General features: G+C 32.8%; 5 protein-coding genes, 1 non-coding gene and 2 pseudogenes across 11 annotated transcripts; 3 read left to right on the top strand and 5 right to left on the bottom strand.

Moving 5' to 3' along the window:
- Nucleotides 1–16,464: 16,464 nt before the first annotated feature.
- Nucleotides 16,465–18,932, bottom strand: LOC137813442 (stearoyl-[acyl-carrier-protein] 9-desaturase 6, chloroplastic). The gene is made up of 2 exons (XM_068615695.2): nucleotides 18,201–18,932; nucleotides 16,465–17,257 (listed from the first exon to the last, which is right to left on the bottom strand). Exons 1-2 carry the CDS (start codon nucleotides 18,885–18,887, stop codon nucleotides 16,691–16,693), a joined length of 1,254 nt encoding a protein of 417 aa, XP_068471796.2. The 5' UTR covers nucleotides 18,888–18,932; the 3' UTR covers nucleotides 16,465–16,690.
- A 23,892-nt stretch (nucleotides 18,933–42,824) lies between these two features.
- Nucleotides 42,825–56,476, top strand: LOC137813441 (TOM1-like protein 9). Its single transcript, XM_068615694.2, has 10 exons — nucleotides 42,825–43,280; nucleotides 44,294–44,372; nucleotides 45,672–45,770; nucleotides 45,863–45,976; nucleotides 46,235–46,395; nucleotides 47,112–47,193; nucleotides 50,279–50,364; nucleotides 50,533–50,736; nucleotides 54,855–55,354; nucleotides 55,602–56,476. Exons 1-10 carry the CDS (start codon nucleotides 43,180–43,182, stop codon nucleotides 56,162–56,164), a joined length of 1,989 nt encoding a protein of 662 aa, XP_068471795.1. The 5' UTR covers nucleotides 42,825–43,179; the 3' UTR covers nucleotides 56,165–56,476.
- A 2,363-nt stretch (nucleotides 56,477–58,839) lies between these two features.
- LOC137813440 (Thioredoxin superfamily protein) lies at nucleotides 58,840–65,336 on the top strand. 5 transcript variants are annotated; one of them, XM_090299801.1, is made up of 12 exons: nucleotides 58,840–59,148; nucleotides 59,228–59,272; nucleotides 59,860–59,916; nucleotides 60,291–60,360; nucleotides 60,791–60,832; nucleotides 60,989–61,062; nucleotides 61,507–61,577; nucleotides 62,479–62,564; nucleotides 62,711–62,820; nucleotides 63,231–63,285; nucleotides 64,565–64,612; nucleotides 65,007–65,336. In XM_090299801.1, exons 1-11 carry the CDS (start codon nucleotides 58,981–58,983, stop codon nucleotides 64,576–64,578), a joined length of 792 nt encoding a protein of 263 aa, XP_090155927.1. In that variant the 5' UTR covers nucleotides 58,840–58,980; the 3' UTR covers nucleotides 64,579–64,612; nucleotides 65,007–65,336. The 5 variants fall into 5 exon arrangements, 3 of the variants coding, with proteins under 3 accessions (XP_090155927.1, XP_068471794.1, XP_090155928.1); XM_068615693.2 differs by having other exon boundaries at nucleotides 63,231–63,293; XR_016519323.1 differs by lacking the exon at nucleotides 65,007–65,336 and having other exon boundaries at nucleotides 62,443–62,564.
- A 10,876-nt stretch (nucleotides 65,337–76,212) lies between these two features.
- LOC137813439 (lachrymatory-factor synthase) lies at nucleotides 76,213–77,130 on the bottom strand. The gene has a single exon (XM_068615692.2). The coding sequence runs from the start codon at nucleotides 76,806–76,808 to the stop codon at nucleotides 76,317–76,319; it is 492 nt and encodes a 163-aa protein (XP_068471793.1). The 5' UTR covers nucleotides 76,809–77,130; the 3' UTR covers nucleotides 76,213–76,316.
- A 4,262-nt stretch (nucleotides 77,131–81,392) lies between these two features.
- Nucleotides 81,393–110,180, top strand: LOC137813437 (uncharacterized). The gene is made up of 17 exons (XR_016519319.1): nucleotides 81,393–81,559; nucleotides 82,474–82,499; nucleotides 82,648–82,832; nucleotides 82,923–83,008; nucleotides 89,542–89,696; nucleotides 90,160–90,224; nucleotides 90,351–90,545; nucleotides 90,702–90,756; nucleotides 92,018–92,263; nucleotides 92,365–92,498; nucleotides 92,859–93,045; nucleotides 93,129–93,189; nucleotides 93,267–93,515; nucleotides 101,490–101,748; nucleotides 101,823–102,028; nucleotides 108,805–108,855; nucleotides 109,561–110,180. It is a non-coding gene; the product is annotated as an uncharacterized LOC137813437 (transcript).
- LOC150029503 (uncharacterized) lies at nucleotides 98,931–101,020 on the bottom strand (annotated as a pseudogene).
- Nucleotides 110,181–116,540: 6,360 nt separating the features above from the next.
- LOC137813436 (uncharacterized) lies at nucleotides 116,541–125,627 on the bottom strand. 2 transcript variants are annotated; one of them, XM_068615683.2, is made up of 8 exons: nucleotides 125,287–125,586; nucleotides 125,117–125,210; nucleotides 124,702–124,929; nucleotides 123,889–124,620; nucleotides 123,519–123,581; nucleotides 123,213–123,430; nucleotides 117,766–117,884; nucleotides 116,541–116,851 (listed from the first exon to the last, which is right to left on the bottom strand). In XM_068615683.2, exons 1-8 carry the CDS (start codon nucleotides 125,344–125,346, stop codon nucleotides 116,755–116,757), a joined length of 1,611 nt encoding a protein of 536 aa, XP_068471784.1. In that variant the 5' UTR covers nucleotides 125,347–125,586; the 3' UTR covers nucleotides 116,541–116,754. The 2 variants fall into 2 exon arrangements, with proteins under 2 accessions (XP_068471784.1, XP_068471783.1); XM_068615682.2 differs by having other exon boundaries at nucleotides 123,889–124,929; nucleotides 125,287–125,627.
- Nucleotides 119,346–120,145, bottom strand: LOC137815327 (shaggy-related protein kinase eta pseudogene; annotated as a pseudogene).
- Nucleotides 125,628–144,179: the final 18,552 nt, after the last annotated feature.

Below are 144,179 nucleotides of genomic sequence, written 5' to 3'. Positions count from 1 at the left end.
CGGGATAACCTTCACCTTCTACTTCAGGTGTGTCTTCATCCTCCACCTCCATTTGGGGTTCAGCTTCTTCAGGTTCAACATGTTCTACATCTTCATGTTCAACATGTTTTACATCTTCATGTTCAACATGTTCTTCACCTTCATTCACATGTCTTCTTCTTCTTCTAACAGAGGTTGTGGGACGTAGATGATCACCTTGTGAACCTCCACCCTAGTCTTCACCATTTTTGTTCAATTACACCATTCAAGTTAAACCAAATTGCAATCTAATTAATGAGTGCATACAAACTAATTATATGGTACCATATAATACCAAGCAAAACACTACAAAACCTTGACCCAATATAATTGTTGTTTACTAATTTGAGTAACACAAACACAAACAACAACAACTCATTATTCCGGACACATCAATCCGGTACAATACCGAATCCATAAATTTGGAAGCTTACCGGATCCCGAAATCCGAAACATTCCCGGAATCAGAAATTCAGGATTTACCATATCCATAAGTTTGGAATGTGAAAAAATGATTACGGAAACATAAATCCATGGAAAAAAGGGATGTGTAAATCTGAAAAACAAAAAAATTTACTTACCTTTGTCAATAGCACTCTAAATCACCAAAAAGGAATGTGTGAGATTGAAAGAAGAATGTTATGGAGGTGTCGCTGCTATGCTGTTGTGGAAGAGGAAGAAAAACGCTGCGCAAATGAGAAAATCAACGCAGCCTTCATTTTAGGGTTTTTTCATATTAGGGATATGTTTGGAATTTTAAAAACTAATAAGGGTCTTTGTATAGGAGTGTGGGGGTGCAGGAAAACAAAGTGGGGGTGCAGGAAGAAATTGCCAGTGATAGATAGCCGAATAATGTAGGACCACTCAGCCAACTGGTATGGGTTGTTTCTTCCTACATCCTACCAAATTCTTCCTACACCCCATTATTTTTAAAAAGACTATTTTTAAAAATGATTTCAGGATTGTTCTTTCTAGAATATTTTCGAACATATTTTCTGAAATATATTTTATTAATTCTGGCTGTTTCTTGGCTTTGTGTTTCGTTGCAGTGGTGGTTGGTGGTGGTCTGTCGTCATTTATAGTGAGAGGTGGTTGGTAGTGGTGTTGGTAGGTTACTGCATTTCGTTCATGGATAGTCTTGTATTTTTTTTTTCACTTCTAGATTTTGTGAAATCCAAAAACTTTTCGGATTACAAAATCCAAAATAAAAAATTTGAATTTTATGCATTTCAGATTATGTAATCCTTAATATAAAAAATTATATTCTGGATTGCACAATCTGGAACATATTCCCGAATATGGAAACGCATTCTGGATTGTGCAATCTAGAAGACGTTTAAAAAACAAATTTCAGATTGTACAATCTGGAAGGTACTTCCAGATTTAGAATTATCTTCTAGATTATACAATCCAAAATGTGTTTTCCTAAACCATACAATCTGGAAGGTGTTTTTTAATTCATAATAGGTGGTTTGAAATCATTTAAAATCTTGATTTTTTTTTGTTTTTAATAAAACTTCAGTTAAAATGTTCATTTTATTAATTCAGAAAATTATAATAAAGTTGTTACGTAGTTGTAGGTGAATCATTGTTGAATTATAGAGAAGGAATCCCAACATTGGAAAAAATATCTGATGAAGTAGATAAGATATTTGATATGAAACAATTAATGAATTTTGTGGGCAGTGAAGATGAATTGTTTCAAGGAGACTGTGTTAGGCATTTTACAACAAATGAGGTAAAGGAAATTTAATTTATTTGTGTTATAACTTTGATAATTGATGTAATTATGTTGTAATGTATTTGTGTAGCTTTTTCCTACATGAGATGACTTACTTCAATGGGTGCGTAGGGTGACCTTTGGACTTAGTTTTGTGATAGTCATTATTAGATCTGACACAATAAATGGAAAATAGGGGAGAAATACATGTCTTGTTAGGTTGTGAATTGACTGAAACATTAGTTGGTCACCCTTATGATGGGAAATTGAAATCAAATGAACAATTCATGCTTGTTGACATGACTAAAAGTTTAGTTACGTCGTCAAACATATTACTTACTTTGAAAGAGAAAAATGAGGATAATGTCACAACAATAAAGCAAGTATAAAATGATAGATACACATATAAAAAGATTAGTTAGAAGAACTATAACTAATTTGCAACATTTAATGATGTTGTTAAACCGTAACAATTATATTCACTAGAGTAGGTGTCACGAGTCTTCCTAGGTTGTGAGTGATTTTTTATGGACACTTCCTTATTCAAAGAAATTGTTAAATTCATTTAGCATTGTCTTCTTGATGGATAAAACTTACAAACCACAAAATAAAGGTTACCTTTGTTTTTGGTGTGTCATCCACAGGCTGACTTTTTCTTCTACTTGTGTTCTCAGCAAATGAGCGAGAAAACAACTTCATTTATGCTCTACATTGTCTTTCCTAAAGCTTCCAATTTTCTATGCCGCTTTCAAATTAATAAGAACATTAAAGCAAAATGTAAAATGTTAGTTGATTTTGTGGAGGCTTGGGAAATTATCATGGATGCTCGGGGGATTGTCATTAGTTGTTAATGTGATGAATTTGGGGGGTGTTTTAAACGTTTTGAAAGTATTTGTTCGTCATGACCATTATTTGTTGAGTATGTGAGTAACACATGGGTCATTCCACATCAGCAAAAGTTTGTAAAGGCATCAACATATTCAGTCATGTATTTGGGAAATACAACATCAAATAGGTATGTTTGTATGTCTTATAATAAACTATGTTTTGAATTCTTCTTCCTTCTGCACCTTTTCTCTTTTTCTAGATTGTCCCCGTCTACACCTTCTATAGACGTTCCTCTATACATGGTCTAGACTGGGTAGAGTGTCCTCTATAGAACCTTCTATACAAGGTCTACGCGGTCCTTTGGTAGACCGTTTAGACCTTGTACAAAAGGTCCTCTAAGGAACTATTTAGACAGTCTACACCTTATATAGATGGTCTAACAGGGGAGTGCCTAGACGATCTAGACCTTCTATAGAGGTTCCCCTCTTGAACAGTTTAGATGTTTCCCTGTTAGACCATCTATACAAGGTGTGTACTGCCTAGACGGTCCCTAAAGGACTTTTTGTACAAGGTCTAGATAGTCTACTAGAGGATTGTGTAGACTTTGTATAAATAGTTTAATAGAGAAGCGTCTAGATGATTTAAACCTTATACAGAGGGTCCCCTACTAGACCATCTAGACCATGTGTAGAGTGTCCTCTAGTAGACCATATACATCTTTTGTACAAGGTGTAGACACTTTATCATAGAATCGTTTATACAAGGTCTAGATATTCTAACAGGGTACCTTCTATACAATGTCTAAATTGGCTAGACAACCCCCTGAACGACCTTATGTGCAAGGTCTAGACGATCTACTAAAGGATCATGTAGAATTTGTATATATGGTTTAATAGGGGGAGAGTTTACACAATCTAGACCTTATATAGAGGGTCTCCTGTTAGACCGCCTTGACAATGAATAGACAATCCTCTAGTAGACCATCTACACATTTTGTACAACGTGCAGTCAGTCTATTAGAGAATCGTCTATACAAGGTCTAGACTGTCTAATAGGGTACCTTCTATACAAGGTTGGGATTGGCTAAACGGTCCCCTAGACGACCTTATATGGAAGGTATAGACGGTTTACCACAACATCGTGTAGACTTTGTATGGTTTAACAGGGAGGGTCTAAATGGTCTAGACCTTATATAGAGGGTCCCCTGTTACACCGTCCAAACCTTATAGAGAAATTCCTTTGGTTGATTGTCTACACCTTGTACATAAGGTGTAGATGGTCTACCGGAGGACCACTTTACAAGGGACATTCTATAGATAGTCCCTGTAGACCGTTTAAACAAAGAAGAAACATGAAAAACATACCACATAATGTTCTCTTCATAATTTACGAATGAATTTTGTACATGTTAATTACTTTTTGTTTGTTTTATGATATGTATGGTTGAATTTGTTCACTGGACTTTGAAGCGTATGCAACAAAATAGTATGAAAGACTTGTGTACACGTTGGGATTTTGATGGAAGCATCCTTCACACATCAGCAAAAGACTTATCAAAAACCACTAAACTTGTCCTCAAGTTTCAAAGTTGAAACTCAAGAGGATCTCTCCCAACGAAATTCCCTTTGTATGATAACCTAGGAGAAGAATGCTCCCATTTTTAAGACTTTCACAAAATGAGCAAGAAAACAAGTTCTAAGCAACTTCAATTCTTAATCAAGCAAAAATGAGTTACAAAGGGGAGCGGGGGGGGGGGGGGGGGGGGAAGGGGGAGGGTAGGCCTCTTATTTATAGATGGAGAGTCTCTACCCACTCAATGCTTTAGGAGTTGTGAGACTAATTGTGCAAAGTTTAGCTGCACTTGCATTTTGATGGAGGAACATCAAGTCACCACAACTTTGGACTAAGAGGATAGAAAAAGATAAAGCTTTGATTAGAACATCCATTTCTAATAGTCTTTTTCATATTCTTAGTCTTGTAAATTTGTATAGAGAAATATATGTTTATTTTGGCTTGTATGTATTGGGCTTAAATTTGGGCCATGTAATGGGCTTTTTTTTTGGGCTATGTATTGAGCCTAGTAAAGTAAGATAAAAATAAGAAAAGAAAAGTTTAGTTAGGGTTACAATTGGACCACTCTAGGCCCAATGCAACCCTAGATCGTCTAGGGTTTAAAAGCACATTTGGAGCATGACTTGGCACACATGGAAAGCATGGCAACCAGCTATATCCAGATGGATGGGGGCATGGACAACATGCATGGACACTTGGCAACACACCAATGGAGATTTTTCTCATCCAATCACAAATTAGAGAATACCATGTGTCAAGCTATGAGTGGAGGAATAACTCTGAATGTTGGCACCAATTAGGTTATAAATAGATGTGCTAATCATCTTGTAATTCATCTTAGAATTGATAAAGAAATATGGCTCAAATTTTAGAAAACTTGTCTTCTATCTCTCTCCTTTTTAACACCTTTTGTGAGTGTTTAGCATGGAACTTCTTAGAAGTTTCTCTCACCTATTCTAAGCCTTAACTTTCATAATCAAATTCATCTTCTCCACATAGTTTTCTTCCTCCATTGAAGCTACATAAAGCTTTCATCAAATTGCAAAAAATAACAAATTAAAATAAGTAAGAAAATGCAAGCAAGGATTGCATCACATTTTGTCATGTACGTTTCTCCAAGTCTCACATTGCTTGGTTTCTTGATTTTTGACAGTTTATAAGCTTTCAAACTCCCCTAGCATTGGCCTTAACTGTGTGGTTTGGTGTTGGGCAATGTTAACTCCTTCTTTGCCTCTCAAATTAGGATTTTGACTTCCGTATTAGATATGGCTACACTTTGACTCTCAAATTGGGTCTTTGACTTCCAAGTCAAACTCCAATTAAGCACATATCAAGTCCATTTGTGTCTTAATATTTTTACATGAAGAAAATTCCATTCCTATAAATTTTTTTCTACTTCCTATTTTATGTACACACTACTTCTATGCATTTTTACAAAGCTAAAAAGAAGAAAAAGACTCTTCAAATGTGGGTGATCCCCTCTAATAAGGCTTCATCTTCTTCATTCTTCTTGACCCAAGATGTTGTAGTTGTATGGTCCCCCATCAGATGTTTCAAACAACATCATTATACTACAACATAATGAAATTAAGGTATCTTTTTAGAAGAGTTTACACGTGGTAGAACACACATTCAATGACATTGTAGAAGTGTTTTGAGACGTACTCATGGTTTACCATGTTTTGTGAATTAGTTAGATATGACATGGGTATCATACCACTAAATGAAGTTCATGTGATGTGGACTAGACTGACATCATTTGAGTTGTCTATCCAACAAGAATTTGACATCATTTTAAATTGTTATAAAGAAGTTAACATTGCAGGTAAAGTCACAACTAAGAGTAAGTTATGAATTTGTGTACTTAGATATGACATCAATGTGTGCACCACATGATAAGGTAAAAATAAAAGGATCCCAAAAGAGTCGATCAACTCGGTTTGACAGGTCAAAAAAATGTGAACCATCATATTTGAGCAAGTGAATGACATCATTCTTTTCCTGGTAGCTCTTCTTCATGGAAGGCTACCAAGGACAATGAAAAAGTGAAGGTGGCCATGAAGCCTGAACTATTTCCTATGCTTGATCAATTTCATCGTTGATGTCACTCTTACATAGTGGATATCATTGATGTCAAGGTTGATAGTCATTGTGGTTATCAATCTATTGTTGCATTGTTGGGGATGAGTGAAGACTCATGGCCACTAGTGAGAATGGATTTATTTAAAGAAATATCCAGTGACATGATGAATATGCAAAATTGTTAGGTGGTTATGAATGGGTAAACCAACTAAATGTGTCAAGGATGGTTTCATTGGAGCTATGGATTCCTTGGAGTTGCATGAAGAGTAGGGAGAGTGATTGGTTCAACCATATCACTTGGAAAAGGAGTGCCTAGACTTGCAATTTGGAAGCATAACACTCATAAAATTGATCTTATAAAACATGAACCTAACTACTCCTTATATAGTATAGGAGGTCGGCCAAAGGTTTACAAAAAGATAGGGAAATTCAAACTAATTAGCATTTGAATTAGGTGCCCAATTTGAAGTCACAAGGGAAGCATGATCAAATGTGCTCCATGTGACCTAAATTAGGTCTAATGATCAGCCTAAAGTTTAATATGGGATGTAATTAAGCCTAAATATACCCTAGGTTGGTTTTAAATGCCTAACCCTAACCCTAATTATATTAAAGAAAAATTACAAGTAATTTTCCTACTTTACTTTCAAGCAAAAATAAATTCTACTTTACAAATATTTATACTAGGTTATGACATTTTTGAACATGTATAAAAAGGTGTATGTGTCATCAGTAGCAGAGTCAAAATCTTCTTGTATCCTCCTTGCCATAACTCTAGTGATTGGTCCTGAGATGAGGCTTCTACCATCATCCCCCCCCCCCCCCCCCCCCCCCCCCTCCCCCCTCTTGAAAAGGATTTGTCCTCAAATCACAAGTTTCTACCTCATCATATGTGCTAACTGAAAAATATGTTAGATTTATAACATTGAAGGTAGCATGTACTCCATATTCCTTAGGCAGATCTAACTGATCTGCATTATTATTAATTCTCTTGAGGACTTGGAAAGGACCATCTCCTTTGGGATTAAGCTTATACTTCCTCTCACTAGGGAATTTATCTTTTCTAAGGTGAAGCCAAACCAAGTCTCCATCTTCAAAAACTATCTCCATTTTCCCTTTATTGTTATGTTTTATATATTTCTCAGTTTGTTTTTGTATTTGATTTTTAATCCTCTCATGTAATTTCTTAACAAACTCGGCTTTTGTTGCCCCTTCCTTAAGTACAAATTCTTGTGGATTAAGCAAATGTAACAAATCTAAAGGAGTGTGAGGATTAAATCCATATACATCCTCAAATGGAGAAATATTAGTAGTCTTATGGACCACTTTATTGTCTGCAAACTCAATATGAGGAAGGTACTCATCCCAAGATTTGTGGTTCCCTTTCATAACTGACCTAAGCGTAGTTGATAGAGATCTATTTATTACCTCTGTTTGTCCATCTGTTTGAGGATGACAAGAGGTTGAAAAATTCAACTTAATTCCTAGCCTTTCCTAAAGAGTTCTCCAGAAATGGCTAATAAATTTAGGATTTTTATCCAAAACTATGATTTTAGGTAGACCATGAAGTCTTACCACTTCTCTAAAGAAGATCTTGGAGATGTTGTTAGCATCATCCACTTTATGGGAGGGTATAAAATGAGTCATTTTGCTAAACCTATCCACTCCACAAAGATGGAATCAAAATCTCTTTGTGTCCTATAAAGCCCTAAAATGAAATCCATGCTAATGCCTTCCCATGGAGAACAAGCAAGAAGAAAAGGAGTATAAATTCCATGAGGCATTGTCTTAGATTTACCTTTTAAACATGAGATGCATCTATGACAATGTCTTTGAACTTCTTTTCTAATGTAATACCAAAAGAATTTTCCTTTTAAAAGCTCAAGAATTTTATCAACTCCGAAATGCCCATGAGACCTCCTTCATATGACTCACTCTTTAACAAGGAGTTTTCTATGTATTCCTTGAGGTATACAAAGTTTTCCTTCTTTAAACAAATACCTCTTAGAAACATAGAATCCTCTTTGTGCTCTATGTTTGCAACTAGCAAAAGTGGGTGCAAAATCTGGATCATTTTCATAAAGTTCTGGAATGCTTTCAAATCCAAGAATTTGGGCTCCAAGTTTAGAAAAGAGGACATGTCTCCAAGATTGAGCACCTACCAGAATATTTGTACTTCCCTTCTTGTAGTTGATAACATGGAAATTGCTTTAGAAATTCCATCCACTATAAAATCAACACATAAACTGGAAAAAAATGATTAAAATGAAGAAAAAATAAAAAACAACTCAAGAACAATGAAGAACATGATGAATAAATGGTGCAACTTGAATATAAATAGTGGAAACTCAAGATTAAATAGTAGAAATGAAGGATAATGGAAAACAACACAAAACAAACAAACACAAGACTTGACCAAATTGTTTTTTTGAGAGTTTCAACCTTATATGAATTGTGAGTCCTTTGCTCTAATCCACATAATGCAGTAGTGTTCTTGTAGTTGGAAGGAAGATGACGACACTGAAAGACTTGAGGGAGGATTGCACCAAATGGACTTAGAGAAGAAGGTGAATAGGCATAGTTGGGTTGCGAGACCAAACTTCTACAATCATTGCTCTATAGTTGTTGTCTTTCTTGAATTACTCTTATTTCATTTGTTAAAATTATCACTTTCTTTATGTTTAAAGATAGTTCGAGGAGATATTTAAGGAATATTTCATTTTTTTTACGATATATATGAAAGAAATTCATAAGTATGCTTGTTGGAGTTCATACCACTTAAGGTTATTCAAGTCACCATAACTCAATAATCTTAAGAGGATGAAAAGGTCCCCAAGGTTTGAATCCTCTAGTGGTATGAATATAAAAAGTTCATGACACATATAGGAGGTATGTCTCTTAAAATATTGAAGCTAAACATTATACCAATAGAATGGTGAAATAAAATTTAAAGAGAATTTTAGTGATAAATACACCTTACTATTCCATAAATAGAATTATGTTTTTTTAAATTGAAATGTGATTTATAAGTTAAATTTAAAATATTTGAAATATATTAGAATAATGTAATATACCTAGGTTTTCTTTATAACTCATTGAGTATAACTCACCTAAAGTTATATATGTTGGAGTACGATAAAAAATAGTTGGCAACAATTTTTTTGAAGAACAAAGTAGTATATGAAGTGTTCTTATGCATCTATCTTTAAGTTTCTTAGTTCTTTGTCTTTATTTTTTTTTATTGTTTTTATACTTGGCATATATAGTACTTAATTGTATTTAATATTTTCTCTTGTAATAGGTTACTTTAGTTGTTTTAATTTTTTTCAGTTATTTTTTGATAAATGTAAGGGTTATAAGATTCCTTGGTATATAATCTAAATATTATATCATGTAAGAAAATATCTAATGAAACATATAAATATATACATATCATCCATAAAGTATCTCAAAAAGTATCCTTCTTCATAGGAAATTTAAAATATATACATATATCAAAAATAAAATGTCAAAAATAAGAGTAGAACACTTAATTTGCTTGATTTGGAGTTCTACCCCCTACACCATCATCTGCTCTCATGCAATACACAATTACCACAATTTTTTTTAAGAAAAAACACAAAATAGAAAGTAAGGTAAGCTAAAATTTTTAAAACTTCCAATATAAATATAATTTTTAATCACAACATAAAATTTACAACTATTTATACATTACATTTTAACAAAGCAATCAAGAGTCTATAAATAATTCATAATCAATATTACTCATGTCAAAAATCCATTAATCAACATACATAAACACTTGACTTTTCTTCCGAAAGATTCTTGCATTGATTTAGACTCAAAGATTTGTTCATGTCATACTATCCCACTATGAAATCCACACAACTATGTGCATAATAATCTCAGTACCAAATAATCTCATATGACATGGTTAATTCGTATAATAGGTTATACCAATTATATTTCAAATCGTAGATCCATTCATATGAACTTTATTTGACTCTTGCAACCTAATAATTTGCATTTATAAGATTCCAATATACCAGCAAAGTTAGGATACTCCCTTCTAAACAAATCATTAACCAATGCACATCCTAACAATCTCAACACGGTATTTCATTTCCTGAAAATACTATGTCTTGATCACAATTTCACATAATTCATATTTCATACCACACATAAGTACGTCATTCAATCACACAAAAGTTTATATTATTAAACAATCATGAGATATAAGAAAATCACATAAACACGTAAACTAATTGTTTTCAACTACATATATAAATAAAAAAGTTCAAAAAAATTAATTAAAACAATAAAAAATTATCAAAAGTCTTTCAAAAGTAAATTTCAAAGGTTAAATGTTTTTTACCTTGAGAAAAATGGCCTCAGTGAAAATTTTGTTACTTGAGCGAAAATGAGGTCAAAAGCAAGTTCAGTTCCAATACTGTTTTCACTTGAGCGAAAATATACCCGAAAACAAGCCAATTTTTATTGTCATATTCTAGCTTGAGCGAGAATCTTTCACTTGAGCAAAAATATCAGAAGAAAATTTCATAAAATTGATTATTTTTCAAGCTTTCACCCAAAAATCAATATTCATATTTGTATTTTATAAAACATATAAGACCAATATGATATCACTATACTCAAAGTTGGACATGTACTCTCATTGAAATCCTATATCAACATATACATATATACATTCATGATTTATAAACCAAATTCATTCAAATTCAAATTCAAACCATCAACATTCATCAGTGTTTACACTTCAAATCATTCATACTACAATTCAAATACATTCAAGAACTTTTTCGACATCAAAATTAACATGTACATTTCCATAATTTCAAAGTCTATTATATCTATATACTTTCACAATCAATCACAAGCAAACCATTCTAATTCACTCATCAACAAACCCTACAAGAAAATTTGAAGTTTGTGATCATGTCACCTTGACATCTAGACCTTATAACCTAGGGTTTTATTGAAAAGTATAACTAGATTTCCTTACCTGAGTAGAAGTAGGCATGCTCACAAAAAGTTTCAACTCATAAAGAAAAATAGGATAGTCTAACATGCACCACAGAGTTCTAGTCAATGATCCAAACATATCACTAGAACTCTTAACTAAGAGAGATTAATCTTAAAGTTGTGACCACCACATGCAAACAATTCTACCTTGGCAAAACATAAAACTCAAAACTAGCTCAAAAAAAAAAATGAGCAAAAATAAATTTACTCTAATTAAAATGTTGATCGGACAATATTGCTCAATTTACTATCAAGAGTTTAGTGATGACCTCCGAACGTCAGTATGATGAAGGAGGTGGTCAGAAATTTATAGAGTAGAAAAAGTGAAAAATTTCTAAAGATATGGTCATATTAAAATGAAACCTTAATAACTATTTTTTCTATTTATATATATTTTTTATTTTAATCATAAAATATTTATGTGTCATTTTAATTATATCACTTTTAAAAATATTTCTACGTCCTTACATTGGATAAACTAACTAATTTTAGAATATAATAAAGGAATATTTTAAGTGGTTATATTCCTTGCCTAGAGTTATATTAAATCTACTCTTTTTGGAGAATAGGTTTGGTTTCTTTAATTATTAGTTTATTTTTTGGTTTTCTCGTGATTGATGTTTTTTTAAATATTTTTATTATTTCATTAATTTTGTATTTTTATAATCAAGAGTCTTATTTAACACTATCAATCTTTTTTTTTTATGTCAATATATAGTTGAATGAAGTTATTTTATCAATGAAGAGAGGTCTTATAATGGTGTGTAACCTAGTATAGCTCTAAATGTTGTTAGAGTGTGAAGAAATGGAAGAATAGTTTGTATATGTGTTTGGTGTGATGAGGTGGGGGTGGAAAAATATTAACTATGGTGTCAGGAAAGAAATAATGATACATGAGGCTTTGTTTTTGGTCATTAATAAGCAGAAGGTGGTGGTGGAATATGTGACCCTTGTATGTAAAACGTGTACTTTCGTTACATTAGGTCACTTGTCCCTCTGTATAGGTGCCAGCTTCGGAACACGTGTACATATTTATATCGGGTTTTCTTGCAGGACATGGTGAACACAAGTGAGTTCTTGTATAATTGAATTTGGATACATTTTGAGACAGAGCTTTTAAGACCATCTGCGAGAATAGTTACGCCTTTAAGACATTTATTGATAAAACTTTTATACAACAAAAAAAAAACCTTGTTAATATGTATTTTAAATTATTTGATATGACAACTTATTTTATATATATTTTTGTTCACTTTTCCAACAACCTTTACGTTATATTCATAATATTGTCATGTATATACATTGAAAAGATATTTATATATTGAAAAGATATTTAGAATACGGTATGGTTTTTAAAGTTATTAGACAACGGTATTAAAAATATTTTTATGTAGACATTATCTAAAATAATTTAATATAAAGTTTAATTATTTAAAATAATTTAATATAAAAATTAATTTGTGTTGTAGTTTATACTTTTTTTATATGAGTAATAGTTATTGTATGAGTCGTTGTCTATTTATAATGACAGATGGTCAATCGTTAGTTAATGTAAATTATGTAAAAGAACATATAAAGGAAGTATATGACGACGGTTGTTGTCTCAATCTTTGCATATGCTTTTGTTGTGTATGACAAAAAATTCACATGGATGGTAGTTATAGTCAAAATTGTCACCTATAGTGCCTCATAAACTACGGTTTTAGTCAAAATTGTTGCCTATGTGAGTTTTTTTTAGATTCAATTTGTTTATTATGTTTCCTCCTCTTAGTTAACCTGTATTGTTTAATAATGCAAAAAATATATAAATACTTATAAAACAATATATAATGAATCAAATGAAATTATAAAGTAATGTGTAAAGTCAACAACATAAGCAATTATGTGAAGTTTTTATCAGTTCATCTATTTCAAATTCATGAACCTTAACACTGCCAACAACCGTGTGAAATTAGTAGATCTAAGATACAATGGAGTCTCTGCATTGCTTGACATACTTTCGTATCCATGCGCTTTTGTGAAAGACTCAGATCCAACATCACGAATCATATCCTTGAACTAATCATCATCTACTGCATCTATTGCATCATCTATGGTAGACTGGACATATTCTTGGGATACTAATACACATGGTAAATGTAATAATTTACCATGTCATGTCCAAGTTATATAAGATCGTAGAAACTCATCACATAGAAGGTGCTCTCTAGTTTTTTTTAACATCTAGTTTTCTTCCATTCAAACAATTAACACAAAAACACCTAAATTTTACTCCATCACCACTACTATTGGCATTTCGTTGCGTAAATTGTATCAAATCTTTTACTCCTCTTTCGTACTCATTATGTGAGTTGAATTAATTCAGTATCAATCTATATGTAGATGATCATAGAGATGTTGACTAATGCATGTAAAATTTCACATTTTTTTATTAAAGGTATGAACCTATCCCATTCAAGAAGCTTCACTTTTATTATAACTCAATAGTACATACATTTGAATCATCATTCCTTATATTTCATGAAATTTTAGTAGCATTTTGCATTGGGGTGAACAAAATGAAAGTGGTGACACGACATCTCCACAATTAAATATGCAGTCGAAGAACAAAAAAAATGCAATTAATCAAAAATTAAATAAAAATATATGAAATGTAGATTACAATTTATGTACTAATGAACTAAAAAAAAGTAACTACTCTTCCTAAACTGTCCAACTGGACAATTCATATTCAATGTCGGTACAACTTCCTCTGTGTTTTATAAAATGTTTGAAAAAAAACACATTTACAATTGGAGGCATAGTAGACAAATTATTGTATTAAATCCCAAACGAGAAGTTAAGGGTCACTCGATGAAAATTTCCAAAATCTAATAATTTGTCAGGAGTTAAACACCTCTAGACTCAATACAAACATGTATTACATAATTATAATCATACATCCAATTCAAAAAATTAATCAATTTTAAATTTACAATTACAATTAATAATCCATCTAATTAATCAATTTCACTTTTATAATTATAACTAATCTAACTAATAATTTAAATAATAATTTAACTATAATTTAAATAATAGTCTAACTAATCATGTAATTAATAATATAACTAATAATTTAAATAATAATATAACTAATAATTTGTAATGAATTGTCCAGTTGGATAGTTTAAGAAGAGTAATCACTTTTTTTTAGTAATGAATCATGTAATTAATAATATAAATAATCAAACCCTAAATAATAATATAACTACTACTTCATTACAAATAATAATTGTAAATAATAATGACAAAAATTAAAATAAAAACCCTAAAACTACTAACCTGAGAGTAAGAGGAGCTAGGGAGCTTCAAAGGTGGTGCACAGTTGCGACAACGAGAAGAAGGCGGGCAAACAGTTTCGAACTCCAGAACCAAACTCGTTCTACACTGAAAATGGAAACAAAAGAATTAAAAAAAAGCACAAGTATGAAAAACAACATAAATAAGGAAAACATATTACAAGCTGACAACAATAATAATAAAGAAAAGGTGTAGAGAAAAGAGTAATGGGAGCAACGAAGAGAAATTGCGAAGGAGAAAAGGCTTGCAAGGAAAATAAAAAGTCATATAGACGACGATTATGAGCTAATAACCGTAGTCTATATGGAATAGTTAGGCATAGGCGACAGTTGTTGCAAAACCATAGTCTATATTAAAAGAAATAGGTGACGTTTGTCCACCAAAGTCGTCGCCTATGTCTTTTGTTTTCAAATAGGCAACAGTAGTTTATATACAATAGTTAAGTATGGACAACGATTGTCGCAAAACTGTAGTCAATATTGAACAAAATAGATGACAGTTGTTCACCAAAATCATCGTCTATGTCATTTATTTTCAAATAGGCAATAGTTCTAATAATAACTATCGCCTATATATTACTTTTATTAACAAAATTGTCAATGTATTTTTTTAAAGAACACTCTCATTTGAACTGGTACTTATAGATGTCGTCAAACTTCCCTTTTTACATTAGTATATATAAGTAATTAATTAATTTTGTTGAGAATACATACTAAGAATATAAATACATTTTCAGTTATTAATATTATCTCAAATATAATCAAAGTCATATACTGCAGATTTGACTATTAACGTCTAATTCACGCAAAATTCTATTTTATTAGTTCAATTGACTCAAAACATACTCATAATGTATGTATTCTAGTTTTAACTTTTAACTAATTAAGCTTAATTCAAATTTGATATAAAAAGAAAAAAAGATATGGGGTATGTTGGATTGTTAAGGATAACTAATCTCATAGATGAATAAGTTATATATATTATTTACATTGCTATACTATCCAAAATATTATAAATATTTTTTTACTAAATCAGAATATAGACATATGAAATGACTTCCTTGTCTACACCGACAATGAAAAGAAACTTGTTTGAACAAATGTGCACTTCTTTCAGCAACATATTTTATTATTCTTCCCATAAAATTATGCTTCAAAGTAAAGAAAAAAAAAAACCCTTTTAAGCCATCATAGTTACAACATCATTTTCACCAGCAATCAATCCTTCAAACCAACCCTCATCAATGACCACCCACACTGCAGTTATGACTACCTTAGTTAAAAATACATTTCAAACCACACCATCAAATTAAGTTCACAGAATACTTACACCTGGAGTTCCACCTCTTTTCCATATCAATTCAAATGGTTTTACATTTTAATATATATAGTCTTACATCATTTATCATTTATCATTTATCATTTAAGAATAAGATTAACATTAATTATGTTTCCGTACGAGTTGTTATTCTCGATGTGAGAGATCATTCGAGTTGTCATTCTAATGTGAAGTGTGTTAAAAATTCTATATTAATTAAAATAAAAATATTTCATTATATATAAATAGACGTAAACTTCACACCCATTAACTGATTTTATTTCAGATTTTATGAAGTTGAATTAGGCGTAATCAATTTATATATATATTTTTTTTAATCTATCGGCACATCTTTTAGAACAAGATCGTAAAGGAATTTTAAATTTCAAAACAATCAATATACTTGCGTTATTTCCGATAGACTTGTTCGAAAGGGTGGTGTGTATATTATTATTACATGTATTTATGTATATATTAAATAGAACGTAGATAGTCTCAACTACCCGTAGGGTTCATATGGCATGTTTAATGACATAGGAGACTCATTCAAACCAAACATTACAAATCTATTGAAACCAAACATTACAAGTTCTCATTAAAGCCAAACATCACAAATGATTTTGCACGAGGTCTATTAGAAGCAACCCACTTCACTTCTTCATTCGAAAGCATAAGTAGAACAACACACCAACTAAATTAGTATCATTGAGTATAGTTATCACAGGGCTACCTTTTCCACCGTCTTTTCCATGTCAACGCTAAACTCAATTCTCACAAATGCAGCTCTTTATTGAAGATCCAGCTGAACTTCACGCCACGAGGTTTCATCTTCCTCGCTCGCTCATCAGCACGCTCCTGCAACTTCCTGATCCTCGGTGCTAACCCACACACGTAATCCTGTGCCCGCTTTCCCTCTCCCCTCAAACCTTCTAGTTTCTCCAGTCTCCACCGCCCGATCAGAAACTCCAAGATGTCTGCGTAGTCATTTGCCGTGTACACTCCCACGCGCTGCGCCACTTCGGCGTAGTGCTCGAATAGCCTGGGGTCCTCCCCATCGTACATAAGATGCGCCGGCATAGTGATCTTCTTCTCCATCATGGTTCCTATTGCAACCATTGCTCCGGTAGGATCCACCTCGATAAGCTTCTCTACAATCTTTGAGTACGCGTTCTCGTGCCTTTTCTCATCTGCAGCGATGCTTCCACATATGCGTGCCAGCACGGGATCACCATACTCCTTTGCAAGACGAGCTGTGTTACCGTGCGACACAAACGTTGCTCGCTCTTGGAATGACGTGTACACATACCCTAGATATGGGTTGTTCTCAAAACCAGGGTCCTACACACAAACACAATCAAATATTCCACCTAAAACTCACAATTTTTTATATAATTACATTAATTTTTTCTTTTAATTTTAAATTTATCTAATATTATATATATATTTATTTTTAAATTCGTCACAGCAAAAATTATATATAACTTAAAAATTTGTAAAACTATCATTTTCCTATTCTATACTTAAAAACTAAAATTTTACATTTTTTTCACATAAGAAGTGTATCCTTATTTTGGATATATATTTGTTCAAGAACTTATAATAAAAATTAAAAAATATATTTAAACTCTTCTTTTTCTCTCCTTTTATCTTAATTTTTTTTCAATTATGTAAGAACTTAGAATATATATATATATATATATATATATATATATATTTTGAAATTAATTTGTTCATCTAATTTTCTCATTTATTTTTAAATTCGTCACAACAAAAATTATATATAACTTAAAAATTTGTAAAACTATCATTTTCCTATTCTATACTTAAAAACTAAAATTTTACATTTTTTTCACATAAGAAGTGTATCCTTATTTTTTATTTCTCTTTTGGATATATATTTGTTCAAGAACTTATAATAAAAATTAAAAAATATATTTAAACTCTTCTTTTTCTCTCTTTTTATCTTAATTTTTTTTCAATTATGTAAGAACTTAGACTATATATATATATATGGAAATTAATTTGTTTATCTAATTTTCTCATTTAAAGGTTTACAAATTAATTTCGAATATCCTTCCTTTGGAAGTGTTTAAAGAAAATGACAATTTAAAAATTTATATCAAAAAAAATTATTTTTAATTAAAAGTAGTTTAAATTAAAAAGTTTTTTTTTTAATTGTGACCCCTAGCAGTAGATCTACTTCTAGATTTTCTTTGATATTTTGTAAGTCATTGTGAGAGAAAAAAAAATCATCCAAAAGGTTTTTACCATGTATGCTTACCATGCCTGCAGCAATGAGGTAATGAATGGTTTTTTCGATCATCTTCATGTCAACGCGACCAGAAAGATAAAGGTAAGTTCTGAGCAAATCTCCATGTCTGTTCTCTTCAGCGGACCAGGCCCGAGTCCACACAGCCCACGGGCTTGGACTGGTTCCATACTCGTCTTTGACGCCGTCGAGGCTGTTCAATATGGTCTGGTAAGTCGGAAGGGCTTCCTCGGTGATCATATCACCCACCAACACCAAGAAGTACTCGTCAGGAAGCTCCTTGGTTCGATCGCGAAGAGCCCTCACCTCGTCCATGAACTCTTCAAATGGCAGCGATGGGTCAGGAACGAAACTGTCGGGCTGCCAGCTTTTCTCCACGGGTTTGAGCATGGGTAGGATACTCTGCGCAGCCCATCCTTCGAGTGACCTGAAAACCTCTAACTTTTCCGGCGGCATCGAGTGGGTCCTCCGCACTTTCGAAGGCGGTGAAACGGAGAGGACGCACTTGGGTGGCAGCATGAGGTGGCGAACGGTTCTTGGAGTGCATGCAAAGGGAAGAGTAGTTTGTGTCTGCATGTTGATGGTTGGAGGATGTGATGAGGAAGGTGTGGGTGGGTAGTTGCGAGTGTGGTGAGAGGAATGAAATCCTATGTTTTGGTCATTAATATAAACTATTTTGAAGGCGGTGGATGTGGCCATTATTACCACGTCGCTTTTTTCTCCAAAACTCTGCAACTATACTATTTATGTTTCTGAGCATACCACCATGACTTTATACTATCAGTTCATTACCAAGAACTCTACATTAATTATAATATCATTTTAGTTTTATAAAAGGAAAATCGTCTACATTAATATTTTTTTAATTAACATCGTGTTAATGTATACTATTTCAATTAAAATCAAATTACATGATAAAATCGTAATATATTGATATTTTTTTATAAATTATTTTATTATTTATGTTAAATTAATGTATAAATTTTATATGAAAAATATTAATATATCAATATTAATTATTTATAAAATAATACTATTTGTAAAATGTAAAAATTATTATATACATAATTATAAAAAAGAGCAACGGATAATCTTATAAAAATTATAATAATATACAATGTGTTAGAAGAAAAAAATTATTATAAGAAATGTAATTAGGAATAATATAGAAGTTAGGGTGGTAGTTTTATGGAGTTATATATTGATATTTGTAGTTTGTTATTTTGTGTGATAGTGCAAGAAATTAAAGTTATAAATAGATAGTTTAAAAAATTAGGGAAATTAATGGTGAAAATTGAAAGTAAATTTTATTATCAATATTATTTATATGGACATGTATTTTTTTTTTATAGTATAACATGTCACAAGAGTCTAATCAACTTCAATTTCAAATAGGGGTAGCAATGCAGGCTGGTCTGTCTCACACTTGGCCTGTAAAGAGCGGATTGGGTTGGCTCGCACCGCATAAAATTTGCAGGCTGATTTTTCTAGCCCGTCCCGCATAAGGGTTGGTCCGCGGGCTTGCGGATAAGCCCACATAAGAAATATTTTTTTTTAAATAATTTTTAAATAAAATTTTTGAATTTTTTATTTAGATGCATTAGCTAAATGGTCTCATAATATTATTTTCATGAGACATGCATAGTAAGATGTTATTAAAAATCTCTGAATGTGAAATATGAGGCTACATGGAGAAAATATAGGGGTGCAAAAAAATTATACATTTTAAAGTTATGCGAGTCAAACCGTCCCGCACTTGGCCCACACGAGCTGCAGGTTATGCAGGGCGGGTCTAAGCGGATGAGCAGGTTGAAATAAGCAACCCGCCCCACGTTTTTTCCAGCGGGCCGTGGGCCAACTTGCACGACCCACCCCACTTTATGATTCCTAATTACAACTTACTTATCAACATGTTAATTTTTTTTTATGATTGGTTTCCATGTAGGTGAGTTCAGTCAATCTGATTTCCAATAATCATCCATATCCACATACATGGATCATCCTCCTTAATTAGATACTTTTTCCAATCTGCAAAAAAATGTTTTAAACTTCAACATTTACATGTGACAAAGATGATAACGAAAATAACAATGATAATGCACATTCACCTCGGTCCAACCATCACACACCACAAAGACCTAAAAGACAAACAAGAAGATCACGTTGTAACACGTCATCTCATAGATAAATTATCCCATAAACTGTAAATATATTCATATCATAACTTAATACAATTACAATTATTAATTTTTTCCTCTTTCTTCTTTATTTTATGACCAAATTTATACTTTCAATTTTTTCCAATTTTTCCATATTTAATTAATAATTTATATATTTTTAATGTTATAATTTCTAAAACATTATATATTACTCTTATTTATTTCCCAATTGTATAATATTCTTTTTTAGTTTCTTAATTAATATTTCTATATAAAAATATTTATATCCAAATATCAAACACTAGAATATTAAACATAATTTTTTTTTAAATAAGACTATTGAGTTAAACTTTTTTCTAAAATAACCTAATAACTTTCAACGAGTATAATTAAACATTAAATAATGCCATGAAATTTTTTATAAAAAAATTAAATATTAAATAATTTATTTAGTTTTAATACTAAATTTTAATTTATTTTAAATAAGTTTATCAATTGAATCATTAAATAAATATAACAAACAAATAAATAGTACTCGTGTAATATAAAAAATAAACATATATGACACGAATTTAGTTGAAAAAAACATTAAAAATAATTAAAGTCATATCAAAATGATATAAATTATTCCAATACTAAAATCGTGTGAAGATGTTAAGAGTAATTACTTTAATAAAACTAAAATCATATCATGAATGTATCATAATGAAATCATATGATTCACCTTGAGTTATTCATATAAATAAATTTTTTTTTAAATGTTATTTTTAGTATTAAACTTATAAAATTATACTATCTAGAAGAAGAAATAAATTGAAGTTTCATTAAGCCTAACAGAGTGTAGGTGGCGGCATGAGAGCATTACAGAAATTACCTGACAGGAGTTCTTGCTGGACATAGTGACTATTACCAGATTCGGCATTACAACTTGATGCCAGCTAAAGCTATAAATACACGTTTAAGGCATTTATTAATAACATTTTTAAAAAAAAATAACATCTAAACAGATATTATAATTGATTGAAGTTATTTAATGCATTTTATAAATAATTTCAAAATATGTATTATGTAATTAGAAGTTAATTTTCATCTCTGAATACTATATTTACTTTTATTGTTTTTCCTTGCAATTCTATTAGGTTTATACTCTTAAGTTTTTTTTTCTTTATAGCAGCTAGCAATGGTTAAATTTGCTTTTTTTTTTCTTTTTTATATGTAATTATTATTTTATTTTTTTTTGGTTGTAGTATAATAAATTTTAAGAAATTCACAATTTGAGTACTTTCTCTCTTAAAACTAAATTTTATTGCATTATATTTATAATGATTTTCTTTTTTACTTTCCCAAATTTAGATTTGTCTAAATTTACTCTTTGATTAACCATGGGTAAAAATTAACCATAATAAATAATTAATTTTGTATTTTTTTATTCCGAAGAAAATTCTTCTTTATTTTATAAAAAAAACTCTCATGATAGACATTATTATGAAACTTGACATCTCAGTTATGATAATACCTCAAGTAACAATAATCATTTGTTATCATATAAAAAAAAATACAAACAGATATAGGAGAACTAGAACAAAATTCATATATAAAATATCTAACAAAATCGATACTTAGGTAATTTATACCTATTAATAAAGAATTATAAGAAAATACTATATGGAAGTATATTACACCAATGAAATTGTTCTCTATGAATAAATCCTAAGTTAACGAGAGCTTATCAGCACATGCATTCTCTTCACACAAAAATGTGAGAAATCTTAAACCTGACTTTCTCACACTAATTAAGCCAAGGATTTCACCTATTACAAAGAATTCAAGGAACGTTAGTCCTAGCAGTAAATGCAACACAAACCAAGGAAAAATCATATTCAAGACATAAACTAGTAAGACCCATCTTTTGAGCTCCTTCAATGACATGTATAACTCTATAAAACTCAGCAACCAAAGTAGTTTAGATATCAAGGAAAGCAGAGAAACCACCAATAAACTCTCCCATACTCGGAAAATACCCCCACAAGCAGCAAAACTAGGAGAACCCTTAGCAACACCATCTGTATTAATTTTAACCCAACCTGATGAAGAAAACTCCCAAGAAGTAATTAAAAGTATTTTTTGTCAATGAGAATCTGACATAATTTTTACTTTTTAAATCAAGTACTCAGAGAATTTCATCTATGATACTCTTTTGCATATTCTTTACAATTATATCTCATACATGAAGTTTGAAAAAATGCAATCAAATGATGATATCATGACATGACTCCACCATAGATCCTCTCATTAAACAATAGGTCACATAAATGGATACAACTTCTGAAATAGGGAAAAAAATTAAGATAGATCCAAAATTGTTGTCTAGGTAACTCAAACATTTATGAGTACTGTACCTATTTTAAGTTTAAGGGTTTACTTAGGAAGTTTGCTCAACACAAGCTTTACATCTTTAGCAACATGCATTTAGTCAATAGTGGTTGTATTCCATTCTCCACCATTTTCGTTGCTTGGCAGGTTATGGGTATGGATGTCATGTAGATTAAACACTCTTGTGAAAAGTATCTCGTAGGAGATAGGAACCTACTTTTCTTCTTAGCATATTTGCTATTGAAGGACATTCCGCAGTGCTAAAAAAACAGTGAAGGAAAATTGATTTTTTTCCAACTTCATCAGGTGGTACAACATGAATCAATCTTTCTCCGAGATGTGATCTCTTACGTCTATATATAGCAACACTGTGTGGAAAATAATGTTGTGGATCATTCTTCCCAGGGGAATCAACTTGGAGCTCCTAAGAAAGGTCTTTATCTCAACATGCATCCCCTACGAAAGTTGTGTTATCTTGTATAACAGGATGTTGATATCATTGTCATCAACATTTGTGTTTAAAACAAGGAACACAAAAAGGAAGTTCTATGTTCACAATGTTGGATCTTTACCTCTAGCCATGACCACATGTTCAACCCTTTAGAGGTAGGCTTTGATACCAACCATGAGAACAGGGAAAACACAAGGGAAAGTTGAATTGTGTTTTTATCAAGTTTTAAAACATTCACAAGGGAGTGTTGCATCCACAGAAGAGTCAAATCCATATTGAAGCTACATATGCAGCCTTACCATGCAAGAGTAAGCAATAATACATATAGTTATCTCTAATACCAAATCATTTTCTAATACTTACAATCAAAACAACACATAGGTTTAATAATCAAACATTTCACACCAGAAATCATCCAAAATCAAATCAACCAATCAGAACAATATATCAAATCAACCAATCAACACTTCAATATATCATGATCAATATAAAGTTCAGAAACCAACAACAACTACCCAATTAACATTATAGGAAACAAACAATGCATATTTTTAAATTATAATAATAGTTACCCCGATCTCCTTAGCCTCATCATTCACATAGCGTTATTTTTTCTCTTATGTGTGATCTTCCACATTTCAACTCGTCCAATATTCTTACCAGACTCAATTTTCTACATGTTCAACAAAAATAATATAAGTATAAAAATTAGAAGTTATAATATATCAAAACAGAGAGCATAATATAATTAAAAAATATATCAAATTATCTCTTCTTCTTGACAAAGACATATATCAAAAACTAAAGTTAACTCTGTTAAATGAAACAAAGTTAACTAAAAAAAATAAGAATAGTTAATTGAGCTGTAAAAAATTGGATTATAAAAAATAGTTAATTTAAACAGGTAATTTTTATAGAGCACAAACAAAAATTGCATTCAAATTACCCAAGTGTTTAGACAAAAATACAAACATAATTGGGGTGTAAAAATCAAACTTACTAGAGTGATGGTTCTCAAAACTAAATCGCTAGTGATGATTGTCAAGCTAGAAAATGTCAAAACTGAATAAGCTGCTAGTGCTAAAACTTTTCAACACACCAGTATATACTTTATCCTAACTAATTTGAGGTATTTTATGGCTATTATTATTACCAATCTATAAGACATATATAAGACCAAAACACACTAGTATTTAATGAACACATGTGAGACCGAAACAAAATATTATACATAGAGTTTATCAATAACACACAAAACCAAATTATAAAAATGATCAATACGAATTATATATATATATATCACTTTAACTCTTTATTAAGTTAGATAAGTTCGAGTATACATAACTAACTACGTGATAGAATAATAGCAAACTTAAATAACTAAACAAAACAATCATTTATAATAATGGTTATGAAAATATGTCTGTGGTACAAAAGATAAACGACCTCCATCAGACACTACTTCCATTAAACACATTAAAGTTAGACGTTATCATTAGATTACTTCACCAATCAAACAAGAAAAATATAAATCAATAAGATGTCTTCCTTAGCTATAACTTATTTTCATTTGTAATTGGGTTGATTCAAATTACCTAACTGTCCAAACAAAATATTGAATAAGCTGGTAGTGCCAAAACTTTTCAACAAACACCGGTAGCTTCAAATTACAAGCCAATTTCAGCTTGGTAATGATTACAAACATTTATACTAATATCCACTAATTTATTACTATATAATTTCCTCATTAATTAAAGTAGGAATAAATAATGTTCTTACAAAGAGTACCGAAGACACTTAATTAAGTTGATGACACAAACTTCACTGGTTGATTTCCCGAATTGGGCTTTCGGCTTCTCCTCTCAGGCATTGCTCTTCAGGTTGGGCTTTTGGCTTCTCCTCTCACAGATGGATGTGTGTACCTATAAGGCGCTCTGATGCCAAAGTCATAAATAGTTTTACATTCATCAGATAAAATTCACTCTTACTTACCTCTTGGGTTGATCCTCTATTTATAGGATTTTCTTATTGGACTTATACTTTATTTGGGTCTTTCTTTCTACACCACTTTATTATTTTAAACACACCCATTAATTTGGACTTTTATTAATTTGGGCTTGCTACAGTAATTATATGTATATGTTTATTTTGTCCTTTATATATATAGTTCTCGGCATAGCCTCTCGGTGTATTCTTTCGGTTATACCTCTCGATCCTAATAGTACAAATAATGATGTTAAAATAATGGTTAGGACTAGAACAACACTTGTTTGTTACATAACAGTTCAATTCTTGCAAATAAATTATTTTTCAATTAGTGTAAACAAAACTAAAGAATGGGATCTTACAACTTATTCTTCCAAAATGGAGCTTCGATTCAAGTTCCTAATAACTGAAATAGTAAGAAACAAATTTTAGTTTAAAAAAGTATCAACTTAAAAAATATAAAGGCAAATAGCATTGAAGTTTATATCATTGTGTCCAACACAATAAGATACAATAAGAGAGTTTTTGTCAAATAAACCATAAATGTTTACTCAAGGTTTCACCTCTAACTATTTGAGCCTAAATAAATAAGGCACATGCAAATTAAAGGTTGTTGTGATGTTTTCATGGTTGTTGGTTTTGTGGCTCAATTAGGAATGTGACAGCTTAATGTATTGTGAGTATAGAACCATTTGAAGCACCTTAAAAAGGTATTATCATCTATAATCTTAGTTCTATGTGTTGTGAGAACTCAAAAGCAGGATTCAAGGGAAAAAGGAACTTTCAAGGTATGATTTTTATAAGATAAATGACTTTTAACCCATATTTTTAGTTCTTGTGATTTAAACACAGTTAGAAGCACCTTAAAGTGTGTTATGAGCTGGAATGAGATGAGAACCCAAAAGAAAGACTAATAGTAGAAAGAGTTTCCAAGTTCAAGTAATGATTTTTAATAAGCTAAACAATTTCTGCCCAACATTTTCCTGGGACATATATACTATCCCTATATATATGCTTGGCGTGTTTAACTTTTTTTCATAGTGTTTTTCTTTTGCTGTTTTATAATATTCAAAAATATTCATCACTTTACTATTTATTTGAATAGTCGAATCTAATTTGAGTTTTAAATTTATTTTCAAAGGTTAGGTAATCTTGCTTTCGTAGTTACTTGCAGAAAACATTAACTTTTCAGAAGAACTCAAACTCATTGAGCATTTCCAAGTTCTTTTAATTTTAAGAATAAAATCTTCTGCTTTGAACAATTTTTTCAGAAAATGACATATTTTCGATAAGCTACTAATTTCAATTTTTAGGGTTTAGGGTTAATCCCTATATTCTTGGCGTGTTTAACTTTTTCTCGTAGTATTTTTCTTTTGCTGTTTTATAATATTAAAAAATATTCATCACTTTACTATTTATTTGAATAGTCGAATCTAATTTGAGTTTTAAATTTTTTTCAAAGGTTACGTAGTCTTGCTTTCGTAGTTACTTGCAGGAAACATTAACTTTTCAGAAGAATTCAAACTCATGAGCATTTTCAAGTTCTTTTAATTTTAAGAATAAAATCTTACTTCTGCTTTGAACAAATTTTTCAGAAAATGACATGTTTTCTAGAAGCTACTAATTTCAATTTTTAAAAATTGTGTTGATTGCTAAGGATTAATATATTTATTCTGTACTTTCTATAAGTTTAAGAAACATGTTTTTTTATCTTGGGGTTGAGTCAAATACGCAAAATAAAACATTCATATTACTCGTTTTAAATATATATATATATATATATATATATATATATATATAAATAATGGACGAAGATGAAGATTTGGTGACAGTATATATTAGCCATCAAAGAATTTAATGGTGTATGTTTTCTCATAAAAACAAAGGAATTTTAAATTCAGCTTTATTATGTGGGATTTCAAAATTGATAAAAACAAGACAGATTGTGACATTAGAATTCGTGTGGGATTTCAAAATTGATAAAAACAAGACAGATTGTGACATTAGAATTAGTGAAGTTTTCATAAACAATGGAAATGCACAACCATAGCAGCATATGTACTTGCAATTTTGAGAATCCAATTTAGAAACTAAACTAAGAATATCCAATTTAGAAACTAAACTAAGAATGACTAAAATTGTATTTGTTGTGACGACAAATTATATAAATCGTTGCGAGGAGGACATCCTTCAAACTGGTGGCAATGGCAGACAGAACCAACAATGACAATGAGAAGTGTTAGGTTTTGTGTGAAGGAGAGTTTGTGGTAATGAAAGGGTTATATGGGAAGGGTGAGAGTGTTTGTATGAGAGTGAGAGGGTTGTGGATAGTGAGGGTCTGTGTGAAGGAGAGTTTGCGGTGAGAGGGTTTGCGAAGAGTGAAATAGTGAAGGGTTTGTCGAGAGTTATGTGGGTTATGACTCACCTTTACCGTTATCTTGGCATAAATGGGAGGTTACTTACCGCGTTGACAATTAATTGTTATTAAAGGGAGGTTAATTGCCGCAATCAATTGCAATCAATGGGAGGTTAATTACCATTAATTGTATTTATTATTGTTGTCTCCTAGAATCACTATATATAGTGGCTTCCTTCAAGCAATGTAACACACAACAAATAGCAACACACACTTGCTTCCTCTCTCTTTTCCTATACTCTCTATTTCTGCTCTTGGGTGTAAGTGTTTAACCCATATAGAGAGAATTTGTTTTGGGGCTATTTATCATTAGCCTGAGAGGAATTCATTGTACTCCCAGTACCATTATAGTGGAAGTTTTAGCTCTCTCGCCGGTGGTTTTTTACTTCTATTTAAAGGGGTTTTCCACCTAAAAATTCTGGTATCATTCTCACTTTACTTGTTACTTTAATTGCTCATAATCTTTGGTTGAAATTATCACGCTTCCGCACACGATATCCCTACAAGTTAAATAGTGAAGAAGAGGGTTTGTGGAGAGTGAAGAGGGTTTTCTGATAGTGAAAGAATGAGAAGGGTTTGCCAAGAGTGAAAGGTTCTATGTGAGGTTCCAAAGTGTGAGCTTTCCAAAGGGTCAAAGTGAGGTTTTGGAAAAAAAATAATTTGAGGAAAGAGGAATGGTATGAAGGGAATGAAAAAGCGGGAGAGCATATATTTCGAATGAGAATTGTGGCGATTCAAAATGACACGTTCTGAAGAAGAATTGTGGCGGTTATTAAGTTGTCGTATTATATGGATAATTGTGGCGATTTTTAATAACCGTCATATTAAAATTGCCACTACATACACAATTTTTTGTAGTGCCTCCAGGAACAAATATTCTAACCTCTCCAAGTACACCAAGTACTCTAACCTCTCTAGGTACACCAAGTATTCTCACCTCTCCATGTACAACAAGTATTCTCACCTCTCCAGGTACACTAGTCTTAATCTTTACCTAAGGCTAAGACCTCTTAAGATATGAGAAAAAAACTTTCAAAGAGAGAACAATGAAAGCTCACTAGGTATATTTCACAAAGTGAAGAATTTACATTGTTTAGCTCACAACTCGAATCTTGTGTCTTATCATAATTGATTTTCTTTCTTCGTTTTTCTTCTCTTCTTATGTCTCCTTCAACTTGAGTCCTTTAAATAGTCTTCAAGAATAACGATTGTTGACACTTGTTAATGTAAGACTTTAAAGACAACACAAATCTTGCTCTACACTTCATCACTTTGGAACTAGACGCTCTACAAATATCTCTTGCGTATCTTGTGCATTTTTATGTTGACGTTGATCTTCAAAATCTTTCTATACTCGGGTATTTTGGAATGCTGACTCTTGAATCTTCAATACACTAAGACTGCGTGAATTTTGCAATATAGTATCTTCGTTTTCCCATTAGATGCTTTATAAGAAAACTTTTACTTTGATGATTTCTTATGCATCTCGAATAATTATATGATATTGTTGGCCTTTGAAAACTTTCTGTATTTGTATATATTCGAATGTTGAAGCTTGAATCTTCTATACTTGAAATTTGCTTGAATTTGTATTGTAGCACCATCGTTTTACTGTTAAACACTCTATAAGAAAACTTTTGATTTGATCTTTCTACGCGTCTTTAGTGTTGTAAATATTTCAATTAGCACTGGATAGAATCAATTTAATTTAATATCATAATCTCTATTTGAAGACCTTCGATATCAGAACTTACTAGTAATATTAATTCAAAATCTTTTATGTCTTTATAAATTATAAACGTTTGAAATGAATTAGACTTTAACTAAGAGAGGGGTGTTGGAATGCAATTCAAATTACATGTGGATTCCATGTGTTCATAAGTGTGCCACATAATCACAAGTTAACGTTGTTTAAGCCAATTTAACATAAAGGACCAAATTACATCATTTTTAAAAAATTATATTGGGACCAAAGTGAATTTTTAAAAAATTTGTACACCAAAGTTACTATTGACCCTTATTGTAGGAACCAAGAAGGTAATTAAGCCCAAAAAAGTACTTTTAACATTCATATGAAAAAGCTTTATATTTTTTAAAGTTACAACAACTAATAAAATCCTTATTACCTCAAGATGCACAAATGGTGTAAAGGCTTTGGTGAAATCAATATCTTCCTAATGATTGTAGCCTTATGCTATCAATCTAGCTTTGTTTCTTACCACATTATCATCTTCATCAAAATTGTTCCTGAAGACCCATCTAGTCCTAATCACACTTTGGTCAGATGGAGGAGGTACCAATGTCCAAACGTCAGTTCTAGTAAACTGGTGAAGCTTCTCCTCCATGACTAGAATCAAATCTCACTACACAATTTTTTACTTTAGGTCGCACTCACATGTCAATGGTTAAAAAACAATTGCCTAAAATAGGAATATGCAAGTGTTTTTAAGTGTTGGCTAAAAACTAAGTTATATTTACCTTCACATAAAAGCATATAGCAAAAATGTTGCATATTTGTTTATATGCAATGTATAATAAAATGTGACTACTTTAGACAACGTTTTTTAAATCGTGTGTATTTTAAGTGATATTTTAAGTCCATATCTTTTAAAGTGATGGCATTCTAAACAATATTTATTTTCCATTGCCTTTAATTAAATTATGATGTCTAACCCACAATTTTGAGATGTCTCTCAAAATTAATAAACTACGCAAAAAAAATGTTCGCTAAATCATAAAAAAGTGACATTTTCTCAACTTAAAAAAAGAAAAGAAAACATTTTCATGATTGTACCTTATGAACACTATAGGCCATGAATAATAATTTGTGGATGCTTTAAGCAACAAGTTTTAAATGATGTCTATGATTTATCAATAAGCAACCCATATAAAAAGGTGTGGGCTAAATTTATAACTTAAAGTTAATCAATGTATTTGCACACTATCATAAGGATTAAAAATAAAATTTGTAAAGTTTCCTCTTGTACAACTCTCGCCCATCTCTCACTCTCATTCTTTTCTCTCTCCTCTCTCTTAGAATCGCAACTATGCCCTTGTCTCTCTTAGAATCGTTGCTCTGCACCCATCTCTCATTACTATCAGTCTATTGATCTCTCTTGTCTCGTTTCTAATGCTATTTTCTTGCCCTCGTCTCTATCTCTCGGTCTCTCACTCTCGGTACATTTCAAAAGTGGAATTTGTAGGTATTTTCATCACTTTTTCTTAATTTTTTTACTCCGTACCCACTCAAGGATTTCGGCATTGTCATTGACGAAAGAGGAAAATGAATTGAGTTCTTCTATTTTGTTCTACTTTAGTTAATTTGTTTCACTACAAGAAAAAAAAATGGTTTTAACGGGGATTTATTTTTACATTATCCAGGGTTAAAACCTCTATTAAGTCATTTACCCTGGGTTGTAGTTTTCCCCGCTAAACCATCCCTAGGGAAGGTGTTCCTCGGGGCTTTTTAAACCCTAGGAAAAGTCTTTCAGAACTCTTGTTACATACCATGGGTTTAAAAGCCTCCGTAAAATACCATGGGTTTCAAAACCTCCGTAAAATATCATGGGTTTAAAAACCTCTGTTAAATACCATGAGTTTAAAAACCTCCGTAAAATACTATAGGTTTAAAAAACTTCGTAAAATAATATGAGTTTAAAAAACTTCGTAAAATACCATGGGTTTCAAAATCTCCACTAAATACCATGGGTTTCAAAATCTCCACTAAATACCATGGGTTTCAAAATCTCCAATAAACCACACTTATGTCTATTATATCTAAGGAGAAGAAACACTAAATAAGACATTATCATTGCTTCTTCCATTACCTTACTGCTCCAACTCAGGTCACAAGCCATTGTTACCTAACTTGGTAACAACTGGTGTTTATCACTGCTCTATATATCTTAAATAATATGTGGGCTTCAAAGCCATGTGTGTTCTTGGTTGTGAGGGCTTCAAAGATTGCAAAAATATATTGCGAGGAGAAATTAACTTTATCACTTCTCACTTTCACAATGAACTAATTATTGGATGCATTTTAAAAAAAAAAACTTTATTTAAAATATTTCAAAATTATGAAAATTAAATATTAACAATTATAACTAAAACTAAAACTACACATAAAATATATGTACATCAAAAACTAAAACAAAATAAATTAAGTTTTTTTAGGTATGAGATAGTAACAAAAAAAAACTAAGAATTATATAAACCAACTACCATCAATCATAAAAAATATACAAATACTGTTGAAATACTTATTATCCAAGATTGGTTGTTGAAATTCTTTTTATCCAATGTTATTTTGGTGAGTTTTTAAAATAAATTTTTGAAACTTTATAAAACGTATTTGTAATATAAATTCACAGTTTTATAATTTTAGATAATTTAGTTATAAAATATATAAAATATATTAAAATTATATAGTTTTAATTATTTATTTACAAATATATTTACTGTAATATACAAAATATTTTTTCTTTTATTTATTTAATATTATAATTTAAATATGAAATTTTAGAAAAATAATCGTGCATTGCAGGGGTCAAGTACCAGTAAAGCAATGAATGAGACAATGACAAGGTACGGTTCGAATAAAATACTCCACTGCTTCTTTTCGTCTTTCTTAGTGTTTAACTTCATCTTCCTCACTACTTCTTCTTTCTTTCACTGCAACTCTCACTTAAAAGTGTCATTCCTCTTGTCCACATCAATGGCTGCTACTTTACCAACACCTTTCTACATTGTCAGATTCATCTAATACTCTATTAGGTACTTCACAGTGTTTATGCTTTATTGTGTGCTTTTATTATGTGATTTTTAATTATTTGTAGGCGAAGTTAACTTCCCTGTTTACTGTGTATGATCTTGAATTAGATATTTGTTTCTTAACAATTTTTATTTTCCAAGCATCAGGAATGAGAGCTTATTGTTAGAAATCTTCCTTTCAAGGTTTGAGGCATAAAATTGAAATAAATATTTTTGGATACCTTGACTTCTGATTAGTTGACAAAACAGTAATGCATTTATTCCATCACCAAGTGTAAAGAGTTGACCAGTTGAACTTATGAAGGTTGTCTGCCATGGACCACAAGTGACTATCGCAACTTGATGCCCCTCATTCATTTGAAGACACTCATAGGCTAATTCTCTCTACACCTGATGAAATTTATACCCAACACAGTTAACTAAAATGTTTGTTTTGTTTTAAGATTTTTTCATACAAACTTCTAAATATATAAATCCGAACTAATGTCACTTTTAAGGTTTCTTTGTTTCCAGATTACAAACTTCTAAATATATAAATCCGAAACTTTTAAGGTTTCTTTGTTTCCAGACACAGAATGGCAGAGAAAGTTGAATTGCTGGAAAAATTGAAAAAAAGAAAAAACAAAAGCATCAAAATACGAAAAATAAGGCAATTTTTTGGTTTAAAATTTTCTCTTCGTTCGTAAAGAGATTTGCGAGAAGAGGTGAATTAACATTATTTTTGTTTTAAAAAATTAATAAATTACATCCATGTAAATTATATTTTAATATATATATTATATTTATAATTTTTTTATTAATTATTAATATTAATTTCTATATTATAATAAAATAAATAATAAATAAAATATTAATTTTAATTATTAATATGCATTTTTATTAAATTTAATATTATTTTTTATTTAAATTTATTTAAATTCTAAAATATATTTCTAAATTCTTTTATATTAAATTATTTTATAATTTTTTAAAAATTTATTATTTATCAAATTTGTAAACTTGTATTTTACATATTTTAAAAAAATTAAAAATTTTCACACAACCATCACATCATTCACAAAATTCAATAAATTTTTCTTACAAATCTATTCTAATATACTTCAATCCAAACAACTTCACTTTTCTCTCAAATCACTTCAAATCCACTCCCTCAAATCTCCTCTCCAATCTAGACACACCCTTAGATTTGGTCATCCAGAAGTTTATCTGGACAATATAAATGACATTTTTTATGTCAAGATCCATAAGCAAACATAAATGAGTTTCGAATCTCAATCTTCAGTACCATTTACATCACATCATTTTGAACATGAAAATCCAAAACGCATAACTCACTTCTAGATATGATGATCTGAAAACTTAAATGAAACCCAGAAATAATCTTCCAAATATCTAAACTTAAAATATATAACAACAATTTCTGAATTTCCACATCCAAAGACAAAGACAAAGATATTGGATTTAAAATTTCATGTTTGGTGTATCTATTAAATGATATGGTGCTGGAAAACAGCCATACTAATAATATCAGTGTACTGCCAACACTTGTGGGGCCACCTAATTGTTTGCGTGTAGTTTTTTTTTTGCAAGCATAATAACGTTTTTATTATAAATATAAATATCACCTCACTATCAAACTATTATTATCAAATTATATGTTTAATTATTTTTTTTATCGAAAGACTGTAATCAATCTCAGAGATTAATTGGTTTACAACTTTTTATGTATTTAAAAATAGTTCATTGAGGCTAGTCCCTATCACAATGTTCATTACTTTCGTAATTCAGATTTCACAAATTAATTAAATTGGTAATTAATTCTATGTGGTTTATAAATATGCCGGCTGTGTTAATGAAGAAAAAAAAACATAATAAGTGGGGTGCCATATAAGAACAATGATAGGTTTTGCTACAACTATACTAAGAGAGAGTCTCAGTTAATTAAGGTTACTAGGGTAAAAAAAATTCATCTTTTATTATTAAAGTGTGAAATCATCTAAATAAGTGATATTTTGGGCCAAACAGCAGCCTTGTACTGCAAAGAAAAAAGGTGGCTGCTTCTTCCTACACCTCCCCACATTTTTCAGACACCCATACTTAATGTGAAAATACCTTTAAAATTCTACATTCTTTATATTTTGGATTATATAATCCAGAAGATATTTTCAGATCCAAAAGTGTTCTCTAGATTTATAGAATTGAAAGTAATTTAAAAAATATATATATTTTGGATTACATAATCCAAAAATTAATCTCGAATCCAAATATATATATATATATATATATATATAACGAATTCAATAGTTTTATAACGAATTCAATAAATAGAATATTTTGTTTGGAGTTGAACCAGACTTTGCTCAAACACCTTGTGAAGACATGCTTATAATAAAACACAAAGATCAAAAGTTTCGACAACTTCATGAGGTACAAACAATAAAAACTCAAAATAACAATAATAATACTCATTGGATCTATTTTGTCAACCTATCAAGTAAGGGGTACATTGACCTTGAAACAAAGGTTTTGTTTTCCATTTTTCTTCTTCCTTGTGTCATCCATATTTCTTTCAAGTTAATTTTTTATTGTTTTTATAAGGTAATTATTGACCATGGCAAAGACAAGTATTTTTTTTCTATATTCTCTTGAAACTAAACAGGTTCAAGAGAATACTAATACACTAAAAACAGAACTGATCAAGAAAATCTTAATCTTCAAACACAAAATATTTTGCATGCTTGTCTCACCTAATTGAGGTAATTCTTCTTCCTATTCTATTTCTTCTTACTTTTCATCGTTTTCTATGTTACTTGTGGTATTTCATTTTCCTACCTTAGGAAATCACAACCACAATAAAGCTACCAGTCAACCTACTTTGTTTATTTTATGTTTACATAACAATCAACCTTTATTCTCTTACATTCTACTTATTTTTACTATCTTTTTCAAGTCGATCCACAAACCGGGCGAATCTTGACTTCACTCATTACAAATAAGGTGACACTTTCACTGGATCAGAGGACAAATCCTTTTGAAGGAGGGAGCCTGGTGGAGGACCATCCAAACCACCATACATAAGAATAAAAGATAGAAGAATTGTCTATATAAATACTAGAAGAAACATGAATATGAATTGTATTTTGATTTCTTTTTAAGAGTATTTTGTAGATGAAACAAAGACACTCTAGAAACCCTAACTTGTCACACGAGTAAGGGTCCCTAGAGCATCTAAAAGGGAACATACACGACCTCCTTAAGTAACCACAACTCACCATAGTTAAATCTACTTAACTAGGGTTATGGTAGCTTAAGGAGCAAGCTGCCCTCATCTATAAATACCTTAAACAAAGCTTATGTATTCAGATTTTGCCATTATTGAATGAAGAGTTCATATTTGAAACCCCATTCTCTCCTAAATCTCCCTTGCTATAGAGCCTAATTGGAGTAGTAAACCCAAGGAAAGTTGGTCACACCTCTTTCCCTTCATTGCACCTCCAATTCCATCTGAAAACTCACATTTTCTCTCATATTTGGTGCACTTTTCCAACTCAATTCCGCTACCACTCCAATCATTCATTCAACCTCAAGCTTAGCTTACATCAACTGTTGAACTCTATGATAAGGTTTATAAATTTTTGTTGGTAGCACAACATCTATCATGTAGACTAGGCTGAATGGTGTCTCGTGAGTTGTAGATTGAAGTGTGGTGTGATGGGACCATAGTACTCGAGGTACTTCATTTGGCCAATTTCCCTTAGCCAAATATAGTTGTCTTTTTATTCCTCAGAGTATGACTTTGTTGGAAGCTTCCACCTTTCCATTAGTCTAAGGGTGTTATTCAAGAGAAGAAAAAATATGTTAAATATTAAATTCTTCACAAATCTCCCTTTCATTATTGCTTGTAAATTGGGTACCATTATCTTATATTAACACCTTTGGAACTCCAAATCGACCACAATGTTTCTCCATATGAAGTGTTGTACCTTTGATGGGAAGATAACAACCAATGGCTCAACTCCAATCCATTTGGTGAAGTATTCGACCGCCACCACCAAGTACTTTAGTTGCCAAACATTTTTAGGAAACGGTCTAATTATGTCTACTCCCCAAGTGTTAAACGGCCAAGGTGTGGTTATAAAATGAATATTCTCTAAGGGATCCAAATGCCAATTCGCATGTCTTTGACACTTATCACATCTTTTTGTATAATCCATATAGTCTTGTCTTAGAGTAGGCCAATAATAATTGGCTTTGATAACTCAGTATCCCAGAGCTCGTCCGCGAACATGGCTTCCACACACACCTTCATGTAGTTCGGTTAAAACTCGCTCGACTTCTTCATTGTTAAGACACCATAATAGAGGTTGGGAGTACCCATGGCGAGAAAGATACCATATATCATTGTAAACCTAGAAGCACTTCTTTGTAATTGCTTGGCTTCTTGTGGACCCAAAGGCTCTATTCCGTTGATTAAGAGTCGTACAATAGGGTCATCCACGTGTCTTTCTTTGGACTTTGTAGGGACAACACTTGTTGAGTTCTTGAATCATCTCCCATGGTCACTCTTGGGCAATGCATAGTTTTTTGTATGATAAATCGGTGACCACTTGAGCCTTTGGTATTGTCTAATCTAGACAGGAGATATGCCTGAGCATTCTGATCCCCAGGAACAAACAAAAATTCAAAAAACTGAAAATCTTCGGCTAACGAATGCACATACCTTAGCTACTTGGCAAGGTGGGGGTCCTGAGCATGGAATTCTCTTTATACTTGTCTAGTGATTAATTGCAAATCGCTCTTGGAAGTGAGCCCATTTGCTCCCATCTCTTTTGCTAATAACATCTCGCCGATCAATGCCTCATATTCTGCTTCATTCTTACTAGCTTTGAATGAGAAACACAAAGATTGTTTGACCATTACCCGATTTGATCCTTCGAGAATAATCCCCACTCCACTTCCCTTTAGATTTGATGATCCATCAATAGACAAGATCCAATCCTTTACCCGCGAATTCAAGTTTTGTTGGGGTGGTGTCAACTCAACTATGAAGGGGCAAAAACTTGTGCTTTTATGGGCCTCTTGGTTCGTACTTTAAGTCATACTCAGACAACTAGATAACCCACTTCGTCAGTCACCCTTCGACATCTGGTTGTGAAAGACCTGTGTTAGAGGCATGTCCATTCTGATCACTACCATGTAACTCTCGAATTTTCCTACTTTTACCCCCAAAACACATTTTTATGGGTTAAGTTTCACTTGATAATGGGAATAAGTTTCAAGGTTTGTTTTATGATTGGACATGGAGGTAGACATTAGAATAATATCATCTACCTAAGATTCCACATTTCTTCCCAACATAGGGTGAAGAATCATGTCAATTAACCTTTGATAGGTGACTTTTGCATTTTTCAAGTTGAAAGGAATTACATTATAGCAATAATTAGCTCCTTCTCCGATAAAGGTTGTTTTCTCTTTGCGCAATAAATGCATTCAAATTTGGTTATAACCCGAATATGCATCCATGAAACTGAGAAGTTCACATCCAAATGTGTTATTTACGAATGCATTGATGTTTGAAAGGGGATATGAATCATTTGGACAAGCATTGTTCAAATTAGTAAAATCCACACACACTTGCCATTTGTCATTCGCTTTCCAACCATTACCATGTTCGCCAATCATTTTGGATACTGGATTTCTCATATATGATCGACTTTCAACAATTTGTTGCTCTCTTCCTTTATTGCTTCTGTTCTTACAACAGGGACCAAGAACACTCGAAACAGGTTGACAAGATTAATTCTTATGCAAATCTTTCAATCTTTGGCTGGACTCTTTCGGTTTCTTCGTGGGCTGGATACTCTGGACTTCTCCTCTCGTTGGGTGCTCTCGGCTTCTCACTCAGCTAGGTGCTCTCGGTTTCTCCTTCCCACAGATGGGGGGGTGTACCTGCAAGTCGCTCCGATGCCAAAGTCAGAAACGATGTAATGTTCATCAGATAAAATTCACTCTTACCTTTTTCTTACTCTGAACTCCTATTTATAGGGTTTCTTTAATGGGCTTTCTCCCTTACTTTTGGGCTTTCTTTCTACACCTTTTTATTATTTACACACCCCTCATGCAGGTTTTTATCTTAATTGGGCTTTTTTTTTATAATAATTGTTCTTATTTTGTTTTATTCTTTTATGTATATCTTTTCCGCTTTCGGTCTAAACCTCTCGGTTTTAGCCTATCACCTCTTGGTTGTTCAGTATGTAGTTCTCGGCCTGAACCTCTCGATTTTAGCCTACCAGTACAGCTTCCCTTTTTTCTTAGCCGATTTTTCTACGTCTAAGCCACATGTTTAGCTTTTGGATCCACAACCAAACAGTGAGAAAGGAAGTCAAGGTTGATTCTTGTCATCTTTACAATTGTCTAGGCAAATACATGCAAATTGGCCTTTATCAAGGTTAACAAATCTTCCTCCAACCGAGCGAGCAAGGTTTGTCCAATCTTTATCTTTCTAATTTCCCCTACACTTATCTCTTTAACATCTCATACCGATTGAGGACATCGCTCCTCATAAATCAATATGGGATCCAATTCAAGAGCAACACCGAGCGAAATGGAAATCACATAAATTGTCCGCTGATTGAGCATGCTATTTTTGTAGCATTTCCTAGCTGTTTTATGACTGACTTTTAGAGTTACAATCTTTCCATCTAAAAATCAAAATGAAAGATTGGAGATTAAAGTAAAGTGTCACCAAAATAAAAACATCTAAAAATCAACTCACATTATTGTCCAGATAATAACTTCTAGCTTGTTTAAAGAAGGTAAACTAAGTAGGAGGTTGTAGGATGAAGGTGTTTTTACTATAATGTACTTTATTGTTATAGTACTTGCTAATTTGCTATCGGTGAACATTCCTGAATGTTGGTGAACCATTGTTAAGCAACTCTGCAAGTGTTTCCGCAAACACTTTGCACTTTATTGCATTAGATCCTCCAAAAAATCACCATTTGGGCTTATAAGATTCGTAAATGTTCCTCGGGGTTTGTTATGCCTGTAAAGTAGTTAATTTTGGGCATAATATAATGGTGGAGAACATATTCGTCTAAATTTTTTGGAGAGAAGGGTTGAGTATCAAGTGTGTAGGAAAATTTTTACCTTATTCCACCGTGGGCGTCAATAATCTTGAAAAGATTTAAGCTTAAAAACTCGAATATTCCAGTGATTAAATATTAGTATTATATGCCTTATATGTGATCTGAATCTATGTAAGCGTACCTTTCAATATTTATAGAAGGCTAGCATTGAACAAAAAACATTCCCAAAAACCTAGGTACTGAAAAACGACTTAGCATAAATTCAGAATGAAAGATAAAAGATTATGCCATATAAAATAGCGTCCCAAAAATTGCGACAACCACTTCCGGCTGAGTCTTATACTATTATAATACAAGCAATTTTATAGTTCGACCTTAAGACGATCTCATCCTCAATCATACTAAACTATTCCTTTAAATCCAAACAAACTATTCAATAATGTACTATTACTCTTCTTCATCATATAGAGGACAACATATAAATAAAATCAACTATTCATAAATTAGTTTGTAAAATCCTTTTTTATTAATTCGTGTAAAATCTTATTTCTTACTCATTCGTAATATAATTATAGCCATTAAAAAGTGGACTTTGTTTATTGTATTTTATTTTCTTAAAATTTATGGATAAATTTTCTTCCAACAACTCTTTAAATTTTGGTCGAAATGATTATTAAAAAAAATATGATAGGATATTGGATAAGAAAATGTAATATCAAAATAAATTATCAATAACCTCCAATTATAAGGATACTTAGGATAGAACGCATATATATATATATTAAATTACTGTAAAGAAACTCTAAAGATAAATTTTAAATTTGAAAGATGTTCTAGTCAAGAGGGATGTCTCTTAATAGGGCATGTAGTTGAGGTTGGTTAAACTCCGAAGGGGCTCTACCTACAGAAGATACTCCGACGCTCAAGTCAATAAGAACATAAAATATAAAGAGTATGGTGTAAAATAAGAGTTGAGAGTACTTCCTGTTGTGTGTATTGTGAGTTGTTTTCTTTCCCTTATATAGGGTAGTGCTCTCAATGTCATGTCCTCGTGCCTGGTGGAATGCACACCAAGCGGATCAGTGAAGGCCCAAGATGCGATCTATCTTTTTGGGGAACTTCAGCGAATATGTTGGGGTCTTCTAGTATGCGTCCAAATGACACAGTAAAGGTCGTCACTAGTGGTGGAGGGAGCAACTAAGGCACGTTGCCTCCTTCGTTTTCTTTTCGAGTTATGTAGGGTACATACCTTTTGTCCAACCTCTTGTTGATCGTCATTTCGGTCGACATGGACTAGACTTCCCAAGCACGCTCCTTGTAGCTTCCCTCCCCGTGACGTTCATTTGACTTTTTTCGCCGGATAGCATCATCATTTGCTATGTGGACGGAGGCTCATTCTCAAACCTCCGTCATTGACATGGCTCTCTCCTTGATGAGATAACCGCTGAAGGGATTTTCCCGTAACCCCTTTACGAACGCATCCACCAAAATTTTGACCCATAGGTTTAGAACGCATACCGACACCTCATAGAAGCGGTTGAGGTATTCCTTCAGCGGTTCGCCCTCCTTCTGCCTTATGTCGAAGAGGTCGACCATTCGTGGTAGTCTCACGATGTTGGCCGCAAATTGTTCTTCAAATAGTTGCTAGAACTTTTGGAATGAGTCAATTGTCCCATTCGATATTCCACTAAACCACTTCAAAGACATCTTGTGAAGGTGGCTTGCAGCATCTTGCGTTTAACTGCGTCTGAACCTCCCATTAACAACATCTGAGCTTGGAATGTCTTGAGGTGGGTCTCAGGGTCTTCGATTCTTGAGAAACGGGGCATTTTCGGCATTATGAAGTGTGGAGGAATAGGTTCCTCCATTATGGCTTGAGAGAAAGGTCGGGGGTCCAATCGCCATCCCCTTTCGGGTGGGTGGGTAAGTCCTCGCCTGTGCTGTCTTCGGAAACTCCTCATTCACCCTCTGCAACTCCTCGTTTGCCCTGATCGTGTCCTCCATCAGTCGCCTTGAGGCATCGACATCGTCTCTCAGCCTCTGCTGTTCAATATAAGATTTTTCTTGGAGTCGTTCCTGGTTTGCTCGAAATTCCTGAGCTTGTCTCCTTGACTCTTCATTCTCCTGTTGTAGGGCCCACATTGTCTCCACCACTTGTTGTAGTGTGAACGTTTCTCCGTTTTCGGGTGTGAGCGTCTGTCTGGTCCTCATGACTCTAGTTCTCATATTTTTCACAGTTAGAGTGGTTGTGGGAATAGTTTCACCGTGCCCCATGGTGGGCGTCAAATGTTCTCGACGGCTCAAGGTCGGTCGGAATTTGGATGAGCTCAATAGTCTCCCTTCAAGCTTTAGTGATTCAACCTTTAAGGAATGAGGGGGGCTCCTCCTACACAAGACACTCCCACGCTCAAGTCAGTAAGAACATAAAATTCTGTGTATGTAGTGAATATAGAGCCAAAATTCGAGTTAAGAGTACTCCCTGTGAGTGGTCATGTATTTATAAGCCTTTATGGACTTGGATCTTTTACCCTGGTTTCTCTAGGTTTTAATGTGACATATTAGAGTATCCTTTCATAAAATCTAAATATCATGTGTATAAATCGAAGTATTTTGTAATATAATAAGAGATATCGAACAAGTAAAATAGGAGCATTTATGTGATATAATAGAAGATATTGAGCAAGTAAATTAGGAGCATTTATGTGATATAATTGAGAATATTGAGCAAGTAAATTAGGCTATTTATGTGATATAATCGGGGACATTACACAAAGCATTTATGTTATGTAACCAGGAAATATTGTTTCACTGGATTTCATTCATTGAACATTATGACTGTGTTTTTATCGGAGCCTCTTTGGATTTTTCCTACCCCCTTTTTTGGGTGAACTGCGAATTGGATTGGAGCCCAATTCGTCGCGTTGCGGAGTTTGGTTGGTCGTAAATCAACCCAAAACAAGACTTTTGGGGTTATACTGCATTAATTTGTTACTAGGTCGCCTAACTAGGTGGGCCAACTCGGCCAAATAGCTGGCCAAGTCTCAGACGGTACAAACATTAATGTCCTTAAATATGAATACTAGTAGGCGATCTGTTTATAAGCAATATCGATGTTACAGCTCCCTAGACATAAGTCAATGAGATTAAAAGGCAAGCTTACTCTGACGATCTCCAATCAACATACATATCTTGTACCATCGGACTCGACGCATAACGCTACAAAAATAAAAAATTTAATGAATTAAAAATATATTTAAATCTTGAATAATCATAAAACTGTGCTTCTAATATATAATTATTTATAATGAGATAATTAGTTTATAATTAGATAATAAAGTTGTTTAATCAGCTAACACTCTATTATTTCGTAATTTATTTTGGTGCTAATATTTTAGGGAAGGTCGGTATGCTAGGCTGGCCTATGCAACTTCAGGTGCGAATCGTTGATTCAAAAAGTGGTCGGCAAAAGCAACGGCATCAGGGGCGAATCGCATCTCAGCGGACACGTGGCAAGTTCTCGTAAGAGCAATGTTATATTGCTCCCTTCAAAGTTCCAATTCTGACCCCAACCAAACCTTTCCTCAACGGAATCCACTAAACTCGCAATCTTAGTTTTCTTTAGAGAGAGAAAGAAAGAGAGAGAGAGAGACCGGAATCATTCTCCGATCCCGCCGGTGGTTCGGTTTATGGTCATCGGAGAATCGCTGATCTTGTTTTGGTTTCGAATTGTCTTTGTCGGCGACCGGAGATGGTGAATTCCATGGTCGAGCGCGCCACGAGCGACATGCTCATAGGGCCCGATTGGGCCATGAACATCGAGATCTGTGACATGCTCAATCATGACCCTGGGTACGCCTCCTTTCCCTGTTTCATCCAAAACGCACCGTTTTCTAGTTCGCAGAACGCGATTTTCCCTTTTGTTTTCCATTTTTATCATTTTTTTCCTTTTTTGGGGGAACGGAAAATTCAAGGTTAAAAATGCCTGTTCCGATCGGTGCGTGAGCTAAGCTGTTGGTTAGGATTGAACTGGGATTCGGAGTGATTTTGTCTGTTCAATTGTAACCGTTTACTGTATGATACTTGTTTCAAAATTGGCGTGATTGAGTGTTCTTGTTGTATGGAGTTTTTTGTGAAACCTTTTGAATTGATCAACCAGTGATAGTTGATGACTACTGTGAGTTCTCCTAAATTCTGTGTGACTCAGATGTGTGCGTATATGCTAGGTGTGACATCTAATTTACTAGTTATCTTCTGTACGGAATTATATAAATTATACGCTATCTAGGATAATTTTTTTCCATACTCTGTTATGGTTTTAGTTAATAACATGAAAGTTGGTTCAGAAAGTGACATGTCGTGTTGCTTTGGTTTAAGAAAGTTTTCATTTATAAAAATTGGTCATTCGTGGGATGAACTAGTTGGCAATATGATCGGTTAAACTTGTTAACAAGTCGACACTTTGTGGTCTAGTCGTACATTTTTAGGGATCAGAGTAAGATAAATTATCATCAACCTAACTTTATATCAATTCTTATGGTTTCATAATTTGCACCTCTCTTTTTTCTTGTATTTTTTTTTTAAAATTTCGAAAATTTTGACGTTCTGTATTGGAAATTTGAACGAATATTTTTCTAACAGTTTAAAGTATATTCCGAGTGATTTTAATGTTCGCTTAGGGGGAGAACAAGGGGGAGTGTCTAAAACATATATTTCTTTAGTGTTTCTGCAAGCTTGTGTTAACACAGTTATGAACTGGTTGATTCTTATTTTAAACTAGAATCAGAATATTTGATGTATAATGTTTGGATCTTTTCTTTGTTATGCTTTCCATATATTGAGAACTGTTTGGTTATGATTACCAGGCAAGCAAAGGATGTCGTGAAAGGGATAAAAAAGAAGATTGGAAGTAAAAATTCAAAAGTTCAACTTCTTGCATTAACTGTAAGCAAAAAGAGTGTGTTGGAGTATAGTTTTTTTTTCTCGCTTTAAACTCTGATGTCAGCATTGTTCCAGATTCTTTTGGATTTAAGCATCTTTGCTTCAATTGCATTTTTCAATTTTCATTTTGACCTCTTAAACTTTACATTGTTGACTGATTTTTAAATGATATGATGTTCATTAAAGTATGTTTTACGAATTTTTTTAAGATGCTTTTCTTTCCTTTGCATACTATTAAAGTAAAAATAGTAAAATACCAATAGGTGGTTTTATTTTTGGATATAATAGTTCGTTTGAGAGAAAAGGACAATACAACTAAGATATCTTCAGAAATAGAATACCTAAAATTTACAATAATTTTTTTTTATTTCTTGTCTGAAATGGATATTTGGTTTAAGCTCCTGTTAGTTGCGAGTGGATATAAACATAATACTGTTAGTCTCAACCTTCTTAGTTCTTTGGAATCACATCCACTCTTCTGCAGTTTCTTCCCACGGGTAATTCCACTGTAAACCCCCGACTTTTCTTCTGCATAAGCAACAAGACAATCTTCTGGTTGTTTGGATTGTAGCTTCTATGTCCACCTCCCTGTTAACCAAAATGGTTGGTTTAAAATCTGCTTATCAAATCTTGGACAAGTTAAATGTTTACTATGCCTCTTGCACACACGTAAAAATTCGAAAAATCAAAACCCAGTTGAAAACTCCAAAGCGGGATCGCTCTCTCTCCTATCTCCTTGACATCAAGAAAGTCGTAGACGCTCTGCTGCGGGCTCCACTGTTTCCACTGAAGATCACATTGAGGCCATCCTAGACGGTCTCCTTCATGTGCTTTGGCCTAAATTAAGAATGGGCTTTCCATTGGCCTTTGCTTCTGTGTTTGTCCTTGCTTCCTTGGCTGAATCATGTAGCCTCCTTGAAAGAGCCCAATTACAACCTCACCTAATTTACTTAGAAAAACAAAGGACATATCCTACTATTTAATGAATTCAAGAAACACAAAATAAAGTAACCTATGAACTATTCATAAGAACATCTTCTCTTGTCATGATGCTCTTAGTTATCCTTCCTGGGATGATGATGTCTTGCTCTTTTTCTTTGTCTCCATTTATGCACACGTATCAAAATTGTAAGATTTTTAACAGTGCTGGTGTGAAATGCAAACTAATTTTTGAGAGTACCTTGGGTTCCTTTTCAATAATGTTTGTTCAGCTAGGATTCATTCTCGTTTGGTATAATTGACTATCTAGATGATTGACTATTTAAAATTCATTTGGTTTTATGTTGGTTTACTTTATTCTAGTTGTTGGAGACAATCATAAAGAATTGTGGAGATATTGTTCATATGCATGTTGCCGAGAGAGATGTGCTTCATGATATGGTCAAAATGGTGAAGAAAAAGGTATATATAATTTCTGGAACATCTTTTGTAGTTTTCTGATGTTTTTGTTTTCTTGTAAAATATGTTGATGTCATTTTCCATGCCAATTGTAGCCTGATTTTCATGTCAAAGAGAAGATATTGATTCTTGTAGATACTTGGCAAGAAGCATTTGGAGGCCCGAGGGCAAGATATCCACAATATTATGCTGCATACCAGGAACTGTTGGTAATGTTTACTATGAAGTTTTTAACATAGAGATTTTTTTGCCAAGTATTCCTCTTGCCATTGTGTAAATGAAGGAAAGCTGTGCAATAGAGCAATCAATATTTTAGCATTTTTGTTTGTATACGCTGTTCTTATCTGCTTGCTTATATATAGGTTTTGATATATGGGTGTGAATTGTTGCACTTGAAATATCAACCCAAACCCTTTAGAATGTAATTGTTTTTTAATGTTAATATAAAGAGGATTTGTTTATTTCAGCGTGCTGGGGCAGTATTCCCTCAGAGATCGGAACAATCTGCACCTGTATTGACACCCCCGCAAACACAGCCATTGGCATCATACCCTCAAAATATACGTGACTCAGATGCTCGTCAGGACACAGCTGAATCCTCTGCTGAGTCTGAGTTTCCAACTCTAAGGTATAGACCTAATTTTTTTTATATGAAGGGAGTTTGACTTAATTCTTATATATTTCAGTCATTCAATTTTTGGATTGTTTTTAATTATGGTTGACATAATGTTTTATAGCGTGTGTGTGTGTGTGGTCGGAAGACTCATAAGTGCATTGCTATACTTTTAATAATAGCAGATTTTTTTTGCGGTTCTGATGTCACATTTGAAGACATTCTTTCTTGTTATTTGATGGCTGTATGTAATCTTTCTCCCTATGGAATCAGAGAAGTTTGGTGGTATCTGTGGAACCAATATGAATCTTTTTGTTTTGGCAGTTCTGATGTCACATTTGAAGCCATATTCTTTCTTGTTACTGGACAATGTACTTTTTGATGGCTGTATGTAATCTTTCTCCCTATGGAACAGAGCAAAGCTTGGTGGTATTTGGGGAATCAATGAAAAGTGAAAAAGAATATGCTAAATATAGCTTAGATGACTCAAATTTTAATCACAGTATCTGTTTATTTATCAGTTCCTTTTTATTTGTTATTAAATAAGCTGAATGAATTTCAATGGATTTAAATTTCATTCATTTGATGTAATATAATGAGCTCATGTTTCCTTTAGTATGCACTTTTATTGCTATTTTCATATAATGATAATGAGGGTTAAGCTTTGGTACTGATTTCCATATATCATGCATTATTTTTCTCTAAATATCGAATTGATATTTCTTTTACAGTTTGACAGAAATTCAGAATGCTCGTGGCATCATGGATGTTCTTGCAGAAATGCTCAATGCCTTAGACCCTAGTAACAAAGAAGTAAGTTACTCAATTCAGTCATTCAAATTCTGATAAAATAGATGTATTAAAATTCTTTATATTGTAATGATTGTGAAGAAGCAAGTTACTCAATTCAGTCTTTCAAATTATGATAGAATAAATGTATTAAAATTCTTTATATTGTAATGATTGTGAAGATTATGTGTGCATATTGAAAATAACACATTCAAATTATTTCATTAATCTGGTTGAATGTGTATTAATTGTCATATTCACAAAATTCCAATTTTATTTCTCAACTATTGTGTTTTTTCTGGGGTTTTCTTAATAATTTGTTGAATTACATTGATACTCAATTGATTGACTGCTTTTTGTGCCCTCTCTTCATTTTTGTCTTTATGCTTTAACTGCTGATATGGGTGATTGTTATTTATAGGTGTTATAATTATAGAAATAAGGGCAGATTCTATATAATCATGAATGTATATTTTCATTTATATATACATTTATATATATATATATATATATATATATATAATATTAGGAACGATTTTATTTATTCCAGTATCATATCTTTATTATTATAGCTATCAAATTTTCTGTGTTTATTCCTTTTTCTCAATATAAATAAAGTATCCTTGCTGTCTCATAAACACACGGCTTCAGTGTCTCTCTAGTTTAACAATAGGTGTTGAAATTTGTTTATGGGACAAGGCAAAAATAGAATTTCACTAGTGATAACACTGGTTACAAGAATGAAAAACAACAAAAGATTTGGTAGTAGTAATGATTGATGTTGACTGAATGAAACCTAAATTGAATTGAAACTACTGAGATAAAACTTGAAACTTGGCCAATTTTCGGTGCATCGCATGGTTAATGAATGGCTTGTATGGTATTTTGGAGACATTACTAGCTTAAAAAGTCTTTAACTTACATATTTTTTAAACAAATACACTGCAGCATATTATGTATTTTAACTGATCTACAAATGCAGTTAGTTTGTGTTTTCTTGTTTCTTTAACGAAAAAGCATTAGCCTTGCCTAATAGATTTCTTAACACTATAAAGTTGTGTATTATTTACTATTTACGATACCTTTAAGGATACAGAGAAGAAGGTAGATTCTGGTGACATTTGTTTCAAGTTATGGTCCTGTATTCCCTGGAATAACATTTCTGCAAATACTATCCAAGAAAGCTATTCTTGAGTATTTAAAAAATGTGCGATTAGTTTTTAAGAATCTTGGGACTATATTTTAGAATTTGAAATAATTATAAGAAAAGTATGTGAGAATCAAATGATTGGTATGCTTTGGGGTGTCAACGTTGTTGAGATACCATTTTCCCATAGTGATGCATGTTAGTCAACCTTTTATATATAAGAAAAGAAGAGCAAAAGTTACAATTGTGTTTCAAATAACTTCTCATATTTCTGTGGGAAAATGTCCTCACCTCTTACCATTATAATAAAAATGAAGTAAGGTATTACTACATTCCCAGGCATAAACCGTGAATAATTTTCTAAAGCTTAAAAGTTATAGCAAGCATGTTAAATTGAAAATTGAATTGTTGTGTTCATATTTCCAGGAATAATTTTTTAAACCTTTGAAACAAACACATGTAATTTTAGTCCTACTCAATGGATCTGAATTCTGAACTGTATCCCACATGACCTAGTAAAAAAACCTGGATACTCCATGGATTTGTATTTAGGAGTATCTTATACGTATTTGGTACGTGGGTGTGGATATGATACTGTTATAGGTACATATCTTTATAAAATAAGGAGCAGATCTTTGTAGTTAGGATATCAAAATTATATTTGTTTTATTAGGAAAATTATTATTCATTCTAGTCTTATATCTTAATTATTAAAGGGTATAAATCTCTTCTCTTTATTGTATTGATTCCATGTTCTCAATATAAATAAAACAATCATGCTGTCACAAAAACACACTATTTCAGGTCAATGGCTCTCTATTTCGTATATTATAACATGTTGGCCTAATAGACCCACTCTCTAGAGACGGATTTTTTTTTGCGAACTTTTCTCCTAGATTCACGTGCATTGTTCCAGTGGTGAGCTTTCTCGTGACATCCATTTGTACTGGTGAGAATAGGGTTTTGATCGTGTTGAGCCAATTTATCCAATCATATAAACGTTGAGACAAACCATCCATCCACGTGTCCTCACACTCGTTGCCTCTTGCTGTTCCATGAATACCATCTTGCTGCCATTACTGAATCTGTCCTAAAAGATGAACACAAATAGTAGATATAGATTGATGTTCAATTGTGTGGTGTTCTCAAGTCCACTATCCACACCTCCTCACTCAAACCTATCTTCTCTCATGAGGCACATGCATCAATTTGGAGTGAGGCTCGTGACTTTTATACTAGTGACACCCCAACGTTTGTACTGTGTTTGCCAAGTCCTTTTGACACTATATATGCTTATCTTGGGTGGATTCATGTTGCCTTACATGATTTTCATGAGCTCCTGCCACCATCTGCAGATGTAAGGAAGAAACATGAGAACCACGTTACATTTTTTATGACTTTAGCCTTATATGGTTTGCCTCTTGAGTATGTTACTACATGTGATTAGATTTTGGAATTACCAGTAACCCCAACTATGACTTCTGCTCTTCTGCGCACCTCCGTATTCTTCCAAAAATAAATGCAGAGATAAATACCTCTTTTTTGGGGACACTTCAGTTTTTACCTTAGAGCTCTAATTTTGGGCACTTTTGCATAGGTAATGCTAAAATTCATTTAAGCCATACCATTGATTGGTGTTGGAAAGTAAATGGGAGACCTCTTCATCCAACCAATATTGCTAGGCATCTACTACCAAGTAATTTGCTGCTCATACTTTGCCAGCTGACCAGCCTGTATGACACCATCCTTTCTGAATATGTTTTTCCATTTTATTGACCTCCATCCTTTCATCAAATCTAAGCATAGCTCTTTGTTGCAGTAGATTTGATTTTTACCTCCCTGTTTGCCCAAGTCTAATTACTTTTTCTTTCAACATTTAATTTCAAGAGGTCATTGATTACCAAGCTTTAAATTACAAAACTGACTTGACATCTAATGGATGACCTTTGTTATTATTTTCAGGGGATTAGACAGGAGGTTATTGTTGACCTGGTGGAGCAGTGTCGAACTTACAAGCAGAGAGTGGTACACCTTGTCAACTCAACTTCGTAAGGCCTGGAGTCCCTTCCCGTGATGTTTTATAATGATGACTGCATATAATATTCTATTAATCGTTGATTCATATTTGTTGTATCTTCAGTAAAATTTATTCTTTTTATCCAATCAATATAACAGTTATTATTAATTTATTATGGTCTTTTCTGACTATTTGCTAGCGATGAATCACTGCTATGCCAAGGACTGGCCCTGAATGATGATCTGCAGCGTGTACTGGCCAAGCACGAATCTATTTCTTCAGGAACTTCAACCCAAAACCAAAATCACACAGAAAATTCAAAATCTGCCCTTCCTGGAGCTCTTGTAGATATAGATGCTCCTTTGGTTGATACTGGGGATACTAGCAAACAAACTATAGAGAGGTAATCAAGTCTCTTGTTTCTTCCATTATTGCTTTGCTCATGTGTGTTAGATGCATTCACTTTGGCATGTTACTATTACTTTTACAGTATTAGGATTCATGCAATGAATAATTGATGGCTAATTCATCATCTAAACAAGTGCACTTTTTGAAATAACTTCCCTTAATATGTGATCTAACAACGTGTTATATTATTTCGACTCGAATGATACTGTTAGGAATAGTTTATTAGATATGTAAGTTCAAATTGAGTTTTAATTCTTTGCTTTCATTAGGGTTTGATGCTATGTGAAGTTTTTATTATTTTGAATTGGTTAATTTTAGTCATTTAGATTTACCAAAATAAGTTTGGATGTTTTTTAAGATCTTGGGTACTTCACATGGGATGTGTTATGAGACTGTTAAAGATCGTATCCCTATTTATGTAAATAGGGAAGTTGGAAATACTGTATAGAAGTTATTTATGGATTCCTAGTTGGGGGTACAAAATGGAGTACAAAATTTAGTTGTGGAGGACTCTTAAATTTAGAAGGAATAATATTATTTTTTATATCTCAATAATGAGGCCATTGGACTTATAAATACATGAGTTTGCTCGATATTTTAGGAAATATAGAAGGTTAATTCTAAGGAAACGAAACCTGGTAATTATGGATTTTTTTCTAAATACATAATCCTAGTATTACTAGCAAGATACAACTGTAATAAAATAAAACACAATTATAGCAATTATAAAATATAAAACTTCTTAAAATACATAATGAGCAACAAAATTTTGACATTTCCTCTCAAGTTGGTGAGTAAATATTCTCCATTCTCAGCTTGGATAAAATTCTTTCAAAGTTAAGGCAGTTCAGCCCTTGGCAAGGTTCATTCTGAGTGGACACATGGGATGCAAATCAAGTCACTATCTAGCTTTTCCTTGATAAAATGTCTGTCCATCTCAATATGCTTAGTTCTATCATGTTGCATCGGGTTGTGGGCTATACTAATTGTAGATTTATTATCACAATATAACCTTAGGTTCATCCTACTTTATCTTCAGGTCTTCCAATATAATCTTCAACCATAGAAGTTCACATATTCCTTGGGTCATTGCTCGAAAATTTTGCTTTAACACATGATCTAGCTCTACATTCTATTTTTTACTCCTCCAAGTCTCTAGGTTTCCACCAGAAAGGTGCAGTATCCAGTAGTTGATCTCCTATCTACAACTGATCCAGCACAATCGGCATCCGTATATGCTTCAAGACTTTGTTTAAATAAAATCCCTCTCCCTGAAGCCCCTTTTAAACAATTCTAAGAGCAGCTTGTAAATGTGCTTTGGTGCATAAATTGGCTTACTAGACTCACAACAAAAGCACTTAAGATATTAGAGACATTAATGGGGCCCCATACATCAGTATGAACAAGATTAAAAAAGGAAATGACTCATTTTAGTGCTAATGGGAAAATTTACATGCTTGTATTTAGCTAACTCATACTTCTCACAGTGGAGACTGTCCACATTTAAATTCTTAAACAAGGAAGGGAAAATCAATTTTACAATTTGAAATGAAGGATGTCCCAGCTGAAAATGGTATGGTTGAGCTTTCTCTTTACTGGTTATGGTGGGTTCAAATATGAGGGAGTTGGCTATTGATAGGTTGATTAGGGTCCTCCAGGTAGTAAAGATCATTCCATTCTCTAGCTAGCATGTCCAATTGTTCTCCCCCAGTTCTTATCATGTAATGTACAAGAGTTGCTATGAAAAACATTACATGAAGATCTTTTGTGAATTTTTGTACATAAATCATATTAGTGTACAATTTAGGGACATGAAGGACACACTTTAATATTATGAATGGGCTTGTCCTCATGCAGTTATAAGATTTTCATCTCTTGTGGAAATTTTCTTGTTGCTAGGACATGGAGAATATGTGAAGAAGTATTTGGGTAGTGGGGTCATATGGCTAGTGAGTCTGCACTCTAGTAACCAATAGTGAGTAAAAGGTGTATCTAAAGCATTGAGACCAAAAGAAAATTGAAATTTACCAGAATATGCTTGGGAGCTCAGACCTAAGGGTTTCTCCAATTTACTAAGGAAGAATCTTACCCTTTTTATCTCTTCATAAGTCTGTTGGACCGGGACAAGCACTTTACCTTGTCTATTAACGTGTGCTTGCCCTTGCCCTCCCCCTCTTTTAGGGCCTCCTTTATGCTTTTATTCTTGGTTTGGGCCTCCTTGATGCCCCCATTCTCAGTTTAGGTCCATGTAATTTCCAGCACGTCTCCCTGTGGCCTGGTTTGTTGCAATAAGTACACCAAACCTCCTCATATCTTTTTCTCCATATTGGGAACCCTACTTTCTTCACTCTGGATGATGGCCATCACTTCATTAATCCTTGGAACTTTTTCTTTTTCCAAGATTTGGACTCGAACCTGATCATATTCAGGACTTCGGCCCATCAAAAAATTATAGACTCTATCTTGTTCAGTATACTCTTTAAGGATTATTGAGTCTTCTGAACACTTTGCTTTTGTAACTCAATAGTGATCCAATTCCATCCATAGGGACTTGAGTTGGTTGGCATATTCTGTTCTGTTTCCTTGTTTTGCAGTAACAGTCTTCACCTTCTCATCATAGATTTGGACAGCATCGTTGGCCTTAGAATAGGTTTACTCTACTTCCTCCCAAATTTCCTTTGCTGATTTAACTTGAACATGCAGGTATCACTGATTTATGGAACCATTGAATTCCACAGCCATGCCATGATCATTGAATCTTCATGATTTAAACTTGACATCATTTCATCAGGGCATTATCAGTCAAGTGACTGACCCTTCCTTTTCCTTTTAGGATGGTCCTAATGAGTTGAGACCATTTGAGTTAATTGTTTCCATTTAATCGATAAGTAGAATGGACATCCTGCAATTCTCCAGTAGTCTAGGATCTGTCTGTCCCCAATTTCCAGACCACCAGAATTCACTATCTCAGCCATACATGTGGATTGTGCAGCAATAAGGGCTGCAATAGGACTCTAGGCTGTGCAACACTGACAGCTAGAGTTCAAGGTTGTGCCACAATGAAGGCTTCATTTTATGGATTACAAACATAGTTAGAGTCTCCCAATAAACTAATATCATCTTAAATATGGAATTGTTTCTAAATACATTTTCCTAGTATTAATAACTATAATCGAGAATAAAATTATTGCAAGGTAAAATATAAAACTTCTTTAAATACATAACAAGCAGCATGGTTTTGACAAGGACAAACAAGGGCATGTGCTAAGTTAGATAACTTGCTCTGGGACCCATGTTGGATGGGAAAGAAGACAGATATATGATGTTGAAACCATGATCAAATGACTCTATGCTGCTGGTTTATGTAGAGGTTGTATTAATTACACATGATTAGAGGATATTCAGATTCCTCTAAATCAGCTATCAAATCCTATCAAATAAAAATTACATTAAATTTATAATATGAAATCCTGATTCTCAACTAAGTACATCAAACTAAAAGCGGAGAACATTATAATGGAGGAGAATGTGTTGGGGATTAATACACAATGCAGAAAACCTTTAGAAACCATCAAAGTCACATTTTTGTGTTTAGTTCACTCATCATAATCAATTGATCGATTATCATTCATGAGCTAGTCATAATCTTTCGTTTTGGCTGCAAACCTACATTCGTTAATGTTGGAGATCCCACATCGACTAGAGATTAGGATATTTCATGGGATATAAGTGGGTGCAAACCTCACTTATAAGCCAGTTTTATAAGGTTGAGTTAGACTTAAAGTTCACTTCTTAATATGATTGTAGAGTCTGTCCTAGCGAGAGTTTGTTGGGTTGATCAGGCCAACCGTTATCGGACCATCTAGTGTTGGAGATCTTACATCGACTAGGGATAAGGATATTTTATAGTATATAAGTGTGCAAACCTCATCTTATAAGCCGGTTTTTTAAGGTTGAGTTAGGCTTAAAATTTACTTCTTATTATTACTTATTTTGACTTGTAAACATGTAGCAATAGATTGATGTATGAACTACTTTCATGTTGATCTGACCCATCTGATGCTTTGGCCATATGGCTCTTATAGCTATTTACTTACATATATGTGTGTGCAGATCCTCTTCTAATGTTCAAGCTGAATCCCAAACAATGAATCAGTTGCTGCTTCCTGCGCCTCCAATTTCTAATGGTTCAACAATTCCTGCTAAGGTTGATCCCAAATTGGACCTACTCAGTGGCGATGACTATAACTCTCCAAAAGCAGATGCTTCAAATGCTCTTGTTCCTCTTGGAGAACAGCCACCTGCTAATCCTGTTTCTCAGCAGAAGGCCCTTGTTCCTTTTGATATGTTTTCTAATGGAAATAATGCACCTACATCTGTGAATAGCCAGCTACCCCAGCCAGCTAATGTTGCTGGCCAAACCACTCCATATGCTCCCCAATTTCAACAACAGCAAACAGTCATATCTCAAGGTGGATTTTACCCCAATGGAAATGTCCCAAATGCAGGTTCGGCTCAGTATGAGCAACAATCTCTGTATACAGAGAGTACAGGTCCTGCCTGGAATGGTCAGGTTGCACAACAGCAGCAACAGCCACCTTCGCCTGTTTACGGTGCACTTGATGTTTCTTTGGATTTAAAGTATTCCTGACAGAAATCCTTCACAATTACATTCTCTTTCTAGAAGATGGTTTTAAATTGGTTTTTGTTGGAATGTGAAAGTAGTAATATTTTAAATTGGTCTGGCACTGATATGTTTTGTTGGTGCGAGGAAGGATTGAGAATGTAAATGTATATAGGATTTGTGCTGTAATAGTTTTGAAGACGTTGCATATCTTACTTCTTTACTTTTTTTGATAGGTTCACAAAGCAGTGGATCATTGCCACCCCCTCCTTGGGAAGCTCAACTACCAGATAATGGAAGTTCAGTAGCTGGCGCTCAGTATCCATACGTGCAGAATGCAGTACATCCTCCGGGGTCTCAAACAATGGGCAATGACCAGGGTGTCGGCATGTATATGCAGCCAAATGCTAACAGCCATATGTCAGGAATGAATAACCATGTTGGAAGCAACCAAATGGGCTTGCAACCTCAGCATATGCAAGGTGTTGCAGGACCCTACATGGGTATGGCTTCACATCAAATGCAGGGTGGTCCTGTGATGTATCCTCAACAAATGTACGGAAACCAATTTATGGGATACGGGTATGATCAGCAACAAAGAGTTCCATACATTGAACGGCAAATGTATGGTATGTCTGTGAGAGATGACAGTGCTTTGAGAAACTCTTACCCAGTTTCTACCACATCTTATGCTGCATCTGGGAAACCTTCCAAGCCTGAGGATAAGTTATTTGGAGACCTTGTTGACATGGCAAAAGTGAAGCCCAACCCCACCCCAGGACGAGCTGGTAGCATGTAAAAACTATATTACCGGGTTTGCCCATTGCATCCGATTGCTAACTTTTGTTCTCGTTTTTCTTTTTCTTTCTTTTTTTGTTTTCATATTGTTATATATATAAATAATTTTTTTGTTTCTTGTTACATATTGTTTGCTTGTCTGGGAATTAGCATTTGATTATGTACATTCGTTTTAGAGAAAATATTGAAAAGTGGGGGGAAAGGGCTAAACCATCATTGGGTTTGGATTGTAATTTGTTGCAATTCTCCTTGTATTACATTCCCTTCTTATGGTTGTAGTTATTATCTAAAGGTTATTTCTTTTAAGCATAAATGTGGAAAAGGGATGCCCTTTACGCTTATATCCAACATAAGAATTATGGTTGTTAGTTGGTTGTAGAAAAGATGATGACGCACTCTTTTTTTCTGCCTTGCTAAATGGGAGGGGAAGATGTGATAAAAATGAACGAAGTAACAAGGAGTTGAGAAATTTTCTTAAAATAGAATTGGAAGTGGAAAATATTTTAATTTATTTTGAAATAACTTTGTAGCCTAAAATGTAGAACTTTCACCTATATTTTTCCAAATTCATCATTATAATAAGATAATAATTATGAAGTTGTAAGTTGAATGGAAGAGTAGAATCTAAGTGTCAAAGTATTATAACCTTTAGTTGTTATATACAACTCTTGATTTTTGATCTTTAGATCTTTTGTTGTTGTATACAACTCTTTAGTTGTTATATACAACTCTTGATTTTTTGATCTTTAGATCTTTTGTTGTTGTATACAACTTTGTTGTATACAACTCTGATAAAAAGACCTTGCCACTGTCAAATCTCATTATACAACTCTTGATTTTTGATCTTTTAGATCTTTTGTTGTTGTATACAACTCTGATAAAAAGACCTTGCCACTGTCAAATCTCACAAAATGAGGTGTAGTTTGTCTTTAACCAGAGGTATTTAAGGACTTGAAACTAGACTTGCTACTACCCCCATTATTCAACATTGGAAGCTTTCTTGAGTTTATGCACGATGCATCCAACTTAATGAGTTGACAAACTTTCTCATGTTATAACTTATACTTCTCACACATTAGATGCAACTCATGCTATTCGTGTCACCATTTTTAGTCATTGATTTTGCTTTAGATAGTTTTTGTTATTATTTGCTAGGCTTTAGGATTTTTGTGTTTTTTACCATGCCATTTTAAAATTCTTATTGAAGAAGCCCAAAACTAAATCCAGATTGATTTGGGTGCTTCATAGAAGTTTTTGGCAGAAGTTGAGCTTTTTTCTATGAGAGATTATTTTCTTAATAAAAAGTTAATGCTTTTACATGATATTACTCTATGATTTACTAATATTGTAAATTATTTGGTTACATTTTTATACTTCCACTTATATCTAAATTACATATTTGATGCTAAATAATATTGTACAATTAGGAATCGAACGATCCTGAGACACTTGGTATCCGATACTGGTCGATTCCATAAGAAAAATGAGTTAAAGTTAAAGTATATTAGATCAAATCGTAAAAAAAAAATTAGGTAACACAATCTTAATCATAATATGTATGTTAACATCGGTCCAACAATAAAATAATTCATCAAAATCATATAAATAGGCACAATAACCAAAGTAAAGTATGACATTATTACAACATTTATTACACCTATATACCGAACATTTACTTAAGCGTTAACTTTTTGCAGGTGCACTTTCAACCGAGAATCGATGTCCGAACACTAAAAGAGGAATCTAAAGGAAGAAAAGAAATAACGAGCGAGGAGATAACTTGTTCTTTAGCTCCCATCTTCAAGAGTTGTACCGGTCGGGACTGAGTGAGCCACGTCACTCTGCCTCGGAAACCAACCGATTGGTTAACTACATTAAAAGAACAATTGCAATAAATGACAAGTAAGGAAATATCCTACAAATTAGGGCCACACCCCATAAAATCCAGGTGACATCCTGAGAAATTAGTTAACACTGATTTATTGAAGGTATGCTCCAAACATATCTCCCTATAAATCAGGGTTACACTATGAGAAATCAACTAACATTGATTTAATGTAGATATATGTCAGATACAACCCATCAATTAGATGACTAATTACTAAATGTTATAATATAAGCCCTCCACAATAGAGTATGGTATGCTTTTATCAATTTTACAATACACACTCTCAATACAAAGTACTTACTTGATCGTTGGAGAAACCTTTCTACAGGTTTACTTCCGACCGAATGTTGAGAAACTAAGGAGAATAAGTGTTGAAATCTAAAGGAGTGAACCATTAAAGTACAAGAAAGCACAACCAAGTGACTGACACATACAACAACAATTATTATCAATGCTATTTAGATTCACTTTATATATACAAGTATAAGAATAGTTATATTTCACATGATCCATATATATATGTAGAGATTAATTTTATAGTATAATTAATTATACTTTTTATATAATCAATTATGTTTAATATTTTATTAGTATTTATTTTTTTATTATAATAAAAAATAATTAAAATAATTGTTAATAACTAAATATATTTCACTTTATTCATTCCAAGCAAAACATTAACCTAATAAATATTTGTAGAGTATAAAACAGTTTTACGAATTTAAATAACTATTAAAGAGGTACATTTTTTTTTGTAGAACATTATATATATAATTAAATTTATTTTATAACAGGTTCCTGGGTAACATGAAGATCCAGAGTTTGCAGAGGAATAGCAGTATATGAAGAAGAGCATAGTTGTGGGCATGGACTGAAATCGGGTGAAAGGGAAATTTCAGATCCAGAGGAACAAGTTAAGAAAGAAGCATATGGGAAAGGAAAGTGATAACACGGTTCCGGGGTTGCAGAGCCTGAATCGCATGGTTTCAGAACCTTATTACCTCTTCCATTTCTTAACTTTCTTCTCATATTTCATCATTCGCACCTCCGCTTCCGAAGTCCTTGCACCTCATGTCATCCAACATCTCCTTCGTCGCGTAAGATTCTCTCTCCCTTTCGCTCTCTCTCACGCCTCTCTTCACAGATTACTTACTTTACTTCTTCTCCCTCTCTCAGGAAATACAAACGCTGCTTGTGTTCGCGATATTGGCCGTCATCAAGGTTCGCGCTGTTCAAATCAGATCCATTTTTCATTCCGCCTTTACGTTTGCCTAAAATTTACTAGTTGATCGTGTGAATTGTAATTGTTAACGCTAAAATTTGGGCATACCTCTCAAAATGTGAATTGCAGGTTATACAGTTCAATTCTAGGTCTTGTGCAGTTATTTATTAGTTTATTTTTCCCAAAAAACATTTTGTTTAGTTTACCATCACCATGCTAATCGTGTGGCTAGTTCATGGATACGTTGATCACTCTTTTAATATCCAACAATGCAATGAGTTATGGTTGAAATTTATGTAACTGTAAGTCGGTTGGCATTAATAATGAAAAGGGTTTTGCGGATTGGCGCAAAGCTGGAGAGTGATCTTTCTGCATTCTCAAATAAAGAAACTTCTCGTTTTGTGCCATGTGTTAGTGAGATTCTCTTTTACAAATATCTTGTGTGGTTAAGTCGCTCTGATTTTTGTCTAGTTTGTTGAACTGGGTGTATATGGTCGATTGATTAACTGTTGTTTCACGCACTGCTGCTTTTGACCTTGGAGAACATGTGTGCGTTGTATTCAATTCTAATTGTTTTTTGTTACAGGGAGCAAAGGAAGACAACTGGGAAACCTTTATAGCCTATGCACTTTTCCTTGGGAAGGTAATCACAATTGATGAATTTGTTGGACTTTTACAGCTTCCTATTCGTAAATCACTTCTCACTTGCCCCTTTTTATTATCAGTAAGATAGGGTTCTGGCACTTTTATTTTAATTGAAATTAATTTGTTTATATCATAAAATGACATCTTAAGTCTAACTAGATTAGATGGCTATTAAACTATGGAGCATGCATTATTACGATTTTCCTGCTCCTTGTTTATTATTGGAACTGCACAACTTCTGTTGTGAAAAAGTGATGTGTATGCTCGATGTGTTAAATCACTTTCTTGCTGCTGCATACTACCTGTGATTTCATTTATTTCTGTGTCTATATGGAAGTTCTCAAACCTTCTATCTTATCTTATTATTTCCAGATTTGTCTTTTTGTCCTAGCCTTTACAATGGATCGCCACTTAGCCGTATGGTATATTCTTGTATTTTTAGGTGGGTAGTTTCAGCTTATTTTGTGTTAGTTAAGCACAGTTGCCTTTTATTTACAGCATGTTTAGTTTCTTGCAATATAATTTTAACTATGAGAGGCACCATGAACCATCACACTATTATTTTAATTATTTTTAAAAAATATATTATATATATTATTTTCACCATTTTTTGCGATTTTAAAAATGTTTTTTATTGGTGATTTAAAAAGTAAGAAAATTATATAAAAAACTGCATACTTAATTGTCATAGGGTCAGATCAAAATGAAATATTAAGACTAATGATGCTTAATTGATTGTGCTTATATTTTGCATTTGGGTAACAAGTCCAAGATATGCGTTAGATAACTGCTGAAAGTAAATTATAATTACAGCCTCTAATTCTACATACCATTTTGTATATGCATACTTCTGATTATTTTCTGTGTTGCAGCGTTGCATATGTTAACACAACAACCTCTATTCCAAGGACTAGGTACTGTTGATTGGGTTTGACTGATTTGCCTTTACGATTTTGTTATATTAAGCATCTTATCAATTGAAATTATCATAAGAAATACAAGAACTTATTATTTTATTATAGTCATAGATCATATGATTAAGTTCTTTTCTCTTTGATTAATTCTTACAGGTACGTCCAGCAAGCTAACCCCATTGCACTTGGAAAGCCTGTTGACAGAGGGGACAACTACAAGATTTTGGCTGGTGCGTAACTTCAGTTGAATGGAATTGCTTTCTGTATCTTACGAAAACATGCTGTTAGTTTAGTGAATGCATTCAATGCACAATGATGATGACCTCTGGGAAACAGAGTATGGTTCAATAGCCATTTTATATAATGTACTAGTTCATTTTTACCCATTTTCTGTTTTTTTTTTTCAGTAGTTGGTGAGAAGAATTTACTTATGTGTTTTCCGTTTTTGTAATTTATTGGTCTACTAGTAATGCATATGGGTGGGATTGTTGGTGAGTCACTATATAATGCATTTACTTCTGTTTAAACCTATAATGCACAAAACTCCCTATCACTTTTGAAATAGAGTGGAAAGTAATATTAGAAATGTGTGGAGTTTGGTCATATCATTGTTTATGTTTTAGTTCTTTCCTTCTCCCTTGGTTTCATTTTTCTTTCTTTCTGTGAGTTGGCAGGTGGAATTTCGTTCTTCATATTCACCTGCTTGCATTCGCTCAAGTCAGTATTTTCCTGAGCTCTCAATTACGTATGTTTCTCTTTGACTTTTGTCTTGAACTATATATCCTCTCTCAAGTAAAATGGCTAAATACTGTAAACTTCAGGTTGTTGTACTTCTTACCTAATATGAGTAGCTTTTGTGCCTTTTATAGGTTTAGAAGCTGTCTAAATATTGAGTTTATTTGAGTAAACTTTTTTGTGTGCTCTATTTTCTTTATAATGCCCAAATGAAGGAAATGTTTTGGTTATAGTTTTTTATTACAATATAAAGTTGCCACCACACTTTTCCTGTTTTAATAATTGTTGGAAATGAACACGTGGTTTTCAAATTTGTCCTTTTTTATTTGTTTCCCAAGGTCTTCATTCAAATCTAACCAAACACATTTTCAAATTTTGGTTCTCTCTAAATTGAAATTAAAATACGAAATAAACAAACTAAATACTCATATTTATGGTGTTTTGCAGATTTTACCATCAATTGCAAAGCAATCTCATATTTCTTTCATTGTTTTTGGCTTGGAAAATTAAAACCACATGAACTAGTGTTGAAATCCCATATCAGCTAGGTCTAAGTATATGGCTAAAATACTCCCTAAAGTGACTTGGGTGATTCTCTTTCCTTAAGTTAGATTCTGGAACTGTGTTAAATCCAGTCTGTTATGAATTCTATTAAGGTATTAAAACCTATCCAATGCCAATAATTTATATTAGGGAAACTTCTTTACTGTTTACACAGCAAGTGTACGAAGTTAATTAGTTTGGTGAAGAGAAATTTATATCTCGCATCAGCAATTTCCATGAAAATTGTTGTGATTTCAGATTTTGACAAGTTCCATGAAAATTGTCGTGATTACAGATTTTGACAATTTCCATGAAAATTGCTGTGATTACAGATTTTGACAATTTCCGTACATTCATCTCTCTGGCAGATATTCAAGCAAAAATTTATCGTTTGGAATAGTTGATCTTGGTCTCTTTCCCAATGCTGCTGAAAAATTTGGAATATCTCTAAGTGGTACCTATTTTAATTGATAGATTTTTGAATTTATTTTCCTTCTTTTCACTAAAAGTACTTAATTTCTCTATTTTACTGTTATATTGTTTTTTTAGTTATTATTGTATAGTGAATATGGAATTTATATGATGCCTTGTGATTATCAGGAAGCATGGGCCAGCTTCCTACATATATCTTATTTGAGAATGCGGCTGAAGTTGCCCGCTTTCCAGAGTTGGATTTTGAAGCAACATATTTTCACCCTACGATTACAAAGGTTTTTGTCATATGTAGGATATATGCTATTTTGAATAGTGACTATAACAAGACCATCCCTGTTTAGAAAAACTTCACAAGCTCTTTATAAAAGGACAAAATAAGTTGAGTTTCTCATAAATAAAAATAATTTATTCATCTTAGTTTGATGCCAGATAGATGAAAGAACTTTTATATCAGTGAAGTGATAAATTGATTTTAACTTATAACAGAAAGTAAAAACTATTATGCAGAAATTTAATCAAACAGGTTCAAAATATGCTTTGATTTTAAAACATTGTCAATGCTCTGCATATCATTGAACACCGGCTGGGACTATTTAAAATTTGCTTCCCGCCTTGTTATCGTCACTGTTCAATTAATGTCTCCGATTCGTATAGTTTAACCGGACATATGGATTGTGAATTACAGGGGCTTCTTTCTCGACATTTTGAGCTTGATCGGCACCTTCTGGAATATTTTAATGGTAAATAGGTAATTTCTATACTACTATGTTCCGTTTACATTGTAATCATTTTAGATTTATTTGATGTAATGGAGCAAGTTGTTCTCAGAAATTTCGTCTCACTCCTCTCTAAAATTTATTTTGTAAAAGAATTCAAATCTTTTAGATGAAACAATGGAGTTTTTAGCAATAGTTTTGCCTGCTCTTTCTTCACTTTCCAGATCATACTCTCTCTACTAGGATATTCTCAACTTCCCCTCTTTAAAGTATGTATTCCTAATCTTGTTTATTTCGTCATCATTTATTCCTAAATATACTCGATTTGCTTTGGGTCTAGATGAAAAATGCGTGTAAGAATTATCTGCATTTCCTCATCCACGTGCATAAAGTTTTCGATTTGCTTTTAGATGAAAATGTATGTCTTGTCCTGATTTATCTGCGTAAACATACAGTATATCGTTATTTCCAGAGAAAGTCAAGGGAATATCATTCTCATGGCCTTCCTAAAATAAGCATAGAATATAATCCCCTAACTAAAATTACACATAATTAGGGACATAATGATACAGTTACATATATTGAGGAATACATGGTTACATTTGAGTTAAGAGTTTTGATAATAATAACAACATAAATTAGAATTGAACATATTTATTATTATGATATCGCCTTAAGTATATTTACGAATTTATGCTCATATTTTAATAATATTAATAGATTATTCTTTTAATAAAGGAGAGGAAACGTAACAACGTAGTTGATATTTTTATATATAAAATTATTTTTCAATGCACATTATTTTGGTTGTTAAAAAATAATATCCAAAAGGCAATAATTTATAATTTAATTGATTATTGATTATATTTGAATAAATCTATACGAGAACGTTGTGGAAGTAAATATGGAATAATTTAATTGAAATAACATGCAAGAATAATCAAGTTAATTCTAATAATTTTGTATATTAAAATTAAAGGGAAATAGGATTAGAATTACTCGACAATATCACGATGAAGATTGTCCTACAAAGGTTTAATTTTGAACAACTAAAAATACAAGATGAAAACAAATGTAAGGAACACATCTTAATACATAAATACACTTCTACTTTGTTATAGAAAGCATATCATCTTATCTTCTCATTCTTTAGCCTTTTGTAAGTTTGGAAAAAAAGAACTTGTGATATCTTATAAAGAAATATTTATTGTATATCTTATTTATTAATAATTTTGTTTATGAGATATTGTAGAATTTATTCTCTTATTTCTTTTCTCAATTTTTTTTTTCTGTTTTGATTCAGATTCAAAGAAATAACTTTGACTTTCGCATATTCGGCCAATTCACAAAGGTAACACTTCCTTTAGATTATCTATTCTGAAAAATATTAGACCATCTATCCTAAAAACACATAAATAACTGTTAAAGTCCAAGTAAACTCAATTAAATGATTCTTAATTAAAAGGATTTATTTATGATTATAGTTTAAAAGTTTATTATCAAATCTATTGAGTATGAATAAAATTATGCTCCTCATATATACACAAGCCTAAAACACTTGAGAGTTTGACAAATTTCTAATGCAATTCTATTCATGATTTGAATTAATTTCTTATTTTAAAATCTTGAAAATTTCTAATCACGTTTTTCATTATTCCTCACTTTCTTGATGAATGTTTCTGCTATCTCTATGCATTTTAAATGATCCAATCTGCAGTAAAGCTTTTTTATTATGTTAAAAATAGGGGAGAAGACAACGTAAGCGTCTAGTGTTGGGTGAACAACGTCTTAATACTAGGTATGTTTTGTGATGTGTGAATGAATATGTATATTCTAATGGTAAAATATGTTATGCTGAGAGTTGTTTTGGTCATCATAAAAAAATTGGAGATTGTTGAGACCCTGAAGGAACTAGATGACATGTCTTGACAGTCTGTTATGTCTCTTGATGTCTAATGAGACAAATGAGACATAGACAGTTCCTGATTCATATATTTATTTTTTGATGATAACAAAAATCATTTTAAAGATTTTTGCTAATATTGAAAGATATGAATAGTATTTTTACATCTGCAGTGAGTATCTACAATATGATAAACAATTTATTAGCAACACGTAGTTATTAGACAGTCTGATGAACAAATTGACTTGTAACATCGAAATATTTTGAATATACATATCTACTATATATGCATTCAATCAAAGAGATTTTCTACTCAAGTTTAAAATTTGAAATCGTGAAATCACTCTATTCATCCCTATTTTTCTAATATCTCTAAGTTTTAGCTTTTCTTAAACAAATTTGATCAAATTAACATTTTCAATTATCTTTTATCATGTTTGTGCATATCTTTGTATCGTTTCTAAATAAAAATATTTTGAACAACTGAAAATCTTAAATACTTTATGCCACAAAAAAATCTAGAACTAAAAGATTACTAGTTAAAGTTTCAATTTGTTTTTTACTAACATATTGTGATTACTTTTGAATTTTAGTTAAACAAATTCAAAGCAAAAACAAAATGAAAGATTGAGGCTTCAAGATTTTTGTTATTTTCTAGGATCGTCAGAAAGATGAAGATAAAAGATAATGCAAAATTCAATGTTAACCAATTGAGGATCAAAGGTTAAATTAATAGATATATAAAGAGATTGAAGGAGCAAAACAAAGTAAGGCAAGTCAAACAACAAAAGTCATATTAGTAATCTTGTTGAAAGTACAAAAGAGTTGTAACCTAGAGAGATGCTAATACTCAATGTAACCTGAAGAGGATAATACTTATTGAATCTAGAGAGGCGAGAATACTTGTTATAGTCAGTTGGTTACTGGAATCTCTTAAGTAATTACTTAAGGGGACTGGATGTAGCCAAGGTTTGGATAAACTAGGATAAATCTTTTTGTCTTAGTATCTCTTTACTTTTGTTGTTGTTTTAATTCTCACCATTGAACAATTTACTAGACGGTCTTACTATATGTTTTTGTTAGATGATCCATTAGATGGTATAAATAGATAGTTTAATTATTCACTGCGAAAAGAGAGTCTAAAGGTTCCATTCAACCCCTCCATTTGGAGCCATTGCACCTATAGTTACTTGTCAGATACCTAGACCTTTGTATTGATTTTTTTTTTATAAATTGTTTACCATCGTCAGTAACAATTGTATGAGGTATCTAGAATCGACATATTATGCCTCTCCACACAAATTTTTGAACTTGTTGGGCAATTATTATTGCCAATGACTCTACTTAAACAATTTGGTAAAGTAATCTAACACAAGGAGTACGAATAGGCTTTAACCCTTAGTTGATGAGAAGGGGTTGAGAAGGGATTAAGAAGGTCCATGTCCTAAATGGAAAAAGGCCATAGGGAAGAAATGTTGTGCATCTGTTTCGGGCTAACATGGATGATGTTGGCATGTTGTTGGCATCTTCTACACTTCTTGACAAATTCTATGCAATCTCCCCTTAAGTTCAGATAGTAATAGCTGACATGAAGCTCTAACATGAAGCACTTTAACCACATTGTTCGTCCCCTCGAATGTGTACTATAGGTTTTGACGTATAACTCTCTAAGGATGCACTCAACTTGAGCCTGTGATACATTTGAGCATAGGTGGGAAGAATCCTCTTTGGTTGAAATCGCCACTGATAATCATGAAGCGAGATTCTTTACTCTGGAACATCTTTGTTATTGTTGACTATCGTTGGACTCATCCATCAAGTTCCTATGTTTATGACGAGGCATTCCTCTAAGTTGATGGTAGGACATGAAAACGTATGCTTTATGATCGTTTTATGATTTCCTGTCTTCTTTATGCTTGTCAACTTGGATAGCAAGTCGACTTTTCCATTTTGTTCTCGTCAAATATGTTCATTTGTGTTTTGCAAAGTTCGATAATATTTGAGACTTTGTGGAAGTATCTCATCAACACTGATCTTTCACTTGAGACTTTCTCTTGAGGTGGTTGATTGTCAATTGAGAGTTATTTTAGCAGATTACCTAGATTGCTCTAACATCCTTGGCTAGGATTAGCCTTATGATTAGCACCTCGTATTCGTCCTAATTGTGAGTTGTGTTGAAGTTGAATCATAAGGATTGTTCGATAAAAAAATGTTATGGCCTTTACAATACAACTCCAAATCCCCATTTAAGTTGGAGGAACCATCCACGTATAGCACTCACCACACGGGATCCACACTGAGTTATGGCCTGAGTTCATTGATGAAATTTACAAGGCATTGTGCCTATATAAGCCCTTTCGACTCATATCATATGCAAAATTATGACTATGGACCAGGTTACCATTCTTCTTGCTAGGTTGGGTTTGTTGAAAACCCTATCTATATGGTAGTTGGTTTTGATGACTATGTGAAGACTTTGGAAGTATGATCTTGATCACCGTGTTGTTGTTACTAGGGTTATCCCAACTTCTCTATCATCTGATAACAAGTTTTTGTATCTCTTAGGATATGAATTATGAAGTATACCAACATTTTCTCCCTTTTAATCTCTTGAGCCAACACCGAGCTCAATGTTTCCTCCAAGATTGACATGTACAACATTAGTGGCGTTCCTAGCATTAGCATGCCTGATCCTATGTGAATACTTGGGATTTCCTCATGAGCAGTATGTGGGCCTAGTTCATTCAACTAGTTTGGGCAAGAACTGAGACATGGATGTTAGCCTCCCAACTACCTCTTTGAGGTTCTTGGGGCTCCGCATCTCTATCAATGCCTAACACTTGTTTGGTTTTACCTCAATCCATTGGTGTGTGAGTATAAAGTCAAAGAATTTTCACTTGTCTACACTACAAATATACTTTTCAGGATATAGCCTCATGTTTTATCGATATAGTTCACCAAATATCTCCTTGAGCTTGCTTACGTGCTTATGACATAAGTTTGATTTTATACTATATCATCTACACATACTTCTATTTTGATTTTATACTATATCATCTACACATACTTCTATTTTTGTTTCTTGAACATGTGATCCATTAGTCTTTGGTAAGTGGTCTCCATATTCTTAAGGCCAAAAAACGTGACCTCATAGTGGTAATTTGTTAAATTTTTTATGAAGGTCATTTTTTGCTTTTCTAGAAAATGCATTTTGATTTTGTTGTGTTGAGAGAAAAGTTCAACAACTCAAGATTTTAATTAGTGCTTAAAAATAGCTAAGAATAAAACATGATTATACTTCTTTTGTAAGATGATAGTATAATAAAAACATCAAATAATTTAAGATGCAAATATTTCGTTTGAAAAATAATATATTGTGTAGTCTTTTTGATAAAACACACATAAAATAGATGATATATGCACCAATCAAACAATACACATAGAGTAAGAAAACCTCGTACTTAAATAAATATCCAAATGCTTGCTCTATGCTTGCAGGGAATGCTCGTCTGTCATTCAAAATCAAATATAAAACAAATATCAAAGATATCTCAAGACATGATTAAAGCTATTTTCTTCATCAACTTCCTGACCCAAAGAGTCTTTCAATTGATCTGACCCAACTATCAACCTCGTATAGCATGTACATTAATCATGAATTAGTACAAAATGTTATACTACCTAGGGAGATAAAAGTTGAGTTACCAAGGTTGTTGTGAGGAGAAAGGAGTGAAGATGAAAGGTACATTAAATACAATAATTATATTGAACCTCGCCATATGCAGAAAGAATGTGCATAGAAGATGAAGATGCTCAACGACTATAAAAACTTCTTAATAGGTACCTTTTTCCAAAGTCTATTTAAAGCCTTCCTTCCAGAAGAAGAAGAAAGGAGATATCATGCCAAGATGTTGCTTAAAATAAAAGTGTTCTCAAAGTTAAGAGAGTCGAGGTTGCATTATACTAAAAATGTTAACAAGATGATAAATCAAACCTTACAGGTTCATAAGAGGATCATCAAGCTTAAAGAATATTGAAGCTCTAGGATCCAAAGGAACTTCATGGAAAATACTGAGAGTGCTTATCCAACTACCTAGGAGAGTGAGCCTAACTATGATATACGTTGAAAGATGCTACCCTCCAGAGTGTAATATAATCTGAACTAGAAAAGAAAGCCTAAATACATTAGAAATGTGATATAACCATTTGTTAAAGAAAATATGAAAATATGTCAATTAATTGATTTAATTGAGCTATAAATATGCGTCTAATGTGACCTTTCTAAGTATAAAATAAGATTTAGAACATGTTTGTCTAATCATATTAGTTATAAGTTTTCTTTAAGAAAAATATTTTGTGCTTTGTCACACGAAACCTATTGAAAAATATTTACAAAATGATATTTCCTTAAGTCTACTGATAAGTGCTAAATTTCAGTAATATTTCATATTAAACTATAGGTACTTATGAATATTAATTTCTAAAATAAGTATAAAATAATCCCTAATTTATGAATTTATACCTTTTTACATATTTTATGATTTTAATTTGAATAAGAACGATTTATTCTCAAATTTGTGTTAATTTCAAGATTTTAGGGAAGAATGGAGATAATTGGGCAAAAGAAAAATATACAAAGTTAAAAAGAGAAAGTTGGAATACATCAACACTCATAAAAAATGCCTAAATTTGCAAAAAGCCAAGATGTCACCAGTGGATCTCGCTCAAGCGAGTAGAATCTCGCTTGAGCGAGATAACGCTAGTGACGTTGGGCCTTTTTATGTTTTACTCGTCCAAGCAAGCACATTAATGCCCAAGTGAGAAGTCACTTAAGCCTAAGCAAATTAGGTTAAATAGGGGGCTTGAGGCACAATCCTAGGGTGCCAGATTAAGAAGAAAACACCATTGAGTGACTTGTAACTCAATTGGGAAAATAGGAGGAATGGAAAACATTAGAAGAGATAGTCGTCAAAGAGAAACATCATGGATATTCTTTTCATGTCATCCTTGCGTGTAATAGTCATCATGAGTGGTTAATTCTACCCTTTGAGATTCGGAGTACTCTATTCAAACTCTTATGTATTGAGGTGATATTTGAATATAATATTTTGTTCTTGATTGATTATTGGTATTATTATTTTGCTTCTAATTCTTGATCTAGAATCTTAAATCTGACTGAAAAATATTTTTATGGTTTTGACCTAAACAATAATACTTAACATATTTGAGTGCTAGGAATAGACTTGAAATGTTGATTGTTATTAACTTCTGAGCTGGATTCGAAGTTGTTTTTATAAATATGCGAGGAATCGATATTTATGAAGCATCTTAATAATTTTATATGCTAGAAATTGATATAAATGAATTTTATACGGACATCAACATCAATCAAAGGACATAATGTTACCATGCTAATCAAAATACATAAGAGTGAGAAAGATGAAACTCAATCCCTATTTTACCATCTTGAAGCAACAAAATCTTTGCCTTGTTTTTTGATTAAGCATTGTCATCACAACAACTTTCAACAAATTCTTACTATTATGTTTTATATTTAGTAAATATTTTACTTGATTATTCAACTGTTCCTTGTGGGTTTGATATCCGTCCTTAGGGACACATTATTACTTTTGACAACACGATACACTTGGTATACAAGTTGATGTAATAATGTGAGTCTACTCTTTCTCTGAAAAATTCGACTATCTGATCTTGGTATGTATGTATTACATCCTCATATATTCAATAGATTATTTAGATCAAACTCCCCTAATCGACTAGGATTTTCATCACAATAAAATTTTTCACTTTAATTGTGATAACCATCAAAATGTCTTGTTGTGGGTTGATAATTTTAAAATCAACATCCGTGAAAATAATAGATGACATATTGTCACTAATTGCATTAGCCGACTGCACTACGTGTAAGTGCCTTCTTCTATCTGAGTTTGAACTTCCTCTCTCAGTGAAGTCTTCAGCTATGGTATTAATAACCACGCAAGGGGCGATTATTATTGTCCCCTTTGTCTCTTTGCAACAAAAACTTTGTCTCTTTGCAACAAAAACTGTACTTCTTCGCTTGTCTTCGTACTTCACATATTTTTTAAGGTGCCTCGCCTACACCAACTTCTCAATTTTGTCTCTTAATGTCACGCAATCTTCGATGTTGCCTACCCCTAGAGAGATTTGTGCAGACGCATGGTACAAAGCCCGACTTCTATTTTTGAGATCGAAGGTATTGGTTGTGGTTTCATGGTGCCCCTTGCCTTCACGTTTTATCCAGAGCCATAACTAAAATGACTGGCCTCACTTTTCCTTAAGTGTTGTCCAATTCTTGCATTCTCATTCTTCCCACCTTCTACTTCATCAATGTTCTTCCTTTTCCAACTCTCTAGCTCCATTTGAAGCTTCAGCACAAGGCAACCTTATTCATATTGGTTTAGGGTTAAAACCATATTATCTTTTCGGATAATTCTGTCATCTCTAAATCTTCTACCATAAAGTGTGCTCATGACCTTCTTAAAACACTTGCCTATGTTACGTGTTGACCAAAAACTGAGAATGGGTAGAAATCTATGAAGCTCAGACACTCCTCTTAAATGGTGTGTCGGTGTTGGATACTCATATCAGACACCGACACTCGTATGACACGTATCCGTGAAATGTTCAATTCAAAAAGTATTTGTTGGATCTGACAATTCTAGTACGGTTCTAACACAATTTTAAAAAGAAAAAATATATTAATTTTCTAAAAACTCAAACTTATTGTATAAATTTTTATTATGATTATAAAATTAAGAAACAAATATTTTTGAATCGGTCATGAAAAACATTTTTCTGCTCCAAAAAATAATCTGGAACATACTTGTACACCTAAATTGTCAATTTATATAATTCATAATTATATAATATATAGATTCATATCCCTGTGTCCTACATTTTCTCTTCGTGTCCGTGTCCATGTCGTATTAGTGTCCATGTTAGTGTCTGTGTTACATAGGTAGAAATCCTTACAAAGATATTCTGACTCTGAAATCAGTTTTTTCAAAATAAATAGTGTAATAAATGCGTAATTAATGAAGCATAAATACCATGAAATCATCACCTATTTACATTAGTTTTACCAAATTCTAACAAATGTGGAACTTCGAGATGAGCCCGTACATGTTATAGTTCTTATCGTCGAGGTAATCCCTACTTGAACTTAATACGCTTATTTAAGTGAGTGTTAATTAGGTTGTTAATCCAAACTTATTCTTGGTGTGTCCCGTACAATAAAATATAGAACAAGATTGAAGAAGAAAATTGAGAAAAATTTCATTGTAAATTAGTAATTTAAATATAAAAATTAAAAGTTCTTCCAAGAATCTAAAAAAATATTACAAAGCATAAAACTCCATCTATAAATGTGTTCAAACTTAATTACAAAAATTAAAAAATAAGTAGTTATACTATGAACTTAAGTCTAATAGATTAGATTAGGTTCATTCATTTATTTAATAAACCTATAGGATATAATATGCAAAAAAGAATTCTTAATTAAAAATAATAAAAATAAATTCAAAATCCAACAAATACCTAATAAAATGTGAAGTTTCAAATATACAATGTAGTTTCAAACTTAGTCATATATCTCATCCACGCAATTGTTACTAGCTCATTGAGTGTGAGGTTTCTCTCGGAGTTGACCTTAAACCACTTATGCTTATATTTTATCGTTTATTTGAATTTCTTGGACAGGTTTTGAATATACGAAAACACTTAATTGCTACTATAATTGAGTAAAAATTGGTCGTTTTGTTATTCTAGGTATTTTACCCGTTTTCTGTTTAATTTGCTAGCTATATTAATGGTTTACTTTGAAGTTATCTTTAAAGCATGAGAAAGTGGTTTAAAATGATAAGAATCCTTAGAGTTAGGTTTGGAGTTCATAGAGTCCAAATCTAAGAGGTTCTATACATAAATTTTATGCTTAAACAAGTTTGACTTTATCTCTTAAGTGAGAGTGAACAAATATTGGGAATGCCAATGCACATAATTTAATTAAGTAAAAAACAAAGACTGGGGATGTATTTGTGTTAAACCCAAGTTAGGGATGCATACTCTAAGCTTTGATGATAGAGAAATAATGAAATTAATTTTAGCTCTATCAACCTAAATTCCCTACTAGAGACTATGTGCCCCAAAACTATATCTTATACTACCATAAAATAATACTTTTCAAAATTTAGCACAAGTTCACTTTCAATGCACATGTGTGGTACCCTAGATAAATTCTCTAAACATGCATCAAGTGAAATAAAAAGTCATTGACACCTCCATGCAACTTTTCAATAAATCATTGACACTTCGATGTAACTTTTCAATAAATAAAAAAAATACTCATCTTATATTTCTAAAAAGTTGTTCAAAGGGTTACATAAATCAAATGACATCCTAGTAAGCATCGGTGTCAAATGAATATATAAATGTGCTCTTGTAATGATTCTCTAGTGTAATGTGAATTTACATATGGCTTAAGAATCCACCTAAAAAAATAAGAATAGGATTTACCTACAAGTCTCTCAAAAAACTAATCAATGAATACAAGAGAAAAGTCCTCCTTCTGATTTGTCAGATAAGTCACTTATAATTTATGCAAACACTCCAACTATTTTATACCCTAATTAGGATCAAAATCATTATTTTGACTCTTCAATATTTTAATTTTCATACAAATCACCCATGAAGGACTAACTCACTAGTCATCTTGAACGAAAAGATTGGTGTAGACAGTGCTTAAGGATAACAATAGATCATGATAGATATGGATAGTGCCTACCTATTATTTCCAAATAAATTTGTATCATTATTCGCTCCACTACCAGTTGGGTAGCCACCACAAAAAATACCAAGAGATTTTTTTTATACTTGTGACTATCCATGAATACCTACAAATATTTTTTTTCCAAAATATAAACTCAATAAAAAAATATTTTTAAATTATAATTCAAATAAAATGGCACAATAAAATGTTAATGCAAATAAATTTGGATTTTCTTAAAAATAAATTAAAAAATTAAAGTGAGTTGCATCCAAAGTATAAGTTTTAAAAATATTTTTTAAAATAACTTCAATTTCATAAGTATAAATAAAAATAAAATTATATAAAATCAAATTCTAAATAATTCTTCAATGGTTAATATTTTTCTTGCAAATAACTTTTATTTTGATCACTTAATTCTATAAAAGAAAAATATTCAAAATAAAATTCACTATCCAACCCATAAACAAGTGGGTAATTAATATATATATATATATATATATATATCAATTACTTAAAAGTATTAAGATATTCATTTAATATCCATTAGAGATTTTACTCATGATACGAATTGTTTTGTCATCTTTAGAAATGTTGATGTTTTTGTAACCAATAAAAAAAACAACAAGATAACATTAATATCATGAGACAAAATATATATTATAGTGAATATAGTGATTATTACATAATTTATTTTCACTTTTTAACTTTTTCTTCAAATAGTTCAAATTGAATTTTTCATTACAACCTTGTAATATTTTGGCACCATGATTAAACTTATTGGATATTACGTTAAAATTGTTGAATGTTATTGGTTTATGTTTGCGTGTAATTTGGATAACTAATTAGATATCAATTTAGAAATTAATTTATAAATTTTATTATTAATAGAAACTAATTTAGAAATAATTTTTGTAGTCTCTAAAATAATATTTAATTTAGTCAATATATATTGACTAAAAATAATAATTAATTAATATATATTTTAATTATTTTTTTTATATCTTAAATTAAAATATAAATAGGTTTAAATTCAATACTTAAATTATAGTCCATAAAAATATATTTTGAATTTAAGTTGTATAAATTTTAAATAATATTAATAATGCAAGTTGATTGAAGTAGAAAAGTAAATATTTTTAAGATATTGTGAGATCCATGAATAATGTGGGTCATCACACTGTATATCAATTTAAATAAAATATTTTATGTAAACAACTTTCTTATATATAGTTTAAATTTTAGAATAATTATATTAGATTATTAGGTTTACAAATTATTTCCGTATGCCTATGTTTGAATGTTTCAACGTTATGCTTAATTATTTTAATGTTATATATGAAAGCTTTTTTTGTTATGTTTGGATATTTTTAATATTATGTTTAAGTAACTTAACAATGAAATCTTAATTTTCATGAAAAACAAATGAATTTTTTATTAAAACGAAATATCATATCCAAACACGCAAATATGTAAAAAGAGTACTAATATATAAATTAATATTTAATAAATAATATGTGAATGAACATAAAAATTACACGTTAAAAATTAGTTTTTGGTTATAATTAAATAAATACGGATTACATACACTAAAGTAGATATAGCAAATACAATAATAAAAATTCATTTTTTGTAGGTTGTTGATATAAACAACATAAAAATCAAATTACCTCCTCTTATTTAATAAATAAAATTTATAATAACTTTTAAATTGATATTTTTTTATTAATTTATCATTTATAGACTTTGTACACAAAATACAAGTAACAATATGATGAGGATTACGATTATGACAATTATTTCTTCATGGAGGGAATCGATAATCCACTATTAAAGGTGAGAAAACTTTAAATTATGTATGAAGTTAAGCTATTTTAGATTGGTTGATCATTATAATTTATGCTTATGTAATTTAGAATTTATTTTTAAATATAAAATTGTGTACTTGAAAAAGTATTTTAGAAATATATTTCAGATTACATATTTCTTTTACATTCTTGAATAATTTGAATTTTTCTCATCTAGTAGAGATGAAAAAGTTATATATTTTTTTATAAAGTTATTGATAAACTAATAACAATTATTAATTTTTTTTTCTATTTTGATAAACTTCTTTATAACTATTAAAAAGTTGATTAAGTCAATTTCATAAAAACGGCTGTTGAGAGGAAGTTTGCATCTAATTATATAATGAAATGTAACGCGGGATATCCAACAAACTGAGACAAAATTCTCCAATCATACTAAAAAAAACAAAATCTAGATAATATTTAATGGATGTGAATTACCTAAAGCATTTAATATAAAAAGTAATAATTTAGTAAATAGAAAAAAAAAACACAGATTTGATTAACTTTGAATTTCTTCCTCCATCTTGTGGGCCATAAGCTGAAGGCCCACATGGTACTTGAGAACCAGTTCCTGAAGGTCCAAGCCTTGAACAGGGTCAACGGCGAAGGACCATTCCAACATGCATCCATTTGAGTCATCATCATCGCTCAGGACCTTCATCGTAGACTCATACGAACCGAACCCAATGTTGCTGTCCACTATCTCATACTCGAGCCTCAAGTCAACATCATCGACGGCTACCAGCCTCTCCTTGGACCAGCTCACAGTGGCTGGGCCGTTGGATGGGATGGAGGACCCGGCGCAGTATCTTATGCAGCCAGGATCACCGTTGGATCCGTGAATCCCGTAGCAGGTGGCGAGTGTGGGGAAGCGCTTGTGGAGATTGAAGAAGTCCTTCACCAGAGGCCATGCTTGTGCTTTGGTGACGTTTCGCAACCTTGCTGAAACCTTGCCTTCCCATCTTTGACGATGATCGGAATCTTGCTCCATTTCGATGGAAAACGTCAAAGCCAAGAGCAGAAAAAGAAGAGCTACGAGATTATGGGGAATCGTGCTCTCTGCGATCTCCTCGTTGTCATTGACGGTGTGATTGTGGTTTCGATTGATTTTGTTTTGGTGGAGTTAGGGTTAGCTTTTGTCACCTATGGTTGGTTTTATGAACGAGAATAGGTATAATACCATAGCCCCCTATGGCTGCAGATGTACATTCTGATTCTAAGGCTCATGGTGGTGGGTGTGGAGGTTTTTTCACCAAAATGTTCAATTTGGGTAATTCTTTTTATTACTGGATTGATTAAGTTTTCATGGTACAACTACGAAATTGTGAAAAAAAATACAAATTTTACACTTTTTTTTTATTATTTTTACTTATATATTACAATTCTTCTAATAATAAAATATCATATTTAGTTAATAAAAAAATTGAAAAAAGAATAATATTATTGATTGGCAAATAGAAGTATGGAAAAATTAAAATGCCAAAAAACCAACTTTAATGTTGGTCAATTTTAATAACAGTCATGCAAAGATAATCATATATCAGATGTTGTGATTGGAATAACAAACCAAGTTGATTCCTCACACAAGGTTATGAGTAATAAGTCATTGTTATGACTTACCTTTGCATTAAGATGGAACAATTCACCATTGTCTCACTTTCGCGCTTTGCGATCATTGAATCTTATGGATGACTGAATAAGGTTAAAAAACATGAAATCACCTTCCGATCTCATTCATGCCCTATGGACAATCAATGGTGGTTTCACTATTGAGCATTATGTACACTACTAAACCCAATGAAATTGAATATAAAAGAGAGACATGCATCTATAAACAACAATAACTTCAAAAATATCACAATGTCATCCAATCCCAACAAAATAGATTTAACAACTCATAATAAAGTCTTACAGTACAGAGCAGGATGAAAAGCTAAATTACCAAAAAAACATGTATCCTTGAATGTTGTGGCCAACTTGGCTTCTAGATTCCATTCTCTAGAGATTTATTTTCAGTTCTTCTGAGGCTTTAGTTTTCTTGACCTAATTAGATTCTGAAGTTAGACTTTCTAAGTCTAAATCAACACAAATCTCCTTATCTAAGTCTCTATAAAGATCTCACTTGATCCTTCTAACCTTACTTCTCTTTGATGTTTGGTACTCTTTGGTACCTCTTAATGTCTCTCGATGCTTCTTGGTGTCTCTCGATGCTTTGGACGTTACCCAATGTCTCTATTTATAAATGTTAGAGTTGGGATTGAAAGTGGTCCAAGGAGATTGGTGATTTGCTCAATCCACTCAGCGAATTCGCTTTCTTCATCCTTAAGCACTCTTTTCGGGCTTCAATCTTCATTTCTTGGACTTCTTATGATTTCAAAGTCAGGGATTGGCTCCAGTTCATGTTAATCCTTTCCAAATCTTAATGATGAGGTAGATTAGGCTTGACTTTGACTCCAAATGAAATCCTTTTGATCCTAACTTGATTAAATTTGGCTTGAGCCCTTCCTGAGCGAATTTTGGTTTTCTTCATGGTGAAGTATTTTTTTTTCACTCAACCCTCTACCATTTACTTAATGCTTTTTTCTCTGAAATCTTTTGATATTCTAGCCTCAATTTGCTCAGCGAATGGGGATATGCTTAGCGTTTTAGAGATTTTCATTTTGCTGAGTCATTCCCCAGGCGCTGGGCAAATTAGCTTTCATGTCCATCATTGTTTTGCTTGTTTTTCTGCACTTTTCTACACAATTATCTGTGATTTCCTTCTTCTCTTCATGCTTTTTATGTGCAACTATGGTTGAAGTGATTGACATGCTTTCTTGCTGATAATTGTACAAATTCTTCCTGTTTTACATGCTTTTTTAACTATGAATTTTGTTACAATTAGGCACTTATCAACAAGGAATTTGAGCATCGAACGTGATATTATATCTTTTAACTATATGGTACAATTTTATCATTATATATTGTCCTCAACCTATATTACATAATTACTACTTACATGGTATTTTATATCATATCTATTACATCACTCTTAATAATTTTACAATACATTTTTACATCATATGTTTTTCTTTAGTAATATTTTTTATTATGGGGGAGGAAACAAGTTGATCAAAGGGTTGATGTGTACAACATGTGGCATGAAGAAAGTGACCACAATAGGTTCATTCAAAACCTATGGAGTAACCAAATATGAAGTAAAGATTAATATTGTATAACCCATTCCTCGAAATGTGACAAAATTGTTAACTAGATTAATACTCCAATCCATTCCAAGAAAGTAAGCAGAGGTAATTGCACTGAAATGATTTAAACTGTTTGGAGCATCCATCCATAATTCTACAATATCTGTAATGATTTAGATGTTGTTTATATACAAACAAAATGAAATGAGAAAGTGAGACATATATGATGAAAATATAATATCAAAATCAATAAATAAATAAAATTCAGATTCTTAGAAAGATTTGGAGAAAATACTTAAGAATAATGTTAAGAGAACTCTTGGAATAACATTTGTAATAAATAGTTAGGATAAATGAGCATTCTCAACACCACCTTCTAATAATACAATATAATAACTTTTACTCATTTAATCACCAAAGACCTAATCTTCCATCCCAAGTATTCCAAGTAGATACATCATGATCATGTGACCCATGTATATAGTATGAAAATATAATCAAAATATAACAATACCCATGAATAAACTAGTATTGTAGTTAATAAAAAAATACTTTAAGAGAATAAGGTTAGAGACACCTCACCAAAAAAATTAAACAGATAAATAAGAACATATATATCCTTTCCCTTACAAAATATTTGGATAGCAAAGACTTTTAACCATTTGAATAAGTTTTTCTCCCTATATTTTTCTCTCTCTCTTTGTGTGCTTTGTTTAAGATCATAGCTCATGCTCTCTTTTTATAGTGAATTTTGTAATCATTATCTCTAGTTTCATTTAAACCTTTTAGTTGGAATCTAAGTATATTCTAATTTGTAAGAGATAAGATGACTTGGTAGAAGATAAGAAGGTAACTACTACGTACACTTGAGTCTTCTTCCGTCAATTTTTTTGTCCTATCTGCAACATTTATTGTAAGCATATTTTTTACTCTTTCCATGCTTATTTCTTCTTTAATGAGATAAACCCTTCCTATTATAACTATTATATATGTATGCGTGTATATACTTTATTATTTCGCTGAGATTCTAGAAGGTCTATAACCTACTAAATGGTAGTACTAGACTATCAAGGCATCTAAAAGGTGATAAGTGCAAAATTGTAGTAAAATTCATAGATAATTAGACATGTAAATTGTGTAGAAAATGTATAAAAATTAGTGAAAACATGCTAATAATCCTCCAACTCTAGCTGCACATGAAGACAAAGAGGAAAAGAAGAAATTTTAGAATTATTACAGACAAATGCAAAAAAAAAAATAAAAAAATCAAACAAGGATGGAGAAAAAGAGCCAATTCGCCCAACGCATGAAGAATGACTCAACGAATTGAGTGTACTTTATTATGAGTTACTAAATCTACCCTGTTGAGATGAAATGGCAATGTGATATTTTTGGAGTTATTGTTGTTTATAGATGTATGTTTCTATTTGAAATTCAAATTTCTTGGTCTGGTAGTATGCTTAATGTTCAATGGTGAGGAATGACCATTGATTGTCCATAGGCGAGTTCATATATCTGAACCCTATTCAGTCAGCCATAAGATTCAATGGTCGCAAATCATGAAGTTGAGACTATGATGAACTATTCTATCTTAATGCACAAGTAAGACATAATAATGACTACACTTTTAGATAACATTGCGAGAGAAATGAATTTGGTTTGACCACAAGAAACAAATAGTTTGAATAAATATTGCATTTATAAGTAATAATAACAAAAAAAATTCACAAAGCTATTTCAATCTCAATATATGTGCTATATATTATTACTTCCTTGCTTCTGTTATAGATATATTATAATTTTCTATATTTTAAAAAATATTATACGTATGAATATATATATATATATATATTTATCTATTTATCTTAGGTTGCTAGATGTAACAAGTTTAACCTCTCCAAACCAAATTGGAAAAAAAATAACATTTAGCATATATTGTATTGCTCAAATGTTAATATTTTTCAAATTTAAATTTAATTTAAAAACCAATTGAAAGAAAATATAATTTTTACCATCTCTAAGTTCTTTTTTCCTATCTCTCTATTTTTACGCTTGTTTTTTTTCTTGATAATTTATCACTTTCAATTTATTATTTATATTTCCAAATTAAATTTTTAATTTTTAAAATACGTCATTAAATAGAAATAATATTCTATTATGATATATAAAAATCTAAATACTTTATGTGTTAAAATATTTATTCATCATAAATCTTAATTAGAATATAAATTATGTACTTATAAAAAATGTATAATATAAATTTATTTCTATAAAAATAAAATTTATATTAAATATTAGTTACCTTAAAAATTATTCCATTGTGAACTTTGTGTAATGAAATAATAATAGTTTTTCCAGGTCAAATTGTCCTAAGTTCAAAATGCAACAATAACAGTCCCTGGCGCAAACCAATCAAAACGTGGAAAGACGTTGTGCATAGCCTTCCAATAACGAACAATCCTTCACACAGATACGAACCCCCGCGCGCTTCTTCTTCCTCTCTTACCCGTCTTTCGTTCTACTTCTCTTTGTAGCAACCGAATCATCCTTCACACAGGTACGAATCCTAGCGGTTCCCAATTTCAGGTTTCGCTTACAATTTTTGTTTACATCTTCTTACCGTCGTTCATTTCATTGCCTTGTGCTTCTGATTTCCCCCAACATTTTTCTTTTCGCCGAAGCATCATTTTCGGATTTTTAGTGCCTGCTAATTTACATGCATGCAATTTTGTGCCTTAACTGCGCAATTATTCACCATATTAGTTGTTTATGTTCCTTTGAAAAATTTAGTTTTTGTAATATCGAATCATTCGTTAAGGTAAGGTGTATTGGTTATATAGGAAAATCATCTTAACATAAAGTTGACCTTATTTCATCTTCATATAACGTGAGTTTATTTATTTGTTTCCATGATTCTGGGTTTTTTAGATTATGCAGACACTTTTTTCTTAAGTCATATTAGGATTACTGCCATGACACGAACACCTTAATGTATGCTTGGTCACCACGTAATAGTGGGATGATCTACACAAGGCCCACAAGAGCAATTACTAAGCCCTAATGGTTAAGGGACTATATTTAACTGGATTAGGAGCTGTCCTCTCTGTCACGTAGGAATATTTGCTGTTTAGATAGTGACTAGGCGTCTGAAATGTTCTTTCAGTGTATATGCAAGGTCCGTATAAGACAATTTTGTAATAATAAAAGGACAGAAGAAAGTTATCTTTTGTTCTAGTTGGTTTTCATTTTTTTTCCCTTGTGAACCTAGAGTACTATATCGCTTCCCAAGAAACAAGTGACTGTGATGTCACTTAAATACACGGTTTATTCTAATTGTTTATGATGCACATTTTGTGTGCGTGTAGTGCGATTGTGCTGCAATTGCTTCTCACAAAAGCTGGCTATTATCGTTGTCTTTTTTATGTTACAATCTCACTTGTGACTGTGTCCTGTTGTTGTTCTTATTTGCAGTTGACCGTGGAGGGTGCTGACTGACAGTGAGTCTTTCGCTTTATCATCCAGCGTTTCATTTTAGCAAATGATTTATTTGCTTAAGAATTTGCAATATGTAACATATATGATATGATAAAAACTGAAGGGAGACGCTTGGATTTGCTACTTAACGGCCATAGTGTGTTATTATAGGTTATTGTTGGACATAACTAGGATTATTTGTTGGTGTGAAAAATATATAGAAGCTGGCCAATAGAGAGGATTCCTGATGTAATGCCACACTCTTTTAAGGTCAGGCCGGTGGCTATGTTGGAAGCTGTACAGGAGATTGCCATCTACATTCATAGGTTTCACAATCTTGACCTTTTCCAGCAGGGGTATACATCAATTTCTGTTTTCTTCTTTCAAGTGTTGTTATGAAGTCTCCTTTGTTACACTAATTTACATGCATATTTTGTGTTACATAGATGGTATCAGATTAAAATTACTATGAGATGGGAGGATGATGAAGATATATGTTTTGGAATCCCAGCTAGAGTTGTTCAATATGAAGGTAGCTTTTTTCAAAATTATGCTCTATATATATTTGACTCATGTGTTTGAGGAAACTGGCTATGTATCTATAGTACTAAGCCACATATTCGGTTAAATTTTGCCCATAATTTAATGTGTTGATAAGTGGTGTAAATGCTATTAATACAATCATTTAATTGTGCTGCCATTTCATTGGAGAAAGGATCCTCACCCCAAAAATTACCATGTCATTTGCAACATGGGTATCTTGCATATTTAACAAGCTTAATGTGTATGACATGTATAGATCAGCTTGAGGGGGAGTCTTGATACATGCAAATTTCCTTTATTATATGTTGTTACTTGAATAGTAATAGTAATTGTTTGCAATAAACACATCCATTCCAGTTTCTCTATAGTTTAAGAAATCCTGAAAATTGAGGGAACCAATTTTGTAATACATTCAATGTTGTTAGATGTAACCCATACTTTTTGTATGTTTCTTATCTATAAATACATAACCCTATGTGTTCATTATACACAAGGGTTTAGTCCTATACCACTTAGTTGAAAGAAATAGATGAAATATATTTCTAAGATGTCTTTACAAATGTGATTACAGTCTCAATTTATAGACTGTTTACAATCTAATTAAGGAAAGAAATAATAGGTAATGAAAGCAAGAAATAATAGGTGATCAAAGGTACACAAATCAGAGCAAATCACTAAAAGATATCAAATATGTCATAATAAATAGAGAATGAAATCTGCACTTAAATACGGAATAATTATCTCCTAATTATGCAACACTCCCCCTCAAGTTGGTGAATGTATATCTATCATTCCCAACTTGCAAGTAAGATCTTTGAACTATTTTGTGGCAAGTCCCTTAGTAACATATCTGCCAATTGGAGTCTTGAAGGGATGTGCTCGGTGGCTATAAGACCATTATCCAATTTCTCCTTAATGAAATGTCGGTCTATCTCTACGTGCTTTGTTCGGTCATGTTGGACTGGATTGTGTGCAATACTGATGGCGGACTTATTATCACACACCAAACCTATAGAAGCTTCATATTTTATTTTGAGATCATCGAGTATGATCTTCATCCATAATAGTTCACAAACCCCTTGAGCCATGACTCTAAATTCTGCTTCCACACTTGATCTTGCAACTACATTTTGTTTCTTGCTCCTTCAAGTCACCAGATTTTCACCCAGGAACATGCAATAACCTGTGGTGGATCTCCTATCAACAATTGATCTTGCATAGTCAACATCTGTATATATTTTCATGGATAAGTTTTCCCCTTTTTTGAATAACAATCCTTTCCTTGGAGAGACTTTTAAGCACTGAATAATTCTATTTACTGCTTGCAAGTGTCTTTTTCTTGGATCATGCATGAATTGCCTAACCACACTAACTGCGTAAGCTATGTCTGGTGTAGTGTGTGATAGATAAATAAGTTTTCTCACAAGTCTTTGATATTGTGTCTTCTCCACCTTTGGATTTTTCTCATCATTCCCAATCCTATGATTTTGTTCTATTGGCACTTCAGTGGTCTTGCAACCCAACTTACCAGTCTCTTTGAGGAGATTAAGGATGTATTTTCTTTGAGAAATAAAGATGCCCTGTCTAGAGTAAGCAACCTCTATCCCAAGGAAGTACTTCAGCTTCCCAAGATCCTTCATCTCAAATCGAGCAACCAGTCTCTCCCTCAAAGTTTGTTTTTCAATCTCATCATCACCTGTAATAATCATATCATCTACATAGACCAAAAGTAAAGTGAGTTTACCATTCTGAGAATGTTTTATAAACAGAGTATGGTCACCTTGGCTTTGTCGGTACCCCAAAGATACCATAAGTTGAGTAAACCTTCCAAACCAAGCACGAGGTGATTGTTTAAGACCATATAGGGTCTTCTTAAGTTTGCACACCTTATTCCCTTCATTAATAGCACTATAACCAGGTGAAATCTCCGTGTATACTTCTTCCTCTAAGCTTCCATGCAAGAAGGCATTTTTAACATGAAATTTATGCATCTTCCAACTAAAGTGCGTTGTCAAGGAGAGAATAATTCTGACTGTATTCATTTTTGCCACTGGAGCAAAAGTCTCCTCATAATCGATCCCATAGGTGTCAGTGTATCCTTTTGCAACCAACCTTGCCTCATATCGATCTAATGTGCCATCAGACTGATACTTAACCGTATATATCCACCGACAACCCACTACCTTCTTATCCTTTGGTTTCTCTACAATCTCCCAAGTCTCATTCTTTTCTAATGCCCTCATTTCTTCATTCATGGCTCGAACCCAGTTCTCACCTTTTAAGGCTTCGTGTACTGATGTAGGGATTCTGATAGAATCAATAGCTGAAAGAAAACTCTAGTGCTGCATAGAAAGTTTTTCTGTAGACATAAATTGGGATATAGGATATTTGGTACAAGATCTTTTTCCTTTTCTCAAGGCAATAGGTAAATCATCTAGGTTATTTTCATTTAAGGTGTCCTCAAGAGTCTCACAAGTATGAGTACTTACCTCCAGTTCGGACAATTGAAGTTGCTGTTCGACCAGGACGGGTTCTTGTTGCCTTTGCTGATATTGTTTTCCAAAGTGTTTGTCCTCATTATTCTTCTCTGGAGTAGGGTCTTTGTCATTCTCGCTAAGAATGGAATCCTGCAATAAAGGAAAATGTGGCAACTCAAGGTTCTCAGCTTCTTCTTGAATACACTCCCCTTAAAGCTGAGAAGAACTAGTAAAGAAAGACTTTGTTTCATGGAAGGTGACATCCTTAGAAATATAAACTTTACGACTCTGAGGGTAATAAAATTTGTACTCCTTTTTGTGGGGGGCATAACCGATGAATACACATTTAATGGCACGAGGATCTAACTTACCCCGATAAGGACTATGAACATGGAAAAAAACAAGACAACGAAAGCACGAGTCTGAAGACTAGTCATAATAGGAATAGAAGGATAGAATGTGATCATAAGCTAAAGAGGGCTAACACCCTTTAGAACCCGAGAGGGTAATCTATTGATCAAATAAGTGGTGGTCAGGACTGCTTCCCCCCCAATAAGAACTAGGAACAGACGTTTGGAAAAGTAAAGCTCTAGTAACCTCAAGGAGATGACGATTTTTTTTCCAGCAACCCCATTTTGTTGAGGAGCGTCCACACAAGTTAATTCACGAACAACTCCATTTTCCTTAAGGAACTTGGAAAGGTTTTGGTTCACATATTTTCTTCTATTATTAGAACGCAATCTCTTAATTGGACTTTCAAATTGTGTTTGAACCATTCGGTAAAAATTTACAAACAAGTGAAAAAATTTCAGACTTATTTTTTATGAGGAATATCCCGGTAACTCGAGTACAATCATCAATAAATGAAACAAACCATTTTGCACCCAAGATATTACAAATAGGTGAAGGTCCCTATACATTTGAATGAATAAGATCAAAAGGTTTAGAATTTATATTATTATTTGGAGTAAAAGTTGTTCTACCGTGTTTAGCAAACTGACAAACATCATAATGAAAAGACTCAACCGATAATTTTGTAAATAAAACAGGAAATAAGGACTTTAGGGTACTAAAAGGAGGATGACCAAGACGTTTGTGTTGAAGCCATATCTGAGAAGATGACCAAGATTCAGTTCCTTGCTGAAGATTAGAAGTGTGTGCTTCTAGTCCAACACACTTTTTATTTTTCTTTCTACTGTAAGTAATATAACTCGCCCTGCTCTTTAGTCAATCCAATTGTTCTCCCCGTGACAAGATCCTGGAAAACACAATGGGAATTAAAAAATGTCACTGCACAATTTAAATATTGGGTAATCTTATGAATAGACAAGAGGTTATTAAATAGGTTGGGAACATGAAGCACATTTTTTAAAGGAAAGAAAGGTTGAAGGTGGATGTTACCACGACGAGTAATGGGGGTATTGGAACCATTAGCAACAATAATATGTTGGTTATAAGATAAGGTATTGTAGGATGAAAAATAAGAGGAATGAGGTGTCATATGATCAGTAGCACCAGAGTCTATAATCCAGATATTCTCAGTACTAGAAGCATTAAATGATAAGAAACTAGAACTCTTATCACTCATGGTTAAAGAACAAGAGCTAGTCTTACTAAGAGAGTTCATGAGAGCTCATTAACGTTCCAATTCTTCTTTGCTGAGTGACGGGACCTCCTTTGCTATTTGAGTTTCAGAGTCAGATGATGCTTGATTAACATGCCTTTGTATGGTACCTTTGAATCCTCCAGTATGTTCCAAGACCTTCTCTTTTCCATGAAGTTTGAAGCACCTTTCCTTAGTATTCTTACATTAGCTGCACTAGCGATCATCACGATTAGCCTTTATGGGAGGCTTTTCAAATGAAGAAAATGGACCTCTTATAGGGCCCTTGCCAGTAGCCAGGGCTGAATTATCAATTGAGTTGCTAGCAGCCAAAGCTGAACTATAAACGGAGTTGCCCCCAACCAACATTACTGACCTCCGAGTTTCTTCCTCTCGTACAATGTGAAAAACTTCCGAGAGTGAAAGGAGTTTTTTCTTACCCAAGATTTGAATCCTAATTGGATCAAATTCAGAATTCAATCCAGAAAGAAATTTCAATATTCACATCCTTTCAAGGAATTGTGCTAGTGCGATAGAGTCATCTATGCACTCAATTTTCAAATTTTGGTATTGATCTAATTCGATCCATAAACCATTCAACATACCGTAGTAGCTTGTTACTGACAGACTCCCTTGGCTGGAATGGAAGACTTTGTTTTCTATCTTGTAACAAGCTGCAGTATCTTTCTTCATAGAGTATGTTTGACAAAGGTTTTCCCAAATCTCCTTAGCAGTGGAGAAGAACATACAATTTCGGCTAATCTCTGGTGTCATAGAATTCCATAACCAGGTCATGATAAAAGAGTCTTCATCGTCCCAATCTTCATATTTAGAATTGGTTTTGGCTGGAGGGTTCCCTTCTAGGCTATTCAATTTCTTCCTTCCCTTGAGAGTAGCACAAACCAACTGGGCCCATTTCAGGTAGTTGTTTCCATCGAGATGATAGTTGCAAAGCAACACCTGCAAATCATTGGAGCTAAGAGGGGTTGTATTTTTAGCCGACATTGGTAAGAGTTGACAACAATAAGACAAAACCGATTGGGCTTTGCAAGAAAAAACTGGTGGTGGTTATGTTTGGAAAAAAACGCTGGAAAAATTTTCTGGCAGTGGCAGTCAACATCGATCAATGGTGGTCGGCGACGGTAGTTGGCGGCGGTCGGCAGTGGTCGGCGGCCAGCGATGGTGGTGACGGTCAATGACACAAAGTGGTAATAGTCGACGGAGGAGAAAAAAAAATTACAGCAATGAAGGCTGTCCAAAAAAGTAATTATAGCAATGAAGGCTGCCCAGAAAAGTAATTACAACAATGAAGACGGCTAAAAAAAATTGCAGAAGCAAAGTCTCCCCGATCAGGAGCTTTGATTACGGTCTCAATTTATAGACTGTTTACAACCTAATTAAGGAAGGAAATAATAGGTAATGAAAGCAAGAAATAAAGCTGTACAAATCAAATCAGATCAAATCACTAACAAATCTGTCCTAATAAATACATAATAAAATTTGTACTTAATTACAGAATAATTCTCCTGATTATGCAACAGAAACTAAAACTGGATATCATTATCATTCATTATTGCCTGAGAACAGAGAAAGGAAACCAATATATAGACTTACGAATAAATTCCATCGGTTCAAACATAACAAGGCCCAAACAGAAAACAGAAAAACTGAAAGCAACAAATAGCAAAGCATTCGGTTGAAAAACAACCAACCAAATGTGTACATTATATAATACTAATACCCCCATTCATCTGGCCAAAACAATTTTCATGAGGCTCTAGATACTATTTAAACTATGGGAAAGAGAGAGACATTAAGTTGAAATTGTGTTTTTGAGGCACCACTAGTGCTTTATTTATATTGAAAAAAATGAAATCAATACAATAGTTAGAAAGAAATTTGATATCCTTTAATAATAAAAATATGATATAGGAATAAATAAAAGTATTCCTAATAATGTACGTAATGAAGATATTTCTGATTATAAAGGGTCTCTGCCTTATTTCAATAATTATAACAATTTCTGTAATTATATTATAAAAATAGTATACTATAAATTGTTTTGAATTTTCTTTTTACATATCCAGACAGTATTTTATTGAACAGCAATACTTTCTTTAGTGAATACCCCTAAAAGATTAAATTGCTCTCTTCAACTTTTTAATCCAAACACGTTACAGTTTAAAGTGTTATTTACTTGATATTTTACTTGCTGAAGTCGTATGTTCTTGTCTTTAATGAAAGTTCATACTTGAGGTATTTGTCATGGCTTCTTGGAAAGACATGAGATGTGGTATCTTGTTTTGTAATCCTTGAAACTACCACTCTTAATGTTTTTCTTTGTGCACCTGCATATTTCTTCTAATGAGAACTTTTGTAGAAGCAGTTCTGTATGTGCTGAAACAATATTAACTTACGAGGTAGAAATTTTCTGATTTGCAGCTCATGATCTGCGTCCTAGCAGTATATATGGTATTTGGAGGATTGATGACACGGACAACAGTTTCTCAACCCAGCCCTTTCGGATAAGATATGCTAGGCAGGACATTCATTTATGTATGATGATCTCATTCAACCTATCTCTAGATAGATTTGAGGTGATGATCTATCTCTATTTCTTCTCTTTCTATAGGGTATTGAGGGAAAGGAAATATTGGCCGATGCCAATGTTGGGTGCTCAATTATCTGTTGGGAGATCACCTAGGTCATATCACTATGTTAGGTGTTAGCGAAGTTGACATCTAATTACTCATAAATTGTTTGTGCACTCCAGCATAGATGTGTCTGCTGAGACACATGTGTCTAGTGATCTTAGCAACAAAGCACCTTGAAATGATTTTCAGTTACAATTTAGTTGATGTAAGGACCCCTTGTAATATTTAATTCATGACATGGTATTGAGCCTATATGTAAAAGTGTTCTACAGTTTGATCCTCATCACGCCTTATTGTTCTAGTACAAAAGTTAAATTGAGCACAAGGGAGGTGGGCTTTTGCAATGTGCATTCGTTTGCAATGTTCTTATCTAATTTAACTGTGTTTTTGTGGTTCTTAATTGCAGGTTTTACCTACAACAGCTGTAATTTTAAAGTTTGAGCTTATGTATGCTCCCACATTTGAAAATGGGTGAGTGATTCAAGTAGTATATTATTCACTGGGTTATTAATATGTTGCCAAAGCACATTGTTGTTCCTTTTCGATTCATCTCTCCTTAGTGAAGTCTGTACACTGACTGGAGTGCACCATCTACAGTGCTGATTTGCAAGCTTCTCTGGATGCTTACCCAGCTGCTGTCCATGAATTCCGAATTCCTCCTAAAGCTCTTCTGGGATTGCATTCATATTGTCCTGTACATTTTGATGCTTTACATGCAGTGCTGGTCGATGTCACTGTACATGTAAGTTTACTGACAGCTGCCTCTAACCAATCTGCATCGAAGGTACCCAGGTTTGTCACATTAGCTAATTTTCAGTATGAATCTTTAAGGCCTTCATTTAAAGTTTCTGTTTCTTTTGATATGCTTACTTAAGAAAATATTTAATTGGAAGTTTTTTATGCATGTTTGATTACATGGACTAACCTCTCCACATGCTTTGGTTTCAGCTTTTCTCGTGATGCTGAATTTGTTTCTGATAGAAGTTATGACTCATTGAACCAAGTATGTTCTCATTGGATGTCTCGTTTTTTAGATCACTTTTGAAGTAATGATCAATTTGCTATTTCTCAAAATACTATTGCAAATCTATCCGTGCATTCATTTATTCCCTGGGCTTCTTGAAAACTAGCGCTTGGTGCTCAATTATATTATTTGTGCCATTATTATCTCTATTAGTGACCAACTTAGCCTAGTCAAAGGTGAAAAGTTAATCTTCGTGTTGGAGATCCCACATCGACTAGAGATTAGAGTCTTTCATTGTATATAAGTGGGTGCAAACCTCAATCTCATGAGCCGATTTTATAAGGTTGAGTTAGGCTTAAAGTCTACTTCGTAACACTTCATATATACTATGCAAATGGACATGTTATATGTGGGCTATTTTCTTGTGTTATGTTCTTATATTATGACTTTATCAAGTTCTACCGTGTGCGTTGTTTCAACCTGTTTACCATGTAGATGATAGATAGTATATCTAAAAGTACCTTTCTTTTTGAGTGATTTACACTATGACTTTTATGCTGCTTCTTTTTAATAATGTAGATTATGTCCAGTTCTCAATCAATTGATTGAGTTTTATTATGCAAACTACTACTGCAAGTTACAAACTGAGTATTGTTTGGAACGTGACCACTCTTGGGGCTAATAACACAAGTATTATTTGGACACAATGTCACTCTTGGCTAAAAAAGCCAGTATCATCTGGAACTTAGCCACTCCTTAACAACCAAAGTATTCTTTAGAACTCAACCACTTCTAACTAACTTACAGAGTATTGTTTAGAACACAACCACTCTCGGTTAAGACAAAGTATCGTTTGGATTGTAGTCACTCCTGGCTAAATAAACTATGTTTGTATGAAGATGTGATCAAACAGATCACAGGGGTTTGCTCACAAGAGAGTGTTAGCATCTTAATTTGTAAAGATAAGAACTCTCTTCTAGTTTGCTAAATGAACACAACAGTGTTTTCTACAAAACTTTTAACAGCGCAGAAAGTCAGTTATAATTGACAGAAAACAGAAAAGAGAGCTTGAGAGGGAGTGTTATTGTGTCTTATCCTTATCTAAACAAGGGAAGTTGGAAATATTGTCTGGCTATTATTTAGGGTTGATGATTGAATCCTTATTTAATTTAATTATTTCATTCTTATATTTTAATAGTATGCATGTGGGATGAAACACAATTTAAAAATCCTTCAATTTTTTTTTTTCCTTTTTATACATTATTTTTGGGCATTAACTGAATTCTTTGTGACTAATCAGGGATGGAGTGACATTGCCTCCGTAAAGTTGAAAAATGCCATGCTTGTTAAAGCATTGCTAACAGCTTATGATATATTACTTGACGAACTAGAAAAACTTAGCAAAGCAGTTGGTCAAGCTATTGATATTTCAGAGGTTCTGTCCAAAAGGAACAGTATGAAATTAATAAATTCTGTTCCTCAATCTGATCAGTTTACGACTGAAGTTGAAATTTCAGGTCAAGACAAGTCACAAAATTATGTTGAGGTCCTTGAGCTTTATTCATCCGAAAAAATATTGCAACTTTGCTATTCCTTTTATATTACTCTTTTAAGATTTTATTAATTAAATGGTCTCTTCTTGTACAGGGACGAAATAGAGCTCTACCTTCGGAGAATGCTGAAAAGCTTCGTTCTTTGTCAATGAGAGAGCTATTGAACTGTTATCATTCAGTGGGAAATCAATTGTTGTATTTATGGAACATATTTCTAAAGTTCCACAGGTTTGCTTTTTAAAGGCTATGATTCAAAAGTTTGGTTTTGTTTACTCGCCTTCTAATATGCTAGTATATATATTTTGTTACAGCTGCACATTTGATCAATTATGGATCGTTTTGTATAGGGGCAGATAAATGACATCACTAGCTTCTGTTCCCCTCGTTCAGTCTTTTATATATTTCGTTTCAGATTATATTTTTGCATACAAATCCACATTTAGTGTTTCACATGCTGCCATTCATATAGCGTGAGAATATCCCAGTTAACTGTGACAATTATAGTTTGTGGCCCTTTTCATTACCCATGCATGAGAATAATCATGAAACATTACCTTGTTTAATCAGCTTTAACATTCTTGTTTCTAGGGACAACAAAATTAAGATTCTGGAAATTTTGCGGGATACATGGGCTAAGGATCGAAAAGCTGAATGGTCAATATGGATGGTGTACTCTAAGGTTGAGATGCCTCATCATTATATAAACAGTGAGAGTGATGAGTCTTACCATCGTGCAGCAAACAAAAGACTTTCCTCTATTTGGAAACCTGATGAGGTAGGTACTTTACTATTCCTTCGTAAAATTAATTTTAGTGCAAATAACTTAAAGCATGATCTTTTTTGCCTTAAATTATACAGCCTCCTCAGACTGCTGCGTACACGGGCAGAACTTCATCGAAGAAGCATAGCACAAATGAGGGTAGTTATCAACTCATGAACCAGTATCTCCTCTTTATTCCTTTGCATATGGCCTATGAATGGATTCCATCTTTGCAGATTAACAGCCGGTCAATTCAAGACATGTACATATTTGGAGATCCTTTACACATACCAATTGTGATTGTTGAACGTGTGATGAATGCACCACGTCGAACTAACAGTGATAATTCATACTTGAGAAATTTAGGACTTATAAATTCACCTAGCTCTCAAACTGGACTTAACTTGGACTCTGCAAACAAGATATCTGCTTCACAAAGTAGTGCTCGTGTGTTGAAGATTGTTATCTTTGTGCATGGGTTTCAGGCAAGTCTTACACTCATGCACTCTTAGGAATTAATAGTTTTTTTGTGTGTCTTAGTTTGTTGGATTGTCCAACTTATTTTACAGACATTGGGTCAAGCAAAAAAGAACCAATAATTGGCCGTCTCTCAAAGAAGCCAGCAAACCAAAACCCAAACCTCATCATAAAGGGTTTTTTGGAATAATAGTAAAATTACTCTTGAGATTTGTCTAGAGTATATTGCGTATTTCTTGTTTTCTACTTTCCAAATTTCCGTGTGAACTAGGTGTTGAGAGAAATGGTATACATTCATGTGATAGAAGTCTCTAGTTTTTTAATAGCAAAATTAAGGAAAATATATACATATATCATATATAGCATTATAGAAGGAAGGGCCCAAGCCCATATACAAAATATATCTAATACTCTTCCTTAAGTTGGAGCATATAAATCATATGCACCAAGCTTGTTACATATATAATCAATCCTTGGGCTCCACAATGTTGGGGAAGATATATGCTAACTCATCACTGGAATTAACTAACTAACTAAGTGGTAATGTCTCCAGAAAAAAATCTTTTCTTGGATGAACTAGCAATCTATCTCAATATATTTGGTCCTTACGTGAAATACTAGATTTGAGGAAATTTGAAGAGCAAAATCTTTATCACAAATGAGAGACATCTAATTAACTTTCCCAAATCTCAATTCTTTAAGCAACTATTTGAGCCAAATACGCTTACAAGAGGTAGAACCCATGCCTCTATACTATGCTTTTGCATAAGATCTTTCCACCACATTATGCTTCTTGATTTTCTAGGAGAACAAGTGGTTACCAATAGAGACACTATCCAGAAGTGAGTTTCGTTAGTAAGTGAATTGCCCAATTTTCATCTATTCCACAACTTGAGTATGATTATTGTGTTCATATGACAAACCTTTTCCAGTGGCCCTTTTAATGTACTCTATGTTGTGAATGATAGCATTCCAATGTCATATAGCAACTGTGCCAACTTCTATCGAAAACAAGTTTCCTAATCTAAACTATGACAACCTCCATCAAAAGCAAAGTCAACTGCTATCAACTCCCACAAATTTAGTATGAATGGATGAATAGATTCCAATGAAATTAGAAATTGCTGCATTGTCCTGAAAAAGCCTCCACAAACTGTAGGGCGAGGTACACCTTTGGCTGCTCCATCTATATTACATTTCCACCAAGACAAGGAGGGGCCTTCCACAAAACAAAAATTATTTTTGGGCCAACACTAGGTTTGATATCAATGCTAAAATGGTTAAGAATTCAAAACTCAAACATGTTAGAATTCTTAGTATAAGAACAAAAATTAACAATTAAACTTACCTTATTATAAACCTTATTTGTAATCCTTTGTAAGGCATATATTGATTATCAAACCAAATAATATAATCCATAACTGAAAAAATAGCCAATCGGACAAACAATTTACTCAACTTACTCCAACTCCCATCAAAAGCTTTCATAATAGAGACAATATCAGGAAACTCGAGCCTATCATGCAGATGAGAACTAATAGAAGACCATAACTTTAAACAAAAAAGACTTAAAAAAAAATATGTTCATTAATAGATTTAACCTCTTGCTCACAATATGGCAACTTTTTAACATGTTATCATCAATGACCAATTTGTTTTGTAGTAATCTCCATATTAAAAACAACTTGACACGAGGGATAAATTGGTTCTAAGTAATCTTTCATAAACTAGAACCAGTAGCCTCAATGGCAAGGTTATGGGCTTATTTCAAAGTCACTTAGCATTCGAGCACCTTTCCAAAATCTCTTATGAGGTAAATAATCTAAAGGGTAACTTGATTACATGTTGTTTGTTCCACATTTTCATTCTTAGCACCAATAATATGCATATTACCTGCATGAGGTTCTGAATAGCCTTGCTCAAAACCTCTCTTGCAATACAGAAATAAGGGATCACCCTAGCACATTCCCCTTTTGCATCCAATGAAGCCAATGACTTTGCCATTAAAAGAGAATGACAACAAAGTTTATTCGAAAATTATTCTCATCCAATTGCAGAGTGTCATGAAAATCGAATTTCCTAAGAACTTGATTTAAAACTCTCAACCAATTATGACTGTTTGATTGTTACAAATAAAGGTGATGAGAATGTAAGGTGTAATTGTTATCAATAAAATAATTCTTTATTTCCTTACATATTTCAATTTGGTATCAAAGCTCCCAATCTTGGGAGCTCTGCTTTTTCTGCCTTATAAATCGTCGATGTGTGTGTTTTCCGCCCTGATAATGCTGCCATTGAGGATAGTGGTGGGCCAGAAAGGTGCGCTCCACACAGGTGGCTCACACATGGCCTAACATTGCTCTTGTAGTGAGGGTTAGAGTTCTCTATATGTAGAGGTTGATGTACTTCTTCAAATCAATCAATTGAATAAAAAAATTCTTCTTTCATTCAAATTAATCATTTTCAAGTTGGTATCAGAGCTCCTGATCTTGGGGTCGTGCTTCCACATTTCTTCTTCACCATCTTAGTTGTGGTTCCTTTATAGGGTTGCCTGAAATGCCGCCTTTCCTTTATTCTGTCAAAGTCATCATTGTCTGTCGGAGCTATCCACCAGAGCCATCATTGGAGTCGATGTCAGCACCGAAGCTATCGTTGGAGTCAAGGTCGTCACCCGAGCTATAGCTGCCTCTATCGTGAAGATGTCAGTACTAATGTTGTGGGAGATGTTGGAGTTTTCACCGTCGAAGCTTTCAGTTAGATTGACTATCATACCATGAGATTTTTCGTCCTCCAAGATGACACTATTTTGTTTTATTTGTCTTACTGTTTTCTCTTATTTTGGAAGGGGTTAAGGAATCCCTATTATTTATTTTAGCATGACAACTCCACTAAGCACTACTAATATTCTACACTTGCCTGATGATAACCCCCTTATTGATCAGAATCATATCCAGTGGGCTCAATTTATCAGACGCACGTTCAAGGGTATGAGTAGACTCAACCATATTGAAAGAGATGCTATATCTTAGGATAACCCTAATTGTCAAATTTGGGACAATCATGACTCATGAATTATTACATGGTTATGGGGATCCATGGCTACAAAAATCAGTAAAAATTATATGTTCTACTCTAGTCCTATGAAATTTGGAAAGACCTTGCAAATGCTTATTCCATGCGACATGACATCTTTACATGTTATGAGTTAGAAAGCAAGATCATTGGTGCTAGGCAGGACACTCTCTATTGTAGAATATTATGAAATGTTGTAGGGTCTGGGGATTTAGTTTAACTAGTATCAAAATTTGAAGCTTGAAAATAGCATAGATGTTGTCACTCTTTCTTAGTTCGTTGAACGATTTCATATATTTAAGTTCTCATCAGGATTAAATCCTAAATATGACTCTATTAGGGTTCAAATTCTTGGGAAGGAAACATTTCTCTTTCTGAAGTCTTCTACATTGTCCAAGGTGAGGAGACTCATTGAATGGTCATGATGAATGAGCCCTCCATTGAAAGAGATCCCATGTTCTCTGGAAAGGCTTCTAAACCTGGGACTTCAAATCTTGCAAACATAAAACTCAGCTTAAAAGGTAGGAAGGATGGTAGGTGCTCTCATTATAAGAAATATGGCCACACAAAAGAAACTTGCTTCAAGCTACATAGAAAGGAGAAAACTCTCAATCATTTAGCGGAATTAGAAGAGCAACTCTCAAGGAAGGCTAATAAAGCAACTTCAAATTCTGAAAATCCTGGCAAAACTCCTTCATCCTCTTCAATTGAACAAGAAATGGCTAAACTATATACGGAAATTGAACATCTAAAATCTCTTATGGAATTTATCAGTAACCCACCTTCTGGTACTTGTTTTCTAACTATGACTGATAAGAACTTCAATTCTTTTTTTAATGTTTCTAAAATATGGACTCTTGGGTTCTAGACTCGGGTGCGACAAACCATATGCCCCCTCATTCATCTCTTTTGACATCATATGTCTCTCTTTTCAGTAACTACATTATTATTGCCAATGGGACTCATATCCCAATAATTGGACGTGGTAATATTTCTCTTTTGCCATCTCTCAGCCTTAAAGATGTTCTTTATGTTCCAAAACTTTCTAATAACCTTTCTTTCGTTCAAAAGCTTACTCATGACCTAAATCATTCTATAACCTTCTTTCCCACATATTGTGTTTTTCAGGATCTTGCCACACGAAGGACAATTGAAATTGTTTAGGAACAGGGATGATTAGGATCTAAGAATAGTATCACTAGATAAACGACTACCTCTTGTCTCTAGTTGTGCACTACTTTTAAGTCCTGTCAAATTTGTCGTTTCCACCGTCATCTAGCACATTCATCCTTTTTTGTTCTAAATTCTATGTTCCCTTCTATTAAGAATGAAGAAAAAATATATAGGATTGATATCCCTTGTGAAATACACACATAAGGGTGTTTATTTATAAATGAAAATAATAACAGAATCAATAACATAATAATAGAATAATATAAACTATGGGCTAGGTGCATATAAATTATAAGTACCAAGTTTGTTACAAATATAATCAATTCGAGGTCTTCATAAAGTATTACGAAGTGGACTTTAAGCCTAACTCAACCCCATAAAACCGGCTCATAAGGTTGAGGTTTGCATCCACTTATATACAATGAATTTTTCTCATCTCTAGTCGATGTGGGATCTCCAACACACCACCTCACGTCGAGAGTGACAACAGCTCGTACGTGGGATAACATATAATGGGTGGTGGCCTGATAAACCCAACAAATATTTGCTAGGATAGGATCAAAATGACTCTGATACCATATTACAAAGTGGACTTTAAGCCTAACTCAACCCCATAAAATCGGCTCATGAGGTTGAGGTTTGCACCCACTTATATACAATGAATTGTCCTCATCTCTAGTCGATGTGGGATCTCCAACATAAAGATTTAGTGAAAATATCTGCTAATTAATCATTCGAATTAACAAATTCAGTCTTGATGTCTTTAGACACAATCTTTTCTCAAATGAAATGACAATCAATCTCATTATGTTTAGTCCTTTCATGAAAAATTGGATTTGAGCTAATATGAAGAGCAGTCTAATTATCACATATGAGTATCATTTGAGTGACCTCTCCAAATTGCAATTCTTTAAGTAACTGTTTAAGCCAAATAAGCTCACAAGTAGCCAAGACCATAGCTTTATATTTTGCTTCTGCACTAGATTTTGCCACAACACTTTGTTTCTTGCTCTTCCAAGAGAAGTTTTCACCAATGGAGACACAATATCCAAAATTTGATCTTATATCAGATGGAGATCCTGCCAGCATATGCATAACAAGCGACTTTAGTATGATTACTGTGACCTAGGAGATAATTTATCAAGACCAAGACTAAAATTATGAACAAAGCATGTGGACTAAAACACTTTGGGAGGTAAAAAGTGCAAAGGGTCATTTGCAAATAAAATAGAACGAGGAATTTTGTCATCTAAAGCTGAAGATGGCATGTGATTAATGAGATAACATGAACTAAGAACAACATCACCCCAAAAACGCTGAGGAACATCACCGTGGATTAAAATAGTACAAGTTGTTTCAACAAGATGTCTATTTTTGCGCTCAACTACCCCATTTTGTTGAGGAGTATAGGCACATGAAGTTTGATGAAGAATACCATGAGAAGCCATAATTTTTTTAAAAGAATCAGAAATATACCCATGTCCATTATCATTGTGCAAAATTCGATGGAAATTCGAAATTGATTTTTAGTTTTATTTTAAAATATTTGAAATATAGAAAACAAGTCAAAATTGTTTTCATTAAAAACACCCTAGTACATCTTGAATAATTATCAATAAAAGTAACCAAATACTTAAATCCTAAATTAGACTTAATAGGATTTGGTTCCCAAATGTCAGAGTGAACTAAGGCAAAAGAAGATGAAGCACGTTGTGAGACACTACTAGGAAAAGAACTATGAATGTGTTTCCTTAACTGACATGACTCACGATAAACTAAATACATTAGAGAAACTTGGAACAAGCTGTTGCATCTTGGCAAGACTAGGATGACCCAAGAGCCAAGGGAAGTAGAGTGAATGAGGTCAACCAAAGATGTACCTGAATGTGCAACAAAAGCAGTGGAACCAGGGTTCTGACGATCCTCATACCATTTAAGAAATTCATTGAAAATAGCAGGCTGACCTAGGGTATGAAATGAAGTATGACCCATAGTAGAAGGTTGCACAAGAGAAGTTTGGGAAACCACAACAGGTTTAGGAGGATGACCATGAAGGCATAACATCTATCCACTTTGTGGCCAAGTTTGCCAATATGGTCACACTTGTGACGCCCTTTACCCGGCTTGTAAGAGCGAGCACGATCATTATGCTGAGAGACTAAAGTAGAAGAGTCATCAATATGTGGTGTTATATCAGTGATGTGGTTTAGGGTTTAGGTTTACCTGGAACACGCAGAAGGGTAGAACAAAAGAAAGTAAAATTGTGCACGATAGGAGATCCCAAAATTTGATCACGAACATGAGAATAATCACCAGGAAGACCATGTAAACCCAATAACACAAAGAACTTGGATCTTTGCTTTAGTTCTTTAGAAGGATTGGAGGCAGGAGGCAATAACTCATTAAAATCATGAAGAAGAGCATGAAGTTTACCCAGATAATCCGCCATTGTACCATCAAGACGTTTGGGAGCAACAACTGTGAGGAGATTTTGACATACACTATAAAGACGTTGAATATCATTGGTGTATGGTAGATGAGTGAATGGTAGATTTGATAACAATGCATAATTGAGCATCAATTTTAAGCCAACGAGAAACCTCATTTTCAGCAACATTGGGACAAGTAAGATGATCAACATAATCTTGAATCTTAAGCCATAATTTAATATCTGAGGCCCAAGTTTCATAATTGGTTCCATCTAAATTGTCAATGGAGAGATGAACATTGACATAATTAGTATAAATAGATGGATCCGGCATAGTGACAGCGGAAGAAGTGATATGGAGTTCTCCAACTTTAAAAAGATTAAAGAATGAGAGAAGATTTTATTGAATTGAATTTTTGAGACAATACGTCAACATCTATACAGAGAACTCAACCTTAAGTAATGAACACAAAAATCTCTAGAATCTTCTGACAACTTTTGAAAGCACACATGTAACTAATTACAATATCCTTTTGTACCATATTCTACTAAATTTGAGGGACTAAAAATTATTTAATCCTAATTCTAGAACTAAAAACATAATTAAACCTATAAAATCTTTATGTACATTGTAGTAGCATAAATAATTCTTGAAATTACCATCCTTGTTCCTTGAGATTTTATTTTGTAACCAAAAACTTTACCAACTTTAGTGTTTAGGGACTACAAAAGGGTTTAATCCAAATTTCAGTGACTACAAACATTTAAACCTTTAAAATCTCTAGGTATATTGTAGTAGCATGCATAACCTAATAACCTACCAACCAAAAACTTTACCATTTGGTCTTTTATGCACTTCAGTTCCTTGATTTAATTCTCTTATTTTCTCTTCTCGTAATCATTGTTTCAACTATTTCCATAGATATGTGAAATGTAAGAGTATTCCATGCTCCAAAATGAATCTTGATTTCATGAAATATAGGAAACTTTCTTATTTTCCACTACACATGCGGTCTGATACATTGGACTCTGCAAATTTGAAACAATACTTGAGTTGAACAGGAAACAATGCATTATTTACTGGTACCACCTAAATTAACACAATACACTGTCTATTCATGTTATAAAGATTAACAAAATTTATGTTGTTTGTAAAATTCATCAGCCATGCTATTTTTTAGCCAGACTTGGGAATGGCTGTGTAAAGAATAGCAGCAAAGCATAACATTGGCAAACTTTTTGTGTTTGTATATTTTTCATTGTTCAAAGATGGCTGAATGCTTATTCTTCATAACTTCAAATGTTTTAGGGGCATCATTTGGATCTACGGCTTATTCGAAATCAATGGCTTTTGATAGACCCTAAGGTAGAATTTCTTATGTCAGAGACTAACGAGGATAAAACTTCAGGAGACTTCAGAGAAATGGGTCAGCGGCTAGCTAAGGAAGTTATTTCTTTTGTTAAAAAGAAAATGGATAAAGCCGCAAAATATGGGAATTTAGGAGATATTAGACTAAGTTTTGTTGGACATTCTATTGGTAACCTCATTATAAGAACAGCACTAGCAGGTGGGTCATAATTTTAGAATTGATGGTGTTTGTCTATTTGAAATTAGGAGCTAAATTTTGTCTTATGTTTGCAGAGACCATGATGGAGCCATTTCTTAGATATCTACATACATATGTTTCGGTATCTGGTCCACATTTGGGGTATCTTTACAGTTCAAACTCTTTGTTTAATTCTGGATTGTGGCTTTTGAAGAAACTAAAAGGTACACAGTGTATTCATCAACTAACCTTCACAGATGATCAGGATATTCAAAATACATTCCTCTATAAACTATGTAAGGTAAGAAGTGTTCTACAAAGGTTGGAATCAATTAACACATTCATCTATTCTTTTGAATAACTTAATTTGATATGTGATTGTTAGCTGTTACTGCAGGAACTCAGAATATTTTCTAAGGCTAAAAATGCTCATATACTTTTATTCATACTGGTAACCTTTAAATACAAGAAAAACATAACTAAAAATTGATAACAATTCCAAATAAAAAATAAAATTACCCATAAATCTTTAGCCTCCCGTTGACACCCATGTTTCTTATATTTAAAACTATAACAATAGGAAGAATGCTCTAATAAACTCTTATAATAAATACTGATTCAGATTTTCAAACACTCCTTGTATCAGTAGCTGTTGACTCCAAGTATCTCCCTCAAGTTCTCAAAACACCCTTTTGGAAGTGCCTTTCTAAAGATGTCTGCCAATTGGTCTTCCGTCTTGCAATATTCTAACAAAAATTCATCTTCGTTTGAACATCTCTAAGAAAATACAGCTTGATATTGCATTGTTTAGTCTTGCCATGAAAAATTGAATTATTAGAAATTACAATTACTGATTGATTATCTATGAATACTTTAGTTGAACATGTCTGAACCACATATAGATCAGTTAGAATTTTCTTCAACCATAAAGATTGATTAACAGATGCAATAGCATCTACATACATTTGTTTCTGTACTTGACCTTACTACAATATCTTTCTTCTTGGAAGCCCAAGAAAACACTATAGAACCAAATTTAAAGCAATAACCAGAAGTGTTTCTCATATCATCCAATGAACCTCCCTAATCACTGTCAAACAAATCCATAGAAATTGAATTCTTGATTATAGTTTATAGGAATAAATGATAGATTCATATGATGGAATCCTTGTGTGTCTCAAGCACCACAAAGGAACATGTTATATGTAGAATGTACATTGCATTACATAGAGATGGGCCTAGGCTGATATGGTGAAATGCATCTAGCACTCACCATCATGCTCGTGCATATAAATCATACGCACTAAGCTTGTCACAAATATAATCAATTCTAGGATCCTGCAATGTTTTGGAGAAGACATATGTCAAGAGATCATTGGAATTAATAAACTGAGTAGTAATATCTCTAGATACAATCTTTTCATGAATGAAGTGACAATCTATCCTAATATGTTCAGTCCTTGTTGAATATTGTGTTGGAGGAAATATGAAGGGTTGCTTAGTCATCACAAGAGAAAGTTACTAAAGGAAAATAAAGAATAGGGTAAATCCCTTGTGTATATTGAACACATAGGGTTATGTTTATATAGTAAAAGAAACATATAGGCTAAGCCCATTACATAATATGAAATATCTAACAATATCTATAATATCTCATAATATCTAATTATATCTAATAATATCTAACACTCCCCTCAAGCTGGTGCATATAGATCATATGTACTCCGCTTGTTACAAATGTAATCAATCCTAGGCCCTCGTAAGGGTTTGGTAAAAATATCTGCTAATTGATTATTTGAATTAACAAACTCAGTCTTGATATCACCCGATATAATCTTTTCTCGAATAAAATGACAATCAATCTCAATATGTTTGGTCCTTTCATGAAAAACTGGATTTAAGTTAATATGAAGAGCAACCTGATTATCACATATAAGTGTCATTTGAGTGACCTCTCCAAATTGCAATTCTTTAAGTAACTAACGTTTAAGACAAATAAGTTCACAAGTAGCCGAGGCCATAACTCTATATTATGCTTCTGCACTAGATCTCGCCATAACACTTTGTTTCTTGCTCTTCCAAGAGATCAACTTATCACCAATGGAGACAATAACCGAAAGTTGATCTTCTATCAGATGGAGATCCTGCCCAATCAACATCTGAATAACAAACGACTTTAGTATTGTTATTATGACCATATAACAAACCTTTTCCAGGAGAGCCTTAAATGTACTTCAATATACGAATGATTGCATTCCAATGATCTTCACATGGAGAATTAAGAAATTGACTCAGCACACTGACTGCAAAGGAAATATCAGGACGAGTAACAGTGAGATAGTTCAATTTTCCAAATAATCTTCTGTACTTCTCAGGATCTGAAAGAGGCTTCCCCTAATTGGGTAGAAGTTTGACATTGGGATCCATGGGAGTATCAAAAGATTTCGTATTCATCAACCCAATTTCCTCCAAAATATCCAATGCATATTTTCTTTGAGAGATAACAATACTAGTATTGGATTGTGCTACCTCAATCCCCAAGAAATATCTGAGTTTGCCAAGATCTTTGGTCTGAAAGTGTTGACAAAGGTGTTGTTTTACTTGTGAGATGATGCCATGGTGATCACTGCGTGTAAGAACAATGTCATCAACATATACTACAAGACAGATACACCCAACACTCGAGTGACGAAAAAAAACTGAATGATCTGCTTCTGTTAGATATTATTAGATATTATAGATATTGTTAGATATCTCTATTTATGTAACGGGGTTAGCCCATATGTTTCTTTTCCTATATAAACATAACCCTATGTGTTCAATATACACAAGGGATTTATCCTTTCCTTTAATATGGTATCTAGAGCGTAGGGTTAGAGTTCAATTTTTATTGGTGAACCCACTGTTCACTGGAATTTTCCAGCCACCGCCCCACCGCCTTGCTGAAGCCGCCATCACCTCGCTGGAGCCGCCTCCGGACTCTCGTCGGAATCTCACCAGAACAGCCGCCAAAATCGCCGTCGGAGACGCTGTTAGAGCCTTCATCATTGTTGTTGCCGCCAATTGACGGGTGACTGGATTTGTCCTTATCATTTATGGCTTCTTCTATTCCCTCTTCCGCTTCCGCTGCCATTGTGGCTTCGTCCGCTGCCATTATGCCGGATCCATCTATTTATACTAATTGGATGGAACCAATTATGACACTTGGGTCTCAGATATTAAACTAAGGCTTAAGAGTCAAGGTTATGTTGATCATCTTACCTGTCCCATTGTTGCTGAAAATGAGGTTTCTGGTTGGTTGAAAATTGATGCTCAATTATGCATTGTTATCAAATCTACCATTCACTCATCTTTAAAACAAAATTTTCGTACCTATGAGACATGTTCGAATGTTTGGGAACAAGCAAAATTATTATACACCAATGATAGTCAACGTCGTTATGGTGTGTGTCAAAATCTCCTCACAGTTGTTGCTCCCAAACGTCTTGATGGTACAATGACGTTCTTCATGATTTTAATGAGTTATTACCTCCTGCCCCCACTCCTTCTCAAGAACTAGAACAAAATCCAAGTTCTTCATGTTATGGGGTTTACATGGCCTTCCTGATGATTATTCTCATGTTCGTGATCAAATTTTGTGATCTCCTATTGTGCCCAATTTCACTTCCACCTGTTCTACCCTTTTGCATGTGCCAGATAAACACACCACTGATATAACGCCTCATGTTGATGACTCTTCTGCTTTAGTCTAGGAAAGAGCAAAGATCAAAAGACAAAACTAGAGTCCTAGGTACAGAGATAGGTACAACACGTAGTAGTTTTCCGATAAAACTAATTAATGCCTATATTTGATACCTTTTCTAACAGTGTAGAAGTCTTTTGAGGTCTTTTTTTTTTCTGAAAATGATGGCAAAGGTGTTGTTTTATTTTTTTGAAAAATGTCATCAACAAACACTACCACATAGTTACACCCAACTCCCGAATGACTATAAAACACAACGATCGACCTCACTTCGATTCGTACCTATTGGACTACTACACCGAATCTACAAAACCATTTATTGAGAAACTATTTAAGACTATATAAAGATTTAGGGAGACAAAATATGTACCCAAAAGACTCCCATCCAGCAACAAAAACTAGGAGATTGCTCCGTATAAATCTCCTCCAGCAAATCACCATGTTAGAAGGCCTTTTGACATCCAATTGATAAAAAGGCCAATGTCAAAAAGCAGCCATGGCTAAAAGTAATTTGATAAAGGCCATCTTGGCAACTAAAGAGAAGGTGTCACAATAGTGTAATCCAAATATTTGAGTATAACTTATGGCAGCTAAATGAGTTTTGAGCGGATCAATAGCATTATTAGGGCCAACTTGACGAAAGATTAATCAACAACAAATTTCCTAGGAGGCAAAGGAACAATATTTCGACTAGCACTATTCTGAAGAGCACACAATTCATCAATCATGTATTATCACTTACCAAGGTGGGCTAAGGAATCACCTATAACTTTAGGAATTGATACAGAGGAGGGGAAGAGAGACAAACACAATGGGATGGAGACAACCTGTGATAACTCAGAATGACATAATGAGGATAAGGATTACGAGTGGAATGTGTACCTTGAAATAATAGGTTAGTTGTAGAAGGGGAGAGTTGAATAGAGCTTTTGAAAACTTTTCGTTGTAGAACGATGATTATACTATCAGAGAATGATCATCTAATGGTTGGAAAATGTTTCAAAATAATTTTTGCAAAATCTTGAAAACGAAAGTAGACAACTAGTACATAAGTAATAAATGAAGTAGTGTAACACTCAAAGTTTTATACTAGTTCACTCCAACACTAAGCTATGTTCAATTCTCCTTTAGAACCTTTAAAAGGTTTTACTAATAAAATATTGATTACAAGTACACAAAGTCACTCTCGGTTGTTCCTTTATGTCTCCCTAAGACAAAGAACAAATATTCTTTAACACTAAGTTACTTTTGACTTTCCCGAGTATTCTATTATTGTTATTCTTGGCTACAACAAAAAAAGTTGTTAGTTTACAAGAAAAACACTTTGAAGAGAGGATATAAACTATGAACACTCCTTGCTAGAGAGAATGAAACTTCACAAAGTGAAGGTTTTACAACTAAAGCTCACTCTTTCTATTGCCTATTAGTTGGTCTATGATCTTGCACTTACAGAAGCTTTTCAATACATTTGAATGCAGAGCACTTAATTTCAGGTAGGCTCACTTAGCACCACTAGTTGTTTCTGCGTAAGAAAGCTTTTATTAGTAAATGTCTTGAAAATGAGCGTTGGAGCTTGCGTCACTGCTTTACCAGAGGTTGATAGTCTTTTGCTTACATCTTTTTCTAATGCGTTCAACTTGCCATGCAAAAGGCAACTTTTCATTTGAACATCCCTTTATATAATTAACAACACCAAGTTGAGCTACAAACTCTGAGTTTTAGGATTCCAAGTGAGTTTGAGTGTCACACTAAGTAAGAATGAGCAGTATATATGAAAGAAAACCCACAAATTCATTGTCCTAAGATTTTGGGTCGAAGGTGATCTCTTGGTATCTTATATGGTTTGCTCATGGCTCATTGGCATTGAATCCTTCTAGTGTTTCCCCTCTCAAGAATCCAAAACCGAGAATGTTGGTATACTATCGTAATCATTGTGGGATTTGTACTTGCATTTGGAAAAGAGTAGATGGTCTAACAAATTTAAATTTACATCTTGTGAAATCCATATGGCTCAACATCTACTAATTTCATGTTTGCTGTTTGAACACACACTTAGAAGAACTATGATTAGATTGATTGTACCTTAACATACTTTTACGAAGTGCAGTATGGAGATTAGACAATGATGGAAAGCCTTCTAGAATAATGTGCTTCTTCATGTTTAACAGTGCAACATGGTTAAAATGAGTCATTATCTTGTGCCCAAGCTCAGTGATATTAACTGAGCTTAAATCAGCAGCTTGCTTCTCCTCCATTAGATCTAAAGAGAACCTTTTCCCCTTCATTTTGACAGTGAACAGGTTCTACCCATCCTAGTCTTTGATCAAACATATTTTGTCTTCAATGAAAACTTTGCAGCCTTTTTCAAGCAACTAGCCAACACTTAAACAATTTTTTATTAATATTGGTACATAAAGCACATCACTGGACAAGTTTCAATTGCAATAGTGCCCTTTCCTTTTCAACTATGCACTCTCCATTGCCAATTCTGACTTTTAACTCCTTGAACAACTCTTTATCTTAGGTCATATGATGTGTGCATCCACAGTCAATAAACCAAATTCACTATTGTTGCTGGTGGCAAGACAGGTTGCTGCAAATAATTGGTCGTTCTTCTTCTATTGATCAGCCACTTGAGCCCTAGTTTGAGTCTGCTTTTTTTTCTAACAAATTTTTTCAGTATGACCAAGCTACTTTCATTTGTTGCAGCATATAACCTCTTTCAACATCTAAAGTGAGGATGACTCCTCTTTCCACGGTGCTGACAAGGAGGATGATTTGACTCCTCATCTTCTCTTTTACCACCTTAGTTAGAACTCTCTCATTGCACAAAGTTGCTCTCTGTGAAGCTTTCTTTTTCTTTCCTTTGTAACCATAACTGAGATTCAGCTTGGCCTGTAAAGCAAAGCAAAACATTTTGTGTGCCATATTTTCCCTTTTCCAATGTAATTAACACTAAACACTTGTCATTTATAACCCTCAACTTTCATTTTGGCAACCAGGACAATGTTTTGTGCACTGTTCAGAAGTTGATGAGTTAATGTCGATTGGCTATTTTCATACAAATAATTCTACCAAAGGATTTATGAATTAATGGTTGGAAAATATATGAGCAGGAGTGTTAGTTAAGATGCATTGTAATAAAAACTGTATTGAAGCGGCTAAGACAATGTTCAAATTTGTGTTCTAAATTGAAAGTTAAGAATTTCTTTGCGAAGTCCCAAAGCTGAAGAGGAGCATATTTTTTCTTCTAAGGCCTGGGTCATATATTGTGTGTAGCTTCATTAATTAGATAATGAGATTCTAATATTTCTTCACATTCTCTTCGTTTTCAGCAGAAGACCTTGGATCATTTTAGACATATAATCTTGCTCTCTTCCCCTCAGGTTTCCCTTCTCTTCTGACTCTTGAAATCATTTCCTGACACGCCTTTTACTATCATTTCTTAACAGTGAATGTACACTTGCATTTAGGTATAATATTGGTATTTTAAATTGGACTAGATAGATGGTCTCTGTCGCATATATAAATGCATGCGAAGTTTGATAATCTATTTCTTAATAAATATTACGTCTCTAGTATCATGGTGCATCTGAAATGAATTCAAATGGCAAATAAACAAGGTTTCTGGATTTTTCATTTTGTTAGAACTATATGCTGGAAGATGAACTTTATACTCAAAGTAGTAAGATTTTGTTGGAAATATTTTATCGTTCCTAATTTAGATCAAATAAAATACTAAGTGGTTGTTTGGTTTCAGAAAATGCTTTTGCTTTCACTTTTGATAGTAAAAATGTGACGTTATTTTCACTTTATTTTATTTTATTTTATTTTTGAGGATAACAAGTCTGTCAACAAAAAGTAAATGGAAATAAGATAGCATTTTTGCAATTAAACGTGAAAACTATAAATAAAAACAAAAAAAATATTTATTCAAAGTAAACAGACCTTAAATATGTAAGGAACCTTATGTGTATGTTAAGTTAAGGAAATCCTCTTTCAATTTCTGCGTTTTTCTTTTCTCATCCCTGTCTTATTATGGATTTTACTTGGATTTATTTGGTTTGCTGTTAAATAATTAAATTTTTCAGGATGGTTATGTGCCTTACCATTCTGCTAGAATTGAGTCATGCCAGGCTGCTTCACATGACAATTCGAAGAAGGGTAGAGTGTTCCTAGAGATGCTCAATGCTTGTTTGGACCAAATTCGTTCCAATCCCTCTGAACGTCGAGTTTTCATCCGATGTGATGTTAATTTTGATGCCAATTCCTACGGCAAGAATTTAAACTCTTTAATTGGGAGGGCTGCTCATATTGAATTTCTGGAGTCTGACATTTTTGCAAGGTTCATAATGTGGTCATTTCCGGAACTATTTTGGTAGCTATTCCTATAAAGTCTTGTTTGCATTCATGTTTTCTAGAGCATTCCCACTAAATATCATCAAGAGAGCAATTCTGGTCAGATTTCAGTCACAAGTTTACTCAGAATGATCTCCGTGGTATGTGTAAATTGGCTGGAGGATATACCTAAGCTGCATATTTAGTCTGCTTCAAGAACACTTGTACACATAGCTTCAGGAACAATTCTTAGTATAGTCATGTAATTATTTTAGATTAGGTAGATGACTATTAATGCCATGTTATGTTATATACGAAGCTTTTATCATACTGAGGGAATCGATTCAGCACGCATTGCAACGCAATTACAAAATTAGGTATAAATTATTTACTATGAAATAGGGATATATTTTAAACTTTTAAAAACTGAATTATACTCTCCTTTACATTCTGGAGTTCATACAGCGGCTGTGATTCACATTTTTAATTTTAAATTACGGAGAAATTTTTATCAATATTTTTCCCCGCTGAGCAAGATGACGACCATATATATCTCAGCCTTCTGTTATCGATAGTCATCTTTTTTTTTTCCTTTTTAGTAAAGCAAGTACGATGCTATCTATAATCTCAATTTGTAAAAAAATCATATACATGATGGAGCCAAACTAAACTCGTCTTCAATAACTAAAGAAACCTATAAAAAGGTAGAAGATATTTATCTCATCAATACTAAGAAAAAGGAGCAGAACACCCTACCAACTATTATTATGATACCTAATACTTTGAGCAGCAAGGAAGTCAACATGTCTAATACCTTCTTTTAAATCTCATTTCCTTAAGAGTCGTATTTAATCATCTATTCAAAAGCCTCTAAGAAACAATGGTAAAAGTAGCAAATACTTAAATTATACTTGCTTTTATCACTTTTAATCCATTTACTTTGTTGTTTCGTATGATAAGCAATTTAAATAGCATTTCCCGCCACATGATCATGACTTAAAAAGAATAGAAGAAGATAAAACTTAAAAAAAGAAAATCCTTTTAATCTGGAGAGTAAAATATTAGAAATTTCTTGTAAAAATTGCGTTGTACATTATTTATTTGTAACTTTTAGGATTTTGTAGAAATATATTTGGACAAACTTTTGGTTTTCATTTAGCAAAAGTGGCATGTAAAATATGAATAGAAGGCTGAAGTCTCACATTTTTTCAAGACAATTTTTCGTCGGTCTTGAATAAGTCTTGGAAGCGTCGTGCACTACAAGTTGCACATATCTTAGGTTAGTATGCAAGAGAGACTATTCTTATTTCTTGTAAAAATCACTTTTAAATGAATGAGATATGTAAAGGGTTTCTTAAGCACTCTCTTATTAGTGTGTCTAACAACAGAAATAGAAAAACAACTCTATAATATTGAAAAGAATCCCACCACATGTTGCTCCAAGAAGCCAACATTCATAGTTGCTCCATGTGAAAAAGCTTTGACAATACTAAAATCCCTAATTGAAGAATTCATTCTTCTAGTACATGGTTACCCATTATATTATCATAAGTGATAAAAGTTTACTTTTTTTTATAAAAGCTTTCATGTTATGCATCACTATGCAATTTGACATCTCAGCTAGGCTGACACTTCAAGTAACAACAATCATCTGTCATCACATGAAAAAAGTATTATTAGAAAAAGGAAAAAAGAAAGAAAATACAAAAAAAAAATATGGGGGGACTAGACCAAAACTCATATGTTAACAAAAACTATAGATAGGTAGACTATACCTAATAATAAAGAATTCTAAGAACATACTAGATGGAAACATATTATACCAATGAAATTATTCTCTATAAATAAATCCTAAATTAGCCAACTTATCAACATACACATTCCCTTCACGAAAAATATAAGAAACTCTAAACCTGATTTTCCCACAGTAATTAAGACAAGTATTTCATCGATTATGAAGCATCCATAAAACATTATTCCTAACAGTAAACCCAGCACAAACCAAGGCAGAATCACATTCAAACCATACATTAGTAAGCCTCATCTTTTGAGCTTTCTCCATGGCATGTATAACTCCATAAAACTCAGCAACCAAAGCAGTTTGAACTTCAAGAAACGCAAAGAAAGCACCAATAAACTCCCACATACTCCCACGAAAAATACCTCCACAAGTAGCAAAACCAGGATATCCCCTAGCAGTCCCATTAGTGTTAATGTTAACCTAGCCTGGTGAAGGGAACTCCCATCTAACAGGAAGAGGACGAAAAGCTTTACCAATACGAGTATTAATACCAAAAAACTTAATCACATTGAAATTCAACATATCATTCTTCATTTGAAGCTTTAGACGAATTTTCCACTAGACAAGTTAAATCTTTAATTACCGAAATAGCCTTAGAAACATCAATCTTATCCTGAAATCTAGCATAATTCCTCATATGTCATATCATCCAAATAGAAAAAGTTATCACGGTAAGCTTAATCAATTTAACCCATCACTCTTAATAAAAGAAAAGATCACCCTTATTATAGAAATGAGAAGTAAGAAAAATTTGTTGAACCCAACTCTAAATGTGCAAAGCATTAGAACATTCAAAAAATAAATGTTGAATAGATTCCTCGTGCTTTTCACAAAGCGTACACATAGAACATATATGCAAACCTTTATTATGAATATGCATATCTGTAGGAAGCCGTCCATGAAATTTTTTCTAAAGTATTAGAGTTTTGGAAGGCAGAATAGATGAAGACCAAATGGGTTTACCCCAACCATAAGGAACTCCTGGTTCCAAGAAAAAAGTCCTAGCCGATTTAAGAGTGAACAACCAGATCTAGACTCCAATTAGGCATTTGTTGTAAAGACAAGTGAATGTTCCAATCACAACTTGTCCAAAGCTGAGAGACTGTATCCGGAATGCTAGCACCATTAGATAACCTTGCAATATTTGCTAAAAAGAAGTAGTAAAACACCATTTATCATTCCAAAAATTAATAAAAGTACTTGTTCCAACAGTCCAAGAAGAATAATCAAGTTTAGTAGAATAAAACTGTTTAGTTCCAAGCCAAAGAGATGAGGATCTGTAAACCATTGTAAACTCGTATTTTGATTTAAGAACCCTGTCTTTCAGGAGAAAAGACCAAGGCTTATTGTTATAAGCAAAATTCCAAGCAAGCTTAAGAAGATATGCATTATTTTCATGACAATCTTCAAACCTCCATTCTCAAGAGGAGAACAAATTGTATCATAATTCACGGTAACTATGCCTTTTTTTCAGAATATCACCAGTCCAAATAAAATTTCGACACCACTGTTCAACTTGCTTAAGAAGTGAAACAGGTCATTTATACATATTAAAGCTATAAGCTAGAAATCCAGTAATCACCATATTGACCAACTGAATCCGACCCATCATGTTAAGGAATTTACCTTTCCAAGATGCTAGCTTCAATTTGACTTTATAAGCCAAAGGTTGAAGAAATCGACACTTTGGAACACCAATAAAGATAGACACTCCTAGATAATTGAAAGGGAAACAACCATGACTACAATAAAGAATACGTTAAATTTTGGTAACAAATCTTGCAGAATTATCTACAATGAAAAAACTACTCTTAGAATTATTAACATATTGACCAGAAAAATCATCATATGTTTTAAGAAAAATACTACAATTTCTAAGAGACTTATGATCTTCCCTACATAAAACAAATATCTCATCAACATATAAAATATGAGAGGGAGTGAGATAACCTTGCGGACTAGCCATATGTAGAATTTTCTTATCATTCACAAGCTTAGAGATACCTCTACTAAGAACTTCCTCTGGAAGACAAAAAAGTAAAGGAGACAAATGATCACCTTGTCTGACACCTCTACTGCAAGGAAAAAATACACCAAACTGCCATTTATTCTAATAGAACGCATAGATGCGGAGAATTGTACTAATCCAACCGAAAAACGAGGGGTGAAAACCAAAACGTGTCAAAACTAATAATAAAAACTTCCAACTCAGAGTGTCAAAGGGTTTATGAATATCAACTTTGTAAGCCACATTACCTCCTCTAACATTTTTAGAAAGCATGTTAATAGCTTCAAAAGCAATACCAATGTAATCGTGAATCTGTCTACCCTGCACAAACTCATATTGATTAGGAGAAATGATTCAAGCAGCCACAAGTCAAGCTTATCCGCCATTATCTTGGAAATGATATTAAATTAGAAATTAACAACAGCAATGGACCTGTAATCTTTAATGGAGTCAGCTCCCTAAATCTTAGGAATAAGAGATACCACATTACTGTTCATTCCAAGGAGAACCCAGTTTTGTTTAAAAAACTGTTGAGCAGCATTGCAAACATCTGTCCCAATAATTTCCCAACAAGAATGATAGAAAATGCCACCAAAATCATCAGGACCAGAAGCACTATTACCATTCAGATTAGAAACAACATTCTTGATTTCCAAAAAATCAGGACATTTAATCAACATCATATTCTCCTCATAGGAATCTAGCTCAAGAATATAAGTACCAATAAAATCTTTCATATTACTTATATCCAGAACATTAGAAATAGACTCAGCATAAAAAAAAAGTCCAAAATATGATCCTCAATGAGTTTAGGATCCTCAATAACCTCATTATCAATCTATAGACGATGAATCTCACTAGAATTATTTCTCCTCTTGACCATAACATGGAAAAAAGCAGTATTTCGATCCCCATCTTTAAACCGTAACATCTTAGTCCTTTCTTTCCAAAACAAATATTGATAGTGAAGAGCATGATCAAGCTCCTCCTTAGCAATCTTTTCTTGATAGAGAAGCCCATCAATATCAGACAAACTAGTAGTCTCTAAATTTTGTTGAATATCAAGGAGGAGACCCTGCTTAAGAAGAAATGCATTGTGAACATTACCAAAAGAATTTTTATTCCAGTCTCGGAGCTTAATTTTCAACCTTTTTAACTTATATTGCAAAATAAACATAGGACAACCAACAACCTTATTAGCCCAAGAATCATGAATAAGCTTCATATATGAAGTGTCCTGAAGCCACATATATAAGAAACAAAAATTGATAACCTTCCTTAAAGAATTACTAGCAAGAATAGGGGAATGATCAGAACAATTTCTAACAAGAACCTGATAAGTACAAGAATCTCATTCATCCAAACACACTACATTACATAAAGTCCTATCCAGTCTTCTATGAATTTTATGCTGCCCTCTCCTTCCATTAACCAAGTATAACAAGATCCAATAAAAGGCATACAAGAAAGATCATCGGTATTAATCCAATCAAGAAATTCATTACAAGAAACCTGATTAGGAGCCACCCCCTCTTTGCAATTAATTCAATCAAGAAAATCATTACAAGAAACCTGATTACAAGAAAGATCATTAGTATTAAAACATTAGACGGTCTAGTTATCTTTAGATGATTTAATACTCTACTAGATGGTCTTATGTGTATAAGAAAATCTATGAGATTTTGAAAATAAGAAAAACTATAAGTTGTGTAAAGGTTTCTAATAAAGTTTTATTTCATGTGCAATTTAAGTTAATCTTGTTAGACGGTATATAATATTAACATGTTAGACGATCTCACAATGCTAAACATGTTAGACAATCTCAAACTATTAAATATGTAAGGGGTTTTACAATGTTAAACTCGTTAGACAATCTCACAACACTCTACATGTTACACGGTATTGTTTTCGCTTACGATCTATGTAATCAAATTATTTAGAATAAGTTTACTTTGTTTTCCCAAAGTTTCCTAAGAACTTAAATGATTATTAAACGTTTACAAACCTCGTATTAATCTTGTTTTAATGAGTTAACACCAAATATATGCTTTAATGTTTTTAAAATATTCAAGACTGAAAAGATTTCGAAATACAACATTCAAAAAAGCTTTTGAATATAGAAGTTTTTCAAATTCATGATTCTGTTTAATTCTAATTGTTTGCTTTTATTACAAAATATTACAAGTTTGTTTGTTTCCATAAGTAAATTTAACATTCAATACACAAAAATCTATCAAATTAGTTGTTTCCTTTTCGAGCATCTATGCAAAATCAATGAAGTTATGCATGGCAAAATTTATGCAACATCAAGTATTATTGTTTCGAGCTTCAAATGATCATCTTTTTGAAAGGACTATAAGACGAAGATGTATACAACAACTTTATGTAGAAAAGATTCAATTGTTTAGAACGTCTAGCTTTTTGGGTTGTGTTTAAACTTTGTAAATCTTCATTACACTAGTCCTAATCTCATAAAGAGATTAAGACTAGTGTAAATTAAAGAGATTTGTAAATAGTCTTAGTCCATTGAAAATAAACTAATCTTTAGAATAAGAATTCGAGATTAAGAAAATAATTTATTTGGCTCAAAGCAATGATTAGTTGAGTCTAATGGTTTAAGTAATTTTAAAGAAACCTAATTATGGCAAAATTTAAATTTGGAATACAAAACCTTCCGTTTTACTTTCAACGATTTTAGGAAACTATTACAAATCTTGTGATATTCAAAGATGAACTTGGGTTGTGGGGGTTTGGTCTAAATTTTAAACATTATAAAAAAAAATGAGTTTTGATGTTAAATAACATACCTTGAGTTCTCTTCAAATTATAGAATCACTTCTAATTTTATCAGTAAATAAACAGAACCTAAACGAATTGTATTAAAAGAGAGTATTCTTATGATCAACGAAAATGGTTCAGTAATGTGGTATCAAAATTCAAATTTACTAAGTATAAATAAATTATATTCCACAACTTAAATTACAACCATAATAGTTATCAAGAGTCTCGTACATTAGGGCCTATATTTTAGTTTTTTCTACGTGCCCATGACATTTTCTAGCAATTGATAGTAATTCATAAAGTGCGAAAAAAAAAAGATGACATAATTAGATGCATGAACTCTAAGTCAGATACAGGTCAGCGCTCGGACAGTAGAAAATTACACGTTGAATATATGGAAGCAGCAGCAGCATTCACCGCTAACTCTTTCTCGGAGCTATTAAATGTCGATGATCTACACATTGTACAATATCAAAATTGTCAAATTTCTGATCATTATTGTAGAAAGCAGATTTTTTACATTGGTATAAAATTCTGGACAATTTTTAATGCATGTTTAAAAGGGGAAAATAGGGGCAAAAATACAATCTGTAAATGGCTTATTGCTTCTAAACTTCACACAGATAGTATTCACAAAAATACTCAAAAATGTGTTTCCAAGACTCATTTTCAAAGATAAACACAGATTAATTTGTCCAGATCAAATATATGATTACCATAAAAAATTCAGGGCAAGGGAAATTAAACATGGGTAAAACGTATATTGAACAGAATCTAAACTGAACCAAACATCCGTGATAAAAGACAAGGAAAACCCAGGTATTTCACTTATCTAAACTGAAAATTGAACACATAATAAAGCAACAAACTTAAGGTACGTAATTCCCTAGGTAGAGAAAGTGATAATTTTCACAGGAACAAAAGTTCCAGTACAGTGCATAAGTATGCATGAGGGAACAGAATTAGTAGTCTTTCTTGAAAATGCATAAAGCTGTTTCAGTTCAATAGCAAAAATAGACACACAATCTCAATGGAGATCAAAAGCCATTATATGCAAACATTTATCAGCTTGCCTTGAAATAAATTTCAAGAGGATGCTTGGTACTTCAATTTTATTCTTATTCCTTTAAAATATTATATCAATTTTATTTCACTAATTTATAATGAGCATAGATGGCTCACAACAAATTAAATTTGCTTTATTTTTTCAGAAGTCTTGTTCTCTCCTAAATTCCAAATACTGATAAAGTCCATATTGGGATGTTATCTTTGTGTCTTTCTAGTTTAAAGATACACAACCTGACCAAAAGTACCAAGTCAACAACATCAATAGAACATAATTTTATGACATGTGATTAACACATTTACCTGGAATTTTTTTCAGAATTTCCCAGCTGCTGTAAACCAAAAGCCACACTCCAGTTTACATGTTGAATGCCCTGGTCACACAGCAATTGTTTTTCTTTCACTTGATTCAACCAACACTCCTGAAATTACCAACAAGGAAAAGTTCAGATTTGGATGAAGGAAAAAGCACAAACTTGTTTCTCAGTAACTTGGCATCTTCCTAGGTAGTGTTGGCAAAATCCTAAGTATTGGTTTATGAGAAGCCACTAGTATTAGTGGGTAGCTTTCCTAGACTCTGTATTAAGCAAAATAAACAATAAGTGATCAATTGTATAATACCCTCTTCATCAAAAATTCAAATCTCTCCCATTCCAAAATATTCTCTTTACTGCTAAAACCTTATTAAAAGGACTGCTTGTAATTGTATGTTTTGTAGACACGTGTGTTCTTATATATAATGAAGAAGAGATAAACTAACAAGTAACAAAATCAATAAATGAGAAATATTTGCTAAGATATTTCCCTATTTGATGTAATCAAATATCATATTTCCCTATTTAATGCAATCATATATTTAACACTCTCTCTCAAGCTAGAGCATATGTATCTAAGTCAAGTTTGTTATAAATGTTATCACCCAACATCTTTGAGAGACCTAGTGAACATATCAATCAATTGGTTGCTAAAGCTAACAATGTCAATAATGACAAAGCTGCATCAATTTAATGTAGGTGTGTGAAGATGACATGTTGAGGAACTAGCAACAAATGGTGGCGAGTAGTAGCTACATGATTTCATTCTTAGTCCTAATTCTCAACAAGAGCAGCTATGACAAATGGAGCATCAAGATTAATGCTCTCCTTGGTGCGCTAGATGCTTGGGAGACACCAAGAGGTCATATCGAGTTAAAGAATAGGGATGACCTCTAGACAAGAAGGCTCTCTATCTAATCTATTGAGGATTAGAGTATGATGCCTTTGTGAAGATTTAGGAACCAAAGCCAACAAAAGAAACATGGGAGAAGCTTCAAACCTCATACAAAGGAGCAAATCCTGTGAATAAGGTACGTCTTCAAAAAAACCAAACTTTGAAACATTGCATATGAAAGAATGTGAAATCATATCCGACTATTTCTCTAAAGTCTTAATGGTCACTAATCAACATAAGAAAAATGGTGAAAAGTTTGATGATGAATAAATTATGGAGAAATCTCCTAGATCATTTGATACAAAGTTTGAAGTTTTTGTTGTCATCATCGCATAAACAAAAAACTTGAAAGCTATGACTATTGAGCAACATTTAGAAAATAAGAAAGGGATCATAGAGCAACTACTTAGATGCAAGTTGATTCAACCCACAAAGGTCACAATAATCAAAGCCAACAAGGACAAGGTTGCGGTGGAGATTGAGGATAAGGAAGAGGTCATGATGAAGAACATGAACAAGACGATGTTGGAGGCCCTATGACAACAACAACATTCAAAGAGGAGAAAGCTCCACAAGAGGTTATTGGAAGGTGACACCTTATTGATGGCTTGCACGAATAATGAAAGAATTGAAGACAATTGTTGGTACCTAGACACTATAGCAAGCAATCATATGTTATGAAGCTCAAACACACCTTTTAAATGGTCTAACACATATCAGACACTGACACGCATACAACAAATATCGATTAAGTGTCCAAGTCAAAAGACATTTTTTTGGATCTCTACAATTGATGATTTTTCAAGGGTGTATTTTTTAATTCCTGTTTGAAGTTAAATAGAGGGGGAAATGGACTACCATTGGGTTCTCAAAGTTCATCAAAGAAAGGATGAGCACATGCTTTATGCACAGTGCACCTAAAACTTGGAGAGTATAGCAAAAGCCAGGATGCAAGATCAATAGCTTCCGAAGGCATCTTTTTGGGAATATCTTGCGTCATGGGTGTGCTTTTATATTTGGGATTCATACGACGTTCCTCTCTAGTGGGTGTGCCAAGCACCTTTATAATATGTACGAGTTGGTCAACAACATTTTCACTAGGAAATAATGGCTGGCCTAAAAGAACTTGTATTGATTGAACTTAAATACTTAGTGGCACCAAATATAAGTTTTGATGTTTGATAGAATCGTGAACATATGCACGATATATTAGCTTCACCTGAACCATAACTTTTGCACTACCAAAATCACATTCACTTGGTGAGTAAGAGGATCCACCAGTATATTTTTAGTCTTCTTACTCACCAAGTGAAGCTATGGGATTTTGGAAGTGCAAAAGTTTTAGCCCAAGGGGAAGCCAATATATCATACATATGTTTACGATTCTATCAAGACCAGAACTTATATTTGGTGCCACTAAGTATACAAGTTCAATCGATTTTGATTTGTTGGTTGTGTAGACCAGCTCATACATATTATAAAGGTGCTTGGCACACCCACTCAAGAGGAAGTACACGGTATGAATCCCAACTATAATGACTTTAGGTTTTCACAGATAAAAGCACATCCATGGCACAAGATATTCCACAAAAAGATGCGTCTAAAAGTTATTGATCTTGCATTCTGATACTCTCCAAGTCTTAGGTATGATGCGCTTGAAGCATGTGCTCATCCTTTCTTTCATGAACTCCCGGTTAATTCCTATTTGAAGTTAAATAGAGGGGGCAATGGACAACCATTGGGTTCTCGGAGTTCATCAAAGAAAGGATGAGCACGTGCTTCAAGCGTAGTGCACCTAAGACTTGGAATTGCAAAACCCAGGATGCAAGATCAATAGCTTCTAAAGGTATCTTTTTTGTGGAATATCTTGTGCCATGGATGTGCTTTTATATGTGGAAATCTAAAGTCATTGTATCATACATATGTTTACGATTCTATCAAGACCAGAACTTATATTTGGTGTCACTAAGTATACAAGTACAATCAATTTTGATCAGTTGGTTGTGTAGACCAGCTCATACATATTATAAAGGTGTTTGGCACACCCACTCAAGAGGAAGTACACTGTATGAATCCCAACTACAATGACTTTAGGTTTTCACAGATAAAAGCACATCCATGGCACAAGATATTCCACAAAAAGATGCGTCCAAAAGCTATTGATCTTGCATTCTGATACTCTCCAAATCTTAGGTATAATGCGCTTGAGGCAAGTGCTCATCCTTTCTTTCATGAACTCCCGGTTAATTCTTATTTGAAGTTAAATAGAGGGGGTAATGGACGACCATTGGGTTCTCGGAGTTCATCAAAGAAAGGATGAGCACAAGCGTAGTGCACCTAAGACTTGGAATTGCAAAACCCAGGATGCAAGATCAATAACTTCCGAAGGTATCTTTTTTGTGGAATATCTTGTGTCATGGGTGTGCTTTTATATGTGGAAATCTAAAGTCATTGTAGTTAGGATTCATATGACGTTCCTCTCTAGTGGGTGTGCCAAGCACCTTTATTATATGTACGAGCTGGTCAACAACATTTTCACTAGGAAATAATGGCTAGCCTAAAAGAACTTGTATTGATTGAACTTATATACTTAGTGGCACCAAAAATAAGTTTTGGTGTTGATAGAATCGTGAACATATGTACGATATATTAGCTTCACCTGAACCATAACTTTTGCACTACCAAAATCACATAGCTTCACTTGGTGAGTAAGAGGATCCAACAGTATATTTTTAGTCTTCTTACTCACCAAGTGAAGCTATGGGATTTTGGAAGTGCAAAAGTTCTAGCCCAAGGAGAAGTCAAATATATCATACATATGTTTACGATTCTACCAAGATCAGAACTTATATTTGGTGTCATTGAGTATACAAGTTCAATCGATTTTCTAACTTCAAATTGAGAATTTCCTAAGATAAATTTCAGAGTTTCAAAATTATAAAATAAAAAAATTGTAGCTAACAAATTACCCAAAAACCATAACACAAATTAACATCTCCTAAGTTCAATATTTAAAGTCAAGACCATTACTATGAAATTAATGCCTGCTTATAGAAATAGAAAATATATATCAAAATATAAAAGTGAAAGTTAAAGTAATAAAACAATTAAGAAAGAAAAACTATATATGGTTAAACATACATTGATTTCCATCAACTGCCCTCAAATTAGAGAGAGAAATTAATAAGGATTTTCTGCACTTGATTGATATACATATAATTCGAGATCCAATGCTAAGTTGCTAACCAACAAGGTCAGAAATTTAAATAATGCATTATTTTGAAGTCACTTAACACCAACCGAGAAACTTGCTGGTATCTTAAACTAAATCGCTACTAAAAGGTCGAAGGCACTAAACTGAAAAGAGATAATCAAAGGGGCAGTCCTGATTTTGATTCTAATAGCTAAAAAATTAAATACTCAACCCCACTCCCTAAAAAATAAAAATAAACAAAAAAATGAATGTAATTTATAGCAAAGAAGCTTAGCATGCATCTAATTAATTATCTCCAGGCAAACTCCATCCCTTTGCAGGAATGGTGCAAAAATCTGGCAACTAAATAAAGCTCTCAATGTTCAGCCAGATTCACACTAAAGTATTTGTTTGTTACAACAGCCAAAATAGAATAACGATCAACAGAAACAAACCCATAAAAGGTAATAAAATAAATTTGAACTAAATTGCAGCCATTATACTCATTAAGACAAGAAAAATAAGTCTTGTAAAGTGCGAAGGAACAGAGATCAAAACAAAGGTAATACTTTATAGAAATAGTCAAGGAAGCAGGATTTCAAATCCTATTATATTTCTGAGTCAACAAAAGTGCATTAGAAAAAATGGGGAGAATACTCAAAACAAAGCTATTTATAGTTATTTCAAGGGCAAAAACAGGTTTTTGAGACCTGTATCACAGTTTATAATCCTACTGAAAACATACTAAGAACATAAACAGAAAACAAACCAGCCACTACCTTACGTTTCTTGTATGCGCACCTATTCCATCCCCCACAATACCTTACTTAGCTTGTACAAACACCTATTCCATCCCCCATAATTTCTCATATATTATAGCATTTACTAAATTACTGAACCGAAAGAAGTCTAGAGTAAACCACAAAAATATTAAAAAGATGTTGTCTCTTATGCACTCACTAGTTGTTTTTCCTCTTTTGAAAGTGCTTCATCCTATTATATTTCTGAATCAACAAAAGTGCATTAGAAAAAATGGGGAGAATACTCAAAACAAAGCTAGTTATAGTTATTTCAAGGGCAAAAACAGGTTTTTGAGACCTGTATCACAGTTTATAATCCTACTGAAAACATACTAAGAACATAAACAGAAAACAAACCAACCACTACCTTACGTTTCTTGTATGCGCACCTATTCCATCCCCCACAATACCTTACTTAGCTTGTACAAACACCTATTCCATCCCCCATAATTTCTCATATATTATAGCATTTACTAAATTACTGAACCGAAAGAAGTCTAGAGAAAACCACAAAAATATTAAAAAGATGTTGTCTCTTATGCACTCACTAGTTGTTTTTCCTCTTTTGAAAGTGCTTCATCCATATGATTAAACAAAGCAGTCCATCTTGACCCATGCATATCTGCAATTTGGCTAGTGGGAAGTCCCGCAAACATTTTCATAGTGTAAGGATCACAATCTTGGCTATTAGCAAATTCCTTTGATATAAGTAAAGGTAACTCAGTAGTGATAACGGATCGAACTCTCCTCCTACTTCGTCGCAAAGCTGGGAATTATAGAAAAAAGTACAAAAAATAACATGTAAGCAGCTTACCTACAAAACCTGGCAAAATGAATTAGATATATGGCTTTACCTGAAAGGCGTCCTTTGATATCTTGATGCAGAAGCTCCAACCATTGAGAAGCAACAGTAGCAGCTGGAAAACACAGAACCACCCATATCAGCAAAGGCACAAGGAAGAATCTATTTTAAGGAATCTTTCTTCAGTATCCCAATCTATCACTGAACAACTACTTATGGTACCAAATGTATAACATTTTCTACTCAAGTGTAGTGTAAAAAACTAATTTCAGACCACATCAGTTCATTGCTAGCTTTTAAACTCTAATAAGATTAAGAACCCTTGCATCAATTATGCATTACATGAAAAGACAAGCATAAAAGGAGACAAAAAAGTAAACTGAGCATAATAAAGCACAAGCATGAGGGAAATGGTTACAAGCCTTTTAGGGAAAGAGATGAAACCGTTGTGACATTAGAAGATTCATCGTTTGACAAATTGGTAGAACTCATTGATGCCCTAGTTTCAGATGACAATTTCAGAGCCAAAACATCATCCTCCATAATATTCGTTGACTGCGTCATACAACTTTTAAGACTTCCTTTCTCTGCAGTGCTTGTGTCATGATCACAAACTTTACCCTCCAAAATCAGGGAAGAAGAATCATTCATTGTTACAGGAAACTTTCTTGGTTGTTTGTTCCCTGAAGAGCTAGGTAGGACCCCTTCCTCGGCCACATTTTCTTGATCCCTCTTACTAGCTTCTAAACTTCCATGTATTCGATGTGCTGCTTGCTTGCTCGCTGTGCTTGTGCTTTCATGTTTTTCAGACCTTACAAGATTCTCAATAATTGAAAGAACTTGTTTTCTATTCCTAACATGATTTATAATTCCGGGGTTCAACTCATTCAGCAGTCCACTTGGAGCAGCAATCTTGGTAAATCGGTTAACCTGTTCCCTCTTTGCAAGTTCCATCTTTTTCTTGAGCATTTCACTCTTACTTTTCCTCCCACGTTGCTTCGGCTTTGGAATACCAGCGTGAGAGGGTGACCAAAAGCCATATTCCTTCATCTGCTGCCATTTCATCATTGGATCTTTCTCCTCCAAAGGTCCAACACAGCTTCCACTCTCCGATACATCCTTCAACTTAAGAGAATTGCGCCCTCTAGAGGAACCTGCAGGATCCAAATTCACAGAGCTTGAAACATCTTCTGCATTCAGATCCACATTAATTCCCCTAGAAACTACTAAAGTACCATGTCCTTTATCTTGCTTCTCAGTCAAAGATTCTTCGGTAACTTCAACATAGCCCCCGCTCTTGTTTGCTTCAGCGTTAAGATCCAGAGGCCTATCCGCAAAATTCACCTCTTCCGGCAACGCGTTCCTTCCTATTTTCCCTTGTTGAGAAGATTCCAAGGCACCCAACGACCACTGCACAGTGTTTTCCTTCTTGATTTTAAACTCCGAATAACGGCTATTAGTTTCTGAACAATATTTATTGAAATCCCAAATTAAAATTGAGACTAAAATGCAAGTATGTGGGATTGAATTTTACAAAACAAAAACAATAATTAAATCGGATATTTAGATGAAAAGCTGAATCCTTTGGCGATAAAAATGCATGCTTGTGAAAAGCTAAAACGACGTAGTTTGGCTGAAACGCGAAATTACCCTCTGAGTGAGCAAGGGAGCCAAGATCTTTCATCTTGACTCGTTTACGAGCGTTGTGCTCAGCGTGAGTGATTCCTCGCTTCTCTCCCGCGATCTGAAACACAAAGGTCGAATGAGAAGATTCAGATTTGAAAGCAAGAATCGAAAAAAAAAGAAAAAAAAAAACCGACCTTGGAATTTGTGAGGGAGGACAACAGCGACGCTGTTCCAGAATTGCAATCCTCGTTCATACGTTAAATCAAAGATTGTAGTGTGTGAATGTCGGAAGGAGAAATTTAGGGTTTGTGAAAATGGATCTGGTGGGTGAGAGTGTGTGATAGAGCGAAGAGGGAAAGAGAGAATAAAGTTTGAATTCGCAGATAAGTGAGCGCGCGTTCCCTCCCATGTCCTGGGCTCACATGCATACAAACAATATGGAGAAGACACGCGCACCAATGTATTTTCAAACATTCAAAAATTGAAAAATCTTCATGTTTAAACAATGATTGATTTGTTGTTATGTTGCTACGTTGTTCCGAATAAAAAAACTGATTTCTTAAATATCTGAGATTTGTAAACAAAAATTATATACCAATAAAAAAAACTATGTTTCTATGAATGAAAATTCTTCATCCAACGATTTTTAGAATTTATATGTTATTTACAATAATTGTTTAGGGGGGAAAAGGAGAGTGGTCATTTTCAAATTAAAAAAAATTGACATGATTATTATGTTATTTTCAAAATTGTTTGAATGAAAAGATCAAAATGTATTCTTTGAGTAAAAAAATATCATTGTGATCAAATTATCATAATTATTAGATAATCAAATTTATTTACAAATATATAATTTATGCTTTTAATAAATTTATATGAAGAATTGTAATTATATTTATCATCAACTAGTAGGAATACAGGCGCTCTCGCGCCTGTGTATCTGCATTTCTTTTTTTTTCATTTATCTATTAAACAATGTTATTATTCGCACACTTATATTAACAATAGAAATTTATAGTACATTATGAATAAAAAAAATGTCATTATCATCACTATTATGTAAAATCATTATATCTTTGTGCGAATTGGTTTAACGAATGCGAGTTATTAATCATCATTCTAAGTGTTTCATTCTTTACAAATTTTGTTTCTTACGAAAGAATGTCAATTATGAATAAATTGCAAAATGCACACATATATATAAGAAAGAACAAATTTGCAAGGAAAATAAGAACAAATTTGCAGAGAAAAAAGAGGAGAAATGAGAGACAAATAAATATAATTATAAATAATATATAATCATAACAAGTGTAACAAAGAAGTTGGAAAAAGTGAAGAAGAGAATGTGCATACCTAAGAAGAATGAAAGAGTTCTTTGTGTTGAAAGCATGAAACTTTCTTCTTCTTTTTTCTTTGATCATTACACATCATTACACTTTTGGGAAATAAGATTCACTTCTTAGATCCATCGGGGTTTTTCTCAACCATTGAAGAAGAAATGGAGAAGAATGAGATTTGAAGGAAAATGTTTGATTAAATAAGTGAAAAGAGGAGTGACTCAAAACATTTTGAATTATGTTTACAATTACTCCATAATTCATAATTCAAAATTTAAAATTCAAAATTTAAAATTTAAAATTTAAAATTCAAAATTTAAAATTTAAAATTCAAAATTTAAAATTCAAAATTCAAAATTTAAAATTCAAAATTTAAAATTTAAAATTCAAAGTTTAAAATTTAAAATTTAAAATTATAAATTCAAAATTTAAAATTCAAAAATTCAAAATTTAGTTTTTAAAAATAAAGAAATCACAAAATGATAAAGATCTCCTCTCATATATTTTTAAAATAAGAAAATAAAATATATGTATAAGGATAAATTTTGAATAAAATAAAATAGAAGTTAAGAGGAAAATCCCCTTTATATATAGGTACAGATTAAATATATTTTAATCATTTTTATAATTATGATTTTTAAGATTTGATATTCTCAATAATTATGATTTCTTGGTATGAAAGATAATATTTTATAAATTTTATGTGGAAATTAAGAAAATTAAGGATGATGAGTGGGCCAAGTATGTAGATTAGGTAACTAAATTATGAATAGGATAATGAGTTAAGAATACTCAAAAATATTCTAAATTGCTTCTAGAAAATCAACTACAATAAATAAATACATTACTATGAACTCAAACTCATAAAAAAACACAAGATATTGTCCTTACACGTATGCAAGACTTAGAAAGATGAGAGAACTTGAAATTTATGTTGTGTTTGGATTGGAGGGGATTTGTGGAGAGAGGAGGGAGTGAATTTGTGAGAATTAGAGAGGAGGTGTGAGAATATGTAGGAGAAAATAAAAACTTGTTAGAACTAAAAAGTAAAACAAAGTTTATCGTTGGAAAACTTGATGTCTCCAACTATATGAGCTTGGTGAAGAATGTGTTGTTAGATTACTAATCTTACTTTTTAAAAGTGATTTTGAGTTGTTTATATAATATTTTTTATAGGTTTTAATTTAAATTTGTTTTAGAGTTTTGAATTCTTTAATAAAAGCTAAGTAAATTTTAATTGATTAAAAATATTTTAAATTATCTAATATATTCTTATCTTTTTTTGTGTTTACAACTTGAATTATTCTTAAGAATACCATAAGGAAGTACATTTGATGTTATGGTCTTTGCCCATTTCTCCTTCTGGTGAGGTCTGCTAGATCCTTGGCGGGATCTTCACTTGAAAGTTGAAATGACTTCTCATAGTGTGAATGGTAATTTGAGTTCTTGGTCATCTCCTTGTTGGCTTGGATTGCATCACTACACCTTCACCCTCCCGAGTCAAATATCAATCTACAATAAACATCAAACAAAAGCATAATAAAATTCTTTATTAAAAGAAAATTAAGACAAGTGCATATAAAGAAAAAAAAGTAAAGAAACAATGCCCTTTATTTTTGGAAGAGTTTTATGTGAAAAACTTAAGGTCGTTACTTTGGAAATATTTGTTTCTTCATTTAGTTTCTGCCATTGCTTTATGCTATGAAATAACAAGACAAAGTACTTTTTTTTATATAATTTTGAGAAGAAAAGTTAGAATTATGTTTTGAATGAAAAGAAGAGTCCAAAGTATGCAATCCCCCTTTAAGGATATTTCCCTAATTATGTTTGTAGGGGGTGCTATAAGAGACTCTTAATCTTTTCTAGTTTTTCTAACATCTCTTCTTCCTCCTCTTTTATCTCTTTTCTTTCTCATCTCTTTCTATTCTTTCTTTCTCTTCCTTCTTTAATAAGAGCTTGTACTTTTTTCTAAACTCGTTATCTCTTCTTATTAAGTTTTTTTCTCCAACTATAAATTTTCTTTTGTTTCATTTCTTCTCTGTGTTTTTTTTTTCTCATAAGAAGGCGAAACAAAGCTTCTTCTAATGCAAGCCTTTAATTCATGGCATTTCAATATTTTTGATTTTTTTTTTCTAATTGCAACATCATATTACCTTTGTTTTCACCAAAACATAACATATTCTTGAAAACTTAAAGTAGTCATTGACACTTTTCTCTCTTCATTTACTTAGTGACAATAAAAAAGTTTCTCAACCTTCATCTTCTAATATAAATATCCTTCAAAAAAATTATTTCCATAGAAGGGAGGAAGTTCTACCTTAGAATCTTTATAGTGTTTCTTGTCTTCTTTGTGAACTCTTTCCATGTTTTCTCCTAGATTGTTATTTTTGTTTCATGAATTGAACTAACATGTCTTTCAAATCCTCATCTTTTTTCCTAACTTTCGCATCTCTTCTCCTAGTTGCATCATCTCTTTTTTCAAGTTTTCTTTCTAATTTTTTTTGAAGATTCTAATCTCATCTCTTAGATTTAACTCTTCATTATTATCCTTGTAGCTTCCATGCACACTAGAATGTTTACAATATCTAAAATGGTCACTCATTTTTTATCAAAATAAAATTTTCAAGATTTTGAATGGTTTTCAATAATATGGAGTGATAGATTTTCACAAAAAATTTCAAGTGAGTATGTTCATGTGCCTTTATTTGGACCAAAGGAAGGTTTATTAAGTGTGTAGAAATGAGATGCTAGTTATTGCCATAGATTAAGATTACTAACATAAAATTTTTAAAATAAATAAACTTCAAAGTAAATTAGACAAATCCTAGTGTGAAAGTCCAAGTGATAATTGTGAGCCCCTTGAAACACTTTCACGAGTCTAACATATTTCTATTATAAGACTTACTTTCAAAGACATTTTCCCAAGACACCCAAGAAATAAAAGAAAATACACAAAAATAGAAAATTACAAGTTACAACACAAATTTTCGTAACAAAAACATCTTAAGCATACAAGCTCATGTTAGAAAGAATTTTGCTACGAATTTTTGGTGTTTGTGATGGAAATTTCGTCACTAATTTGTTTTGAAGTATTTTTGTGTGGATTTTTTTCCACCTCTCAAATTGCCTCTTCTAACAAGAGTTTTCACTATTTTAGAAGTTCTTCCTTAACTCTTAAAGTCACCGAAAGTAACTTGAACAATAATTCACCAAGACAAAAAAAAATACTACCCTAAAGAGAGGTGACGATGGAGGACCTTCCCAACCACCTAAATCATCAAACTCAGAAGAAAAAGAAGTATTGAATAGAAGATTATTTTCTAAAAGATTATCTTTTTGAAGCCTTGTAAATTTGTATAGAGTAATTAGGATTTTCTAATTCAGTTTTTAAAATTCTATATTAGACTTTTTAGGCCTTGTATTTGGGACAAATTTTATATTAGAATTGAAGAGCTTGAAGGGAAGTCTACTTGTCATCCACATAGGCACCACATGGACACCTACATGGATTCGTTTTCCTTTCTTTTCCCAAAGTTACTATTCTTCTTCCACATGGTGCAATGGGGGCACCTACTACTTGCCTTCTCCTCTTCTTGATGCAACTTGTCACATATTGAATGGAAAGCTTTGGGGTACATGGATACATGGCAACTCATGAATGAAGTTTTTTAGGAGCCACATGTCATTCCATGAATGGAGAGTTTTCGAGCTCCATTAGTCACTTTTGACTCTATAAATAAAAAGCTCTTCTATTGTAAACATAAAACTTTAATTGAGTAATGAATCTCAGCCTAAATGGTTTTCAAAATTTCTCTCAAGTCTCACTTCTCTTTTCTCTCACTCTCTAAGTGTAGAAGCCTTAGAAAAGTTAGAAACTTGGCCTAACCTTTTTCCTAACACCCTTCTCCAAACCCAAACTCATTCATATTCTTACCCATTTTCATTGAAATCTTTCGCTGCCATATCTTTTCCAATCATTCAAACCATCTACTGTAAGAATGTATGACTTTAAATTAGAGGGGGGTGAATGGTTTAAAGAGGGTTATCGCAAACTTTTAAGTCAAGAATGAAATTACTTCGAGAAACAGTTGATAAGGAAATCAGTTTGCCAAAACACAAAGCAAAAACCACAGCACCAGAAAAACAATCGGTTGTTTCGCAGAAACAATCGGTTGTTTATACCAGTTCACAAATATCAAAACTGAAATTAAAGAGATTAAGGATAGAGAGAATGCACACAAAGGTTTATATTGGTTCACTCTAAACCCAGAGCTACATCCAGTCTTCCCAGAAACCACTGGGGAATCCATTAAGCAATCAACCCTATATCACTTACAACACAACCAAAGAAGTGACATTGATCCCCTCAAGACACACACTTCCTTTGGTCAAACACAACAACACTAAGAATGCTGATCTTGATCCCCTCAAGAACACACAACACTTCTCAGCAAACACACAAGGTTCTTTCAACAGATACAAAGGATTACACTTGTTACAGAACAAATCTGAAATCAATACAAGATGAAAAATCCTATCTCACACTCTTTGATCAAACTCAATCTCTAAGCAATTCTCAAATTTTCAAAATCTCAATCTCTTGAAAAACTCAAATCTATTTTTCTGTATATATTCAAAGTTGTTGTTTGTTATCAAATCTTAACAAACTATTCATTGCATTTAAATTTTGGTCAAAGCATTAAAAACTGGAGCGTAAACAGTTAGAAAATCATTTAATGCTCAGTTAAAGCACAAAACAGTTTTCTGTTATGGTACCAAAACAAACAATCGGTTGTTTCCACGATTTAATCGGTTGTTTTGGTTTTGACAGCAAGTCAACCATTGAAAACAGTTTTCAACCTTTCTAAAAACTCCTAAGTATAAAACAATCGATTGTTTCGACAAAACAACAGGTTGTTTTTCCCTTAGTTTCAAAAAAACTTTTCTTTTAAAAGGATTGAGAATGCTTATGCTTTGGATTTAATCAAGAGTGGATTATACATAAAATCTACCCCAGATCCTAACTAAAAGACAGCTCAGCAACAGCAAGCACAACTAGCCTTTCATTATCCTTTAAAGGGTTTGGATTCTTCAAAGCTTGAACACACTTGGTTCAACATCTACAACCAAAGAACTTAGGAAGGAGAGGGAGAAATCCATCATTTGGTACTCAGAGCTTCAGTTTCTTCATAAAAAATAAAAAAAAGAGATAAGTTCTTGATTGTTTTCTTTGTCTTGGTTGAACAAAACCATACCGTGTTTGTTCTTTGTTGTTTTTCACGTTCCTCATGGATGGTTCAATTATTTCCATTTTAATTGTTGTAGATTTATCAGTTTTCAAGTATTGGTGTTTCTTTGTGTTCCTAGTTGAGTTCGAATCATAATCTACCAAGTTTCATTTTGATTTTTGTTTTAGTTTTTTATTGCTATTTTTTCTTGTGTTCTTGATAATACGAAATGAGTTTCTTAATGTTTGGAGTCTAGTATTGAGTGTTTGTATTGTTTTGATTTAGTTTTCTATTTGGTTTTTGTCTTGTCATGTTTCTCCTTTCATTTGTCAAAAATAATTCTATGATTAGTTGTGTATTTAAGGTGTTCGATGAAATTTTTATGAGTTGCACACCAAGTGTTTGTAAAAATATCTCATATGAAAATAAAGTTGTATAAGCTTTTGGTGCATTTTTTGTTTTAGTTTTTAGTTATAAACTTACTATTTGATCATTAGTAAGTCTCTTGCATTGCAAATTCCTTTGTGTCTAGTAGTTGTGTCTTTTCTTGAAATCTTTAGGTTTCTATCTTGCTACCAATATTTTGTAAATTGCTCTGGATTGGGAAATTTATTGTGATCAAAATACCTTTCCAAATTAATTGAAATTTTATATCTGAAAAGTCCAATATGTCATTGATTTTAGGTAAAAGAGGCACATCCTAATTCTAAATAGAAAAAAATATGATAAATCTGAAAAGCCAGGACGTTCATTGTTGACAACTAGGTTTGTGCGATAATCTTTGCTCTCGGTATTTGATTTGTTAAACATTATCCAGGGATCTGTTTGACTTGAAATTTTGAGAGGATGATTCTTGAGATGTTACCTATAACTAGTTAAAATTTGAGAACCAAATTCCATCCAGAACATTTTTGCATAAATTTGGGAAGCTTTGATGCTAGTGGCAAATCTAGTTTGTTTTTGGTTTTTAATTCATTATAGTGCCTTTGTTTGGTTCTTTTTGTTGTGAAATCTATTTTTCTTGTGCCTTAATTTTTGTTTGCCATTTATTGACTTTCATTTCACTCTTGCCTACATATGAATCCCATTTGGTTTAGCCTTTTCAAATTTTAGCTTTTCTTGATTTTATTTCTTAAAATCTTGGAGAAAGATGTGAACAACTTTGGAAAAGGTTGAGGCAGATTTTTGATGACTTTTTACGACAAGTGCAGCGTGTTTTCAGAAGTAATGATGTGTGCCTAAGGACGGATATCGAACAAAATAATCGATTAAAATATTCACTAAATATAAAATATAATAATAAAAGTTTGTTGGAATTTTTTTGTGATGGCAATGATTAACAAGAAAACAAGACAAAGAGTTGTTGCTTCAATTGGAAAAATAGGGATTGAGTTTCATCTTTCTCACTCTTTTGTATTTAGATTAGCCTGATAATATTATGTCCTTTGATTGATATTGATGCCCCTATAAAAATCATTTATATCGGTTCCTCGCATATAAAATTCTTAAGGTGTTTCTTAAATACTAATTCCTCGCATACTTATAAAAACAACTTAACTTTACGATTAAACGTTGATAGCAATTAACATTTCAAGTCTATTCCTAACACTCAAATATGTTAAGTATTATTGATTAGGTCAGAACCCTAAAAATACTTTTCAGTCAAATATAAGATTCTAAATCAAGAATTAGAAGCAAAACAATAATACCAATAATCAATCAAGAATAGAATATTATGTTCAGAGATCACCTCAATACATAAGAGTTTGAACATATTACTCTCAATCCTAAAGGGTAGAATTAGCCACACATCTTCTAACAACTTCTATTCTTCCAATTGGGTTATATAAGTCACTGAATGGTGTTTTCTTCTCAATCTTTCACACTAGGGTGCCTCAAGCCTCCTATTTAACCTAATCTTTTTGGCTTAAGTGACTTCTCGCTTGGGCGCTAATGGGCTCACTTGGGCGAGTAAAACATAAAAAGGCCCAACGTTATTGGCGCTATCTCGTTTGAGCGAGATCCACTGGTGGCATCTTAGTTTTTTGCGAATTTGGGTAGCTTTGGTGAGTGTTGATGCATTCCAACTTTCTCTTTTTAACTTTGTATATTTCCTTTTGCCCAATTATCTCCATTCTTCCCTAGAATCCTGAAATTAACACAAATTTGGGAATAAATCGTTCTTATTCAAATTAAAATCATAAAATAGTAAAAATGTATAAATTCATAAATTAGGGGTTATTTTATACTTATTTTAGCAATTAATACTCATAAGTGTCGATATTTTAATATGAAATATTACTGAAATTTGGCACTTATCACTTTTCAACCACATTTTTTAGGTTTTCTTGCAACTCTTAGAGTGCTAACAAAGGAGAAGTAAAAACTCAAAGAGGGCTAGACCAGTTGGCAATCAAATACACTTCAAAGTTTGCACCAAAGATCAAGAATATTGGAGAGTTTGCATGAGTTATACCACAAAAATTTAAGGTTCTTTTAATTTGTGCATTTGATTTTTGGAAAAATGCCATTTGGAAATTCCATTGTACTTTTGTTAGTAAATTCATTTTAGACTAAATGTGTGTCAATTGAATCTAAGTGTTGATTGCACTTCTACTAGGAAACACCTAGTTATATTCACTTGCATTTAATTGCTTTTAATATTTCTTTTATTTCCTTTCTTTTATTGTTGTTACTTTTCAGGTCTTCGTGGTATTATGAGAGTTCCTTTCTTATTATTCTTTAAACCTTCCTTTGGTTTAGTAGGTTTATTTGCATTTACATACACACACTTTTAATATCTTGTTAAAACTTATTTTTGAAGTTACTTGAAGGGTCTTTTGTGAAGACTATCTAAGGAACACTCTAGTTAGGGAATACTTGGTGCTTAAGAAGTCCTTGTACTCACTTCTCTTTGTAACAACCAAAAATATTTGTTTTTGTAAATTGTTTGTTTCCTTTTTGAAAACACTATAGAAAATACATTTGTGAAAACTATTTTTCCATTAATCTTGATTGTTTGTGAAAACCTTTGAGCTTTTCAAAAATATTAACAATGAGTAATAGGTCTCATGGTTCTAGTGTTCATGGGGGAGTTGGGAAAGATAAAGAAGATAAGCTTAAAGAAGAGATTCAAATACAAAGAAAGAAATTATTGAGCTAAAGGAGGTGTTTTTCCAATTTCTAATTTCCCAAGAGAAAAGAAGAGAAAGGTCTAAGAGTAGGCATAGGGAAGGTTCTTATAGAAGGAGGAGAAACACTCATTATTCCCTAATAGAGAAGATGAGAATAGTAGCCACCATAACTTAGACTACTATCAACAACAACCTAGACAACATAGACATAAAGCTCATCACACACATAAAGAACCTAGGGTTGACCTTCCTCTCTTATATGTTAGAGAAGATGTAGAAGAGTATTTGAACTGGGAGATGAAGGTAGATCAATTTTTTGAATGCTACCAAGTTGAACAAAACTGAAGAGTGTCCTTATCTACTTTGAGCTTTTAAGGACCAACTATGTATTGGTGGACCTCATTAGTCAAAGAACTTAGGTTCCATAATAATCCTCATATCCAATACTGGAATTAACTTAGGTTTTCCTTGAGGAAATGACCTGTTACTATTGAGGATAAGTGGAGATTCTACTCAACTTGCATGAAGAAGTGTTTGATGAAGACAATTTATTCAAAGGTTTATGGAATATGTAATTCATGGTCTTAGTTAGGTTAATTTTTTTTAAATAGCATTTTGCAGTCGGAACCTACCTTATATCTCATAGTCATAGTGATGATCTTAAGCACAAGGGTCTCTTAAAAATAGTCTTAAGAAACTACTCCAAGTTTTTCAAAAATCGTTTTACTGCACACAAAATTTAATCCGTTGTTTGACAAAATAATTAATTCTTTGGCACTGCATCAAAATTACTTGACTTTTTCAAAATTCAGTTTTGACTCCAAATTCTGTTTTGTTCACATTTTCAATTTTCAACTAATCAGAAAGTGGTTATGTTACAACCAAGAGTATTTTCAAAAAACAATATGTTCTTTTGAACTTTAATCTGTTGTTTTTATAACAGTCCTTAACTATTTTTTGAAAATCTATTTTGATATGAAACCTAAAAAGAAAGGTTAATCTCCCGGTCAAAATACCCCTTGCAATTACAATTTGCATGCAGTTTTCAAGTGCTTTCATTAAGAGTTTGAAGTGAGTTTAGTTTTTTGAAAGTTTTTCTTAAAAACATTTAAGTGCTCTTGTGTTGGTGCCTTTGGCTTGAAATTCAAGGTTCTTTCAAGTGTTGTAGTTGTAAGGGTCTTGATTCGAACTCTTGAATCTGCAATCAAGATGTTTTCCTTCCTAAATATTTTCTTTTGTAAAGGTGGTTGTGTTTTTACTTCTTGATGGAGTTTCTAGAAGTTAGTGTGTTGCTGGAATAATGTGTTTTAGCTTGTGATCTTGGTTCTTGGAGGTTCAAGAACTAGGAGGTTTGTAAAGATTGTTTTGCTTTAGTGGAATCCATGTTGGTATAAGGTGAAACTGGATGTAGCTCTTACTGAGTGAACCAATATAAAAATTGTGTGTGTGCATCTCTCCTTTCTTGATTACTGCTTTAAAACTGAAATATGGAAATCTGTGATAAAATATACCTGTTGTTTCAAAATTGAATTTTTTGTTTTAACTGTTGTTGGGTTAAATCATACTCTGTTTTTCAAGATTCTGATAAGACATTAATCTTTCTTAAAATTCAAAGTATCTTTAATCTTTGACTAAGTAGTACATGTTTTAAAATTCAAATAAGTAATCTTGTTCAAGATTCTATCATTTTGATACTCATTTCAAAAAGTCTTTTAAAAGTTGATATAAGTTAAAAAGGTTGAAAATTAAGTTATGAGATTGGAATTAAAATTCTTTTGGTAATGTTCACAATGCACTTCTTCTTAAGTAGTGTATCCTGTAAATTAAAACATAATTTCTTACATATCCTCCTTGGTATTCAACAAACCTTAAAGACTATTAGTTTTTCTGATATTGATGAGCTTCTCTATCAAGAAAAGATTGCTAAGGAGGAGCTTGATCATGCTCTTCACTGTCAACATTTTTTTTGGAAAGAAAGGGCTAAGATGCTATGGTTTAAAGATGGGAATAGAAATACTGCTTTTTTCCATGTTGTGGTTAAAAGGAGAAATAATTCTAGTGGGATTAATCGTCTACGGATTGATAATGAGGTTATTGAGGATCCTAAACTCATTAACGATCATATTTTGGATTTTTATAAAAATCTTTATGCTGAGTCTATTTCTAATGTTCAGGATACAAACAATATGAAATGTTTTATTGGTACTTATATTTCTGAGCTGGTTTCCTCTGAGGATAATATGATGTTGAATAAATGTCCTGATTTTTTGGAAATCAAGAATGTTGTTTTCAATCTTAATGGTAATAATGCTCTTGGTCCTAATGGTTTTGATGGTATTTTCTATCATTCTTGCTAGGAAATTATTAGGAAAACTTTTCGCAATGCTGTTCAATAGTTTTTTAAACAAAGCTGGGTTCTGCCTGTCATGAACATTAATATGGTATCTCTTATTCCTATGATTGTGGGTGCTGAATCCATTAAAGATTACAGGCCAATTTTTGTTGCTAATTTCAAATTTAAGATTATTTCCAAGATACTGGCGGATAGGCTTGCACTTGTGGCTGCTAGAATCATTTCTCCTAATCAATATGGGTTTGTGCAAGGTAGACAAATTCAGGATTTTATAGGTATATCTTCTGAAGCTATTAACATGCTTTCTAAAAAGGTTAGAGGAGGTAATGTGGCTTACAAAGTTGATATTTATAAAGCCTTTGACACTCTGAGTTGGAAGTTCTTATTATTAGTTTTGACACGTTTTGGTTTTCAACCCTCGGTTGTCGGTTGAATTAGTACAATTCTCTTTTCAGTTATGCTTTCTATCAGAATAAATGGACGCTTGGTGTTTTTTTTCCCTTATAGTAGAGGTGTCACACAAGGTGATCCTTTGTCTCCTTTACTTTTCTGTCTTGCAGAGGAAGTTCACAGTAGAGGTATCTTTAATCTTGTGAATGATAAGAAAATTCTACATATAGCTAGTCCGCAAGGTTATCTCACTCCCTCTCATATTTTATATGTTGATGACATATTTGTTTTCTGTAGGGCGGATAATAAGTCTTTTAGAAATCTGAGTATTTACTTAAAACATATGGTGATTTTTTTGGTCAATATGTTAATAATTCTAAGAGTTGTTTTTTCACCATGGATAATTCTACAAGATTTGTCACCAAAATTCAACGTATTCTTTCTTGTAGTCATGGTTGTTTGCCTTTCACTTATTTAGGAGTGTCTATCTTTGTTGGTGCTCCAAAGTGTCGATTTCTTCAACCTTTGACTGATAAATTCAAATTGAAGCTAGCATCTTGGAAAGGTAAATGTCTTAGCATGATGAGTTGGATTCAGTAAGGCGGTGATTATTGGATTTCTAGCTCATAACTTTAATATGTATAAATAACATGTTTCTCTTCTTAAGCAAGTTGAGCAGTAGTGTCAAAATTTTATTTGAACTAGTGATATTTTGAAAAAATGGCATAACTATCATTAATTGGGCTACAATTTGTTCTCCTCTTGAGAATGGAAGTTTGAAGATTATTAACCTTCATCATGAAAATAATTCGTATCTTCTTAAGCTTGTTTGAAACTTTTCTTATAGGAACAAGCCTTGGTCTTTTTTCTTGAAAGTTAGGGTTCTTAAATCAAAATACGAGCTTAGAATGGTTTATAGATCCTCATCTTTTTGGCCTGAAATTAAGTAGTTTTAATCTACTATACTTGATAATACTTCTTGGATTGTTGGATAATACTTCTTGAATGATAAATGGTGTTCTACTACTTCTTTATCAAATATTGCATGGTTATCTAATGGTGCCAGCATTTCAGATACAGTCTCCCAGTTTTGACTTGGTTGTGATTGGAAAATTCAGATGCCTCATTTTTTTAATCATATCATAATTAGGGAGGAACATGATATTCCTAATTGGATTCTAGATGAGTTTGATCGTTTCACTAGTTAGAAATTTTTTCTTGGAACCAGGAGTTTCCTGTGGTTAGGTAAATTCATTTGGTCTTCATCTATTTTGCCTTCCAAACCTCTAGTACTTTGGAAAAATTTTCATGGGCGACTTCCTATAGATCAACATATTCAATATAAAGGTTTTGAATATATGTTCTATGTGTACGCTTTGTGGAAAGCATGAGGAATCTATTCAACATTTATTTTTTGAATGTTCTACTGCTTTGCGTATTTGGAGTTGGGCTCAGAAGATTTTTCTTACTCCTCAATTCTCTAATAAGGTTGATCTTCTTTCTTTTATTAGGAGTGATGGTAGTCGTTTGGTTAAATTGCTTAAGCTTGCTGTGATAACTTTTTCTATTTGGATGATATGGCGTATGAGGAATTATGCTAGATTTCAGGATAAAATTGATGTTTCTAGGGTATTTCGATAATTTAATATTTAACTTGTCTTGTGGGAAATTCATCTAAAGCTTCAATGAAGAATGATATGTTGGATTTCAATGTCATTAAGTTTTTTGGTATTAATATTCGTACTGGTAAAGTTTTTCGTCCTTTTCCTGTTAGATGGGAGTTCCCTTCACTGGGCTGGGTTAAAATTAACACTGATGGGGCTGCTCGGGGATATCCTGGTCTTCATACCTGTGGAGCTATTTTCTGTGGGAGCTATTTATTGGTGGGTTCTCTGCATTTCTTAACGTTTGTTTTGGTTGCTGAGTTTTATGGAGTTATATATGCTATGGAGGAAACTCAAAGGATAGGGCTTACTAGTGTATGGCCTTAATGTGATTATGCCTTGGTTTGTGTTGCATTTACTGGTAGGACTAATGTATCGTGGATGCTTCGTAATTGATGGATCACTTCTCTTAATTACTGTCGCAAAATCAGGTTTAGGTTTACTTATATTTTTTGTGAAGGGAATGCGAGAGCTGATAAGTTGGTTAATTTAAAATTTATGCATAGAGAATCATTTCATTGGTACAATAGGCTTCCTTCTAGTATGTGTTTTAGAATTCTTTATAAATAGGTATAGTCTACCTATGTACCGTTTTTGTTAACATATGGGTTTTGGTCTAGTCCCCCTATATTTTTTTGTATTTTTTTAATAATACTTTTTTTCGTGTGATGACAAATGATTGTTGTTACTTGAGGTGTCAGCATAGCTGAAATGTCAAGTTCCATAGTGATGTCGAACATGAAAGCTTTATATAAAAAAGATCAAGAGATTTTAATATGCTAAGAACAAGTTATAATAGGTTAAAAAATCTCTACAAAACTACTAAAGGTTTTATGTAATTTTAACAAATTGATTCGATAGAACAACCAATTAAAATATTTACTATAGTATATAAAGACCTTTGCTAAGAGTATTTTAATAAATTTAAAATATAATTTCAGTCCATTGAAATTATATTAATACTAACAATAAATTCTAATCAGTTTGAGAACATTTAGAAATTATTCTTGGATTATTTTAGTGGGATTAACCTTGGTAATCAGAAAAATGCAAACACACGCACACACTATGTAATGCAAGTATTTTTTTCAAATTTTAATTCATCAAATAAGTTAGTTTCATTTACATTTACAGACTCTCCTTATTTAATGAAGATAATCTAGTTGAATGTATATGGAAGAATGATCTTGTATGACATAGTATTTTTCCATCAGCCTTGTAAATAACCCTATAAACACTGCCAAAGAAACAATAAGAAAACAAACATACAAACATATATAGTAGTGCATACCTCATAAGAGAACCCACTAGATGATTTTTTCAAGACCCGTTAGATAATCTGTGTAGAATCGCTAGATGGTCTCTTGTAAATAGTATTAGAGGGTCTTACCAAGCATTAGGATGTCTCACATAATTGACTTATGCTAAACACATTATACTACATATGAGACATTTTGAATGCAAACTAAAGAAGATATACCTATAGACCCAATACATGTTATGATGGAGGAGGGCCAAGCACATCTCACCATGGAAGCCAAGACCCAAGGCTAGACCGTGATGAGCGTCTAGCCTCAAGGAAGGAGCGTCTAGGACGTGATGAGGGAAGGCTACACATGGAGCGTCTAGGAGGAGACCTAGACCGTCTAGGACCCATTACAAGGTCAATGGCTAAGCACATTCACGCCCAATTGGATGAAGCCACGGATGGAAGAGAGAAAGCCTTGTACATGTTACATGGAGGCCCATTAGGGGTGCTTAGTAATTAGAGTAGTGCTAGAAAGCATAAAAGAGTGAACATTCTAGAATCTCTCCTTACTTGGCCGGTCATGAGCATGTGCCATGTGCCTTGTCATTTTTGCATTTCATTTGGCTCTCATTTCATTTACACTTAGCTTAGTATTTACGGCCCTATAGCCTATAAATAGGGAGGCCATCTCTTGTATTTTCCAAGATTATTGATAGTACTGCCAACTTTGTGCCAAGCTTTGCTTCTACCTAGTTTCTAGGCTCTAATCTTCACATTCTTCACCTCTCATTGGGCTGGTCGAACCTCCCAACTTCCATACACACCATGCACCTTCAAGATCACCATAGCTCTTAGGAGGATCTTGCTCATACACATCCATGGCTTCCGCACCATCTTTCACATGATTCTAAGAAGAACTTCATGAATTTGCCATCATTTGGTATCATGAGCATAGGTTCTTCAAAGATGAGTTGTTCTTGGTCTTTTCAATTTTAGTTCTTCTTTATTTCATGTTGTTCATCTTGTTTCCATAATTGTCTTGCTATTTTTTAAATTTTAATTTGTTTTGGTGTGCTATTTGGAAGATCCAACCGGTGCACTTTGTTCAATTGATCTTGAACAATCCTTGTGCAATTTGTGATAGGATTCCATACACCTTTGAGTTGCTGTTTTTCTTTTAGGTTTTTGAGTCTTTATTGCACTTTTATTTTGGTTCATATTATGCTCTTTGAGTCTTTTAATTTTCTGAATCCATATATGTTTTGTCAAGTCATGTTCATCCACAATGTCATCAATTCATAGTAGTCCTTTGATTGGCTTGATTGTTTCTTGATTTTGGGTATATGCTTTTGTTTTGAATCTGCTGTTCATTTGATCTTTTGGTGCCTTTTTAATTTTAGTTTGAGTTCCTATTTGTGTTTAGATCTTACACAAATTCCTTTTCTCAATTCCTTTGTGTTTAAATTTTGGTATCTTGCTGTTTTTTCCAGTTTTTCCAGAATCCCCTGTTTCACATTCTCTGTGCTGACTGTTTTGTTCCAGAAAAAATATTTTCACTCATAGGAAAATTTTGATTCTTTGTAATATGCAAGTTTGAAGTGTTATAGAAAGGACAAAAAAAGAATTAGTTCAAAAGAATCAACAGAAAAAAAATGATAAATCTTTTAAAATCAGTGTGCAAATCTGAGGCGCTACAGCTGGCATAACTGAACACCAAAATTGCAAAATTTATTAAAACAAAATGGTGCATGAGTTTTGAGTGATTCCAAAGCCAGATTTTAGCTAAGATCTTGAATATCTTGCATATCAAATTTCAGAATCATATCTTAAAAACACAGCTCAGCATAAATTGGGGAAAAACACGTTTCTGGCCACAACAATTTTCCAGTGGTGCTGTTTTTTATTTTGTAATCTAATTCTAGTGCCATTCATAGGAATTCTTTTGTGTGCCTACCTTTAATTGAGTACCTTTTATTTGCTTGCTTAATATTTCTTGGACCTCTTTCTAGTTGTCATAATCTAACTCCTTTTGGTGGTACTGTTTTATTCAATTAAATTGTTTCTTGCTTTTGTTCTTTGACCTCTAATTTGGTGCTGGAATTTATTCTCCTTTGGTGCTTAATTGAATGGAAACTTGACTTGGGTAAGGTCTAGTATTTTGATAGGTGCTGGAATTGGAGAATTAAGACCTTCATTCTAAGGGGAAACAAAGCCAAGGCAGAATCAAGTTTTCTTGAAAACACTACAAACACTTGGAGGGCCAACAAACAAAGACAACAAGGAAGTGCATTTAGCAAAAAGAGGATCAACAAAGGGAGTTTTCTTAATTTTCTTGCAACTTAATTTGTGTTAATTACCTCTTAATTACGTTATTAGACGGTGAGTGTGTCTTCAAGGGCTCCAAGTGTCCAAGAAGCCTCACCTAGGGCCGACTAGTATAGAACTCTTTAATTCGCAATTGTTAATTGTTTTTAGTTGTTTCTATATTGTTTAATTAGTAACGCTTTGTATGTGTGGTTGTTTTAAGCTTTGTTAAAACCGTCTAGCTTTGTTAACTAGTTAGCATACATTGTTTTTCTTGCATTGAAAAAAAAAAAAGTTTTGATTTCTCAACTTAATTGTGTTCTAAGTAGTTTACTAAGAGGAAGTTTTGTGTGAAGACATTGAGGGATAGTTTTTGGCTAAGGCAAAGGCTTGGTACTTAAATAGTCCTTTGTGACGCACCTCCCTTACCTGGAAAACTACCTTCTTTGACTTTCCTAAATTTCCTCAAGGTAAAACACTTAAATACACAAAAACTTTAGCCATGTCTTCTCCTCATCACTCTCCAAAGTCTATTGAAAGTGAAGTAAAATCTATAAAATCTCTTTTAAAAGAAGTTTCACAAGCTGTGCAACTAATTTCTTTTAGACAATTGGAGAATGAGAATAAAATTAATGAATTGGCTAAAGCCCAAGAAGAGAAATCCCAAAAATCACAAAAATCAAAGAAAACTCATACTCATGTATCTAGGAGTAATGAGTCTCTAGGGGAGGGAAGCCTTAGAATTAATGACTATTACCAACCACCCCCTAGAAGGAATAGGCAAAGGGAGCAAGAGGGGCCAAGGGAAACTAGAGTAGACCTACCTCATTTCCATGGTAAGGAGAATGTAGAAACCTATCTAGATTGGGAGATGAAGGTAGAACAACTCTTTGCTTGCCATAGGGTGAGTGAAGAACGTAAGGTACCCCTAGCCACCCTTAGCTTCCAAGGGAACGCCATGTATTGGTGGACCTCTCTCGAAAGAGAAAGGCGTCTTCATAGGGAACCTCCCATTACATATTGGAATGACCTTAGGGGAGCCCTAAGACGCCGACACATACCTTCCTACTACCATAGGGAGTTGATGGACAAGCTCCAAAGACTCCAACAAAAAAACATGAGTGTGGAAGAGTATAGACAAAAAATGGAGCTCTACATGATGAGAGCATCCATTAGAGAAGAGGAGGATACCACAATAGCTAGGTTCCTTAGTGGCCTATCACTTGAGATAAGAGATAGAGTGGAGCTCTTACCTTACCAAGACTTGAATGACTTGGTTCAACTTTGCATTAAAGTTGAGCAACAAATCTTACGCAAAACGTCAAGTCAAAAGGTGAGCTCTTACTCTAACTTTTATCCCAAGAAAGAGTTTAGAAGGGAAGGTAGTACATCAAAAGAAAAACCAAAAGAACCTACCAAACCTTTCAC

This window comes from Phaseolus vulgaris, chromosome 1 (assembly GCF_051622355.1).
Source record: "Phaseolus vulgaris cultivar YP4 chromosome 1, ASM5162235v1, whole genome shotgun sequence".
NCBI lineage: Eukaryota > Viridiplantae > Streptophyta > Magnoliopsida > Fabales > Fabaceae > Phaseolus > Phaseolus vulgaris.
Note: the sequence above shows the minus strand (reverse complement) of the source record. Positions and strands in the feature narration are given on the sequence as shown.

Excerpts from the sequence above, each read along its gene's own strand:
- LOC137813442 (XM_068615695.2), bottom strand. The coding sequence starts at position 18,887 with ATGGCCACATCCACCGCCTTCAAAATAGTTTATATTAATGACCAAAAC. Across the intron at positions 17,258-18,200 it reads ACCTCATTGCTGCAGGCATG|GACCCTGGTTTTGAGAACAA; the intron begins GTAAGCATACAT and ends GTTTGTGTGTAG.
- LOC137813441 (XM_068615694.2), top strand. The coding sequence starts at position 43,180 with ATGGTGAATTCCATGGTCGAGCGCGCCACGAGCGACATGCTCATAGGG. Across the intron at positions 43,281-44,293 it reads ATGCTCAATCATGACCCTGG|GCAAGCAAAGGATGTCGTGA; the intron begins GTACGCCTCCTT and ends TATGATTACCAG. Across the intron at positions 46,396-47,111 it reads TCTGAGTTTCCAACTCTAAG|TTTGACAGAAATTCAGAATG; the intron begins GTATAGACCTAA and ends TTTCTTTTACAG.
- LOC137813440 (XM_090299801.1), top strand. The coding sequence starts at position 58,981 with ATGGGAAAGGAAAGTGATAACACGGTTCCGGGGTTGCAGAGCCTGAAT. Across the intron at positions 59,273-59,859 it reads CGATATTGGCCGTCATCAAG|GGAGCAAAGGAAGACAACTG; the intron begins GTTCGCGCTGTT and ends TTTTTGTTACAG. Across the intron at positions 61,063-61,506 it reads CAACTACAAGATTTTGGCTG|GTGGAATTTCGTTCTTCATA; the intron begins GTGCGTAACTTC and ends GTGAGTTGGCAG.
- LOC137813439 (XM_068615692.2), bottom strand. The coding sequence starts at position 76,808 with ATGGAGCAAGATTCCGATCATCGTCAAAGATGGGAAGGCAAGGTTTCA.
- LOC137813436 (XM_068615682.2), bottom strand. The coding sequence starts at position 125,346 with ATGAACGAGGATTGCAATTCTGGAACAGCGTCGCTGTTGTCCTCCCTC. Across the intron at positions 123,431-123,518 it reads TATCAAAGGACGCCTTTCAG|CTTTGCGACGAAGTAGGAGG; the intron begins GTAAAGCCATAT and ends TATAATTCCCAG. Across the intron at positions 116,852-117,765 it reads AATTCTGAAAAAAATTCCAG|ATCATCGACATTTAATAGCT; the intron begins GTAAATGTGTTA and ends TACAATGTGTAG.